Source organism: Pipistrellus kuhlii, unplaced genomic scaffold, assembly GCF_014108245.1.
Source record: "Pipistrellus kuhlii isolate mPipKuh1 unplaced genomic scaffold, mPipKuh1.p scaffold_m20_p_2, whole genome shotgun sequence".
NCBI lineage: Eukaryota > Metazoa > Chordata > Mammalia > Chiroptera > Vespertilionidae > Pipistrellus > Pipistrellus kuhlii.
The window spans coordinates 34,035,503-34,179,681 of record NW_023425515.1 but is presented as its reverse complement, the minus strand read 5'-3'; the positions used below and the strand labels follow the sequence as shown (position 1 = coordinate 34,179,681).

Sequence of the window (144,179 nt, the reverse complement as noted above, 5' to 3'; positions counted from 1 at the left end):
AACTACCTACACAGGCTTTAAACAAATATAAGACAAAAAGACCTTAAAATATAAAATAAAAGCACTTTTTAATGTTTTCAACATTTTCTCACATCCCTTTCTACCTTAATTCACACTAAGGAAGATCAAACCCTGGGGTAAGTCCAGAATCAGACAGAGCAGATTGGCAGGCTCACTTAGCACACAGGAGGTATGTAACTTGCACCAATGTGCCAGTTATTTGTGGAATACGACTAGGTGCTGCTAGAGAGAACAAATGGATGCCAATTCCATTTCAGAAGAGGTGTATCTCATGCATGGCCATCACAGTTCTTCAATTTCTCCTCCGCTCAAGATTCCAGGCTACTGTTCGATTTTTCCCCTCACCCACATTGGAATAGTGAATAAAATTATTATTTTTTTCAATGGAATTACAATGGTGCAAGTGTGTTTTTGTTTTGTTTGTCTATTATACTCTCAATGGCTTTCTAATCATTTACCGGAGTCTTTAGATCTTAAAATAAAAATGCTTATTAGAGGAATACAAATAGATGAAGATCCTTTCTAATGGTTCCCCAGATTGATTGTCACTGCTCCTGTGGTGAATCTGAGGCATTTTCTTTCTTGCAGCTGCTGTTTTAGTTGTTGTTCGACAAAACTTAGATGGGACTGTAGAGCATGACCAGGGGTGCATTGCAAAGAGACACTATTGATTCAGAAGAAGGCAGCCTGGGGTCAGTTGGGCGTTCTGCACCATAAAAGGCAGCAGGGTTACAAAGGACAACACCCATGACCTCTGTCCTTTCATCTCCTCATGAATGAAATGGGAAGATGAAAGAATAAAAATGAAATTAAAAAAGCTGAAGGCAGAAGATGTAGAAGAGGGGTGTTCATTTCCGATTTGATTATTCAATATTCATAAATAAGAGACAGAGAAAAAATTGGGGGGGAAATCCCATTGACTCATCAGTCGGACCAGGACAGAAAAAGTGAAAGCCGATTCATGCTTATCCAAATAGCCTCAATTTCCATTTTCAAAAGAAAAGCAACATTTTTAGAGAGGCCAGTGTCACACTATTCTTATCCATGCTGTCACCAGAGGGCACTAGTAAATGTTTATAAAAAGTTAAAACTCTAAAATTTACAAACAGTGCAAAGCTGTAAGCATGAATCTTGGTAAAGTTCATTAGCCACTCTATTTTGTTGTTGTTGTTAATCCTCACCCAAGGTTATTTTTCCATTTATTTATTATTATTATTATTATTATTATTATTATTATTATTTTAGAAAGAGTTGGAAGGGATGGGGAGAGACACACAGAGAGAAATATCTATGTGAGAGAGACACATAGATTGGTTGCCTCCCACACACACCTGACCAGAGCCAGGGATTGAGCCTGCAATCACAGTACCTTCCCTTGACTGGGATCAAACCCCTTCAGCCTGCAGGCCTATGCTCTATTCACTGAAGCAAACCAGCTAAAGCAGCTACTTTATATCTTTTACTTATTTTTTTTTAATCTGTAAACAGAAATATTTACAACTACCCCTACACAAAGATCTCATAAACTGAAGTATTTGTACCTACTCCTAAATGAAGGTCTCAATTTTTAAATTTAAAATGACATTTTAGATTCAGATGGCTTTTTATATAATCAGTTATGGCAGATTATAGGTGTTATAGAAATCTTAATTTAAAGAAGAAATGAGGAATGGAGGCATGGAACAGACTGACATACCTTGATGTGGGGATGGGGGATAAGAAGAGATAAACCAAAGAACTTGGATATACTTGTATGCATAGGCCATGGACACAGGCAATAGGGTAGTGCAGACCTGAGGGTGGTTGGGTAGGAGTTGAAAGGAGGGGATGAAAGGGGTAGGGGAATGGGAAATATATGTAATACTATCAACAATAAAAATGTATTAAAAAAAAAAGAAAGAAAAAAAGAAATGAGAACTTTGAGAGGCAGTAGTGATACCTTTATTACTCCTAGCGTGCCATGTGATTGAGGCTTCACTTTTTTTCTTAGCTATTAGCCTGGTGCTATGTCCTGACATTCTGGGCATCTTCAAGAAGACCGTGGGCGGGCATTTGGAGAGAAAAGGGTAGGTTGGAGGAGGTTGAGAGAAATGGTGATATAGGATTTTTTTTTTTTTTTTGACAATTGGAAACAGCAGGAAAAAAAAAAAAAAAGATTTTCTGTCTACCAAAAGAAAAGGGGGAGTGGATAGAGAGAATAGAAAGTATGCCACACATACTTCAAAACAAAATACCCATGGACTTTGCAACATAATGATGTTTTGTACAAAATCAGATTTAATAGAAAAAAGTTTGTTTTTTTTTAGAATAGTAAAAGTATAGTTTGTTTAAATAGTAATTATAAGTTTACTAATTAAAGTTACAAATTATAGGGATTTGTTTTATTTCTTTATTTTTTATAAGTGAAGCAAAGAGAAACTTGAAAATTAAAGAGACTACCATTATTTCTATAAAACAGAAGGAAGTAATTACATGTTCAGGACTTGGTGTCAAACAGATAAGGAGAGGATTTGTTTCCCAAAAAGGAAGTGAGTGGGGGAAGAAAAAGAAAAATAAGCTCAACTAAAATTTAAAATAAAATTTGTTGAATGTAAACATAGTCTTAATTGTGGTAGGGCCACTCTTCCCAATTTCTCCTACTTCTAATTCTTCATTTTTTTTTTTTTTATCATCAAGAATAGACATTACCAAACTATAAGCATTGTCTAGATTAAGAAAAGGCAATTATTTTTTCTCATAAAAGAAAGCTGATATAAAAAAGATAAAAGGCTATAGTTTTTCAAATTATCATCATCTTCAGAGTTATGCTTGGTAATAATCCCAAGGTAACTCCAGCCACTGTGCACTCATCTTTTCAGTCTGAAACTTTGACACAAAAGCCAGGTATTGATAGACCCTGCTCATCTGCGTACACTGACGCTGTTCAAGCCAGGGCCTAACCTTGATGTATCCACAAGAAACCCAACTGAGCCATGCTTAGCAAAATGTTTGCTTTTTTACTGACCATTTGTGGGGGCACAAAAAGGTCTCAGACACAAAAGCTCATTTCTGGAAAAATCCCCATAAGAGACCTCTTCTGGAAATCTCCCAGCTTCTAGTCACCATGTACTCTTTTCTGTCCCATTCCCTGCCCTTATCTGCTCCCAAGAAACCCCCAATTCCACTGCTTCTCCCCCCACTCTATTTCTCAGAGAGGCTTATTTCTCCCCCTAAAAAGTGGGAGCCATCAGAGGCTGATTTAGACAGAAGTGGGCTATTAAAGCAGCACCTCAATTGTACTGGATCTTGTTTCTCTTTCTAATGTAATTTTCATTCCAGTAACCTAGAAGAATTGTTGAATAAGTAGCACATGCTCATACAAATAAATAAAAAGAAGAAAGCCATTGTTCTTTTCCTGTGGAGTAGCGGATGAGAAGGTGTAAATTACTGAGAATTACTTGTTATGGAGAGTGTGTAACCCCATTATTCAGGAAATATTTTCAAAGACTTAATTTTGCCTTGAACACATTGTACAGGACTGAGGCTCCTTAACTGCTGAAGTGCAGAAGGAAAGTGTCCCTTCTTCTAAAATATGCTGCACTGTTAGGCTCTGAAGGATCTATACTAATAAAAGGATAATATGCTAATTAGAATGGGTCAACCAGACATCTTCCAGTCATCCTGTCTTCCTCTGGGCAAAGCCATGGTGGTGGGGGGTGGGGGTGGGTTAGGGGGAATCAGGCTGGCAGCGGGGAGCAGTTAGGGACAATGAGGTTGGTAAAGGAGGGCAGTTAGGGGTAATCTTGCAGGCAGGCAGGTGAACGGTTAGGAGCCAGCAGTCCTGAATTGCGAGAGGGATCCTGGATTGGAGAGGGTGCATGCCAAGCTGAGGGACTCTCCCCTCACCCATGCACAAATTTTGTGCACTGGGCCTCTAGTATTGATATAAGAGTAGAACTCATTTCTGTGGTGTAACATGCATTAATTTTCTGTTGCTGCACAACAAATGGCCACAAATAATGAAGCCACATTTATTATCTCAGTTTCTGTGGTTCAGAAGTCTTAGCATGGCTTAGCTAGGTCCTATGCTCTGAGTCTTCTAGGGCTACAATTAATGTGTTGGCTGGGCTGTGTGCCTTTCTGAAATTCAGGGTGCTCTTCCAGGCTAATTTGTTGACAGAATTCGGTTACTTATGGCTATACACTTAAAGTCACCATTTTCTTTCTTCCTTCCTCCCTCCCTCCCTCCCTCCCTCCCTCTCTCTCTCTCTCTCTCTCTCTCTCTCTCTCTCTCTCTCTCTCTCTTTCTTTCTTTTTTTCTTTCTTTTTTATATTTTTATGGATTTCAGGGAGGAAGAGAGAGGGAGAGATAGAGATAGAAACACCAAAGATGAGAATCACTGATCAGCTGCCTGCTGCATTCCCTTTACTGGGGATCAAGCCCAAAACCCTGGCATGTGCTCTGACTGGAAATCCAACCCATGACTTCCTGGTTCATAGGTTGATGCCCAGCACTGTCTCACTTCCTTGAGGCTACTGAAAGTTCATTGGGTCTGCCACAGTTTTGTGGTGGTAAAAGACATGAGTCTCATGAGTCAGATATTAAGAATTTACTACTCACAGTAATAGCAAGAGGCAAAGTGTGAACATTTACATCGGTTTCCTGCACTCTCCTGCCCACAGGGCCATGTGAAGAGTGCTGGATAGACTGATACTCTTACATACAGTGGATTGCATTACAGTAAAGGAACCCTAAGTTTAGAAAATCTAAATCTTTTGTTATAGCCAATAAGTATGTCTGCCTTTTGCTCTGAAGAAAGATACTACCTATATCTTCCAAGACTGTTATATAACACTAGAGCCTGGTGCATGAATTAGTGCACCAGTGGGATCGCTTGTCCTGGCCTGTAGGATCAGGCTGAAACTGGCTCTCTCATATCCCCCTAGGGCTCCCGGATTGTGGGAGGGCACAGGCTAGGCTGAGGGACCCCACTTGTGCACAATCGGGGCTGGGAGGGATGCAGGAGGTTGGCCAGCTGGGGAGGAATTATGGGAGGGCTCTAGGGCATGCCTGGCCTGTCTCACTAAGTCCCAATTGGTTAGACCCCAGCAGCAAGCTAACTTGCCAGTCAGAGCATCTGCCCCCTGGTGGTTAGTGTATGTCATAGTGCAGGTCAACTATATGCCCCCTGGTGGTCAGTGCACATCATAGCGAGCGGTTGAGCAGCCTTAGCATAACATTAGCATATTATGCTTTGGTTGCTTGAATGGCCAATCAGATAACCGGACTCTTAGTATATTAGGCTTTTATTACATAGGATTTCTGAAAAATAGTTCAAAACAAAGGCAATCAGAGACTCTGTTTAAAAGACTTGGAGATTTATATCTCAATAACCACAGCACAGTTTTAAAATTCAGGACATTAACATTGATATAGTACTATCTCAAAATCTTACCACATTTCACCAGTTGTTCCACTAAAGTCCTCCCACATGCTGAATTCAGTTGTCAGTGTCCTTCATCTCCTTTAATCTGGGAACAGGTATCATTCTTAGTGTTTTATGTCCTAGACACTTGGGAAACAAAATAGAATAGCTATTTTGTAGAAAGTTCTTCAATGTTGTTTGGCCTGATATTTCCTTACTATTAAATTCAGGTTATGCTTTTTTTTTTTTTTTTTTTGCCAAGAATAACACAAAAATGGCATTGGTCTATTTTACTGCACCATGTCAGGAGGTACCAACATCAGTTCATCCACTGGCTAGTTCTGTAACACTGATCTCTTGGTCAAGTTGATGTCTGCCTTAACATAATGCTGTAAATGTAAGACTTCCCCTTTGTAATTAATAACTCTGTTATGGGGAGATATTTTGAGGTGACATAAATCAGCTTTTTAAAATATTAATTTTGCTCAGGAATTTTGCATCCATACATAGCTCTTGCCTAAAACAAATATTACTGTGGTATTTGCCAAATGGTAATTTTCTATTTTCCTTTAGCATTTAAGTGGAATACTACTGTAAGGAATAGATTTTACTTCTTCCCATTAATTAATTAATTAATTAATTAATTAAGTTACTTACATGGGCATGGCCTCATGAATAATTATTTTATTTGGACTTGTCTAATCCATTATTACCACTATTTTGTTACTCAAATTTTCACAAATTTAGCTGTAAGAAATTCTTTCAAGTTGACTCTTTTGTTCTTTTGACAGGTTCCCATCATTTTTTGAGTCTTTCTTATTGTTGACAATGCCCAGTGGCACTGGGATGCCATTGCCTCTGGACCTTTCAGCAGGTAAACCTAGTAATTATATGAACATACACACGTACACACACTTACTTCTGCATCTATACTCTATAATAAAAAGGCTAATATACAAATTGTCCCCTTGTGAGTTTGACCGACTAGGAGTTTGACCACTCACCATGACATGTGCTGACCACCAGGGGGCGGCACAGAATGAAGGGAGGCCCTGGCCAGCAGCTGAAAGGCCCCAGTTGGCCCTGATCACCAGCCAGGTCCAGGGACCCTACAATGCACAAATTTCTTGCACCAGGCCTCTACTTATAAAAAGCCATGAGTTTATAGTTTCATTCCAACCCTAAAATGGTTATTCTATCCTTTCTCTTTTATTTTTAATAAATTTTATGCTTAAAAATGTCCTCAGGCCTTTTTGCACAATTCCTTCTCCTTACTCCCAGCTTCCACATACATGATTTTTCTTCTTATACTGTTGTCTTTTCCATAATGCCATGTAATTGGAATATGTAGCCTTTTTTGTCTGGATTCTTTCAGTGAACATAATTTTGAAATTCATATATGTTTCATGTCTTAGTGGCTTTTCCTTTCTACTGGTGGGTAGTATTCTATTTTATGGATGTATCACAATTTGCCTAACCATTTACCAGTTGATAGATATTTTTGGTGCTTCTAGTTTTTGGCTATTATAAATAAAATTGTTATAAACATTTTCATATGGGTCTTTGTGTGACCATATTTTTTCCTTTATCTTGGGAATGAAGTTGCTAGATTATATAGTAAGTGTGTTTAATTTTATAGATATTGCTGAACTATATTCCAAATGGTCTGTATCATTTTGCATTTTCATCAACAATGTTTGCGATTTCCATTTGCTCCACATTCTTGCCATATGTAATGGTATCCCATTGTGGTTTTAATTTGCATTTTCCTAATGATTAATGATATAAACCATTTTTCCATATGCATACTTGCCCTCTATATATCCTTTTTGGTAAAGTGCTGCTCAAAGGTTATTTTAAATTAGGTTGTTTGAGTTCTTATTATTGAACTATAAAGGTTCTTATATGTTCTGAACATTTCTCTTAATTTTTAAAAATTTCTTTTTTTATATTAGGGATATCTCTCTTGCAAAAATGTTGTATACATTTTCTCCTCATTTGTCAGTTGTTTTTTTTTTTAATGTTGTTAATGGTATTTCTTGCCATGAAAAAAAAAAAAAGCTTATTTAAAAAATTATACTCAAAGCTATCAGATTATTAAATTGCCACTGGATTTTGAATCATAGTTAGGAGGCCTCTCTCAACAATGAGATTTGAAGAGGAATTCACTCATACTTTTATTATACTAAGTGAATTAGGTCAGACAGGGAACGACAAATACTATATGATATATATATATCTTATATTTGGAATCTAAAAAACAAAATAAATGAATAAACAAAATAGAAATCAACTCATAGATACAGAGAACATTTTGATGGTTGCCAGATGAGAAAGGTATTGGGGGCATGGATGAAAAGAGGAAGAGACTAAGAAGTACAAATTGGTAGGTACAAAATAGTCATGGAGATATAAAGCATAGGGGATATAGTCAATAATCCTATATAATAAAAGGCTAATATGCAAATAGACTGAATGGCAAAAGAACTGAAATAATCGAACAACCAAACAACTGTTTACTATAATGTGCGCTGATCACCAGGGGGCATGTGCGAAACATGGCAAACGTTGGCTAAGGTGGGATGGTGAGTGGGGGCACCCGACAAAGGTGGGGCATTGGTCACTGTCATCAAGATGAGCCTCTGGTGGTTACTAAAAGTTCTTTGCTCCTGTGCACCACGATCCTACATAGCACTTATACCCACTGTCAGCGACACCCCTGCTTAGACCTGCTGTTGGTGCCAGTCCCAATTGCTTTGCGCCTTCAGCAGGTGTGAGTGGGGCCAGAACCCTCAGAGCATGAGAGCGGCAGCAGTGGGAGTGGGGCTGCTGGCAGAGAGGGAATCAGGGGCCGCAATGAGAGGGGCTGGTGGGGCATGGAGGATGAGCCAAGACCCGCCCCTGTGCCTACAGCAGCTTTGTGGCCCACATTTCCTTTCAAGGTGCACAGATTCATGCCTTGGGACCCTAGTATAATAATAACTATGTATGGTGTCAGATGGGTACTACACATATTGGGGTGATCACTTCATAAATTGTATATTGTACACCTGAAATTAAACATTATATGGCACACCTGAAAATAACCTAATATTATATGTCAGCTGTAATTGAAAAATTAAAAAATATTTTTTAAAAATCACTCATGCTTTCTTTTAGTTCTATTAAAATATTTATAATTCATAATCCATGGAGCTTATACTTATACTAGAGGCCTGGTGCATGAATTCATGCACAGGTGTAGTCTTGCAGGCCTGCCCTGATTAGGGAGGGTGGCCCTTTGGGGGTGGGGTGGCCAGGGGGAGGGGCTGTAGGTGGTTGGCTGGCCACCCTGCCCCCTGGTGGAACTCCTGGTCCAGGGGACAATTTACATATTAGCTTTTTATTATATAGGCTACAATGTGAGATCTGTATGTAATTTCATATTTTCCCCCCAAACGGTTACTCAGTTGATCTAGCACTATTTATTAAATCTTGGCTTCAGTGATTTCAGAAGATACTCTTATCACATACGAAATTTCTGTATTTATTTGGGCCTATATTGGGGATTTTTATTCAATTTAATTGGTCTGTTAGTCTAATTATGCTCCAGTATCATGTTGTGTTAATTATAGAGGCTCTGCAGTATGTTGTTGTTGTTTTTAATGTTTTTGCTGATTTTAGAGAGAGGAAATGAGAGGGAGGGAAGGAGAGAGAGAGAGAGAGAGAGAGAGAGAGAAAATAATTGATTGGTTGCCTTCTGTACATTCCCTGACCAGTAATTGAACCCACAACCTGGACATGTGTCCTCATCAGCAATTGAGACACCAACCTTTAGGGACATGAGACAATGCTCAACCAACAGAGGCATACTGGCCAAAGCTGTAATATATTTTTGTAGTATATTTTGATGTCAGGTAGGGCTAGTACCCTTCATAGATTTTTTAAAAAGTGTTTTCCTGGCTATTTTTGTATATTTGTTTTTCCATACAATCTTAAAAAACACACAATGTTTTCATTACAGAATAGTTTCAGATATACAGAAAAGTTGTAAAGATAGTACAAAAGATTTCCAATTCACTCCAAACCTGGTTTCCTCTGTGATTAACATCTTACAATACATAGTATGGAACATTTGCTATCTTTAATGAACCGATACTAATACATTGTTATAAACTAAAGTCTATACTTCACTCATATTTCCTTGGTTTTCACCTAATGTTCTTTTTCTGTTTCAGGATACCATCTATGACATCACATTGCATTTAAATGTTATGTTTCAGACTCCATATGGCTGTAGCAGTTTCTCAGACCTTCCTTGTTTTTGATGACCTTGACAAAATTTTGAAGAGATAGGTATAGTGTAGAAGATTCCACAACTGGAATTTGACTAATATTCTTCTCATGATTAGACTGAAGTTATGTTTTTATTTTATTTTATTATTTTTGAGTTCTTATTATTGAGCTATAAAAATTTTTTTAAAAAAATATATTTTATTGATTTTCCACAAAGAGGAAGGAAGAGGGATAGAGAGCTAGAAATGTTGATGAGAGAGAAACATCAACCAGCTGCCTCCTGCACAACCCCTGCCGGAAATGTGCCCACAACCAATGTACGTGCCCTTGATTGGAATCGAACCTGAGACCTTTCAGTCCACAGACCGACGCTCTATCCACTGAGCCAAACCAGTTTCGGCAAGCTATAAGAATTCTTATATCTGATAAGATACACTGTACACTGACAACACTTAATGAGTGGGAAATTATGGTCCTTCTCCTTGAGGATAGACTATCTATATAAATTATGTAGAATTCTTCTATATGGAAGAATTATCTATTTATTTCATTTATTCATTTACCCAATCATTTATTTATATCCGAATGGACTCATAGATATTAATTTTATATTTTGTATTATAATCTGATATTTATTTTGTTGCTAAAATTGTTCTAGATTTGGCCATTAGGACTTCTTCCTGTTGGCTCCTATGTCAGTTGACATACCCCCATTATTGTATTTTATGTTTGAGCATTTTCATGTGTCCTCATTTACATGCAATTTACACCTTTTCAAATTATTCCAAAGTCCTTGGATGTTCTTTTTTTTTTTTTTTTTTTTTTTTTAACATTTCAATTTGGGAAGTTTCTTCTTATACATCTTCAAGTTCATCAATTCTTTCCTCACCTGTGTCATGTCTATTGATGAGACCATTCAAGGCATTCATCTTTGTTACAGTGTATGATTTCTAACATTCTTTTGATCCTTAGAGTTTGCATCTCTCTGTTTAAATTACACACCTGTTCTTGAATGTTGTCTACTTAAAGCCCTTAACATGTTCATCATAGTTGTTTTAAATTTCCCATTTAATTTCAACATTTGTATAATATCTGAGTCTTGTTTTTATGCTTGGTTTGTCTCTTGAGACTGATTTTTAAAAAAATATATATTTTATTGATTTTTTTACAGAGAGGAAGAGAGAGGGATAGAGAGTTAGAAACATCGATGAGAGAATCATCGATGCCTCTTGCACACCCCCTACTGAGGATGTGCCCGCAACCAAGGTACATGCCCTTGACTGGAATCAAACCTGGGACTTTTCAGTCTGCAGGCCGACGCTCTATCCACTGAGCCAAATCGGTTTTGGCTTGAGACTGAATTTTCTTGCCTTTTGACATGCCTTGAAAAGCTGAATGTGTTGTATTAGGTAGGAATTGAGATAACTGAGCCTTTAGTGTGTGGACTTGTTGGTCTGGCTAGGTATTGACCTATGCTTAATATTTACTGTAGCTATAATTAGCAGAGGCTACACATTTCTCTATTTACTTATTTTTTTTTTGTTTCCCTTCCTAAATTTGAGCTTTCCTAAGTACTTCTCAAAAAGAATCTATGTTTTGCTGCTCTTTCAGCTGTAATTCACTCTTAAAATACTGGTGTGGTTGTCACGTGGTAAGATGTGGAGATGGAGCATTCTATAATATCCCAATTAAATCTCAGTATTTTAGTGGGCCTCTTTCTTGGAATCTTCATATAGGTTCCCCCGTTTCATGCCCCTGCTCCTGACTTTCTTTCCCAGCTGTAGCATTCCCAATATAAACTCTGGCACCTTTTGACTTCTTTAAAACTCCGTTGAGACAAGCAGGCTAGAAGGTGCAGGAGTGGGCAGAATGCTTTACTTCTAGGAAACCAACCAGGTTACCACAGAGAAGACTAAGAAAGATCCCACATGGCTCTGGCAATTGTCTTTCCCCTAGAAAGTAAGACTTTGCTGTGAAGAAAGCTCTTTTATTTCTGTATTTCTATTTCACAATATTTACTCTTTTTTTTTTTTTCCCTTGCCAGGGTCATGAGGGCATTTCTCTTGATTTTTTTTCTGTGAGAATTTGGGAGGGTTCCTAGAAGTAAAGCCCACAGAATTGTACCCATGTCAATCTCTCCATCCCACGGCCCCTGCAGACTGCTGTCCCAGGAGTTTCTCACGCTCATGCTAGCTCATACTGAGCCTCTTGCAATTTGCCTACAAGTAGCTTTTAAATATTCCTACCAGTTAATGGGCCAGAGCTTTCTGTTCCAGGTTAATGGATCTCTGCTGTCTCTCTCTAAATGTTCTTGTTTTTCTTGATTTGGATTAACAGCTTGCTCAGTAACCTCAGTTCATATTGTCCAGTTTTTTTCTTGTAAACACAGGTGGACTTGAAAACAAAAGTGTCCATGTGAACTTGTGTCACCTTGTCCAGCTCTATAAATAGACTTATTGGTGATGGGATTTCATCAAATTAATAAATTCACTCTAGGACATCTGACAGCTTGATGATACTTAGTTGTACCCAACAACAGCGCTGGCTTTTCATTTGTTTTTGTTTTTGTTTACAGCTTTCAGGCTTGATTTAAAGTTTTTCTTACATAGGCTTTGCAAATTTCTAGTAAAGTTTACTCATAAGTATTCAATTTTCCTTGTTGGCATTGGTATTGGGGTATTTTCTCTACTATTATGTTCTTTAATTGCTTATTATTTGTATATATGAAACTTGATTACCATATGTTAATTTTATATCTTAACTTATTGAATTCTTGTATCAAGTCAGTTTAATCTGAATTTCTACAGCTTTTTATGTATAATATCATACCATAGGGGTAGTTTTACTTGTCCTTTAATAATTCTTATGCTTCCAATTGATTCCTCTTGTCTGTTTGCATTAGATATCTCTAATAGGAAGTTGGCTAGTAGTAAAGATAATTGGCATCCGTGCCTGTTCCTGATCTTAGTGGAAATGCCTCAAGAATTTTCCCATTAAGTAACATGCTTTAAGCCTATGGCATATCTATTTTAGATAGTTAAGAAAATACCCATCAATTTTTATTCTCTAGAATACTTTTCTCATCAGAAATAAGTGTTGGAATTTGTAAAAAATTTTCTTCAGCATTTATGAAGATTACCAAATACATTTCCCCTCAGATCTATTAATATAGTTTATTATATTAATGAATTTTTTGATATGGAATACACTTCGCATTTCTGAAATCTTACTTTATCAAAGTGTATCCTTTTCTTTCTGTGGTTTTAGATTCTTTTGGCTAACATTTTATTTAGTATTTTTGCACTGATATTCATAAATAATACTATTCTGTAGTTTGCATTTTTTGTACTGCTTTTGAATATAATTATCAATCTTCTACTTCTTTAAAGGAACTAGGCAGCTTTACTTAATTTTCAATGCTCTGGAACAACATATGGAACGTTAGTAATATCTGATCTTTGAAGTTTTGATAGTAACCAACTTTATATCCTTGGGATGTCCTATCGGACATTATCACAGCGGCTGTCAAGCTTCCATGCACATAATAATCCCAGGGATAGAGTCTGGGGGTAAGAGTAGAGTGTCAACATTTAGAATGTGGGCCTGAACCCTGAAGTGTGAGTCAAGAGCTGAGGCCCTGAAATCTGTATTCTGACAAGAGATGCTGGTGTGCTGGTCTCTCACCTGTGAAAAGAAACTGCTTTAGGGATTTATTTACTGATTCCTAATGCTTGTTTTGTGATTCACAGTGGTTGTTGTGAAAAATGAGTCATAGGGTAAAACATAAATGTAGATAATGTCAAGTTAAACATCTTAAACAGGTTTAAATACACTTTTAGAATTTTTAATATTCTAATGATGCTTTGTGACTTTCCAAGGAGGGATTTTTTTTTAATATTCCAAATTTATATAACTCAAATTTATATGAATTCATGTTATTGTTTATTTTATTTAGTTTAGTTTTTGTTTTTGTTTTGTTTTTGTTTTTGTACTATTAACATCTAGTGTTCATAGGAACACAGTGTGGAAATCCTGGATAAAGTGATTTTTCTATAACACTATTTCTCACTACCCCTTAATTCTTCAAGTGATATAATGATTTCCCCCAGGAACATGGCTTTTACTTTTATATATTAGGCAAAATAAAATCCTTAAATTTTGTAAATCTAAATTATGAAGTCTGAACTAAGTATTCAATACTTCCCAGCAAGCATGTATTAATTTTCCCCCTCTGTATTCAAATGCCTTTTCTGTTCATTCTCTTAGTAAATGTACACCAACAAAACCTGTTGTGAAGCCCTCCAATTCCTATTAGTCCCTGTTAACTAAAGTAAGATGTGATCTAGAAGAACTTCATACAATAGAAATAAAGTCCACGTGACCAAAAATTTAACACTTATCCAACAAGACTGCTTTAGAAGTGGCAGGGTCTTTATTGTTTAGAATTTCCGATGTTGGGGTTTTATTCAAAGGGTTATATTTAAAAAAAAAAAAAGTGTCTTTTGAAACACTCCTGTAGCAAATTATTTTGGCTGAATTATGAATCCTCAAGAGTGGGGTTTTATTATAATGGAAACAGCTAGAAACAAACTCTAACAGCTTTGTAGGCAGCACTGTATAATGAGGGTTGAGTGCATGTTATATTATGATTGCAAGTGTATTTTTTCACATCTCAGCAAAGCACTCCTAGCTTTTATACACAGTATTATTGTTCAAGTACTCTGAGTTTTCCTGTTGTTGTTTTTTAATTCATTTATTTCATTGTTTAACACATCTTCTGATTATGAAGCACCACAATCCCGAATAACCCTGTCAGGTTTAAATTATTACCCCAGAGGTCATATTCTTGCTAGAAATGTTCTACATATTTATCTGTAGAAGTAAGTAATGACTTCAACTTAATATGTCAACAAGTCTATAAAATGTTTCAGCCAACTTGGATGAGTCCTATCTTCTTAATAGCAGTGTGTCTTAAATTGGTTTGGCTGATAGGATTAGAAAGGACAATGAAGGTTAACTCATTACCTCTGCACTGGTGCTTTATAGTTTGCAAAGCATTTAACCTTGAAATGATTCTGTGAGCCAGGATTCAATGCCAGGTGACCTGATGTGAATTCTATGCATGCATTCTTTCTACCACCTATAGCTTCATTTCTTCAAGCCACCTTCCACTCAGACTGCATAAACTCCATGGGAGTTTGGTTGCTTAAATGCATGCTCCTCTTAAATGGCACCATGAAATCCACTAACTTTCCAGTTACAAACCCTTTCCACGGAACCTCATGAGGGTAAGAAGGTGTAGGAACTGAGTGAATCACAAAGACCTGGGTTTGAGCACCTCCTGTACCTCTTATTAGTCTGCGAACTTGAAGCATGTTACCTTCCCTGAGCCTGGCTTCTGTTTGTGAAAATGGGGGCAGTAGCACTTACTTCAAAGGGTTGCTATAAAATTAAACAAATGTTATGAAAGTTATACAAATGTTATGGAATATGTCCAGCATAATACTAAGGTTACCCAGTAACTTCTTGAGACATGCAATGGCAATTATTTTTAACCTCATTTGCAGAATTTGACCACATTGAATTTGATCCCGGAAAACAGTGAAGACTAAGGACCCCTCCCCCCCCCCATACTTTGTGCTCTGGAAAAACAGCTTAATAAGACTCACAGGTGCCTTTCTTGTTAAAATGAAACAAGCCAAACACAGACCCTCAGAATTCCCCTCCTTTGCCTCATTAATAATCAGTTGAACTGTTCGTTCCCACTGATCAATTAGAAAAACACTTGTTAAGCAAACTTTGGTTTATTTTCTTTATCTCCTCCAAGACCTTGAACTTTGGCCCACCCTCAGCCTGAGACAGGGTGTGAGAGGGAAGGAGAGAGGACAGGAGTCTCAGTATAAGGACAATAATCCAATCAGATCAGGGCCCAATCTATGTCCTCATTTACTCTTATTTCCTTATTCCAAATAAAACCACAATAAGAATTAGAGCTTCAACAAATGTATTGTGAGTGGGTGGAGAAACATATACATTTAGTTCACAACACACAGACTTACTATAAATAAATCATGAAGGTGGTCCCATTTACCTCTCCACTTCCACCCCAGAGGCAGTCACTGTTCCAGCCTTTTTCTGGTGCTCACATGTGAGGTGGATACATGCATGCACAAAGCCACACATGTGTAGTTTCTTTTCTTGTTTTAATGAAATCATACATTCCATATTGTTCCGCATTTTGCTTTCTTTCACCTTATGATACATTCTAGACAGCTTTCCAACTCAGTTCACATGGATCTATTTTGCTATTTTAATAGCTACTTAGATTCCATGTTGGTACCATCATTTGTGGGAAAACATTTAGTTTATTCTCATTATTTTTGCTTATGCTATCTTTTAAACCAAGGACATAATCAGTTAGTACATTATAAGCTTAGTTTTGAATAAACAAATATACACATAAAAAAAAAAATCCTTTCTCAAGGATATGTTTATTGATTTTGGAGAGAGAGAGAGGAAGGGGGATAGAGAGAGAGGGAGAGAAACAGAAAGAAGCATCCATGTGAGAGAGAAACATCCACTGGTTGCCTCTGGATTGGTTGCCTCCTGTACGTGCCCCAACTGGGGATCAAACCCAAAACCTAGGTAAGTGCCCTGACCGGGAATGGAACCCATAACCTTTTTGGTGTACTGGATGATGCTAGTCTATCATATAAGACAATGAATAAAAATATAAAGAGTGTTTGTTTTTAGAGGGTGGAATTATAGATCATTTTATTACTTAAATAATAATTTGCTATATTTTTTGCCTCACACTTGGTAACGTGGCTGAGCACTTTTTCAGTCCCATGTGCAGTCCTGTAGCAGAGTGTCGGAGAGTTCTGCTCTCTGTCTCTGCTGTCAAGAGGACAAAGACTTCAACTATCATGTAAGCTCCTGGGTTGGGCTGTAAAAAAATAACAAAAATTACATTTAATTGTGTCATCATCACCATTGCCACGTTATTTACTTAAAGCAGTAACTTCTTTTTGAACAACTTGCGTGTCAAGGAGAATGTATGTGGGAATTAGGATTTGATAGCCTTGGGTTTTACACCTAGTGTAACTGTGTGACTTCAAAAGGTTAACGTTCTATAATACTTCTCTTGACTCGGTTTCCTCAGCTGCTAAACAGAGAATAGTGAACAGTAGCCATCAAGGGAGTGAAGAGCCCACTTTCTGGATTCATGTGCAACAGGTCTGGCGCACCACCCATTTCTCACCATATGGCCAGTGGTGAGCGCTCTCTAAAGTCTGTGTACGGGGGGCAGGGGGGTGGAGGGGGACCTGGGGTCATCTGTAGTAGTGTCAACAATAAAAATAAAATGAAATAAAAGCAGACCAGAAATTGAGGGGGGAAAAGTCTGTGTAATGTCCTTCTGGCCATCTTTTGAATGTGTGTGAAATATATTAGAAATAAAATTGGAGTTCTCTTTCTGTAACCAGTTTATACAACACTTAGGCCAGCCGGATGTCATTTCTCCCTTTAACTGTTTTTTTTTTTTATTTTATTCCGCGCATGCTTGCCTTTTTCTGTTAGGCAAGTATTTAACAAGTTATTTTGAGGGGAGGAATATTGCTAACTCCAGGATGTTAGCCCAGAAAAGGTCAGCACAGATTTTGGTGGGTCGAGTTACTTCCTCTGGCGGCCTATGGGAAAGAATTTGAGCGTCTCCTCAGTGCCCTTGGGCAGTTCTGTGCAGCAGAAGCATTTGGGTTCCCGGCCCTGGCCAGGCCTATGCCCAGACTTTAAGTGGGGGTTAGTGCTGCAGAGACCTGGGTACGTCGGGGTGGCTTTCCAGAGGGAGGAGGTTGGCTTTCCCCAGAGCATCAGAAAAGGACCTGGCTGCAGGCTGTTTACAACTGGATCCTCACCAAAGCCTGGGGCATATGATACTCCTCAGCTCTTCACTTTATTTAGTGAGGAGACAAACTCCTCTCCTGTTCTTTCTCTCCCTCTCTTTTCAGTCTTCACCCGAGGATATTTTTCCATTCATTTTTGGAGAGAGAGTTGAAGAAAGGGGGAGAGATAGAGAGACACATTGATTAGCTGCCTCCTGCACATGACCAGACCAGGGCCTGGATGGAGCCAGCAACTAAGATCCGTGCCCTTGACCAGAAATCGAACCGGAACCCTTCAGTGGGGGGACAGTCTACCCACTGAGCCAAACCTGCTAGGGCTCCTCTCCTGTTCTTAAATAAAAGAGTAAACCCTAGACATTGGAAGCTGCTAATACAAAGCTAAAAGTGTAAAAAGACAGACCTAGTATTTCATAGTTGCTTCCCTCTCCACTGTTAAAATAACTAATGTACATACATATGTGTAAACAATATAAATATATATTCTTAACCCTTTATAACTAAAAGCACACACACACTATATACATATACATACACATACACATATATATACATATAATATATTTAAACCTCCTTCCTTCTCCTGTTCCTCTCTGCCCCCTGGCAAGTAGGCTTTCAAAGACCTCTCTAAGACCTTTCTTTTCAAATTTGCAGGTAGTGTCATTTGTGGCTCAGTTTCTCCTAGAGTAGATTTTATGGAGCAACACTCTTATACTTGCCTGTCTATTATCTTTGTCATTTCCCTTTTTCACTTCCTCCACTCCTTCGGAGACTAATGAATGGAAGGAATTTTTTTTAAAAAGAAATAATTTAAATATTGGTTTTCAAAGTCTTTATCCTAGTCTGTTGGTTTTATGTCTAGTAAACCCAGGGTTCAAGCTGAGGGACATAGTCTTTGTCATAGCATTAGTTGAATTCTTCCCCCCCCCCCCCCCCCCCTCAGCCAGGCATTATCATAACTACATTTAGAAAAGTATTTCTAAAACAAGTTACTTATGCCACAATTTAAAGCTTATGCCCTCTTGTTCTCTGAGGGTATACAGAACAGTTATTTGTACTTACAGTTCTGATTAAGCCAATAATTGGAAAGTAATCACATCCAAATGGGCTTTAGGCTCTTGAATGGTACTTTGGAGCTAACAAGTATTTTTCCTCTAGGTAGCAGTTGGGAAAAACGCAATGCATGGAGCATTAGGATGGGTTTGCCCGGCAGCCTTCTCATATCTTCCAGGATTAGTTGCAGAGGAGGACTGGCAGGGAGCACTTTCGTTCTGCAGAGGGGCACTCTGTCAAATAGTTTGGATTTAGGTCTTAGGTCTTTTATATATATATATATATCGTTAATTTCTGATTAACTATCTCTTTTCAGGTTGACCCTTCATAAATATCTGACTTTCCCAACTAGTCTTCAGTCCCCAAGGAAAGAGGATTGAGTGATCTGGATTACCAGTGGCTCTTCCCCTCAACAAGCTGCTACCCATCAAGAGGATAATCGCTTTTCATCCCTCTTCAGGGTTCAATCAGTGGTTGTGTCTGTAGCCCAAGTGAGCTGAGCTGAGTAGCTTCCATGAAAACAAAGCCACAACTTTGTAATTGCTTCTGCACCTGAATTGCATGTCATAAAGCCACAATAAATTAGATATGTCATGCTTCATAAGTACCATAATGTTTCTTTAGTAACTGTGTTTTAAAGGCCTCTTACTTCTTATTTAAAATAATTTTATAATATTTTGTTATTTGTTTCCTGTTTTATAGGTTCCATGAGAGCAGAAACTTTTTTGTGTGCACTGCTACTAGTATATCCCCAGTACCTAGAACAGCACTTGGCACACAGTAGGCCCTACAATAAAAATATTTGTAGAATGACAGCTGATACTGTCGCTTTGCAGCTTTCAATAATATCAGCCATAAGAAAGAGGTTTTAATGTAATGTGTAGTAAGTGTTAGATTTTTTGTTTTGTTTGTTTTTTAAATCACCAACAGGATCCTCAGTTCAAACTCCTTGAAGGTAAGAAACATGTTCCCAAAGTTCCGGGAAAAAGCTCCCCATAGTTCCTTAGTAAAGGCGATTCGCCTCAGACTTGTTTTGAGACTTGATTGAGGGACCATTCTAACTTGGAACCATCTCCTGAGATGGCCAACAAGAACACCAATTAATTCCTACTTCATGTGGAACCATGGATCACAAACTCTGGTTTTATCCATTTGTTTTGAATTGGTATCACATGAAATCATCCCTAACCACTGTTCCGCAATCAAAGCACCACACAAGAACAACTAGTATACAGACTGCCCATGTGACTGCTCTTATTTGTTGCATTGTAAATTTCCTGCTGTGTACCAGAAAAGTTTTATGAATGCCCGTCTATATCATTGTGACATTTCTATGACAAGGTTTAGGGCAAAATAGAAACCGGAGTAGGAATTATTGTTGTCTAGGAACATGTGTACAAAGTATTAGTTATATGAAAACTATACTATGAAAATTAAAAAAAAAAATAAATCTCAACTAACCTAATAAAATTTAGTTAAAAATTGAATGAATGAATAAGCAACTAAATGGACAATTAAGTGGTTATTATAAAAAAATCAATTTTTCTGGTATAATTACTAAAACTCAGTTGGTAGCACATGTAAATTACATGTACCAATGTTTTAAAAATGCTGTTTGCTGTTTGTCTATGTCATCATAGAAAGATCAATTCACGTCTCATAAATTTAGTTGAAAAAGTACTGAGGAAAACTTGATTTGTAAAGATTGTTTTCTTCTAAGTCATTCATTCATTCATTCATTCTCTCTTCTTTTAATCAATTATTAATTTACCCCATTACCATAAAGGTGCTAGGTTCTGGGCATATACTGGAGAATATCTGCACTGGTGCAATCTTTGGCCTAAAGATGCAATGGGGACTTTCCTACAAAGAGTTTTATAAAAATAAATAGCATCCCAGTGCATGAATTTGTGCATAGGTGGTGTCTGGCTACTGGGCCCCAATCGGGGTGGATCAGGACCAGGCCTGTTGGGAGGAGGAGACAGTAGGAGGTTGGCTGGAGGGCCTTGCTCCTGCCTGGTGTGTATGGGGACAATCAGAGGTGGAGATGGCTGAGGGGAGGGGCCATTGGGGCGGGGCTGGCCATGGGGAGAGGTTGTGGGTGGTGGGCCTGCCAGTCCCACCCTGTATTGTCAGGGGTGGGGCCAGCCAGGGGGAGAGGCTATGGGCTGATGGGGGAGGGTGGGTTGATGGGGACAGGACCCGCAGGGGGTTGGCCGACCACCCTGCCCTCTATTGGGTTGGGAGAGGCTGATCAGGGGTGAGGCCAGCTGGAGGAGGGGCTGGCCCCACCCCCAGATCAGGCTGATTCTCTGGCCGCAGTGGGTGTCAATAGCGATGGGTAGTTCTAGTCATTATGGTGTTCTGGTCACTGGCTATATATACATATATATATATATATATATATATATATATATATATATATATATATGTTAATTATGAGAGATTTGGAAATTCTGATGTCTTAGTTAATTGCCAGAAAAGGAAAACTTTGTATCATTCTGTTTAAGAGGTTCCTACTTTACCGAGGCCACTAAAGCTGGTGTATTCAAAACTAAGTCCAGAGACTCCAATGGATTCTGAGGGCCTATGGTGTTTCTGATAAGCAATATATCCAAGAACACCTCAGTCAGAATGAATGCCTGTTTTACTTCTATTTTTCTTCAATAACTATTGACCCATCCAAATCTTATCTGTGATTATTCAGAAATTACATTTTTCCCACCCTCAAAAACTGAAACAGACTTTTGAGAGCAAATTTAATCTACTTTTGAGAAATATTATAGTTGCCTAGAGTCATAGACTGTATGTTTCTTTTCCTTGGGGCAATGCTTTTAAAAAATGTTTTTATTGATTTCAGAGAGGAAGAGAGGAGAGATAGAAACATCACTGATGACAGAGAATCATTGATTGGCTGCCTCCTACATGCCCCACAGCCTAGGCATCAAACCATGGCCTGGTTCACAGGTTAACGCTTAACCATTGAGCCAGGTTGGCTGGGCTGTTTGTTTTTAATAAAAATAAAAAATGAACTCAGAGGGTATCCATGTTTCCTCCCCCCCCCCCCCCCCCCCGCCGCCCCATTGCTTTCCAAAGAGAGAGAGAGAGAGAGGAGAGAGAGAGAGAGAAAGAGAGAAACATGGCTGTGAGAGAGGCACATCGACTAGTTGCCTCACGCACGAACCCTTACCAGAGTCAGGGAGTGAACCCACAACCCAGGTATGTGCCCTTGATCAGGAATCGAGCCCACCATCCTTTGGTGCATGGGCCAACTCTCTAATCATTGAGCCACACTAGCCAGTGTGAGGGGCTCCATTATAACATACCTTAGTGATAGGAGACGGTGAAACATACAGGAGAGAGGAGAAATATTAGACTGCAAGGCAGGAAAAACAACACCCAAATGCATTCTGAATTTGGAGCCCTTCAATACTTTATCTCAGGCAAACCTTACTCCTTACTCTTCATTGCTGATGAGAATTATGATAGCTATCCAACAGCTAAGGATTTGCTTCGAATACATTTCTGGAGATGGCTAACTTCAATAACATTTAAAAAGTATACTTTTTTTTTTAATTTTTACATATACACGTATACATTTCAAATTACTCTTTTTTCCGTAGGGCTGACTTTTGGTGTAAACTACCTTGCCGAGTAGCTTGTGCTTCTCTATAATGAAGTACTGCTGGAGAGAACAGTCACTTGTGGCAGGTAGCAAAGAAAATTTCAATAAAGTAAACTCCAAGCATTATCAAAATTATACATTTGGGGTTGTGAGCATGGCCTAGAAAAAGATGAGGACAGGCTCATCTCATTAAAAAAAAGAGAAGAAATAGTGGAATTAGCTCGAATCTAATTACAAGCCACCCTATCTAATGTAAAAACATGACTGTTTTTTTTTCACTCCCCATTCATTTGGACTAGTAATTAGTTTTGGCCTCTAAAATGCCACCCTTTAATCATCCAAACACAGATGTGATTTGCCCGTGCAATTTAATCTTGCTTTAATGAAGAACTAATGGACGCACCGCAAATTACTTTCCCTGTTGGAGGGGGAGAAAAAAAAAAAATTCTATTTCCTGCTTTTCAAAAAGATCAAGAGTATCTTGTGATAATAGCCCAGAGCGGCCCTGGCAAGCCTCACACCGCCCAGAGCAAACAAGCTCTTTTACTCAACTCCCAATTCAGCGGAGAGAAAGAGGCTACAATTAGCGACAAAGCGGGGGAAGCGCGGGCTTTCCAGGCGAATCGCTTTCTGCAGCTCGGCCCCCGGCAAGCACTGGCTTGTGAGAGCCAGGTCTGAAGTGTCAGGCGCGAACAATGCGCCGTGATAAATTACTCTCTTCAAACAGCTGCACCGCTAATTTTCAATTATGCACACAAATGGCTCTCAGATTGGAAGAAAATGGAGTGCATGGGGAGAACAGTGGTAGATTTCTATGTTTGTTTGGTAGGGAGTGTGGAGGCGGGAGAATGACATCTCGAGGAGAAAGAGGTAGCGGGAAGTCGGTGTGGTTGAACTTGGGATGGGAAGAGGAGCCATCCCGAAGCTTAGGGGAGACCTGTGGTTCCCACCCCCCGCGTTTTGCTCTGGGCTCTAAAAGGCGTGAAATCACGCTACCTACCCGTCCTTGGTAGGTCTGTGTGTCTTGTTTGTTTCTTTGGATCCATCACTCTCTACTGAGAATGTGTTTGTTTCTTTGGACCCATCGCTCACTCCATACTTGGCAATTCACAACTGGCCTCGCTGCTGCCTGGATAAGCCCGTTAGGAATCACCAAGGCTCTGTTCCCGGGGTAACCTTGCCATCGGTGTACCAAATCCCCACTGGCCCATCCTTCTCCTTCCCTATTTCCTTAGGTCCCCACCCACCTCACTGGACTGCACTCCCTTCCTCTTTCACTCCCCCCCCCCCCCCCAATCAGCTGCTGTTCCTCCAGGGCTTTATTCCAGACTCTGAAGAGACACTTCCTCCACCCCAATAAAACAACATTTACCTTCTTAGAAGAGGAAACGTTTTCAGGGACCTTAATGTGCGTGTTTTTCCTGAACAAGATTTAGTACCCCTCTAGGGGTTCTATAATTTGGCCAGGGATGCTAACGTTTCACTCTCAAATGAAAACAGGTGTCATGAGCAGTTGATTCTTATTTGATTTTTGGTGCAGACAGGAACAATGTAGGTCAATGCACATTATTATTCCTTTTTATGAACCTGTGTCTTTTATCTGTCTTAGTGCCAGCCTGTTTTTTTTTTGTTTGTTTGTTTGTTTGTTTGTTGGTTGGTTGGTTGGTTGATCTTAAAATTCAGGGAGAGAGATGCTTGCTAGTCCACCTCTTATTTTTTCAGGATTCATGGCAGATCTGTACCCAAACCTTCCCCAACCCAGGCCATGGACACCTTTGTGGGAAGTATGTTCTCTTCACCCCAGCCTCCAAATGGACAATTTCGTTGCCAGGAAACAGAAGGCAAGAATTGGCTTTTTCAGAGAAGGTCACTTGCTAAAAATATGAATGGCAGCATGAAGTTATTTTCTCACGGAAAACACCATGCCAGTTCTCGTTTTGTCTGTTTCTGTCTTTACCCAAGCAGGAGGATACAGCCACAAGTGTGTGACTCGGGCTTCTTTTTAGCTCACTTTCTTGGAAATCGGTTTGTGACCAAGGGAACTGCTCTTTTGTTTTGTGACAGGGATGGTGTTGACGCTACCGTATTTTTTAATTTGAAGATAAAAATCTCTTTCCTTGAACATCGTCTGTTCGTTGTGCTCAGAGAAAGATGCGCTCACTTTTAGGGGAACAGTCTAGGTCCACGGGCCCCTATTTTACTGAGCTGATTCAAGCCAGGACTTCCTCTCCCTTCCGCGGCCAGCAAGGACAACAAATGGGCCTCATCTGCTTGAGGGCCACACGTTAACACGATACAATCACTGGGCCAGAAGGGGACAATGGCCATCAGAATGTTCTGATTTCTAACCATTTTCTAGAAGATTGAGTGTAGTGTAAATTCATGTTCAAAAAGGGGGTTTCCAGGGTGAATTTTGCTTTAAAAAGAGCAATATTGTAGAAGGATAGGGTTGGGTTACCTCTTTTAGAGCAGTCTACCTTAACAATTAGGAATATTACTCTTCTGTTTGAATTAGGAATATTCCTCTTCAGAGAAGACTATGTGGAAATTTTTAAATGCTAGTGCATTAGAAGTGAATTTTCTTGCAGTCGGGGAAGGCTGCTGGGAGGTGGGGGATGGTTGTGATAGTGGAAATACAGCCTTTTTTTTTTTTTTTTTTTGCTGAAGTAGGATTTTACTCCTTCTACTTTATAATCGTTACAGAAATTTAAACCTCAAACCATTTCAGCCCAAGCTTATACTAAGCTTGTTAGTGGTTTCTGATGCTGTGGCTGATAATGCTGCAGCATTACCATAAATCAGCAGAATTAACTATGATCTTCAGAAGCATGCTTAAAAGTGGGTGACAGAAGTCTGCAATTTTGTGCTCTGAATATTATGATAACGTTCTATATTAAATGTTCATAATCTACTTAAAGCGGAGCTTCAAGTACATTTTGTATTTGTGCTTTGCCCAATATTAAATATTAAAAACCAGTAACAATTATTACAGTCCATATGAGGTTTCATTATTTGAAAATGCAAAGTGTAAAAATATATGGTCCTATAGGCACCAAGTGGCCCTTTTGCTAATTTTAAAAGTGTCTATTTGTTTTTCATTTAAATGTGGTATTTCTTTGTCCATTTAAGAACAGGATTAAAATTATATTTTTATTACATTACCGTTCCCAAGGAAAATAATCTGTAGATTCAATATAGTACATTTTAGGTACTATATTGCAAACTTCTAAAATATGTATTATTCATTCTGCCTTTTATATCAGTTGTCATTTTTTGGTATAATGTTATGCCTCAAAAGAATCCATGTTGAGCATCAAGTCCCAGGAAGTAACACTCTATTTTGAAATCAACAAAAATTAATGCCTATAATATTTGTATGAGCAAGTTGAGGTTTATTTCTTTACTGTCCTTGTTATTCTATGCTAAGTTGCACATATATCAAAGCATATTGATCAATACTGTGGAAGTGGGAAGAAAATATTTAAGCAAGTCATTTGTAGCATGTGAATAGGAGAATCCTTTTACAATGTTGAGAAAATATAATTGTTCATTGCTTGAACCGACAACACCACCAGGCTATTTAACCTTAGCTCTAAATCGCACTTACAATTGGTTAATTTAACAGGCAAGCAAGTTAGATACAATGAGGATTTTTAATATGTAATTTACTAGACTATAATGAAGATCAAATAAGTGATGCAAAATGGAAATACAGTACAACTTTATTTTCCTACTGATGTGCAAATGTAAGGAAGTTAGATTTTGACAGTATTTTTTTTTATTCACAATGGTTATATACCCTGTTTCCCCAAAAATAAGACAGTGTGTTATATTTATTTTTGCTCCCAAAGATGCTCTAGGTCTTATTTACAGGGGATGTCTTATTTTTCCATGAAGAAGAATACGGTACACATTTTTTGTTAAATGAAAATAAAGGAAATTTATTACCTGTATATGGTATGGTAGTACGGTAGTTGTCAACACAAACCAGACAAACTGTGAATCCTACAGTATCAAGAATTTACTCATTTATTCAATGACAATCATGTCATCATCTTCTGGAACATCATCATAACAATCCAATTCCTGAATTTCCTGGTGAATTTCTTGTGACTCCATTTCTTTCAGAATCAGAGGACCAAATCTCTCATGTTTAGCCTAGGGGGGCCTTATTTTTGGGGGGATGCCTTATATTTCACTCAGAAGGAAACTTGTAAGTAGGTCGTATTTTCGGAGGATATCTTATTTTCGGGGAAACACAGTACAAAAGAAAAGCTCAACTAAACCAGATCCCAAATGGGATTAAATATGATCTATTTTTTAAGTGAATCATATTATAAAAACCTCATAAATTTTTTAACACTCCAATGCTCTTAAAGAAGCCCCGCCTCTTAGGTCTTGCAGGCGGAATCTGAGTCCTTGAGATTCTACAGTGTATAGAGCTCTTCCAAGCTCACCCTCGTTTCCTTCAACAGCAGCGAATGGTTGCCAGCAGCCCTCCCTCTTTATGTGTCTGTGCCCATATGTTATCCATAAAAAGAACATGAAGAGAAAAGATCTGCAAAAGCACTTTGAAAAGAGAAAACTGCTATTCCCATGCAAGAGATACAGCAGAATAGCAATAATAATAATCACAATTTATTGGGTACCTACTAAGTGCAGCAACATTTAAATGTTTTGCATGCATTATTTCTCATATATATATATATATATATATATATATATATATATTAGTATATTTTATTGATTTTTTACAGAGAGGAAGGGAGAGAGATAGAGAGCCAGAAACGTCGATGAGAGAGAAACATCGACCAGCCGCCTCCTGCACACCCCCCACTGGGAATGTGCCCACAACCAAAGTACATGCCCTTGACCGGAATCGAACCCAGGACCTTTTAGTCCGCAGACTGATGCTCTACCACTGAGCCAAACCGGTTTCGGCTATTTCTCATCTTTATAGAGGGCAAGGTGGGCATTTTAATCCTTATTTTATAGAAAGGAAATCAGATGGACAGAAAGTTAAGTACCTTACCATGACCTAGGATTTGAATTCAAGTGTCTAATTCTAAAAACCATGATTTAAATCACTGTACTCTACTGGCTCTAATTACTTAAATATATTTGTTTTATAATATCATTGTTTTAAAAAGTATATCAAAACAAATGCTCCAAGTTACACTGTTGCTATATTACCACTGATGGTAATCAGGCTCTATTGAAATAAACATTTTGTCTTTCCAAAGGAACGAGATTTGAGAGACATTTGTTTCTTGACTATATTCATGGGGGGGAAAGGGGATGATGTAAGATTTAGAGTTGTCAGGCTCACTCAATCAGGGACATAATGACTTTGGTATGAAGATGTAATGGTGAATTTGCTACTTTTGGTAGTTCAAACAGAAGTATGTTGGGAGTGGGCGTGATTATGCATTAATTATTTTTTCATCAGAGCTAGCACTAGTTTCCTCATGTATTTAGCAAAGTTCTAAGAGTAAATGAGCATGTGCAATATAGCTGAATTCTCTGGTGTCATTACTTATAGCCAAGAAGATTAGGAATAGAACAATGTTTGGAGACTTACCTTCCCAGCAGCAAATGAAGAAGATATGCTGCAGAAGACATTTCAATGTACAGAGGGGTATTGATACAGGAATAGAAAAGCAGTCAATGGGACAGGGTATAAAGCCTTGAATAAGGTCGATGTGCACATAGGGAAATAGATATGATAAAAGCACATTTCAAATCAGTGGACTAGATCAATTATTCAATCCATGTGTTGAGACACCTAATTAGTTGCCCAATTGGGAAAAAAAATAAATTAGATCCTTACTGTTGCCAAAAGGTCAGAGGGGGTAATAATTAAATGTAACAAACAAACACAATGCCAACAAAATAACACCATCATAAGAGTTCTAGCAGAAAATATAGGAGAAAATTGTTTTATTATTTTTAACAGAGAATTGTGTAAGCAAAACAGTAAACTACAATAGCAAGTCATAAATGAAAAAAGTGACAAGCTTAACTACATAAAAATAAAAATATATTCTGTAGTTAAACAAATATCCATTTTAAAAATGCTAAAAGACAAGCAATAGACTGAAAGAAAAAATTTGCAATAAATACATATGATATTCAGAGAAGGAATATCTACAATATTATAAAGTTCTTGTATAAATGCAAAAAAATTCCAATGGAAAATTAAACAAAGGATATAGAGAGGCAATTTATTCTTGGAAGATGAAATACAACTAGGTAGTAAATACAGATGCACAATCTCACTAGCATTCAGGGAAATGCAAATGAAAACAAGTTACCATTTTTTTTTTTATCCATTAAACTAGCAGAAATTCAAAAACTTGCATACGTCCGGTGTTGGTGAGGATGTAAAGAGCATATTCATACACTGTGGTACAACATGTACCACATTTAAAATCTACAAACCACCTAACCCAGCAACCCACATCTAAAAACAATCCTATAAAAATATTTTGCACATGTGCTGAAAGATACTATCTAATAAAGAGGGAATATACTAATTGACCATCATGCCCTCACAAAGATGGAAGTCCACACAGCCAATAAGGTTGGAATATGCCAATTGACTGTCACACCCTCAAAGATGCAGTGCTCACAGCCACAAGATGGTGGCACCCAGTCCCCACAGCACCACTTGGGCAGCAGGTGCACAGATTAGCCAGGCCTTCCCCTAGGTGGATACAGCCACTCCACGCACCTGCCTCCAGAGTCCCCCAGTCTCCTCAGTTCCCCAGCCACCCAGGGCCAGCTTGAGGCACAGGCAAACCTTGGATGGCAGCTGCCCAGCTGCCCAGGACTGACCAAGTAACTCAAGGCTCAGGTAACCAGGACTTCTGAGGCTTGCTCTGCTGGCAGTGGCAGCAGCAGAGGTGTGATGAGGCGTCACCTTTCCCTGATCACCGGTCACCTCCTATCCCTGAGGGCTCCCAGACTGTGAGAGGGGGCAGGCCAGACTGAGGGACCCCCCCTCCAATGCATGAATTTTCCTGCGCCTTGAGCCTGGGCAGCTAGGGGGCTGAGGGGACTGGGGAACTCCTTGGACAGCCCTGGGCAGCTGTTGGGGCTGACAGGACTGGGAGCCCCCATCTTGTGGTTGTGGGCACTGCCATCTTTGAGGGTGTGGCAGTCAATTAGCATATTCTCCCTTTATTAGATAGGATATATTCATAATAACATTTCTTCCAATAACAGAAAATTGGAAACATAGAGTTAATCAACATTAAGATAATAAATACTAGCTCTGGCTGGTTTGGCTCAGTGGATAGAATGTTAGCCTGCAGAGTGAAGGGTCCTGGGTTTGATTCTTGCCAAGGGCACATGCCTGGGTTGCGGGTTTGATCCCCAGTGGTAAGCATGCAGGAGGCATCTGATCAATTATATTCTTTCATCATTGATGTTTCTCTCTATTCTCCCTTCCTTTTTGAAATATTGTACATCCACATATGGAATATTATGCAGCCATTAATGAGATGTACAATATCTATAGCTAGAAAGATTAGTGAAAAAGGTTAATTTCAGAATATGTGTAACATAGTCCTGTTTATGTAAAATCTCCTCTCCATATGTATGTGTGTAATGCATAGAAAAACTCTGGAAGGATACACCTCCAAATTGTTAATAATGAGAGGTGGAGCAAGACTGAGATTCAGGAGTGTATATGCATGTATGTGTGTATATATGAAGTTTTTACAAATTATACTTCTATATTGATTGAATTTTCTCTTAAATTTTAAGTTTAAACTTTAAAAAAATCTTGATTTTTTTTCTTTTAAAATATTTTTATTGATTTCAGAGAGAGAGACATCAATGAGAGAGAATCATTGATCTGCTGCCTCCTGCACATCCCCTATTGCGGACTGAGCCCACAACCCTGGCATGTGCTCCAATGAGGAATCAAACTGTGACCTCTCAGTTCAGAGGTCGATGCTCAACCACTGAGCCAGTTGGGCTTGCTTTTCTTTTGTGGTGAAAGTAATAGCACAAGAAATCCATCATCTAATTCATATAAATAAAGCATACTGCAGGGAAGATAAGAATTCTTATCAATATTTCCTTTCATGTGCTTACATAAGAGCTGTAGTTGCTAACTTTTCTCAAAGGTTAGCACCTCATTAAGAAAAGCGATTGTGGAATCAGATATGTGTGGATTAAAGTTCCAGTGGGAAACTGCTGAACCTTTGGAAGCCTCACTGTATCCACCTGGAAAACGGAGAGAATGTTTTTTATTAGCAGGACTGTTGTGAGGATTGATGAAGTAATGCACTGACATTGCAGAGCTCACAGACCAGCCCAGAGTCTGAGCTTGATGAATAATGCCTTTTATTTTTTGTAGCTTCACAACAACTCTGAGATGTGATAAGATGTATTTTAATTCTAATTTTTTTACAGATGGAGAAATTCAGGCTCAGAGAGGTTAGATAGCTTTTTCAAAATCAGACAGAATCTGGGACAAGAGTCTGGATCTAATTATTATTATTATTCTGGCTTCTGAATCTTTTTCTTAGAAGCTGAAGAAATTGAAGGTTGGATAATTTTTACTTCAAAAATTGCCAATTTTTAGCTACATTAAAAAAGACTACTACTTTCACCTGTGAAGTGAAAAAGCACACACAAACAAACACAAGACAAGACAAAAACACTATTTTGCAATGGAAATTGGCATTGATGGAACAACAACAGAAAACCAGTAGCTCTACATTATTTTCTAAGAAGTGTTTGGCCTCTGGTGTAGAAATATCTGCCATTACTGGGATCCTTGATAATGACAGGGACAGTTTAATTAATTTTGATTCAAAAGATCTATTCTTCTAGTTTTCCAACTCATGCCAAGTACCCTGCCTCATTCATTTAACAGAATCTTCTGGCCTCTAATTCGATCCCCTGTCAGTCCTACTCGGCAACTGTAATGCTGTACTTGTTATGTAGTAGACACCTGACTAATGTTCTTTGAATGATCAATTGATTGATTGATTATGGAGTTTCACATGCTCTTTGTTTCCCTCTTTCATTAATGGAAGAACTGTGCTGTGCTATAGATTTCAGTTTAATATAAAGAAGAAATACTTAACCATGGGACAGGTTGTCTGGAAAAGTTTCAGAATCATCTATCAAGGTCAAGAATGTTTACAGTGAGTAGGAAGCTAGACGGGATCACACATAAAAATTCTTCCTGTTATTAGGATTGTGAAACTTAAAAATAAATGTTGAGTATCTGCTTATTTTGTTTGGTTGTTCTTGTTTAGCTTTGTTTTTGAACCAGGTACATGAATCCTGAGGTTATATAAAGATAATAATAGCTTTTTGTTTTTTCATCTGTAGAACTAAACACCTAAAACTAAGCTGACAGACATAGGATAAATCATAATCTTAAGGAATCAGTGATAGGACTGGAGATTGGTGGGTAGCTTAGAGCTTGGCCATGCAGGGCAGAAGACCTGAAAAATCGACATGTCTTTTGGAATGTGCAGGCACTTGGAGGAAGTCCAGGTGAATGGGCCATGATATCTAGAGAGAGTGGTGACATCAATAGGTGTAATCTGGTTACATTGAAACATTAGGTGACACAGCAAGAGAGTATCCAAAGACCCATAGAAAATCCTAGACTAGGAATTATTCGGAGATTCAGAAAGAAACGTGAAACAAAAGTGGAAGCAGAAGGCCCAGCCCCCCATCTCTAAACTGGCATTCAGAGCCTTGAGTACCTGGGGAAAACCAATCAGGTGTCAAGGAGAGAGGACAGCATAGAAGTCAGGACTGAGATCAAGGGTACAGTAGAAGCCTGTTCAAGATAGAAGACTAGTTACTAGAATGGATCCCAAGTTTAGAGCACATAACACCATTGTCCCTACCTGGACCAAACTTAGGATGGGTTCTAAAACAGGCTCAGCCCAGTCCTGATGTTGGCCAGGAAGCATTTAAGAACCCTGTTCCTATCGTTGATAACCAGGTGTGGCATTTTATTGAGTATTAAAATAAACTAATATAAAGGTTGTTTTAAAAAAGAAATTGAAAGACTCACAATATTTGACTTTATTAAAAATGTTTTGATTGTTTTTGTCCTTAAATTTATTTAAGAGGATTTTTGCAAGTAAAATTTAATTTTACATTGAGAAAATTCAGAAAAACAGTAACATTCCTTCTGGTCTTTTAAAAAAAGTAATTATTTTCCAACTATGAAACTACTTGTTCTCCTGGGTAGGATTATTTATTTAAAAGTTTTACTTATGAAGTTAGAGATAAAAAAGACCCATTGGATAATAACAGTGTCAAAATAATCATTAGCATTATGCAATTCCTAATGAGCTATCACCTATTTAAAGTTAATATTTCTGTGATATGAACTCGATGATACTAATTTTACAAAAAGGCCAACTAATCAGCATGGTCAGTGCAGAAATTAATAATAAGATTAGAGGCCTTGGCCATGGGACTAGGACTAGGTCTCTAGTAAAAACATTTTGAAAGACTCAAAGAGAATATCAATTTCTTTTGGTTGGCCACCAGAAGACTTCAAGGACTCATTTCCCTTATGGAGACAGTTTTCTTCAAGACTGTGGTTGAGATAGACAATCCAGGAAGCCAGCAGGTAGCATGCAAGTTTATGAGAGCTTTGATTTGCATTAAATCTCCAGCACACTTCTGAGCAAGGGTCTCGGAGGAGGAATTTTTCATGAGGAGATCCGTTGAGTTTTTGTGTCAGCCGAAGACTATGAATTAATGCTTTTCTGCTATTCCTAAAATTAAAACCCCATGAACTAACCATTTTAGGATATTAAGCTTTGCTTCAAAATGCATTCTCCACAGATGAATCAAAGGGCCTAATGCATTTGCTATTTGGGAATAATAAAGCATGAAATGGGGTGCAGGACTTATATATTTACATAAGAAGAAAGAGCTGGAAAAGTTTAGGAAAAAACAACAACAGAAGAAGGTGCTACTGTGAGACCAGCTCTGAAAAAGCATCCATGTAAACTGCTTCTCTTCAAACTGCAACCCAGTTAATGGCAATCGAGGTGCATAAAGGATTTGAGGCCTCACCCTTTTCTTTCCCTTGTGTTCCCTAGACCTTCCTATAGATTTTGGCATTTCTCTTACCTTTGTGGTATACTCCTGGGTGAAACAAAGTAAAAGAAACACATTGTGTTTTCCAAGTTTTCAGTGCTAATCAGGTATCACAATTGCTTTTAAGAAAATAATATTTATAATAGAAGAGAAAAAAAGTCAAGATACAGCATCTTTAGGAATAGCAGGGATCTAGTTTTAACTTAAAATTGAGTAAACCTAGACATTACACTTTACGCAAGAAGCAGTTGTCTAAATCACACATGTGTATAGCCCCCTTTGCCATGGCACCACATAGCTGTGAGTTGAATATCCTGTTAAGATATCTATGTTTTATTTTTTTATTTTTACAGAAATATTACAGATAGGATCCCTTTTATTTTGTTTACACATGTCAAAACAAATTCAGGACCAGAGTCATGCTATATGCAGTCCTAGAGTGAGTAGAGGCTGTGTCAGTTAACAAAGGTTTGGCTGCATGTGAGGGCAACCCCAAAGTTATAGATCCTCAAACAAGATTAAATGCTTATTTTTCTTTGCAAGGAAAATTAATCTGGAGGTAATGAGTTCAGGGCTGATGTGGAGACTTTGTGATCATCAGGGAGCCCAACTCCTTTGTTCTTGCCACTTTCTTTGCCATTCTGAATTTCCCTCATGTCCAAAAATAGCAATTCTAATTCCAGTCATCATGTTTGGCCCGTAACATTAACAAAAGCAATGCATTCATAATAAAAAAAAATTCATACGTTGTCTATTTCATTTTCAAGATATGAGTTGTCTATTTCATTTTCCCTCGAGCCTTAATCAAGGAAGCTGTCTGGTAACAAAGACAATGTAGGATGGAGACTTGACTGTGCTGCCTTTGAGAGTCAAGGAGTCAAGACCAACATCATAATGTGTTGGTTGATTAACTGGGTGGAGGATGATAGTGCAATGCAAATCTAGAATTGTGGCTCTTAAGTTTTAGTGTGTATGATAATTAATTGAGGAGCTTCTTAAAAACACCTATTCTTGGGCCATCTCCAAAATTTTGATTTAGTACATCTTGGACAGGTCCCCAAAACTTGTATTTCTGTCAAGCTTCTTAGGACTAAGCATTGAGAAATATTGACCTAGAAATTCAGGAAGCATGAAGACATTGATAGATGATCAGATTTAGTACTATAAGAACTGGATTTGATCCATCTTCACCTTTTACTAACTGGGTGATCCTGGGCAAGCTAATTAACCTCTGTGCTTAGTTTTCTCATTTTTAAATGGGTAAACATATAACTACCTCATGATACTGCATACTTACTGGAAAAAGATATGTGAAGCCCTGACTGGTTTGGCTCAGTGGATGGAGCGTCGGCCTGCAGTTTGGGGGATCCCAGGTTCGATTCTAGTCAATCGAACCTGATTGCGGGTTCAATCCCCAGTTGGGGGAGAGGCAGCTGATCAATGATTCTCATTGCTGTTTCTAACTTTCTCTCTCTCTTTTTCTCTCTCCCTTATTCTCTGAAATCAATAAAAATATTTTAAAAAATAGATATGTGAAAATATACAATACATGGCTTGGCATTTAATAGACATATAAAAGAGTTCCTCTATCATGGAATCATCAGAGACTATTTACCTAAAAGCTTCATCTCAAATAAGAATCCAAAATTTCTACCAAAACATCAGGACTTTGGGTTAAAATATTGTCTTTAGAAAATGCCTGCTGTGATCCTGATAAGTCACTTCGAACTGCTAATTCTTACCTGGTGCTTCCTGGGCTGTGTTCTATAGAATAGGGGCCCTACAGGACATTAAGACATGGTATTTAAAAAAGGTTTCATAGTCAAATAATTTTGAGAAATACTAGATTAAACAAAATCAATGAAGTTTCTTTAGCACTAGACATCTCTGAGACTTTAATACCTTAGTGTACATTTGAGTTTACAAGAGAGGGGGCTTGCATAAATATTTCCCTTTTATTTTTTTAAAATATATTTTATTGACTTTTTACAGAAAGGAAGGGAGAGAGATAGAGAGCTAGAAACATCGCTGAGAGATAAACATCAATCAGCTGCCTCCTGCACACCTCCTACTGGGAAGTGCCTGCAACCAAGGTACATGCTCTTGACTAGAATCTAACCTGGGACCCTTGAGTCCACAGGCTGATACTCTCCTCTGAGCCAATATGGTTAGGGCAGGAGAATCCCTTTTAATGAAGTATCTCAGGGGTTTTGGGCCTACAGAACACAGGAAACAGAATGACGTATTTCCACACACTAAAGTTTTAGATTTGTTAGCAGACAGCAGTCAGCTAAGAGACATACTAGAATAATAGATCTGGGGTAGAGGGAATAGGAAAAGGCATGGGACATGTGATCCAGTCTGTGAAGGGCAAATCCAAGTGAGAAGCTCACAGCAATCACTGGCATCATGATGCTACCAAAAGTCCTCAAGGTTGAAACCCTAAGTAAGAAGGCTTCAACATCAAAATGCCTCAGCTACAGTTCCATTTGGTCTGGGCAACAACTTCCATATGTCCTTTCTCTCTTCTTAATTTCCTTTCATAGCTTCTGATTTGCCTAATTGAGGTTACTTAGGTACTCACAATGAAAGTTCATTCCTCCTCCCTTCCACCAAAAATGGAAACTTTAATTGGATATTTAGCAGATGTCAGGCACTAGACTTGAAGCTGCGAATTGAAAGATGAACAATACATTGTTTATGTCCTTGAAGAACAGCTGGTCTAGTAAAAGAGAAATATAGGTAAATAGATGATTTAAGAATGAGGTAAGAATGCTAATTAGGTTACACATACCACTTATAATAAATGAGAGGCACTCTTTCAAGAATTGGAGGTGTCAGGAAAATTTCAAGTGTAAAGTTAGGGTTGATCTAAGTCTTGAGTGAATAAGGATTGCCTGAAATGCAAAGGCCTGGCATTATGAAGGATAAGAGTTCTGGAGGACAGATTTTCAGCTGCAAGCAGGGAGCACACAGATTTGATGGAAACATGTGGCCTTTTTTATGGGGTAAAAGACTGGAAGTGAATTCTAAAAACAATGATGCTAAGTTCACCCTATGTTTGGAGCTATTTTTTCATCCATGACAGTGACTTTTATGAAAGAGGTCAGTACTTAATACACTATAGATTGGGGGATCTAATGGGATTTATGGTCACCTGATGGATTTTTTTCCAGGTGGGTTTGCTTGGAACACACAAGATTGTTGCTGGGTCTTGAGTGTATCATCTGCTTAGAATGGATTTTGAATCATGTTGCCTCTCTATTTTCATCTGAAATTAATTCATCCTCTAAGAAGTTCAAGTTTCGTGTATAATCCATAGTGCCATCTTTTTCTGAACTCATGATGTGTTTATGGTTCTAAGCAAACATTAGCCATAACACTTAACTCATTCACCAGTGTTAACTCTTATATGGAAATTATCCTTGAAATTTTCTTAAATTGACATTTAAATTGAGAGGATCTGAGCACTCCGGACAGCAAAACAAAACAAAACAACAACAGAATTTGCTAGTTTTTTTTCCCCCTTTTGATAATTTTTGGGCTGTGTCCTCTTTCCTGAAGCAATGGAATTGAAGGTTTCAGTTTAACCATTGACTGACAAACAGAAAATGAGAATTTTTCCCTAAGTAAGAGAGACAATATGAACATTGAAGTTAAAGGACATGTATAATATTTTATTTAATCCATCCTGGTTTCTAGTATTATTCCTTGTTCATTTGTGGATTAGTTTGGGGGGGAGAGGCACCTCTGTAGAATCATGAAGCTACTTCCAATGTGAAGGTGACAAGACAGAGAAGCCATCTTCTTGGCCCAAGGCAAGTGTATCTGATGAACATCTTATTTCTTTTCTAAAGGCTCTATATATTTAAATGTTTTTAAAAAATAAACACTAGAATTTTTTGAAATAAAGCTGTTTTCCCATAAAATGCAGGAAATGGGAGTTTTAGAATCTGAACAACTAAAACAGAGATAAAAGTCTATGTACCTATTAATTATTTAAGTTATGACAGGATAAAATAATGATGCTGCTAAAGTTATAACAATGTTAAGAGCCACTTACTGTATATACCTCCAGAGATTTTTGATGAATGTGAAAGAGAAAATCAGAAGCTGTCTTCTTCAACTGCTATTGCTTTAGGCAAAACTTTGGCCACAAGGCCTGCTGCTTTGCCTCCCTGATTTTCTTATTTCAACAATTGCACTAAATTCTGGGTAAATTAATTTCCCTCAAAGTGAAAGGTTCTTTTAATAATTCCTTGAATGTTCACATCATTGTCATTAAAGGGCTTTGTTCTGTTCACTGTAGGATAACTTCTTCATATACTTTTCTTTTCAAATGCTTTCTCCCCATGAATAGACATCATAGTAAGTCATTTGAAAAAAAATCTCCTGTAAATATGGATTTTTTTTCATTATTATCAACTATTGTCTCATAATTTTCTTTCAAAACTCTGACTTGGAATTACAGAAATCCTAGTCATGGATACTCGGTTGAATTCTACACTTGTAGCTTGAAAAAGCAGTATGATAATAAATACAAAGCTTATTGTAGTTAAAAGAAGTAGTAAAGCATCAATATAGGTTAGGATTTTAAAGAATTTAGTTTTTAAAACATCTTTTGTTCTCATTCTATACTTTGAGCTTTAAACTAAGGATTCAAGATGAAAATATTAATAGTTAAGAGTTTGAGAAAATGTCACTTCTGGAGATCATATTTTTTAGAAGGTTAAAAAAAATTTTAAATATCAAGAGAGGAAAGCAGGATAGTATAGTGCACAGATCTGGAGGCTCCATAAGTGACACACCTGAGTGAGTTCATCTCTAGACTTCTACTCATTTTCTGTGTAACTTTGGTGTTCTCATTTATAAATTGGGGATGATAGCAGCTATCCCAAAAGGCTTTATGAAAATTAAATGATGGAACCCACATAATGTGCTTATCAATATCTTCAACATATCAAGGTAGCTATTATTAATTATTAATATTATTATTATTATTATTTTATTATTATCTGTATTTTCCTGTTACTTTGACATTACAGGAATTTAAAACCAGAAAACCAACTAATCCCAGGAATTAGAATTTAGAAACTTTCTTTTCTACAGGCCCCAAAAGAACAATTTTCAGGGTGATTGTAGTGAGAAAAAAAAAATAAAAAAAATTGATTTTAGAGAGGAAGGAAGAGGGAAAGAGAGATAGGAACATCAATGATGAGAAACAATCATTGATCGGCTGTCTCTGCACGCTGCCTACTGGGGATCTAGCTTGCAACCTGGGCAGCTGCCCTTGACTGAATCAAACCCGAGATCCTTCAGTCCACAAGCCAATGCTCTATCTATCCAATGAGCCAAACAAGCTAGGGCGGGGTGGTTGTACTCTTATTTGGGAGGCTCAGCTAAGACACAATTTTGCAGGAGAGCTATGTAATTGAATATTATTTTGGGGTTCTCCAAGAGGTTGGCAAACAGGTCAAACCTACACTACCAGTCCTTGGCCTAGAAAAAAAAAAATCAGGTGGATTGAGAATAAATTTATAGGCTATACACCCAGCTTATACATCTTGTACAGTAAACTGACTGGTATGGAAAAGGGAATCACAAAAAGGTCTTTAACTTTGGGAGATATATACTGAATATTTGTGGGTTTAATTATATGATGTCTGAAATTTGCTTCCAAAAACTCAGGACAGAAGTGGAGAGGGTAAGGGTGTAGATAAATCAATATTGGCCTTGAATTGATAATGGTTGAAACTAGGTGGTGCATACACAAGAGTCCATTATATTAGTTTCTCTGCTTTTGAATTTGAGAATTTCCTCAAAGGAATGTTTTTTTTTAAAAGGCCATGAGTTCCCAGAGGCTGTTACAGCAGTCAGAAACAAGCACTGAATATTTCTATACTCTGTATTCTTTCAGGTCACTCCTCCTCCCCTGGATAGTTCTGACCAAGTGAGAAAAGTCTCAGAATAAAATAATATTCTTGGATGAGGGACATCTTGCTAATACATCTAAAATATGTATCATTGATACTTTTCTAACATTCCCTGGTTATTTATTCATTATGTTAGATGTGCAAAGTGATACAGATAGTTTGGAACTGCTAAAATATTTTGTAGGCTTGAGGAAGTTTTATTATTTTTTTATAAAGTTTTTTCATCAATCAATTTGCCTGAAGATTTGGAGGTAGGGGTAAGAGTAGAAACTTCAAAGTATGAGTTATTCTATACAGTATAACTAATAGAAAATGCCTACTAAATTATGACCTTCACTGCAGAGAGTTTGAGGAAAATGATCTAACCACACACTTGAAAATGTAATAAGTTCTTGTAAGAGAAAGAAGTTGCTAAGTGTAAAACATATTAAATATTAAAAATAGTGGTAATATTCATGTCAATATAAAAAAATGATAAAGGCAGCTATTGTAAAGGCTATAGAATACTTAGGAATAGTAGCTGATTTCGTCCCTGATTTCTCTCCTTATAGCAGATTATTTATAAAAATTTTGTTGAGTACCTATGTTGTGCAAAGCATTGGGCATGAAAAAAACCCTTAATACACAGACCCCAATGTAGAGCTCATGGTATGATTAGCAGCTGGGGTAGAATCTGGACCACCTCTGATTACCCTCTCACTCTTTCACTTTCCCAGCTTATTCATATTAATATCAGAGGTAAGAAAATCCTGCAAAACTTTATAATTAGTTTAAGCCATTTAGATACTCATAGATTTATTCTTCTTAATAGCAAAGAGTAGGAAGATGAGCCTCTATTGGACATTATAATTTGGTGCATTACTTTTCTTTGATAATTTTGGAATTTGGAGCTAGGTGTAGGGGGAAAAATGTTTTCCTTTTCAACTCATTTATTCTCCCACCCATTTCTTCTTTTCTTTATCCTCTACATCCTGATAGAGCATAGAAAGAATTATTTTAATTTATAAAAGGCACTTCTATGGGAGACAGAGAGAGAGAGAGAGAAATATTACAGCAGAAATAAATTGTTGAAAAAGCAGGATGCCCTCTATAGAGGACACTGAAGTAGCTAATAGTTTCCCTAAGAGATTACCACTAGAGTGGTCTTACATGAAAGAAAGGTGGCATGAAAGATCATCGCTTCAGTTATTATTAATGGATTGCTATTCCCACAAAGATCATCTGCAGAGTGGTTCTGATTGGTCGACTGGCACCATCAAAGGTAGTTTGTTTAGCTGTGTGACTAATGCCACTGTTTTCAAGGTCTCCTCATGGTGCCTCAATTAGATGAAGGCTGTGGCAGTTAGAGGAGCTCTCTTGAACTCTTTGCTGAGTTTCAGGCAAGGAAAACTTTTCCATTAACTGTGAAGCTAAGAAAAAAAAAATTCCATAATGTATTTCTTAACTAGATTAGAAACCAGAACCCTGGTAGGCTTTTGTTTAGCTATTTTGCTAAGGGTGTTCTGCTAAGGCCATGCAAAGAATGAATAATTCACATTGAAAACCTTAACATTTTACTTAAAAGCCTTATTTTCATTTTGGGAAAATGTGACAGCAAGAATTAGTACTGGCACTCTCTTTCAATAATGGTAGTGATGTTTAAATGACAACAAATACATAACTGGATTTACATGCACATTTATAGACACAAAAATGTCATTACCTATTTTGGTGAAACGTTTTACACTTACTCTATAAATAACAAAAATCAGCTTAAGTTGTTTTTCTCTGTAAACAATGAACAATATGAGAAACCCTTTGACATACTTGGAGAAAAATATCCTGTTTAGTTTTTATTATCTGTTTTTGAAAAGATGAAGTTGCTTATTTTAAGTAAGATTTTTGATGAGTCCTTCTAAAATAAATACTAATCCTGAAAATATACAAACATATTCTCGACCAAAAGTTAATAAAGGGATATTTTCTTTAAATTTGATTTGGGATTCTTTTCCATTCTCCCCTCCCCCCAAATGATTTCCCCCTGGCTTGTTTTGTCACCATGTGTGTATTTTCATGGGTATCTTGCGGAGACCATCTGGAATCCTGTAACAGAGAGGAATAGACACAATTCAGAGATGGAAGATGCTGACGACGTCTCAGCATACCAGCAGACTGCAGCTACGGGTTGCTGAAGGATGCCCAGGACCAAACCAGAGATGGGCGGACCTGCATTACCACCATTTGTCCACCAATCAGATCTGAAATATCATGGCTGGCATGTACACATAAGGAACTATCTGGCATTGAAATTGGGACTCAAAAGAACTGTTGGCCCAGAAAGGAACTCACTACAGACTGATTCATTTGCCTCTCAGCATAACCATTATGGCTTGTTGCAGTTTAGGTTCTTACAAGGGTATTTCTTGGATCACATGATCTCACACATCTAGAGGAAATAATGAACAACATAAACAGACCCAGAGAAAGAGAACCAGCGATCAGACTCTCAGAGGGAAAGTAAGGGAGGATGGGGGTAAGGGGAAGAGATCAACCAAAGGACTTGTGCGCATACATTTGGGCCTAACCAGTGGCCATGGACAACATGGGTTGGGGGGGGCCATATCTAGGGAGGGGTTTGGGATGGGAATGGGGGAATAAGGATAATTATGTGAGACCATAATCAATAAAAATAAATAAATAAAATAAATAAATACTAATCTATTTCATAACATTCACTTGAAGATCAGTAATTAGAGACCCTTTTCAAATTAGAAGATAGGTAAGAGACAAACTATAGCAGAATAATTCTGTGCTTCTGTCAGTATTATTAAGGTGAAATTGTCTAAATGTGATAGGTATGAGATTTAGCATTTTATGGTGGGAACAGAGACAACCAAAGGAGATTAAGAAATATAATGTTGTTGGAAGAATGGTGGAACTCATTGATGTGACCTTATACCAATCATTTTACCCATGGAAAATATAGGATAAAAATGACATATAACAACAAAGTTAACTACTCTTCTCTCAATTTCTTGCATAGATTTCCATTTAGAGAGTAAGAATAAAATAAATTTAGGTATGAATAAGAAATATGGTTGTGAGCACAAAGACTTGCTATGCATTTCTGGTCTACTCAACCTTAACAGTAAGGTCTGGGTATTTCCATGGTTCCTGGAATTTTCTGAGACATATGAAGAGACATAAATGCTCTTATTATTACCTTTTATCTGCCAGTTTCCTGGCATTACACTTTCTATTCTATTTGTTATTTTAAATTAAGTTTCTTTTTAAAAATATAATGCCTTAGTAATATGTTTTCCCAGATGTTACTAACTTTAAAAATTACACATGCATTCAACTTCAGAGTGGCCAATAAACATTGCAAGGTTTCTCCAAAATACCATTTTAATCCACCTACTAATTAATCTTATGGGTAAATTCTCAGAATTAAATATATAAAACATCTAGCTATAGAGATGTTAATATTGATTATCCTGTTTTTAGCATCCTTATAAGATGAATATGTGTTTTATCTTATAAGAAGAGATAGAGCAAGAAATTGAGAGCCTATTTGAAAAAATAATGACAGAAAACTCATAACCTAGTGAAGGAAATAGACATACGGTACAAGTCCAGAAAGTGCAGAGATTCCCAAACAAAATGAACCCAGAGAGGCTCACATCAACATGCATTATAATTAAAATGAAAAAGGTTAAAGTCAAAGAAAGAATCTTAAAAACAGCAATAGAAAGCACTTATTTACCTACAAGGGACCTCCCATAAGACTGTCAGCTGATTTCTAAAAAACAAAAAACAAAACAAAACAAAACAACAAAACAACAACAACAACAACAAAAACTTTCCAGAGGGAGTAATATAAAGCAAGTATCTGCAACCAAGATTCCTCCAACCAGCAAAGTTATCATTTAGACTGGAAGGACAGATAAAGAGCTTCCTAGATGAAGAAAAGCTAAAGGAGTTAATCACCACCAAAGCAGTATTACATGAAATGTTAAAGGCTCTTCTTAAAGAAGAAGAGGAAGAAGAAAGAAGAAGAAGAAGAAGAAGAAGAAGAAGAAGAAGAAGAAGAAGAAGAAGAAGAAGAAGAAGTCAATAAATACTTATGAATCAACAATTAAATCTAAAAACAAAATAAATGAACAAGTAGAACAAAAGCAGACTCATAGATACAGTGAATATTTGACAGTTGCCAGATGATCATTTAGATGCTTTTTTTTTCCTATCAAATTTAACCCAAGAAAAACTTTTAAGACACAACATGTCCTAAATAAATTATATTGTTTAAAGGGTTATATATCAGAAGGACACCTACATTTACTAGCTCTCATTAAGTTTAGATAATAAAATTATTCTTCATTGGTAGAATTTTGGATCTCAAAAGTCATTAGAAAAGACTTGTTGGGAGAGGATCAAAGATGGCTGCGCCCAGGTAAACATCTAGCCGCAGCCGCACACAACAATTTCAATAAAATACAACTAAAATATAAAATGGACATCACCCAGAACTACAGGAAAGTCGACTGACTGGAAATTCTACAACGAGAAGCAAGGAGAAAACCAGAAGGAAGCGCGGAGGAGCTGGAAAAGCCCAAGGTACGGAGACACGCGGCGCGCGCGCACGCAGAGGACGGAGCCGGAGAGGAGGGAGGCCGAGTGCCTGGCTGGTGTTCCCTAGCAGGAAGGAGATAAAACTCCGACCGTGCTGAGTCCCAGTTCTGACTGCTCTGAACCCCAGTTCTAGGCCAGACCCCGGGGACCCAGGCTCATCCATCGAAGTCTCTTACTTTGCTTACTTATAAGACTAGTTCTGGTGAAACATAACACCTCTTCTCCGAACCATCTCTCTCTCTCCCCACCTTTATACTGAAGATCAGGGCAACTTCCACTAAAAAGCTTTTCTTGATTAGCTTTGCCATGCTTGAGCCTGTTTAAATTCCAGTCCACTCCTCCACTGTTATCAGACTGTTGAAAACCTCCCACTTTTGAAGGCCCTAGCCATCATATCACATCAAAATGTACCAACATGCCACATTAAATGTAAAAATAATTTGAAAGAATTATAATAATTTTACATGTAAAATGATTTAGCTAGGTATACCTTGGTTATTTTAAAATTGATTATGATGTCTTGGTACCCATTGTGTAGTCTCAGAAATTTTTGTAATGAGGAAATATACCTTACATTTTAAAATATATAAATTTATTGATTCTAGAGAGGGAGGGAGAGGGAGAAAGATATAGAAACTCCCTATTGGGGAGTGAGCCGGAAATGTGGGCATGTGCCCTGACTGGGAATCAACCGTTGACCTCTGTTCAACTATTGAGTCACACTGATCAAGCTACCTTACATTTATTTTTAAAATATTTTATTGATTTTTGTACAAAGAGGAAGGGAGAGAGATAGAGAGCTAGAAACATCGATGAGAAAGAGTCATCGATCAGCTGCCTCTTGCACACCTCCTACTGGGGATATGCCCGCAACCAAAGTACATGCTCTTGACCGGAATCGAACCCTGGTCCCTTCAGTCCCCAAGCCGACACTCTATCCATTAAGCCAAACCGGTTTCGGCCTTACATTTTTTAATGTAAGAAGATTTTATGAATATTCACTTTCATAGGTAATAAAGAAGACATTAACATGACAGTGTGGAAAGTTAAGCACTTGTTAATTTACTTTTAAAGTTTTATTGTATTTTTACTTTTTTTTTTTCAGGGTCTCAAACATTTTTATAAATTTATGGAAAGCTCATGAAACTCACTTTTGTGACTTCCATGTACCAAGCAAAGTTTAGTCAGCTGGAATTACAAAGTTGAAAAGACAGACTCCTGCCCTCAAAAAATTCAAGATCTGAGGAAGATATTTAAGTAAATCATACCCATGCAGTGTGGAAAGTGCACTAATAAAAATAGCATTAGGAAGACACAGATGACTTCGACTAACTCAGCCCATTCCAGTTCTCATAAGAGGTGACTTTAGAGCACAGGGATGACTGACCAGTAATTTCTAGATTGAAGAATCCCTGGCTCAGGATATTTCCTGGGGTATTGTCTCATTGATTATTTTCTCATTCTATTAATATTTCTTAACTCACACAATCTTAAGCCATTCTTATAGAAATCTGGAGCATTTACCAGAATTGGTCCGACATGATTTTCAATATGTTATGCCATGCTTTGTTTTCAGACGCCTCAGTAAAGATAGAATGTGAGCAGCAAGGTGATCCAGTTTACATGATCTTCACAGATAGCCTCTGAGGTCAGTTCTCTCATGATCCCATTCTACTGATGAGGAAATAAAAACTCAGAGAAGGGCCAAAACCGGTTTGGCTCAGTGGATAGAGTATCAGCCTGTGGACAGAAGGGTCCCGGGTTCGATTCAGGGTGAGGGCATGTATCTTAGTTGTGGGCACATTCCAGTAGGGAGCGTGCAAGAGTGATGACTCTCTCATTGATGTTTCTAACTATCTCTCTCGCTTCCTCTCTGTAAAAAAAATCAATAAAATATATTACTAAGAAGTAAATAAATAAAAACCCAGAGAGGGCAAGTTATTTGCCTAAAGTTAGGTGGATAATAAAAATGGCAAAGCTAGGATTCAATCTCCTTCTGCCTAACTCCACAGTGCCTAACCTCACTCCTCTGTATACTGGGACACTGTTCTTTAGGTAACTTTGTGTGTACATTTTCTCATTAATTTCCTCCTCTTATGATGAAGTGTAAAAGGATTTTTACAGTAAAAACAACAACCTCTCTATACCCAGGAAGAGGTAAAAACTCGTATCAGGAAAAGATAACTCAGAAAGGAAAAAAATATGGAGCACAAAATTAGTCGCCAAATACCCTTACTGCTTCTTCCTTACCCTCTGTGTTATAAAGTGACAGGCATTTCCATCTTCCCCCTAAATTTTTGCCTACCTTAGCAAAAATATTGTGTTTGATACATAATTTTTGATAAGGGAAGATTCATCAGAATAAATAAAATATTTCATATACTTCAGTGAGTTTTAGGATGGAAGTTAAACAGACAATAGAAGTATGCATATTACAAAAACCATTTTTAATGATCCAATTTTAAGATTTTGTTAGAAACTGAGAGTGGAACCTACACATTGAGTGAGTGAAAGGTACTAATAGCAAAAATTCCTCAGAGCCGTGAAGATTAGCCTTCGCTTTAAGTTAGGATAATATTCTGTTAGGAGAGTTCTGATTTTAGTATTGTGTAAGCTGTTTTCTTAATACATATCTACCCTCTGCCTAGGTGATATTCACGAAATAAGGCATAGATAATGCGTTTAGTAACACTGAACGGAATCATGCAAAAACATAATGTGTGCAATTTTGGGGAGTGTAAAATAAAAGTTGTTTTAAATGTCAGAAAAAAAATCCATAAAAATAAAGCAGTCTAATCAGAGGAGAAATTCAAAAGCTTGTGTCAAAAAGGAAAACAATTTACTTGTGCCGGGGCCCTTAATAAGTGCCCCAAAGCGGTCCAATGCTGTTACATTTTCTAATGATATTACAGTATGTGGCACATCTCATCTAATCTGTTAGTAAAATCCTAAAGTCACTTATGTCAGTCTCTAATGCAAGCCAAATGAGTCTTTCCAGTAATAAGAAGCTTCGCAGAATTAGTTTTCGTTTTGTAGAAAATTGCCATTGGGGCTGGCACTTTTATCTAAAAATTTCACTCGTGCATAAGCAAAAAACTCATATATTATTTGGTTACATTCCATCAGTATGAGAAATAACATTGTGAGAATTCTATGCATGCTAATGATATATAGAAATCCACCTGCTTTCAGATAAAATGAGTTTAATTTTCTGTTGCCCACTGCCTGGTTGGCCTTTCATAAATTACTTATGCACAGCTATTATTAAAATAGAGGGAAAGCAAATTAGAAAGTCCTCCTATCTCTCCACTGGATTTAGCCAAGGCAGGGCTGTGACAGCTAGAGTCAGCGTTTTTGAAAAAATTCTGCTCTCTTGAAAAATTTTGCATCTCTATACAATTCTATACCACTGTTGTAAACGTTCTGACCTGCCTTCTTACCAAATTAACCTAAATCCTTTCTATTTTCAACATTAATGGAATCCTCTAGAGTCCTGCTGATATATATTAAAATATATTTATTGGTTAATTTGAATTCCAGCATTTTGTACCTCATTTCCAGCACTCCTGTTATATCTGAACAGCTTTGAGCTTTAGCATTAAAAACTTATAAATTAAGATGCATACAGTACCTCTTACAATTATCAGATCAAAACAACTTAGCTTTTATTGGAGCATAGAATGGCAAATTTAACTTTCTGATAAAATAGAAAATGAGGGCTGTCTGAAAGAGTTAATTGGATTTCAAAGGGAGTTTTCCAGCTGAGGGTGGGGGTGTCTTTATTGATCAATGAATACTTGACCTCTTGGTTTTAAGGACAGGTGAAAAGTTTAAATTGCTAGAGGATTTTGAAGTCCAAAATTCCCAACTATTTAAGATTAATTTTCATTAATTATTTATCTCTGTTCAATGATGATCCTGTTTCTTAGGAGTATCAGGTGACAATGTCTTTGAAGGCTGAATAAACATTGATGAGGCTCTACTCTTTCAATGCCATGGTGTTAGAGTTATCAAAGCACTATTTTGAAAAGCAACTTCAACTCCAGTTCATATTGAAAAAGATAAATAAGGAACAGTTCCAAATTATTTCATAGAATTACAATACAAAAGGTCAATTTTTGTTTAGTTAGTTTTCACCCCAGGATATTTTTTTTCCATTGGTTTTTAGAGCATGTGAAGAGGGGGGGAGGAAAGAGAGAGAGAGAGGAGAGAGAGAGAGAGAGAGAGAGAGAGAGAGAGAGAGAGAGAGAGAGAGAGAGAGAGAGAGAGAGAGAGAGAGATGCTCCGGCTGATGATCTACCACTGATCCACACCAGGGTGAGGGCCAAACAGGTCAATTTTAAGACAATTGCATCCTGTGTGTGGAAGGATGGATACCTTACTGAAACAGCATTTTAACCTAATTCTGGAAAAATAAAATGTGCTCATTAATTTCTGTTGTTAAATTTTTCATAGTGTTTTGATATAAGCTTTATACATAACTAAATGAAGTTTTTAAAAGAACATTGATAGTATAAGTCATAAATACAAAAAATTACAAATGAGCATTTGTGGTATGTGTGTGGATTGAGAGTGGAGCAGTCTTATGAAAGTATAGTGGAATGGGGACCCAAACCTTATTTGTTGTTGTTATTTTTCTCATCTCTACCCTGAACCCAAACCAGCCATTTTTCTTCCTCTTTGGGAGAAATCTTTTAAACCCCTGTAACAAAAATACTTATGCTGATCTTTAAACAGAATACCAAACAAACAAAACCTAGCAACACAACTAAAAGATATACGAATAATTTTGGAAATCTGCTGCTGTAAAATATCATTTTCAAGTCTGTCCACAGCAATTTTCAGATAGGGTTTAATCATCTCTCCTCCAGGCAAAGTTCATGACAAAGTGTTTGTTCCTTGAGAGAACTGGATGAAAATTCTATTTATATATTTAATATTATTCATTCTAAAATTCAATGTATAATTCAATAAAGTCTTACAATGACTTTAACATACATCCTAAAATTTGCAAGGTGAAATTCAGTAGCAATAGAGTTTCATCAAATGTCTCAAAAAAGACAATACCGTTTAAGACTAGTCAACTATATAAACCATGAGATGCTAATCCTCTATAACATACTTCACTAGCTGACGCTTCTCAGAGGTCTTGCTTTTACCTTGGCAATGGTGGGTCAGCCAAGAAATCCCAGGAAAGACAAACACTTAGTATCAATACTCCTTAGACATCTGCATGAAGACTAGCACCTGCATAACAAGAGAAGCAACTGTTCCTTTGGACAGTGTAAGGTATTAGCATGGTTGGCCTTGTGTAAACACAGCTTCTCGTCAGTTCTTAGGTTGAAGACTAGGAAGAAATTTAAATCTAAGTTGAAAATAGAAAATAAATTATCAGGATAATTCAGGCAAAAGACAAATTAAAGTTTTGCACATAAACCTATAACATGCTATTCCCCCAAAATTCTAGTTTGATTTCCCTGTCAGACTGCTTTGAAGTAATTTGTCATTTAATTGACCAGTTTTTGTCTCTGTAAATTGCTTGAAAGGAAGCACAAATGAGGTTGTGAAAAGCTAGGGGTTTTTAAAATCTAATCAACTTAGAATTGAAACTTAGCTACAGTATTGCCTACCTATGTTATTCTGGCTAATTTTAGCATAAAAATGTACTCATAGTTTGTTGGGAGAATTGAATAAGATCATATTTGCAAGTGATTGACTAATGAATATTTGGGTACTCTATAAACATTAGGCTTCCTTTAGTGCATTTAATCAGCTATCAGTATGGAAGACTTTTAAAAATGTGCTTCAGATCTTATAAAGTTTTTGTAGTACTATAGATATGATTTCCACATATAACTTCCCTTTAGTCAGTTGTAAGCATGTAAAAATATTTAGTTCTACTTTAGATCTGATCTATGTTTTTGTACTGTATTGGTATGATCTCCACATATAATATAACTCCTCAATGTGTACAACTATGAATGAAGAAGAAAAGGACTTGTTTCTTAAAACAGTACAAGGAGTTTGAAAGTAGATTTACAATACATCTTAAACAAGAAAACATTTAAAAAGCTCATTGTAGAATATTTGTGAATTATAGAACAATATAAATGGAAAAATGAAAATCTCCTTTTTTCCTATATTCCAAAGATATTTGTGTATGCTGTCTTTCAGCTTATTTCTCTCTCATTCTCTCTCTCTCTCTATATATATATATATGTCCATATTTTTAAAAATTGGGATATTATATTTGCTAAAATTTGATACACATTTTATTTATTTATATAGTGCTTTCTCATGACAAAAATTTTTATAAGCATAATTTTTAATGACTTAAAATATTTAGTTAAATGAGCTTCAATAATTTACCTTACCATTTACTTTTTTTGGATGCTTAGGTTGTTTCTAATTTAGGACTAACCATGTAAATTTTTTAATTGACATAAATTTCTGCATTTCTTGTCACTTTCTTAGGTTAGATAGTTGTCAAAAAATATAAACATTTTTGAGGATTTCATGCCAAACTCCAGAAGTGTTATAGGACTTTATCTTCAGTAAGAGGGAGAATATCCTTCTCAAATCCCCTTTGCATAAATTGAGCATGTCATTTTCAAACTTTTGTGAGTTCAATAATTGAAAACTTTAATTTTTACCAAAAATGTGTATCAGTTTCATGTAGAACTCATCAGCATTGAATATTATCAACAAAACAGGGTATATTATTAGTTTTGACTAGTTTTTTAAAAACTGAAAGGTATAGGGGTAGAAAACATTTTGTTCCTCCAACACACATCTCAGTAAAAGTTGTTCATATAAATAAAGCAATTCATTAAGAGTTTGGCAATGCAAGGAGACTTGACTTTGGGTGGTGAACAAACAATACAATATATAGATAATGTATTGTAGAATTGTACACTTGAAACCTAAATAATTTTATTAACCAATGTCACCCCAAAGAATTCAAAAAATATTTTTAAACAGTTTGGCAATGCAAACACACACACACACACACACAACACGAAAGGTATATGTGTTTTTACCAGTTTATTTTTCATTGCTAGTGGATTTGAATATTTTTAAAATATTTATTGGAATTTGAGTTGACTTTTTTTTTGTGAATCACTTTTTATGATTTATCTATTGCTGGGTTTATCTTTTTATTACATTTATTGTAGGCCTTTTAATATTATGATGTTCTAAAATTTATATAGTTTACATTTTTATACTAAAAATAAATCCTTTCCTTTGTTTACAATGTTATAAATTTCAATACTTTTATAAATATTACTTCCAAATATTTCACTCCCAGAGAGTAGAAAAATCATGGCTTAAATTAATTCTATTTTTATAGTTTTATTTTTCCATTTTATGCAAATATCTGAAATTTACTTTATATTTATTAAGAGACAAGGTGTTAGTTTTACTTTTTCCATAAAGCAAGCCACTTTTTCCAGCCTCTTGTATTGGATAATTCTCAAGGATTTATGCTACTTTCTGACTTATGTCTGTTATCTATCAGATCTACTTATTTAGAGGTATTTTCTCCTTAATTTGTGCTCTTTTATGGAATAGAAATCTTAGTTTATTTTATTATTATTTTTACAACAATGACGTAATATAATAAATAATAAATACGTTGAAAGTGAGATGTATCACTTCAGTCAGTTCAATGACTTATTCGTTAGGTAATGTTGAATTAGCTACTTACCCCATTTGTGGTAACAAAGAGGGAAGGATCTGCAAATAGGGAGAAAGGTATCTACTGATCATTATGGTTAACTCCTCAATAGGCATTCCACTCCAACTCTTCAGTGGCTGATTATGATGGTCATCACGCTTCAAAGAGATTGGTTTAGATAAGGTCTTCTCTAAGCCAATTTGGGCCATTAATTAGACTTGAGAAAAGTCTCACTCAGGGCACCTTGCATCTTACAGATGGGCAGGAGTAGTTTCTGTCTGTCTGTCTGTGTCTTTCTTCTCTGACATACACACACATTTCTCCTAAACATGAACGGAGAATTCATTTCCCTGTCAACAACCAGCAATCATTTTGCTACTGTTAATGAATCATAATGTAAATATCTGTGTTTTCCGATGTTCTTAGGCTCTACAGCAGTGGTTCTCAACCTGTGAGTAGCAAAATTACAGTTATGAAGTAGCAGCAAAAATAATTTTTCTGGTTAGGGGGTCACCACAACATGAGGAACTGTATTACAGGGTTGCAGCATTAGAAAGGTTGAGAACCACTGCTTTAAAGTATATTTACTTTACTAAGTATGTTAGCCTATGTGTATTTAGCCTCAGACATAGGCTGAAATAAGCTATAATATGATGAAAGCTTATTGATGGATTAAGGTTTTCCTGTTACCACTCTACATTGCTAAAACTACATACTTCCCTCAGCCAGACTGAGTGAGAATGACCAATTCTCAGTGTCACTGTCAACTGTATATTAAATATTAATAGGGTTCATGTTATACCTTTTTAGTATATAGGTTAATGCAAACTCATTATTTCTTCTCATATATCAGTGAATTGTCTTCTCACTTCTTGGCTCGTGAGTGCCCTACATTGGAATTAATTGGTTAGCTATCACTGTGAGCTACTAAATAAAATAAAATAAAATAAACAAAGTCTATATACAATTCTTTCCCCCCACAGAAAACAACAACAATCAATCATGAAATAACATGCCAAAAAAAAAAAAAGTAAAAAGCAAATCCTAAGCAACAGTCTTTTCTAGTTGATCAACTGTTATGAATGGAGTGGCTCTCTTATTATTCTGCCACAGCAATGATTGCAAACCTTGTAATTACAGTCATAAGCACAAAACAAAAGTAGTTGGTGCTGACCTGAAAATTGAGGACAAGCAACGTTAAACCAATGAGATCATTTTTGCTAGCTAAGGGTAGAAATAGAAATTTATCATGGTGTTACAAAGCCACATGAAGTATTATCCTAAATACTTTCCATATCAATAGTCAATAATACTTATAGAAAAAATCAGCTGGTTTTCAAAAAGATAAAAACATAGTTGCATCTGGGTATGCTGAACTCTTGGCAAGTGAGTGGTGCTATACTGCCAAACTGCACTGCTTCAACAATCAACATTTTCCTTATACTTTAATTTTTCTAGTATGAGTTTCAATAATTTATATACTCACTAAGCAAACATTCCCAAGAGTCTTATGTAGATTGTCACAGAGGGCTCCTCTGAAATATATAAGACCATTTGCCACATCCTTAAATAGCTCCACACTGCTGTCCTTTAAAAAAAAAATTTTTTTTTTTCCAGAGAGAAAGGGAGTGGGAGAGAGAAAGTGAGTCATCAATGATGAGAGAGAATCATCTATCGGCTGCCTCCTGTACACCCTTTGCTGGAGATCAAGCCTGCAAACTGGGCATGTGTCCTGACCAGGAATCAAATCATGATGATGCTCAACCACTGAACCACACCAGCTGGGCACTGCTGTCCTTTTTTTTTTTAGAGGTACTTAAAAAAATTTTTTTTTGTTTTTTTTGTTTTTTTTCTCAGAATATGAAATTTGGAAAAACATTCTAAGAAATGCCATGAAAGAATCCTGCACCCTACTGAATTTTTGTAATCCCTTTAAGACCAAATAACAAACTATTAATACCCAATGAATTGTTTCTTTTTGAATTCTGGAAACTCAGAGTCATTGCCTAAATTTTTGGCTGAAATAAAGTAAGAAGTAAACGAATGAACTATAAAATAAAATAAAATGTATTTATTGTTTGTCCCGCAATAACTTTCAAATCATTTGACCATTATTCAAATTAGAGATGGCAATGTTCAAGGATATTTGAAGAGCATTTTATACTATATATATTTTACAATGTTGAAATTATTTAAGACTTGATTTTGAGAAGTTATAGAAATTAATCAATTACACAGAATGAAATGCAATACTACTACTACTTCCTGCACTCTTTGTACTTTACAATTTCCAAAATATTCTCTCTATAACCTTTTTATTTTATTATTTTATTTTATTATTATTATTTTTAGTTCTCAAAACAATACCAAGAATTAAATGGGGCATTGTTTACAGATGAGAAAACAGCCTCATTAAGATTGCGACTCAGGGACCAGCCAAGGTCACACATAGTCAGCTTGTAATGGACAGAACTGGGATGTGAATGCTGAATCTAGTCAGTGCATTTTTGCCCTTCAGCATGCTGGCTGAGGGTACAGGTTCACAGATCTCCTGATATGAGAATGAGTGTTTCATAAGAGCCTGTTGATTGATTGATGAGGAAGGGAGTCATCCCTGGCTGAGTGAGAAGAGGTTCCAAGGATCTCAGAATGGGGCCTGGAGAGGACCCGGCCCCTGTGTGCACTTCATCCTCGGTCACTTCTAAGTCCTCTTGCTGCTGTCCATGAAATGGCTCAGGAGTACTTGCTCCTCGGCGGTGGTGTAGCTGCTCTATGTGGACCAGCTCTCCTCTTAACTAAGGTTAGGGCGGGACCATAGAAGAGTGACAAAGGGATTCATCTCCCTACTCAACAGGCTGAAAAAATGGTCAAGATTCATGGCAGTTGAAACAGCAGGTCTTTGGACCCCTACCCATCTGGAAAAAGAAAATTGAAACAATTACCAGCTCTTCAAAGTTCAGACTTTCAGGACTTCAAAGTTCTGTTGTCTCTTTGAATCTTGGGAGACTACTTTAGGATGAGGTACCACATATCGATGCATACAATATTTTACAATACCAGTCATTTGTCCCCAGAAGCTAATTTCCTTTCTTATGAAGCACAGGACATATCCTAGGAACTTAGTAAAGGGCATGCTACAATATTAAGAATTCTATAATTAATGTTGGCCAGGATTTGAATTTAAATCCTTTACTTTTCAGGATCTAATTAAACTAAGACATTATTGTGAGTGGATGAGACGTTTTTCCAGACGGACCATATATTAATGGTTTAATGTGTAAGGATTTTATGTTAAAAGTTTAAAACATATTTGGACTAATGCGTTTTCCTTTGAAGTCAGTAAAAGTGAAAAGTTATCTTGCCTTAACATAAAAGGAAATCACCTTTGATAAAAGTGGCCTTATTAGGGCATATATTATCTTTATCTCTGTACAATTCTCAGCAGCTTTAATATATACCACAAGATTGTAAATATAATTATAGACACTATACCAAGATAACTGCTGTAGTTTAGCAGCTTTTCATCCTAAAATACTAATTCATTTTAGATCTCATTTTTAGCCGTTAAATTGAACTCTTTGGGGAATAATGTTGATATCTGCAGGTAGCTTAACTATAAAATTGTCGATATAACACAATTGTGTTTCCCAATGCTTAGTTTCAGGTTTCAATGGGCTATAAAAAGTAGCATGACAAACTTTAGAAATGATCCTGAAAGTACAGTATACATCCTAGAAAGTAAGCTATAAGAAAATAATCATCCATTGATGTTTGCATTATACCGCAGAAAGTACTGTTTATTTTCTGTCAATCATTTTCCCCCTCAGAATTATAAATTATATGCATTAATAGAATTAACACCTCAGATTTCGATAGCACTTTCCCCCTAATAATTCAAGTGCTTTTGTATCTATTATTTCATTTTATTTTAACATCACTATATGTGTTTCATTATATTTTAAGCTACAAATAAATGTTATTTGAGAATATCATTATAAAGCTTAAACATAAAAGAGAATTGCATAATATGAAACTATAAAGAGTAAAAATTATAAAAAGACAAGCCTCCAAAAATACTCGGTCCTAGAAGAGAATATTCTTCAAATTAAAAAAAAATAGTTGCATTATTTAAAATCCCGCAAATATTACATAAAATCACCAGGCATAAATAAAACAGCTAGAAATGCTATAAAATAAGCATTCAACTCATGTAAAATAAAAGGGCATTCATGCTCATACAAGCTTATAATCTCTGTCCCATTTCTCTGATCTCAGGAAGAAAGGATCAAGTTCTTTTGCTTTCTTCTCTGTTTTGTCAAAATAGAAATCACAGATCTTAGGAGAAGGCAAAACAAAGAGAAGGCTAAGGGCGAAGTGGACTGGAAAGAAAGATGAATACATTTTCTCAAATCCGACCATTCTCTGGAGTTGGTTTGTCAATGTCTGGTAGTAGTATAATTGTCCCTCATATCTATATTCTTCCAGAAAACAGAAATGGCCTATTCATTTTAGGAAGAGTATAACATTTACAAAGCCCCCAGATTAAGGCCCAGGGCCCTACAAGGAATGTCTGAGCCCACAGAAATGTTTAAGGTTAAAGTTGGACCATTTACTTTTGATTGTCATCAACCAGCAAATCCTGAGGCTGGATCTCTTGAAATTTACTATGGTTTCAGCAGCACAGGTGTTTAGTCTCCTTCCAACTTGCCCTCTTCTTAGGAGTTGGGAAGGCAGTGCTCCCAATTCCCAAGTAAGTTATTCAAGACAACACATGGCAGAGCTCAAATTTTTCTGTTGAGAACTTATCACTACTCAACCCATAAGGAAATCTAACGCAGGCTGCCAAATGCTTCTCTGCTGCCCTCCCCACCAGGAGGCACATAAAAATGGAAGATTTACAAAGCAAACTACAGTGCACTATATATGTACATATATGTCATATATATGTGAGTGTCATATATATATGTGTCTATGATTTTTAAAACTCCACTACTTTGCCTTATTTGCATGAGCACAAATCACTTTCAACTTAATGCCAGAGAAAAAGGCAACATTCCCTGTGATGACTTGCTGAAAAGCTCGCTGTATTTGTTTGATAATGGATTTCAGTTCATTGTCATGTACTTCACTCTTCATCAGCAGGAGCACTTCAGGGTAGAAAAGTAGGCTTTTACCACACTGGAACAAAAGCTATATAAGAAGAAAAAAAATCCTGAGCAGATGGAATATTATTTGCATTTGCACAAATAGTGCTTTTTAGCACAATTCCTATTACTCCATTGTGAGCTAAAGTAAGCCAGATGTGTCTACAGCGAGCTGCCGATGCAAAATCGGCTTTTTTGTTTGTCAGACACAGAGGTCCCAATCTTATGATATCTTTGTACTTGTATATCCATTAGTTTTATTTCAGTTACTTATCAAGAGGGAAAAGAAGAAAATGGCACTATGTATTTAAGAGGATCGTCGCATAGAGGAGCAAATTAACTATTTTTTATTTTCATGAATGAGGATCAAATAGGTTTTAGTTATCTGAATGTCCATCAAGAGGCTTAGATGATGATGAAAAATTAAAAAGCAGAATGGAAGTGTAATACAATTCAGTTCTCTGTGATTACATGGAATAACCTTTGACATTTTAAAAGTATCTCTCGGGCAAAGGAGATCGACAAATGATTCGGCATGATTAAAATAGAAGTTTAGGTCTGAAAGGGATCTTTGACACTATTTGGTTCAATTTCCTCATTTTACAAATCAGGAAACTAAGGCTCTGGCACTGAAGTGACTTATAGGGAAGGAGTGGTACAGATAAGAGTCCAGTATCCTAATCTTGAATCCAATCCTTTAACCATAGATCAGATTTTCTAATATGTTTTACTTGGGCTACAAACTCAAACAGGTTTGATGATTCAGGCTACAAAAAAATTAAACTAACATTTTTTTTTTTGTCAGCCTGAGGATGAGCTGTCTGTGTTGTATCTTCCTAAGGCAGAAATTAATAAGCAGCATTTCCCAAAATTACTAGTACTTGGCCCAGACCCTCTTTACCCACAGTTCATAGCAAGGCTCACTGGTTGTGCAGAACGCTCTTTTCAGGATTGCAGCAATGGAGCAATCCCTTATCAGGATGCATTCAGGAGTCAACCAATGTTTTTATTTGTTGTTGTTGTTGTTAATCCTAACCAGAGGAGGCAGGGTGAGGCAGGCGGGGGAGGGGGGAGGGAGAGAAGGGGGAGGGAGAGAAAAGTCAATGTGAGACACATCACACCTGATTGGTTGCCTCCCAACACACACTGACCCTGGCTGAGGATTAAACTTGCAACCTATGTTAGTGCCTTGACAGGGAATCAAACCCGGGACCCTTAGGTTGGGGGATGAAACTCATAACCATTGAGCAACACTGGCCCAGGCAGCAACCAATGTTTGATGTTTCCCTTTCTCTCCCTTTCTATTCTTCTCCCTCTGAAATCAATGAAAACATATCTTTAGGTGAGGATTTTTAAAAATATATTTTATTGATTTTTTACAGAGAGGAAGAGAGAGGGATAGAGGGTTAGAAACATCAATGAGAGAGAATCATCCATCAACTGCCTCTTGCACACCCCCTACTGGGGCTGTGCCTGCAACCAAGGTACATGCCCTTGACCGGAATCGAACCCGGGACCTTTCAGTCCACAGGCTGACACTCTATCCACTGAGCCAAACTGGTTTTGGCTAGGTGAGGATTTTTTAAAAAATTGTCTTCATATTATAAGTGCAATTATGCCCTGATTTTTAATTTAACGTTAGGTTGTATACATTGCCCTATGTCATCATATAATCTTTGAAACATAATTATACTGAAAGAATAATAATCCACTGTACTGTAATTAATTGAACCATCTCCCTATTGAAGAACATTAAGGTTATTTTTGTTTTTTTCACCATAATAAATACTATGGCAACAATCATTTTAAGATACAATATTACCTTTTGATTGTTTCCTTAGGATAAATTCTTAGAAGTGGAATTGCTAAAATCAAAAGTTACTCTTAGTAAATAATGCAAAACTGACTTCATACTTTATATTAACATTGTGAGTGTTCCCTGTGTCCCCAGAAAACTGTTCCCAGAAAGCAGAAACATGTAATAAACTGCCTTTAAATCAGGAATACATAACAGACGTTGGAGTTAGGGGAAATGTGGCCATTTGCTTTGTTATTCATTTGAAAAGGGGCAGTAGATATACTTGCCATAATAGACAAGTGCTTAGTGTCTCTTCACACCAGCTGAACATAGAGCATTTATCACGGCCCAGCAAAGGTGGGGACGGTGAAAGAGATCCAGTGTGAAATGAGCTCAGTGTTTTTTTATACAGTCAGGGGAGAACAAGACAATACATAGGCAAATGGCACACGTCTGTACTTCCATCAAGAAGAGAGTTCTTTGCCTACGTCCCTTCCTCCCAGCGAAGCAATGCTGCAGCCAGGCCCACCCCTTAACTAAATTCCTTTCCAGGATCTTGAGCAGACAGCCATCTCATTTCCCCTCAAAGTGTTAAAAGTATGAATCTCATCCTCTTACAAAAATTGACTCTCATACAAGTATAAAATGAATACAAGGCAAAAATTATATCAGCTCATTAATCAGTAAACTTGTTATTGAAATAATCATGACTATATCCAAGGAAAATTTGAAAAGCAGAGATATGTACAAGTAGTCAAGGATGCTGAAATAAACTTGGGAGTAGATGGAAAATTGGTTAATATTCTTTAGGGTAATAAAATGGTATGTTTGGGGTTATATTTTCTATTGGGCAAAAACTGTATTTCTACTAGACAATATTTCATTGTATTGCTATTCCCAATAATAATTTGCATTACTATCAAGTGGTATTCATTCATTTATTTATTTATTTATTTATTTATTTATTTATTTATTTATTTTTATAAGTAAAGTTCCATCTCCACAAAACTGTAAAAGAGCTTGGTCAATAGAAAGTCAATCAAAGGTACACATTCTAAAAAATCAGATACATTGGGAGGATCCCACGAAGACTTTAGTAATGGTTTTGTCTATTTCCAAGTCTGATATTTTTTTCTGACAGAACTGTGCTTTCCCTTTTGGTTATACACATTTTTTTTTTCTGTTGTAAAAAATATTGTCCTTCTGCTTGTTTTACTTTCAAGTTTACTCAGACTCTTCTCTCTTTCCTTATCAGTCAACTTCTTATAAAAGTTATCTAGACTTTCTGCCTTTATATTCCCTCATTTCACTTATGCAGCAATCACTGTAATCTTCTTTGAGCACTCAACATTTCACTAGAATTGCTATTACAAAAATAAGCAAAGTCTTATCTACCCAATTATCCAATAGGTACAAACCTTGTTCCACCAGATCTCTCTAGAGCATTTGACACTGTTCACCATTCCACATTTCCTGAAATGCTATTCTCCCTTCTTTCCAACTCCAAGTTCTCTTTGATATCCTCTTACTTCTATCTTCTTACTTACTTGTGTGTGAATTCCTCATACATTTCCTGCGTGGCTGGCAGGTGCCAGATATTTTGTCAGAGAACAGAGATACAAAAATGAGTAAGAAATCTAGAAAGCAGAAATAGATCTATAAACAAATGTGATCTACTATTAGTCTAGTGTAGTGGTTGGCAAACTGCAGCTCGCGAGACACATGTGGCTCTTTGACCCCTTGAGTGTGGCTCTTCCACAAAATACCACGTGCAGGCACACATGTACAGTGCGATTGAAACTTCGTACCCATGTACAGAAGTCGGTTTTCGGCTCTCAAAAGAAATTTCAATCATTGTACTGTTGATATTTGGCTCTATTGACTAATGAGTTTGCCGAGTACTGGTCTAGTGTTTTCTGTGTGCTAGTCACTGTACCAGAACTTTACAAATCCCTCCTAATACTTAAAACAACCTTGTGACCTTGTGAGGGAGATATTTCCATTCATTTATTAAAATAGGAGAAAATCATGACTCAAAAGATGACTTACCAAAAGCTACACAAATAGAAGCAGAAATTCAACACAGGTCTGTACTCTTATCACTAATGCTATAGAGATAAGTATTATAAGAATTATAATAAGAATTTTATTGTACAAAGTTCCAGAGGGTGTGGCCCAAATGTTGAAGGATTTGGTTCTATTAGAGGATTAAGAATGGAAGATCCAACAAAACCTTGAAGAGATTTCATGGTTGTCATGCCATTACAGATGAATATTCATTCATAAGGTAGACTAAGCAAGAAGAGCACTCCAGAGGGAGGGAGCATGAACAAAGGCCTACTCTTTAAATGACAATATTTTCAAATCTAGAAGTTTAATTTCCTGCCATTTTTTATTTCCCACTTTATGGGCTGTCTGTAAACAATTTCATTCACTCCAGAGGCTGTAAAAAATGGTACAGATATAGTAGTCTCAAGCCTATATATTGATTGTGACCTTCCTATGGGTCACCAGAACCATATTCTTAACTCACTGGGTAGGTCCACTTGAATATTCAACAAGCCCCTTTTCATTTTATTTTTTCAATATAGTTGACATAAAATATTATATTAGTTTCAGGTCAACAAGTACTTTGAATAAAACATGATTTGTTCTCTTCCAGCCTAGTGGTCCTTCTACATATCCTTAGGTTAACCTGTTTCAGAATCATCTTAGATTTTTTACTGTTGCTCAACATTTAAACTTTTTTGAAAAAAATTGGGGACTATTGTTTCCCTTTTTAAATTATCTCTTAAGTCTGTCTTTTTCTTCTATCTTCATTGCTATTGACTTAGTTCAGAGTATTATTCCTCACTGAGAATATTGCTTTTGAATGGTACATTGTGGCATAGATATGGTCAAGTGAAAAGAATATAGGCTTTTAGAATTCAATAAACTGCCCTGGCCAGTGTGGCTCAATTGGTTGAGCGTTGTCCCAGGCACCAAGAGGTCTCTGATTCGCATGCCTGGGTTGGGCTCAATTCCCACTAGGGGGTGTACAGGAGACAGCCTGTTGATGTTTCTCTCTCACTTCTTTACTCCTTCTCTAAAATCATTTAAAAAGAATTGGACAAATCTTTAGAATATCATTTCTAACTCTTAATAGCTGATTAAACTTTTGGAGGTTATCTGAATTATTTGAATTATGATATTTTTTCCTCTGTAAAATGGGGAATAATGATATCTACTTTTCAGGGTTATTATAAAGATTTAAAATGGTTATGTGCACAAAATACCCATTACCATACCTGGTATATAATAGATGTTCAATAAATAGCAGGTCTTTTTGTATAGAGTTGTAGAGTAAAATAAATGCAATTAAATGACAAAGCAAAGAAGGATGATATTGACACTGTCATTGCAGAGCTGACACAACTTTCACTGAGCTTTTTCCTTTCATCTCTATTTTTCTCAGGTGTTGGATTCTATTTTATATAGATTCAATGTAATGGCAGGATGACTGCTGTGAACTCTCAGCTTACATTCTTAGAGTCTGTTGTTTAAACAGATTCATGAGTTAATTCTGAAAATAAAACTTGGATTGGCCCTGCTTGAGCCATGTGTTTACCCATCAGCCAATGGTGTATCAGTGAAATGCAGCCTTAACACTGACCCAGCCTTGTGATGCTGTGGGACACTGTGATTGACAGTCCCACCAAGACCCCACAGAGGGAAGAGGAAGTTCTCACCAGGAAATGAATGCTTTCATACAAAAATATGTTCACCATATCTTCCTACCCAGTCTCCATGTCTCTAGCATTTCTGCCCTGCATATCTTCCATGATAGAAAATAATTATTTTTCTAAAATGTTAAGTGTATTATGTAACTCTCAAAACCTTAAAAACCTGTACCTTGCCTAGAGAATATAGCACAAGCTTCTTTATAGGGTTTTAAGTATGCATGCCGTCTGACCCCATCCAATCTTCCATTATTGTCCACTGTGTACCACCAATACCATCCATTCCTTCAACACACATTGACTTTCTCTCTTCTTGTCTTTGCTCAAACTCTCCTGCTTGGAGTGATATTTTTTTTCCATGTTAGTTTCCAGGTGACCAATCTGTCTTTCTAGACTGCAATAGAATTCAATCTTTTGGTATATCTAGAACTTCTCTCCCTAGAAGAAATCGGCTTTCCCCCCATTGCAATAATGTGCTTCTTAAAGTTTTACCAATCATAATAGTGCCCCCAGTTCTGGGTATATGACCCAGGACAGACAAACCATCATGTTTGTGGCCACAGTGATTGAACCCCAAGAATGAACAACTAACCCAAAGCAGGCCAATTATTGTCCTTCCTAGATTGAAGGTAGGCAAGCGGTACTCTTTCCTTCTGAGTCTTTCATTTGGAATGATGTGTAGCCCAAAGCTGCCAGTGATCATGTTCCCTAATACAAGGGGATAATCCTCATGCAACAGGAGACAATGAGGCCAGCATGCAGAATGAATCAGATAAGAGAAGTGGAGAGACTAAGAGAGTCCGGGTGTTTCAGTCTTTGTTCTTATAGTGCCAACCCATAATCTCTATTTTACCTTAAACTACTTTGAATTGAGTCTCTGTCACATGAAAGAAATAGTCTTCCAGGTCCACCTTAATTATTTCTTTCCCCAGGCAGCCTTTCTAGCCTATATCCTTCTAGACTTGTTTTATTATATAATTACTGTCTGCTTTTTAGAAGCTGTAGTTAAGTATTTACCTACTCCACTACATTCATTCACTCAGTAACACTGGCCAAGTTTTACTGTGTTTCTGATTAGGCTAGATTGTGAGCTTGACTCCTGTCCCATTCAGCATAAGGCCTGGTACCCAGTAGAGTTTAAAATTTTTATTAAATTGAGTTGTCAAAGGTCATTGGAAGAAGGATTTTCTATCCGTTGTGCCTGATGACATGTATTTATCTCTTCATTCCAAGCTTTGCACTGGTAATAGAATAGCAAATAATCTAAAATAATTCACTAAAAAGATAATCTTTGAGAAAACATGTAAACAACAGGAGAACAGGAGTTACATTTGAGGGAGGAAAAGGGTAACATTTTCAAGTAACGAACTGAAGCCATTTCTATGTCTTACCTCTAAATAGCAGGTACTAATTGGTTTATTTGCATTTTCTTGGTTAATTACACATTTTGGAGTGATCTTTCCATGTGGAAGTCATTGATAACAGGATCTAATTCCAGAGACCAAAGTGCCATTAGTTTTATTGAATTGAAGCATTTTCAAAGGTTGGAGTCAAAGCCTTGGAATTAGAAATCGTGGGTCTTAATTACATCTTGGTCACAGACTGGTTGTTTTCTTGGAAGCACACAACCTCAAAAAATTTAAGTACCTGTGAAATAAAGATGAGAGTCTTTGCTTTTTTCAACATCAGACTTTAATGTGGCTTAATGAAACATTACTTAAAAACACCTTTAAATTCCTAGGATGGTGTGCATTACTTTCCTGAGCACTTAAACAGAGTGGCTATTCCAGCATCATGAACAAAGATGTAAATTAAGGTCTCTTATCCAGTGAAAACCAAAGTCTAGTTGTTTGTAAAGGGAAGGGAAGAGAGCTGACCTGAATTGGGTGCCTACTCTATACCAGTTGGATGTTGGGCATAGCTCTTTATCAGTCTTTAATCCTTAGAAAAGTTTTTATTATAGAAACAGAATACATTTTACCCATGATGGAACTTAACCTCACATACCTTAAGTGATTCTCTTCAGGATCACACAAATAACAATTGGAAGATGGTCTGTGTGCTAATCTTTGTAGACTTAATTATGTTATAAAAAGAACATGCTTTTGATTCTGGCAAACTAAGGCATTTACATATACTGTATCATTTAGTAAAAACTAGGTACCCATTTTGGGTATCTTTTTAAAGGTTGTGCTATACATTTTATCATTAATTACTGTTAGCCATAAGGGGAACTTTAAACTTTTGAGTGTTTTTGCTCTATCAGAGTGGCTCATCAATTTAAAAAGTTAGCCCTTGAGTTTGTTTCTAGATGAGATTCTAGGACATCTGTTGGGAGTCATTCTCAAACTGTAAATTAGGCATCAGATTCACTTGTGAAACTTGTTGAGAAAACAACCCTGGACCCATTTCATGTAGACTCTGAATCTGAAGTGTGTGTGTGTGTGTGTGTGTGTGTCTATATTCTCCTTTCTACGATAGGAAGATAATGATCCCATAATGACAGGTTTTCCTTGGAGAAGACTAAAGCCAGTCCTGTGCATGTGCATGAGTGTGGGAAACCCTATGAAACCTAGGTTCTGCCTACAGTTAATGAGGAGTCCCTAAACTCACTCACTACCCAGTTGCAGATATTTGTAAATTGGCTTCGGAATTGACCTGCTCCTCATAGAACCCATTTGGCAGAGACATCTTGGTCCTGACAGATTTTTCCTTTATCATCTTGGAGCCCGTTCCAATCACCACAGATAACACAGATGAGAAAACAACATTCTGCAAATATACGAAGCAGCTAAAGTCGGACTCTGTTGGCAACAAGCCAAAAACCTTGCCATGAAGGAGACTGCACCCCTTTCAGCCACCAGATAAGACAGGATAATGCCTTGGTGTTTCACTTGGCCAGTTCATAATGTGGCACTCGAAAGGCAGCAAGTGTGTCAAGCTTGTGCCTGCGTTATCTGATCTTCTCCCACACTGCCCCTGCCGTCCCCCATTGTGTCAGGAGTGCATTACTTGTTGGAGCAGTGAGGCTCAACCAACATGCAGAGTGGGCCCAGGAGGATTATGGTGAGGAGCAGTGAGGCTCAACTAATGTGGGGAGTGGGGAGAGGCAGGGAGACATGTAATAACACAAGCTCTGCTTAGACTCACATGACCAAATCTAGTTGAAACACCATTTCCAATTTTGGTGTAACATTTCTATTGGCAAAGACAGCTAGAATTGTTTCTTTTGAATTCAGAAAAAAAAAACTGTTAAAGGATGTAAATATCACTTTTTAATTTATTTTCTTGAGAAGGTTTAAGTGAGTGTGTGTACACATGTGAACCAAGAATATACAATTCTACAAGGAAAAGTGATAGTTGTCTATTTGAAGAGAAACATCATTTGCCCAAGTACCAGGTGGGAAATAAGTGACTAAGTTCAAACCAGGGAGCAAAAATTGTATCAGCCAGTTTGTGCAAAACAAAACAAAACACACACACACAAAAAAAACAACTTATGATGAATGTACTTCTACAGATTAAATTAACCTAGGACAGTGGTTGGCAAACTCATTAGTCAACAGAGCCAAATATCAACAGTACAACAATTGAAATTTCTTTTAAGAGCCAAATTTTTTAAACTTAAACTTCTTCTAACACCACTTCTTCAAAATAGACTCGCCCAGGCCGTGGTATTTTATGGAAGCGCCACACTCAAGGGGCCAAAGAGTTGCATGTGGCTCGAGAGCCACAGTTTGCCGACCATGAAATAGGAGACTTGAGTAGATGACTTGAGAACTCAGTGGTGTCCTGCTCTTTTTAGGTACCATTGGTCAGCTTTCTATATATAAGCAACAAGCTAGGACTGAATTCTCTATTTAGAGATGGTCTTGCAGAATGTAGGATGCCATCAGAGGACACCTACAATATCAATGGCTGGAAAGATCAAATGACCTATCATTATTCACTTTGAAAATTTTAAGTTATATAAAAATAACAATTTTATTATTTTTGTCAAGTATATGCAAGACTGTCTTAGAGAGCAAAGTGTACAATTGTTTATTTCTACTGAGAACGGAACTATAGGAAGTGTATTTCAAACTGCAGCATGAAAGATTTAATTTAGAAGGACTGAAAAAATTTATTGTTAGTATGAACTATAAAATATTGCAAATGGTTATTTTAAAAAGCTGTCATATCTTCAGAATTATTTAAAATAGGACTTTTGTATTGGTTTCAAATTATTTTAGTGGGTTTTATTTTAAAGGCGGGAGAATAGGCTCGGTAGACTCTCAAGTTTCCTTTCTATGATTTGATGATAATAAAAAAGACTTGATCTGTAAAAATTGCTCTGTTTTTTTTTCTTCTTTTTCTATTTTTTTCTATTGCAGCTACCCAAGGAATAGCTGTTGCCTTGACAACAAGGGGCATTCTTAGGTTCCTCATACGCTAATAGGAAAACGGCCAATTTTCTTGTTCATAAAAGAAAACACTCTCTCTCTCTCTCTCTCTCTCTCTCTCTCTCTCTCTCTCTCTCTCTCTCGTCTGTCTCTCTCTTTCTCTCTCTCCTTTCTCCATTATGGACCACCCTTACATGAGCCTCAGTGACACAGTTAACAGAAGATAAGAGGGTAGAATAGTTTGTATTTCAGAAATCCTCACTGAAACTTAAAAAAATTATTTACAAATGAATTTAAAGTAAGATAATGACATGGGAATAACAACAACAACAAAAAGCCAGCATTCAATGTTTAGGGTAGAAAAATAACGGAAAATAATGGAAAGCATACATTCTTAGTCCACAGGAGAATACTGAACATATTCCAAAAGGAAAGACTCAATATACCTTCATGGATGTCTCAATATGGGATGACATGTGCCAATTTTTCAAACAACTTTAAACTCTCTAGATGTGTGTTCACAGACATCTACTTTTGACTAAACTGAGGATATGAGTCTAACTTTACATAGGAGCTATGTGAATTAACACTACAGAACATAGCAGAAGAACAATTACTTCCATATACAATTCACTGAGGTAATAGGTAACAATTAGTCCTGCCAGGGTAAAAACCATGGACTAATCCCTGCTTCCTCCTTTGGTACCTGAAATATAGCCAAATGCAGGCTCAGAAACAGATTGACAGCTGATAAAAATGCTTTCAGTAAACTTACCCGTATATTATGTGGGGCGCTGTAGCTCGCTGAATAAAAGCAGGCCGCCTCTCGGCGGTGTCTCTTAAAGCCTGAACTATTAAAAAAAAAAAAAAAAAAAAAAAGCCAAGTTTCTTAGCCTAGTGGAGTGGTGCTTTTTCCATAGAGCAGCATGGGAGGTTCCAGCTACAACCCCCTACTAGCCTTGTTTTATGCTACACTTGCATGGATGGTGTGTACATTTTCTTGACAAACACACATTTTCTTATATCATTACCCCACATTTTTTCCATATAGTAGTTATATGCTGGGTATGTGTTTGCTTGCTGTTCCCACTACTCACCATTGGCCCCCAAGGATTTTTTTGTGTGTGTTATTTTTGTTGAAATATATTTTTCTTCTGATTAAAATAATTCATGAAGAATATGAGAAAAGTTCAGAAAAGAACAACAACAACAACAAAAAGGAAATGAAACAATCTGTATTATTTTGAAGAGCAATATTGAAAGCAAAGAAAGCCATTATCAATATTTCGAACTGGGAGGACAACGTAAGACAAAATATACACTTCGTGCCTGTTTTCTTTCTCTATCTTTCTGTGTTTACGAAGGACCTCGGAGAATAAGAACACTCTGATGACAGACATAAACATTCAGGTACTCATAAGTGTTACTGCATACTCTGGTGACTTAAAGAGTGGGATTGTCAAGCACATGGGAACATAGATGAGTTTTGAAAAGTTCGGCAAAAACACACTTACACTTTGACAAGATAATCTTAAGGAGGTTTTGAAAGCTTTGCTATTTGTGGCACAATATTGCTGGAAGATTTTGGAGCTAGCTTTTCTGATCCCAAGCTCACACTGGTCCCTGATATTTCCCACAGAAGGAGAAGAGCATCCTCTTCATTGGTTCCACTTCTAAACAGTCACACAAAGTCCTACCTTCTGCCTCATTTCTGTTTCCCTATTTCAGATCCTCATTACTAATCTATTTATTCTTCACCTTTCCTATTTAAATTTATTCAATGTATTTCTAGTGCCTACAAGAACTATTTTTGTGACTTGGTACCTTTCAACCTTCTCGGCCTTACCTTGTGTTACTCTCCTAGGCAATCACTATGCTACAAAGTCAGCCCCTTCGTCAGTGTTGAACTGCTCGCAATTCCCCAATTCCCTCTACCTTCGAGGTTCAAAATTTTTCACCTTATTGACTTTTTATTATTTCCTCTACCTGGAATGCATTCTCGCCTCAGCTTTTTACCAAGAGCATTTGTATTTTCATCTTTGAAGTTTCAGGTAAGACTCTATTCTAATGTGGTGACTCCTCTGACCCTTATCCCCTCCCACCTGGATACAGGCAGGCTTTTCCTGGTGAGTTCTGATAGCTTTGCCATACTGTGTGCACTAGTCCACTTTAATTAATTTAACACAAGTTCTGGAAGGCAGCATCCTAGTCTGTCTTGTTCACTGATAACACATTATGTGCTCAATGACTATAAATGAATGAATGAATGAATGAATGCATGAATGTATATTTACTGTGTGCTCAGTTCTGGGGAGAGAGTGTTAAATTAGCTAGACACACTATGATTTAATGTTACTTACAGTATAATAGGGAACTCAAAGAAATAAAAAGTTGTTAAGTGCCATGATAATGAAAACATGATGCCAGGGGTAGCACATATAGGTCAGGGAAGGTTGAGCAAATATGGCAAAAGTGCCACACAGAGAACAGGTATCCTAAGGCTTGAAGTGAGAGAGAACTTGAGAAAAAGAAATTCATTTAGGCTAGAATTCCCAGTTCAGGGTGAAGGATAGTGAGAGCTGAGACTAGGAAGGAAGCAGTTCTAATGCCTGAGGACTTTATAAGTAGGGACACTCCCGGGAGCCAGAGAGAGGTTTTTATGGGGGGAGATGATGAATTGAGATTTGAGGTTTATAATAGTCATTTTGTTTGAGAAGTATAGATGACATTGGAGAGATCAGTTTTGCAGGAAGTTACCAGTTAGGGGACAGTTTCTGTGATCAGTTTCCCCACTTGACAGTAAACTCTATGAGGAGAAAGATAATTACTCTTTAAAGTTTGTAACTCAAGGGGTTAGGTCAAATGCAATGTTTGTATTATGAATGAAGAATTCTACATATGGCAATTATCATACCTCAAGAAACAAAAGTAAAAAATTGTTTTCTTTAAGAAGTTGTATTCCTGGTGGCCCTTCCAGGCACTGGATCAGTGTTACTGCCTCCAGGTAAGCTATTTACATAAAGGAGATTTAGTGACACTCCACCCTGACTTTGCTTTGCAACAAATAAGTAAACTGACTGATATTTTCTTATCTTGCCTATGTTATCACTGACCATTTGAATTGTATCTCTCTTTTTTTTTTTTTTTTTCTCGTCTTTTTCATTAAGATGTCATTCTTGGATTAAGACCAGGACTTCAAAAATTCAAAAATTACTTTCAAAAAAGCAATTCTGCCTTTTTGAGTTTGTTCAAGGACTGGTTAATAAAAAAAAAATGAAGAAAAGCATCAATGATAAAATAGTCAGCTGAAAGATTTTTTCTGACTTCCTGTATTTGTATTAGAATCTAGTCCTTAAAATGATATAATTCAGTGAATAAACCCATTTTTTAATTATTATTTTAATTCTCACTGAGAATATTTTCCCTTTGATATTTAGAGAGTGGAAGGGAGAGGGAAAGACAGAGAGAATATAAAACCATTTTATTAAGCCTTTGCTCAGCACATTTTATTATATTATGCATAGAACTCATCTAAAATTCGTGACTACAACTCTCATTTTTTCTTTTGATAAATTAAAAAGAGTAGAAGAATTTTCAAAGACTATGAAAGGATTTCATGAAATTGCATCAGTTAACTAAATCAAAATTTAATATAATAGCTAGTACAGTAATAAAAGTGTTATAATTTTTATGTTAGTAGTTGATGTCCTCTTATCTTTGAAAGCCTAATAAAAGAGTAACATGCTAATTGACCATACCTTCGTGTTGCCCACCAGCACTTCAGGAGTGAGTATGCAAATTAACCTAACAAAGATGGTGGGTTAATTTGCATAAGTGATGCAGGTGTTCCCCACCACCCCTGGCTGCTCCGGGCCTCTGAGCATTGCAGGAAGGCTGCTCCGGCCAGAGCAAAGGTGGTGCTGGCAGCCACGGAGAGGAAGGCCCATTCTGGCACAAATCTTCATGCATCAGGCTTCTAGTTTTTAATAACATATAAAAAGGAGGCAAAAATTGATGACTTCTGACTCAAATTATATGTCAAACTTAGTTGTGTTTACAATAAATAAGAAACATAAATTAACTGTTTATAGATTGCTGGGTGATATGGGTTATTTGTGCTGATACCTAGAGTCCATACTTTTCTAAAACTTTTAGTCTTTGATGGATTGTCAAGAAACATTAATTTTTATGGCTATCTCAATCAATGATTCAGTAATCAACTTTGTTTATGTTATCTTCTTAAATAGTTGATTTATAAGTTGATTTACTCATTACAAACCTAAATTTAAACTTCTATTGTTAACTATTAGTATTGTTATGGTTGCTTTTCAATAATAGCAACTAGCAGCATTTAGGAGAATAAGAGGTACTATGATTTTTGCATCTGGATGTTTTTAATGGACTGACAGTGAGTTCTATTTGATACCAAAGATTTTGTCATTTTAGAGTGAGAATAAGCTGAGAAGAAAATAATAACTGTTAATAGATTATTAGGGTAGTATATGCTCCACACTTTACAATTTTTTTCTGATGAGTTTTCTCCTTAAGTTTGTCTTTAATGTTGCATCCAGAGATTTGGCTCAGATGTCAGGAATAATGAGCTTTATTATAATAGTGGACCTTGCTGAGCATTCTGGCTAAAACAAGAAGAAAAAAAAGATTTTAAAAATGAAAAAAAAAAAATGTCATTTGTGGTATTTTACATATACAGACATGTAGCACCACCTACTGGATTAGAGTAAATGAATACAATTTGTAAACTTATCTATTTCCATTTGCAAAAGTATGAAACTATGAGTATCAAAGCTTCTTATAGTATTGATTTAGGCAAAACATTTTTTTGGATTTTTCTACTGATAAATAAAAATACTTTGATAAAAAGGGCCTTTTTTCCCCTTTATCTTTCCATCTGGTAAATAGTCACAAAAAATGGTTATATTTAAGTTAAATATACCTATCCACCTCAATTGTTTTCACACACACACACACACACACACACACACACACACACATTTTATTGTACCAAACTCAGTATGTTTTATGAGGCTGTGGTTGCCATGGGTAAATAAATTTTGTGAACGTGTATTTCCCAGGAAAGTCTATCAGAGAGTCTATAATTAGGGAGGTTTCTTCTCTACTGTTTCTCTGCAGTAGCAAATGTTTTATTTAAATATAGTTATGCCCCTCTGTTATTAGGAGAAATAAATCCTTTGAAATTATCCATTCATTAATCCAGCAAGTATTATAGTCAAGGGATTGCTATGGTTCAGTAACAGTGACAAAAGCACTGAAGAAAAGTGATTTCAGAAATATTACACAATATTTGGTTGTAAGGTAAGTCTTCCTTTGTAAAGACTTACAGCCATTCTTTCACTAACAGGGCCCAGCAGAGCAGCGAAATATCTGAGACAGCCTTGGGAAATGTACAAGGTTGCAAAAGGTTGTATGTACTGGTCCATATATATGTATATATATCATTATAACTTCAAAAAAATTCTGGTAGGATAAACACAAAACAGGGCAACCTCTTGGGAATGAGATTGGCATGGAAGTGAAGGGTACTTTTTCCTTTTTCTTTACACATGTATGTATTTTTCAATTAAAAAAAAATCACATTATTTTTGCAGAACAAAAAAATCTCTTTATGTTTTAGCCTGAGATAGTAGAAAGCTAACATCTGAGCATTTTGGGATTCAATTGTATATTTCATGGTCAATGACAAGGTTAAAAACACCTTGGGTTTTGTTTCCAAATCTAGATATTAATGGATTCAAATAGAATTATGATCTAGAAGTTGTAGAATTATAGGTGGGAACTGGGTGATAGAGAATGCTGTGGTGATAAAGGGGAGAAGCAGGAATATTACTTTTTAGTAAGAAATGTAGAATTTGGATAATATATGGAAATTTTGTCCCCTAGTAAAATTCAACATTGTATAATTGTCATCCTGAAACTCAGGAAATAGAATCCTTGAGATAAGGGGCATGGGGCTCTTTGCAAGGATTTGGTTGCCAAACTTTTTATGTCCTTGGGGCCAGGGGAGTATCCAGCAAAGACAGCTGCTGTCATCCATTTGGCAGCCACAGCTGACACTGAGAAGGGTGGATCAACAGATTGGCACAGGCCAAGCAGCTGCCTCTGTATTCACATGAGGAACGGAGATGAGAAATTACAATGAGAATATTTAAGATAATACTAATTTTAAATAACAACATTGCCATAAAAAAACTCAAATATAAATAACTATATGTCATCTTAATATATACTGGATACTTTCATTAGTAGGAATGACTAAACTATTATAAATGATGATCTTCTAGAAGGCTATTAAATTATTCCATACAGGTCAAATTCTCTCTACAAGCTGAGTCTTTCTCCCCACCACCTTTGGAATTTAAGTATTGTAGAAGCGGAGAATAAAATGCCTTGCTAATTCTAGTCTTTGAACATATTTCTAAGTCCGTAATATTAAATATCTGGAAAACCATGTAAGTACAGAGATAAAGCAACTACAAGAGGATTTCAAAAAGCACAGTATCAAATAAACAGTAAAAAGACATTCTCAGGACAATTGAGGAAATATAAATATGAAATAGTTGTTAGATGATATTTAAGAATTTTGATGTTGATAGTTAATTTTGTTAGATGTGATAATGATATTATATTTATGGTAGAAAACATTAAACATTAGTGATGCATGCTCAAGTTTTAAAGAGTGAAATGTCATGTTATTTGTGATTTACTTTAAACGCTTCAGCAAAAGATATAGAGGAAGCTAATATGGCAATATATGAATGTTAAAACCAGATGAGTATATGGAAGTTCATTATACCCTGCTTTGTATGCTCACATAAACTTTTTATAAAATGTTTAAGGAAATTTAGGTAAAGTAAAATCCAAAGGGCAAAAACAACAACAACCCTACAGATAGTTTATTGAATAAGAAGATGAATTGGTGCTCACGATGCGGTAGTAGAGAGCATTCCAGTCAAGAAGAAACACCCTTCATTGCAGAGGGCTTCTTTTGGATAAGGAGTCCTGAATCCTAATTTCAGGACTACTTTCATGGCTTCCCCTCAGGGAGCCTGAGTTTATTTATTTGGAAAATGAAAGAATTCGATTAGTTGATTGTTTTGTCTTTTCTAGTTCGGAGATGGGGGGGGGGGGGGGGACTATAAACTCAAATGCCTACCTGTGCCAAACAGGGAATTGAAATTGTACTTGCAATTTAAAGAGACTGCCTCTTCAGCTCCTAACTTGGGCTGAGTTTCCTAGCTTTTTTCAAAAGTAGGAAGAAATAGATTTTTAAAAATATATACATTTTGTTGATTTTTTTACAGAGAGGAAGAGAGAGAGTTAGAAACATCGATGAGAGAAAATCATCGATCAACTGCCTTTTGCACACCGCCGGAATCGAACCCGGGACCTTTCAGTCTGCAGGAAGAGGCTCTAACCACTGAGCCAAATCAGTTTTGGCTAGATTTTTTTTTTAATGTGAAATGAACGCTTTGTAAATGTTGGCAAATGAAAATGTAAATAAAAACAAAGGTGCAGAGCGGCATGGGAGGGACCCCCAAACTCCGTGCAACCACTTTGGTGCTCAGTCAGGACGCTGCCCTGGGGCAGGTGCGAAGGGGAGGAAGCCCGTTACTGGAAACCAGACGGAGATCGCAGCATCCCGCAGGGATGTGAGGGATGGGATTCTGCTTCAAAATACAGGCCACATCGGCCTATGGGATTCCACCTCGGGATGAAATGCAACACCACTGCATGCAGAGAGAGGCGGGTTTTTTTAATTTTAATTTTCATTCACTCTCCTCTTCTGAGGGCGCCACCGACGGGCAGTCTCCGGGGGCGCCGTCGGGGCCGCACGTGGAGGGGAAGCTCCGCCGGCGACTGGTAACCCCAGCGAACCCTGGAAGGAGCAAGAAGCCTCGCTTCCCTGCGCCTTTAAGGAGAAAAGGGTAGCTCAACCGGAAGTTCCGCCTCCGGGTCTGAGGGCTTCCTGTTTGGTAACCAAGGACGCGGGACGGTTGCTAGGGCTCCGGAGCCAAGTACACCGAAGCTGTGTGGGAGCCTCGGGTGCTGGTCGTGGGCCTTTTCTCCTCCGTCCGGTTCCTTTTGCCATCATCATGAGCCGCGAATTTCTGTCAGAGATGCACTGGGACGATGGGTTCGCCATCCCTGTGGCGAACCAGGAGAACAAGCTCCTGGAAGATCAGGTGAGAGTCAGGTGAAGAAGGCTGAGGAAAGAGGGGGTATCTTTTTTTTTTCTTTTTAAGGGGGGGGGGGGTGGCGTGGGAGGTGGTGGGGTTGTATGGCGAGTTTTCTGGTAGGCAGCAATACCCCAATCCTTTTGTTTCTCTCCTTTCCTTCCTTAATCCCATCTCTTTTTGGTCTAACGCTGCTCCCCATCATCTCTGCTTTTCTCCCGCCCCTTCCGCCCCTTTTGGCACTTGCTAAGCATTAAAAAACATATTGAAACGATAACTGATGTGCAGAACTACAGAGTCCGATTGTTTACTCCCTCTTCCGCTCCGCGGCGAGCACTCATTTCCAGACTCTCTGGCAGGAAAGGAAAGGCTGGCTCCTGTGCCGCCTTTCTCCTTCCTCAGAATTAAGCGCATTTTGCAAAAGGACTTATATGGTTTGCTTAGCAACCGTCAATGCGGCCGTACACAAACCAAACACGCTCTTTGGCATTTCTCTGTGAGGTCTGCTGATGATGGTTCAAGTTAAGAGTGACTGCAAGAAATGTGAAGAGGGACGTTCTAATAAGAACGCAAAATGCGCAGCTTTTCAAACTGAGACTTTAGTTGTCACAGAACGACGTAAGATATTTTAAGTTGTAAGGAGTATTTTACATCAATTTGCAGCCAATGAATAGTAGTTGTTCAAAATAAAATTGCACCTCGCTCAGGAAACGAAAAAACCTTCAGCAGCCAGTGTAAAGTCCTATCAGAAGGCAATGTGTTATGTGGAAGAGGATCCAAGAACTGATGAATGTTTACACTAGTTAGAGAGTGGAAGAGGTTTTCCTTCCTCTGAAAAATGAAAATGAAAAGCCTTCACTGTTTTTGTTGTTATTGTTGTTTGTTTGTTTGTTTGTTTTTGTTCAATAATTCTGACATATTTACTCACACCTAAATTTAGATGGCTGCAGTTTTTGTTTTCAATGAAGGTCAACATTAGGGAATGTAAGAGATCTAGCACTGGGTACCCAGGCACAATATGAAGAAGTCTCCAGCCCTAGGTGTAGATCGTATAATACTTACCAGCTCCGAGCCAGTTTTTCTCCTGTGAAGGCTAGTAAAATAATTTTCGCATAGGGTTGTCACACAGTTCTAAAGACATTAATGGAGGTTAAAGTTCCATTCAAATGTTAGTTTTTGGTATTAGTGACTTAATATTTGTCTCACAGGATATTATATACATTCTAGAGGCCCGGTGCATGAATTTGTGCACCGGTGGGGGTCCCTTGGCCTGGCCTGCAAGGATTGGGCTGAAACTGGCTCTCCAGACATCCCCTGGAAGGGTTGTGAGAGGGGCCAGGCCAGGCCAAGGGTGCCACTGATGCATGATTAGGCCAGGGAGGGACCCCAGGAAAGCTCTAGAGCTAATGATCTATTTATTGTTGTCGTTAGGCATTGTTTCTATGTTCTTGTTTGATTTGGAGATACCTTGTCATTTAATGATGGAATGGGATCTCATTTTTTCCCCATTTAAAATGCATCTTCGCTGTGGACCCTGCTAATGTTGCAAATCTGAGAGAGATTTCTGTTTTGTTTTCATGTGTGTGCTAATTTTCCCATAATAATCTCTAAATCAAAGCACTATTTTATAACTGAAACAGTAGATTTTTGAAGTTCAAATTGATATTTAAAAAAAGGAAAGTAAAATAACGGTTTATTTTTCTTTTGATTTTACACCCTTAAATATGTTAAGAATTTAGTACACTTTGACTAATCATCGTGTTTATTATTTACAGTTGTCAAAGCTGCAGGATGAGAAGTCACAGTTGCAAAATACTCTACGTGTCTATGAAGAACGAATTAATGCTATAGATTGTCATTTAAAAAATGTTAGACAAGAGTTCTTATTTACACAGGTATATATAATGTTGAAATTCATGTTGATTATATCATGTGTAGTTATGGAACATTTCCCATTGCATTTATATTTGTGATGTTATTTTATAGATACAATAGGAAAATTTAGCATAAACTAATCTATAGTGTACATGGCCTTGAATTTGAAAGTAGGCAGAGAAAAAGTCTTTGAGGAACTCACTACTACCACCAAGTTCAAGGAATAACTAATTCATTTGAAAGAATAAATCACCATTCAAACAGTCTAATATAATGTTAGGCAGCAGATTGCATGAAAAGGTGAGAAATAATGACTTTAAGCAGAAATAGGCTTAATATAATACATAATAGAGTTTCTGTCTACTTTTAATTATTTAGCACTACCCACTGGGACCATTTTGAGTGGAAGCAAATAATTCTAACACTTCAGTAGCCCTTAGGCATAGTCTTTTAGCAGAGTTTAAGAACTGAAATTTGTAATGACATCGTGGAATAATAGTTAAATTATATTTAGGATAACTGGGGACAGTATAATGCATTTTAGAAAATGTAATAAAGTAATACAGATTAAAACTTAGGGTGATTAATCAAAGCATCTCTTTTATGGCCAATCTACTCATGTGCAGAACCTCATTCCCTGATGAAGCCCAGAAAATTAATTAGCTCATCAAATCAGCACTGGAGCGTTTACTAACTTCCATTTCAAACTCTATTTTTAAAAGTCCTTCTGCATTTCTTTGAAATAATGTAATTCTTAAAAATGGACAAAGTCATGTTTTTAATGCCAATTTGTAATCCTATATAATAAAAGGGTAATATGCAAATTGACCTTAATGGCTGAACGTCCGGGGATGACCAGTCGCTATAACACGCCCTGACCACCAGGGGGCAAACAGTCAATGCAGGAGCTTCCCCTGGTGGTCAGTGCGCTCCCACATGGGGAGCTCCACTCAGCAACAAGCTGGACTGACAGAGTGCAGCGTTGGTGGTGGGTGCCTCTCACACCTCGGCAGCAGGTGGACATCTTCCTAAGGGGTCCCAGACTGTGAGAGGGTACAGGCTGGGCTGAGGGACCCCCCTGAGTGCACAAATTTTTGTGCACCAGGCCTCTAGTTAATATAGATAAGTAATTATTTCATGCCTTTTTTTTAATAATAAAGTATTTTATTTATTTTTATTTTTTTGAGGATTTTATTTTATTTATTTATTTTTATTTATTTATTTATTTATTTATTTAAATAAATCTTTATTGCTCAGATTATTACAATTGTTTCTGCCTCCCCCCCCCCCCCATAGTTCCCTTCCACCAGGTTCCTGCCACACCCTCTGCCCTTACCTCCCCGCCCCCCTCGCCATTGTCCTCGTCCATAAGTTATATGATTTTAATCCAGTCTCTTTCTGCACCCCCACACCCTATTTCATGCTTTTTAAATATTTGAGAAAGATGTCCTCTTCAGTATGGGGGAATGACTCAGCACAGGAATCCAGGAGACTGGTCTCTGAGCTCTACCCTTAGAGCCCCCTACCCTGGAGTCTGCTCACACAGCTCCAGACCACTCTGTCCTCCCTCTGCTGAGCCCAAGACGAGTGACTACACACAAAATTTTGTCCATTGGCCCTTTAAGAGGGTGCCTGCATTTCCAACCGTCTCACCCTGGCAGACAGAAACCTCACTGCTTTTCAAAGCCAGATGTGATGTGGGCATCTTTTTCAGTTCTGGGGCTCTGGGCTGAGGAGCCCAGTGTGGGATTTAGACCCCAGAGTTCTCAGTAGGAACCCATCACAGCTGAGATATCCTCTGGAACTTCAGCTGTTGTCTGGGGAAGTCTGACAGCCTTCTCCAGCCTCCGCACTTCCTCCCAGGCTCTATGCGGTCTCCACTTTCAAGTCATTCGTTATCACGGTTCTCTCCAGCTTGTCTTCAGTAGATCATTCAGGATGGCTTTTCTTAATCTGCCACCATCTTCCTGTTTTATTAGAAAGTTAAAAAGTTAATGAACTTCTAAAAACAATACTTCATATTTTTGAATCCTGATATGATTGAGTACTTAAATGGTTAGGAACAACATATTTTCTTCAAGTTATTAAACCACAGAATTGGGTATCTGAGAGAGACACTTTGTAGGTATATTTTATTATAGTCAAACCTCAACTAGGATAAGAGACGAAAGATAGTAAACTTTCTACAACAGTAACTGCTTTAACAATGTAAAAATAATACCAATGGTAATAACTTTAAAACTCTGTAAAATCAGTAGTCAACAAGTACCGTATTTTTTGGATCATAAGACGCTCTGGACCATAAGACACACCAGTTTTTAGAGAAGGGAAATGAAGAAAAAAAGATTCTGAAACAAATAGTGTCCTAACATATTTTATGTGCATTAAAACCCAACATCACAGTCATAAACACATGTAATCAACCCTGTAAAGTAAATAGCAGCATTTAGAACCATTTTAGAGCCGGGCAAGCACACAGAGACCACACAGAGCCAGGCAAGTAAAAAAACTTTTTTTTTTAAAGTATATGTGTATGCTATATTTGGACCATAAGATGCAGGGACTTTTCCCCCCCACTTCTGGGGGGAAAAAAGTGCGTCTTATGGTCCGAAAAATATGGTACTATTTTATTACGTAAAACATAACAAAGGCATGTTCGTTTATTAATATAGTTTAGGAAATATTTATAACCAATGTTATTACATAATTATTTTAAAATTATCTGTTAATTTATATGATCAATTCATATAATTATCCCATTTCCCAGTGATTTTTAGTCAATTTTATTTCTTATTTTTAGTTAAGTAATGATGTATATTTTTATTAAAATTTTTATTAATTAATTTTTTACAGTAAGGTAAGGTTAACTTATAAGTTAGATCTCTTAAAGTATAGCCATATAAACTTTGGTTTTCTGCAAATTCCCCAGCCCAGTGGTTGACAAACTGCAGCTCGTGAGCCACATGTGGCTCTTTGGCCCCTTGAGTTTTTAGCAAAGGCCAGCTTAGGAGTACCCTAATTAAGTTAATAACAATGTACCTACCTATATGGTCTAAGTTTAAAAAATTTGGCTCTCAAAAGAAATTTCAATCGTTGTACTGTTGATATTTGTCTCTGTTGACTAATGAGTTTGCCGACCACTGTCCAAGCCCAACATAGTATCTGAAAATCACTAACAACAGTGTTTTTCTCCTAGCACATTGTATGAATTAATCCTATTAATAAAAGCCTAATATGCTAAGTGTCTGGTTGACCAGTCGGCCATTCAACCAATCAAAACGTAATATGCTAATGATATGCTAAGGCCATTGAAACACTCATATGATGTGCACTGACCACCAGGGGTCAGAAAGTTGACCAGTCAACCAGTTGCTATGATGTGCACTAACCACCAGGGAGAAGAAACTGCTGCTGTGGTCTGGCCAATTGGGACTGAGCGAGGAGGGCCAGACACTCCCTAGGGTCCCTCCCCGGCTGGCCAACCTCCCACATCTCTCCCCAGCCGTGATGGTGCACCGGTGGGGTCCCTCAGCCTGACCTGCACCCTCTCACAATCCAGGACCCTTCAAAGGATGTCAGAGAGCTGGTTTGGCCAGATCTCGCAGACCAAGCTGAGGGACCCCACTGTTGTACGAATTTCTGCACTGGGCCTCTAGTTCCCTTATAAATAGTAAATGACACTGTCTACATTGAATCGCAAAGTCTAATGTGATGTAGGTTTAAGAGAAGTGGAATTAATGATACTTAATCTAAGCATTTTGTGGGACCTTTGTTATGTTTTTGTCTAATGGATTATTATAAATATTTTTAATACTAAAATGTAAAAAGTCTTTCTCTCTTGTATGTTTTTCTGTAGTCTCTTTGCAGAGCCAGGGAACATGAGATTGAAAGTGAAGACCATTTTAAGATCATTGCAGAAAGAGAACTGAGTCGAGTAAAAAATGAAATCAAACGACTGGAAGATGACATGACTTCAATACAGGAAAAGAAAAGTGATAGGGAAGTATGTGTTGAAATGTTGCTTAAAATTTTGTGCCATTGTTCCGTCTTCGCTCACCAAACAAACACTGATTTTTTTTCCTGTTTGGGAAAGGCATTGATTAGTTTCCTAACAGTTTCCTGCATTATTTTCTTGGACAATAGAAGACACATGGAGCTGTGATTTGAATGAAACAATGATAGAATGTTACATTTATTTTCCCAATGTTCATTTACCAAATACTCACTGAACCTTACTATATGCAAACTACCATGTTGATTGCCTGTTATACGATGCTAGGCATAATTTATTCATAAATGCTACATTTTTTAAAGACACATTTTAAATTATCACTTTTAATTTTGAGTTTCATTCTTTACTGATTTTACCTTTCATATTAACTTGTCAGCTTATGACCAGTATTAAACTACTGTACATTTTTTTTATTTATTAGGTTTTTTTTTGTTGTTGGTTTTTTTAAAACATATTTTATTGATTTTTTTTTACAGAGAGGAAGAGAGAGGGATAGAGAGTTAGAAACATCGATGAGAGAGAATCATCGACCAGCTGCCTCCTGCACACCCCCTACTGGGGATGTGCCTGCAACCGAGGTACATGCCCTTGACCGGAATCAAACGTGGGATCTTTCAGTCCGCAGGCTGCGCTCTATCCATTGAGTCAAATTGGTTTCGGCCTATTTATTAGTTTTTAATTACTTGATTTGGGCACTCTTTCCAAATTCATCTCTTTTCTTTACATATGTATATGCATATGTAAATGCACACACACATATGTGTATACATATATACATACATATTGTATTATATTAATTTGTATATTCATCAGTTTTCTTTTATGAATCTAGATTTGTTAGATGAAAACATGTACCAAAACATTTTTATTTTCTTAACTTCTATATTTATTTCAATTAAACATGCTTCCATAATTTCTGTGTAAGAGGCTTCTTAAAGGCAGCAATCTGATTGGAAATGGGGTTGAAGGGGACTCGTCTTGGGCTTGAGTTAGCATATCAAACTCATTATTTATACGAAGATTGCACATTCTCTTGAGGTGGCTATGATGGAATGACTAATGAGATTGCTTTGGGGAAACTCCCCTGAAGACTTTTAAAGTAACTATCGTTCTCAACTTTGTATGATAATTTCTCCTCTGTTTTCCAACTAAAAAATTAAGATACAAGTATTATAGTTATATAATTAAATATGGTATGTTACATTAGTATTCATCTAGACGTCAGTTACAGGTTTCCTTTTTTTCTTTTTTATATGTTCTGCATAGTTTGTAATGCTATGTTTTATTTTAGTTTATATTGTAAATAATGCTTTTTTAATCTCCCTCTGTCCCCTTTCTTTGGATATTAGAATCAGATATTTAAATTGACTCAAAAATTGGATGGTTTGAAACGTCAAATGAACTGGGACCAGCAGGCATTGGAGGCCTGGTTAGAAGAATCAGCTCATAAAGATAGTGATTCCCTCACTCTCCAGAAGTATGCAAAACAAGATGATAATAAAATTAGGGTGAGAAATTAGAAATTGCAATGCCATGTTTTCCCTTAATCTGTAGTGTGTCAACCTTTTTATCTAAACTGGACTTAGAATTTTAAGGCAATACTTCTTAAACATTATTTGGGTCAGTTTCCTTCTAGAATCTAATAAAGCCAAGTATCCTCTCTTTAGAAAAATGAGTATATTCAAATACCTACAAAATTTTGTCATTACGTATAGTTTTTGCTGACTTAAGACCTTAGTTCTTTGATTACTTAATATATTATTATAATTATGATAATACTTTATAATTATGGTAATTATAATAATGGTAAATATGGTAATGCTTTAGTATAATGAAATGCGCTATTTTCTAATAGACTTAATACCAAATGCATTATTTTAAATAGAAAATTGTTCATCTTTTTTCTAACATACTTTAAAATGTATTAAAAGTCTTTTGAAAAATAATTGAGTTTTCATTGTAGCCATTTGAGGTTAAAAGATTAAGAATATATAAATTTATATATATATGTGTGTATATATATATGTGCATGTACATATATATGTATGTATGTATATATATTAGTTGTTTTAGATATCAAATATATCTATATCTATATATCTATATCTATATCTATCTATATATAAATCTAAACAACCATCTGACTGGTAGCTATGATGTGCACTGACCACCAGTGGGCAGACGCTCAATGCAGGAGCTGTCGAGCTGCAGTGACTTGCAGCTGTGGCTCTTGGGTGATGCACACAGAACCAGAGAGGAGGGAGCCCAATTCCAGGGTGCATCACCTGAGAACCACCCTCTTGCAATCTGGGATTTTTTGGGGGATGTCGAAGAGCTGGTTTCGGCCTGATCCCCACACATGCCACGGTCGAGGGACCCCACCTGTGCAAGAAGCCATGCACCGGGCCTCTGGTAATATAATAATACTTAACATGAGATATTCTAACAGTTTTTTAATTTAATCAAATTATAATCATACCTATTTTTGCATGTAACTATATAGGCACTGACCCTGCAATTAGAAAGGCTGACTTTGGAAGGTAATCAGAAAAGAAAAGTACTTGACAATGAAACTACTGAGACTCTAAGTGCACAGGTTGGTTCAGTGAAGATTTTTTATTTATTAATTGCCAAAGTGATGTTTGCAAAAGCACTTATATTGAAGAAATGTTATTGTTCTCTATTTGACAGTTAGAATTGGATAAAGCAGCTCAAGACTTTCGTAGGATTCATAATGAGAGACAAGAACTCATTAAACAGTGGGAAAACACAATAGAGCAGATGAAGAAGAGAGATCAAGACATTGATAACTGTGCCTTGGTAAAGTAGTCGTTTGGTCTTTGCAATGTTCAGCTGTATTCATTTTCTTTTGTGTTTAACTCATTCATTTCAACTGTAAACCAAATGTTATTTGAAAGTGACTTTTGTAGGAGATTCATTAGTTTTGGTTAATTTTTTTTAAAGCTGATTCCATCCATTGAGAAATGTGATTTTATCTATATTACTTATCTATAGATAAAAGGTTAATATGCTAAGTGTCTCTTTGCCCATCCAACCAGTTGCTATGATGTGCACTGACCACTCAACGGGTCAGACACTCAACGCAGGAGCTACCGAGCTGCAGTGACTTGGCAGTGGCTGTTCTTTGGTGATGCATCCAAAAACCAGAGAGGAGAGAGTCAATTCCTTGTGGGGCCATGCAATTACACTTTTAGCCATGGGTTATGTTGCTGCTGGGGAACTGTCGGTCCCAAATCTGGTTTACTGCACACTTGTGTTTGTGTTCCATACCCTGTATGACAGCAACTCCAGGACTCCTTGGGGGATGTTGGAGAACCGGTTTCAGCCCAATCCCCGCAGGCCAGGCAAAGGGACCTCACCTGCCAGAGGGACCCACACACTGCACAGATGCCAGGGAGAAACCACCCAGAGGTTGGCACCAGGGCGTGTCTGGCCTGTCTTGCCCAGTCCCGTCCCACTGCCACCTTCTAATTAATTTCCTTTCAATGTGCACTAATCCATGCTCCGGGTCACTGGTGGTAGTATAACGACAAAGACAAGATCCTGCCATCTCTGAAATGTGGAACAAGAGAGAGTTAGACAGATAATGTTATTGCAGTAAAACCAATGCCTAAATACACACAGTTGTTTTCGGTGCCTTGGATTTAACGTGTGTGCTATCTGTACACACAGGTAGGTGCAGGGAAATGAGCCTCACGGGGAGCCCAGAGACAGGAAGGGAGAGTCAGGAATGAAACCAGGACTCCAGTAACGTTTTGCTTTTGAAGCTGAGGCACCAATGATGGGGTAGAAGCGGCAGAAGCCCCGAAGGGAGGGATGCCACACCGATTGAACACAAAGTGGCCTAGGCCTCCTGAGGAGGGGTAAGGGAGAGCCAGTCTTCACTGAGTTCTTTTTCATTCTGAATGCTGATGTTGGTTTCTCTGTCCTGATTTCTCATTGCTTTCAAACGTCAAGTCCTAAACTGACTCCTCTGTATAAGTAAAATGTGCCCAATCTAAGACTGCAGACCCACAATGGAATTCTCATAAAACACCACGGTTGAAGGGAGAGCCTGCTGATTTGGACATTGTCATAGCCACCGTGGTTCCTTACTGACAGGCTGTCTGTATTGTAGGAGGCTGGGGAGGGGGCTGAGAAATGGCTCTCAGGTAGAGGTGTGCTTTTACGTGTTTAACAACTGGCTCCCGAACTATGGCATTTCTGATTTCTGTGGAGAAACTATTTCGATACCAACAGGACTTCTCTGGACGCAGCGTTGAGAAGAGATGCGCACGTCAGTTGTCGTGAGCCAGTGAGAGCCGGTTCACACCACTATGAGGTTAAATCTGACATCGGACCCTTTTGGTTTTTTCCCCCTCCAAAACAATTTCTGCCTTCTCAGGGTCTTCTTGGCAGGAGTCAGACCATAGGATCCTGGAGTTGTCTTCTTAAAAGAAACGTTTCATTATTTATAAATAGTTTTCTATTATGTTTTTATTCCAGTATAAACATTTTGAGACATTGCTTATAAGCATTACCTATGTGAAAACTTATCTGTGAAAATAGATAGCACTGTTAAACAATGTGAACACTGAAGTAATATGAAAGCACCTGATTAAGTAGTAGAAAAATCAATATAAAGCAGGACATTCCAGAATGATCATGTGCCATATGTAAACCTAAGAAGGTTTGACAGTCTTGTAAGCACAAGAATGAACACAGTAGATATATAGACTGCTGCAATTACAGAATGTTACTTATCATAGAGAACATAGAGGAATACTAACTAGATTACGCAAATTAAAAATGATTTTTTAATGCAGTGCATCTCAGATATATATATCCACTTAATATGCTAATATGTGCAATATTAATTACATGTAGTAGTTCTAAAATTTACTAATTTCAGACCACATTCCTCCCCCATCCCCATCTCCTGGTATTAGTTGCTTGGTCGGATCCCAATTTGGAAAACTTGCAAGAAATGTACTTTAGGATAAATTTTTCTTTACCCTCTAATTCATCCAACATATTGTGATAATAATCACTTGTAAAAAAAACACATATGATCTTTTATTCCCTAGCTCTACAATCATCTTTGTTCTATATTGTTTAAAAGCTGACCCTCTTTGACATGACAGTTGAAAAAATAGAATTTCTCTGCAGTTCAGCGTCAACCTCTCTACCTTTCCAGCCTCATCCTTTTCATCTGCAATCACCCCTTCTTAATATGTCCCTATTCTATCCCTGCCCTCCCACCATGCGCTTTCACTATGTTGAGTTTTTATGTATCTCTGTTTGTCTTTTTAGGTCGACTTAATTTAAGCCTGTTAGATAATGCCTTTTAATGACTCTTCTTGGGTAGACCTTATAATCTTTGTTCCCATAGCGTTCTATCCACATCTCCGCTACTACTTCCTCTATTCTGTTAATTGTGTATAGTCAAGACCATCAAAAAGCCTGAATGAAGGAATTCCTATTAAAGCCAATAACTAAAATGCTATTCTCAAAAGATGAAAATCAAACTGGTCTTATGAAATATTTGGAAAATTTTATTGCAATTCAACTTTATTAAAAATATTTAACACTGTTATATTTTTTAAATGTCGCTTTTCACTCATAAAAGATTGATATTTTCCTCATCTCTTTAGCAAAGTACCAAGTAGATGAAAGAAAATATAGAAACCTTTAAAAATATAAGCTTACTATTTTTTGGTATTTAGCATATTAATATTTTGTTTTAATTCATATAAATAGAGTCTCTCCTAAAAAAACATTCTCTTAAGTTTTGATAAAATAAATACTAAATAAAGTAATAGAAAAATAAAAACTAAATTTCTTTTAGTTTTCATTTTGATCATCATATTAAACATATATTTCACTTTTTTTTTTTTTTAATTCCTAGGTATTAGCAAAGATAAAACAGGAAACAAGAGAAAAAGAAAATTTGGTTAAGGAAAAAATCAAGTTTTTGGAAAGTGAGATTGGAAATAACACAGAGTATGAGAAAAAAATTTCTGTTGCTGATCGTAAAGTTTCAAGATTTAGAAAGGAATACCAGCAGCATGAAGTTACTAAAAATCAGCTGAAGGATGAGGTATGGCAACTAAAAAGACTGGTGTTTATGGCAAATTGCTATGAGAGTAAGCACAAAGCCTTTCCTTTGATTAAGCTGTTGCCTTATTTTATTTTTTTCATCCTTTCATGTTGTGGGACTTTCAGGATACTCTGACTGAGCTGAGTCCCTGGTTGGTGAAAGCATCTGGAGGTGCCATTGGCCTCACAGGTGGTGTGAAGGGCTCCCCCTGGAGTTGTGCAGTGCCTAACTACCTACCTGTCACACCTGTTGTGCTAGTGACCCTAGACAAAAGGCTCCCAAAGGGTCTAGACTGGAAATCATAATTCTATGTAAGAAAAGCCTAATATGCTAAGTGCCCAGTCTTACACCATCTTGGTTCTTCCCCATCTTAACCATTTTAAGTGTATCCACTGGCATTAACTACATTCCTAATGTTGTACTGCCATCAGCACCATCTATCTCCATAATTCTTTTTTTCTCTTATAAAAATAAAACTGCACCCATTAAACAATACATCCACATTCCTCTCTTCTTCCATTCTCTGGTAACTATGATTCTATTTTGTCTCTATGACTTTAACTACTTTAAGTACCTCACGTAAGTGGAATCAGGCAGTATTTTGTGACTGGCTTATTTCATTTAGTATAATATCCTCAAGATTCATCCATGTTGCAGCATATGTTAAAATGTTCTTTATTTTTAAGGCTGGATACTATTCCATTGTATGTGTATACCACATTTTGCTTATCATTCATCTGTTCAGGGACACTTGGGTTGCTTCCACTTTTTAACTATTATGAATGATGCTGCTATAAACGTGGGTATACAGTTACCTCAGAATTGCTGGATCGTATGGTAATTTTGTTTTTAATTTTTTGAGGAACTGTTGTGCTGTTTTCTACAGTGACTGTACCAACAGGGTTAATTTCTCCACACTTTCAATAATACTAGTTATTGTTATCTTTTATAGCAGCCCTCCTAATGGGTATAAGGTGGAATTTTATTGTATTGTAGTTTTGATTTGCGTTTTCCTAATGGTTAATGATGTAGAGCATCTTTTCATGTGCTTTTTGGTTATTTGTGTGTGTTCTTTGGAAAAAAATGTATATTTAGGCCCTTTGCCCAGTTTTGAACCTTTTGTTGTTGCTGAGTTTTAGATCTCCATACATCCTCGTTATTAATCCCTTATCACATATTGATTTGCAAATTTTCTCCCATTCTGTTGATTGCCTTTTTACTGTGTAGATAGTGTCTTTTGATGCACAAAAGTTTTTAATTTTAATGAATTCTAATTTGTCTAATTTTTAATTGTTCCCTGTGCCCTTGGTGTCACACCCAAGGAATCACTGTCAAACCCAATGTTGTGAAGTTTTGCTCTAATGTGTTTTAAACACATATATGTGGGTCTTTATTGTTTGCTAGTATTATACAAGCAATTTAAACCATAATATTAGATCAGAAAGAAAAACAGTTAACATGTATTATAGCAATATGGTTATTATGTTTACGGGAATGATGAAGGTTAGAATTTAAAGTGCTTCAAATAGGAATTTTTGGAAATGAAATTAATTTATAAAATACAGAGTAAATATATACTTTTTGTCTGTTAATTAATAACTAGCTGGATTCTTTAAAAGCCACTGTGAATAGAAGTTCCAGTGAAGTACAAGCTCTGAGGAAAAATACTTCCAAAATAAAGAAGGATATTGAGGGAGAAACAACAAGGTAAGAAAAAAGATGTTTAAATATATTTATAATTCTTAACTACTTTTAGAAACATATTTTTTGTTAAATAGTTATAAAATTATAGCTACTAAATTAAAAAATGTCCCAGGTGTTTCATCACAAAGGCTCAGGAGTAATATTTTTATGGTTTATTAACTATTATTGGTAATAAAGTAGTTTATGGGAAAAGAAACATTTAAGTTATATAAAGAAATTGTAGGACAAACTATTTCTTGTTTGTTTGAATTCTGTACCTCTAGACATGTTTTCTGTTTTTTAATCATAAACCCTTTCTAGGTTACAAAGAATTAGAAAAGCTAATAAGAATGCAAAAACAAAATTAGAGCAGATAACTGAGAAAACTATGTCAGCAGAAGAGAAAGCTACCAATTTGGAAGATATACTAAAGGAGGAGGACAAAAATGTGAAGGTAAAGTTTAGTTCCCATTTAAAAGAAGATCACAGCACATTTAGCAATAGTGAATTAATTTAGACCCCTGAGGTCAGAGGAGTAGGAAGTCTTTTAAGAGGTTCTGCTTTCTGGTCATGACATTTGTGATCATCATTGTTGGTCTTCTTTTTATGGCTTCTGTGGCTCTTCTTAAGCTCTTGATCCTCCATTTGCTTCACTTTCAGCATTTAATTTTGAAATCTCCTCCTTCTCTTTCTCCTCTTCCTTCTCCTCCTTCTTGTTAATCCTCACATGAGGATATCCCTCCCCCTCCCCTTCCAATGATTTTTTGAGAGAGTGGAAAGAAGGGGGAGAGACAGAGAGAGAGAAACACCGATGTGAGACACATTGATTGCTTGCCTCACACACACTTCCCAACCAGGGTCGAGGATTGAGATGGCAATTGTGGTATGTGCCCTTGACTGAAATGGAACCTTAGACCCTTCAGTCCTAGGCCGATGCTATAATCATTGAACAAAACCGGCTAGGGCTTGATATCTTCTTTTAAAGGTAGCTCCTGTACCTTAGATTCCATGCCTTCCCAATGTCTAGTGTGTCCATGTCCCTGTTTGTCATCAATAATATCTATCTATCTATCTATCTATCTATCTATCTATCTATCTATCTATCTATCTATCTACTAGAGGCCCGATGCATCAAATTCATTCAAGAGTAGGCCTTCCTTCCCCTGACTGCTGACACCTATAGTGTCTCACGTTTGGGCTCCAGTTTGTAGTGAACCCCTTTCCACATCCCACGTGGTTCAGGGTTCGGGCTCTGAAGGAGGCTGCACACAAATGAAAGAGACTATAAAATATTAATTTGGAAATATTGGGGGCCAGGCAGAAGCCCAACTCAAGAGGAAGGACTTCGCTTTGCTCTGGCCTTGCAATCCCTTTTATTAAGGTTTGGGATCCTCCCATCCAGTAATAGCCAATCAGCGAGGATTTACATAAAATTAAAAGGTGGAGGTTGCTTTAGCTACCATTGTCTCAACTAGACATTTGCACAAATTTTGTGCATCAGGCCTCTAGAGTTCTCATATTGCAAAAGTACCTTGAAAAGTGCCTTTGTTTTACAATTGATTTCTACATGATTATCATCGTTTTTGTGCAAATTACCTCCAATGGCCTACATTTATTAGCTATGTTTCTTCACCAGGTGCCACTGCTATCTTTTTAACCTCTTAGAGTCTGGCATCATTTATCAGTAAATGGGCTCTTAAATGCTATTATTTTACTAACCTTACTGGCATCTCCCTTCTACCTTAATCTCTATGGCATGTTGGTAGCGTTAAAACCAATGATGGAGGAACTGACAGAGATTGGTTCAAATTTCCTCTTTGAAAATTTCAAAGTGACTGTATGACCTGACACTGTAGGCACTACTTCTTCCTTTGAACTTTTCTTTTAATGTAAAATTTTCTTCCCTTTATTACTTTTTAGAGAGAGAAGAGAGGGGTAGAGAGATATAAACATTAATGAGAGAGAAGCATCATCCATCGGCTGCCTTCTGCACACCCTGTATCCCAACAGAGGATTGAGCCCAAAACCCAGGCATGTGTCCTGATAGGGAATTGAACCAGCAATTTCTTGGTTCATAGATTGATGCTCAACCTCTAAGCCACACCAGCCATGCTTTTTAACTTTGTGTGTGTGAGTATGGGAGAAGCAGAGGGTAGCTGAGGATGGTGGCAAAAATCCCTCACTTGCTGTTTACATCAAGGATGGTTTCACTCATATTTGGATAGAATCTGCTTTCTTAGTGTGTTGTGTTTTTAAAATTCCCTATTAATGAAGTCATGCAGCAGTATTGACTTGGGTGGTGTCTGAGTCCAACATTATTTTTTTTCTTCTAAAAGCATGATTTTCTGTAGCACATGAGATAGGACAGTGTTAAAACTTATCAGAAATCTGTAAAAATGGCAAAATTCACTTGAAATAGACTTTGGCCTACAGAATGAAAAACTAGTGAATTTTTAAAGAAATTAACTGAATTTTAAAAAACAAAAACAAAACCCCCCACAAGATTGTAGCATGTGTACTCTTTGTGCTCTAGCAGGATTATGTTCAGAATCTTGATTGTTATAGCTATTGGATTTTGTGTACATTTGGAAAAACCCCAACCCTATGTGTTTTAGAGATGTGCTCTGTTATTCACCACCAAGCAGTAACTGAAAACTCTGCTAGGCAATCTTTGAGAAGGTATTAAGCTCAATGAAAAGTGTCTGTTATATGAAAAATAATGCATTTTTATATTATTATAACAGATTGTAATTCCTGATTTGTGTCCCAAAGAATGTGGGGGATTGAGTGATGTAATTTCTTCCCTATAACACCCTCAAGACTTCAGCAAACGTGAATTTCTATTCTGTTTTCTAAGGAAACCAGTGGAATGCCTAAGTTCTAAGGTTAAGGTGGGATAACAGATCAAGGTACATGATACAAAATAGAAAACTACTGTTCTAGTCTACTAGCATAGAGTATACTATAAGAAATGTCGGGGGTTCATTTATGAGTCCCCGATATTATCCTGTTTTTAAGGTAAAATATTTAAGTTATTATAATTTCACTAATCACGACTATTCTTATCACCAGGAAGTGGAACTTCAATTGAACATATTGAAAGGTGTGCTATTCAAGATAGTTCATGAATTACAGACTGTGACCATGGAAGAAAAAGCTATTGTATCAGAAATTGAAGGAACCCGTTCCTCTCTAAAGAACTTCAACAATCAGCTACATAAACTGGATTTTGAAACCTTGAAGCAGCAAGAAATTATGTACAGTCAGGTAGATGCTACTCTTATAAATATCTTCCATATTGAAATGTTATAGTTGTGATGGTCAAGATACTACAGAGCTCTGAGAAAACAAAAATTTCTAAGTAACTCTTTGAGGGACAGACAGATATTGAAGATGGGTTTTCTTGCTAGGTCAGTAGTAGGGTGAGGAAGCCTTAAATCCTATTTTTTCTGCAACTGAAGTAAGCAGGTAAGAGGACAGACAACTTCAGTGAGGGAGAACCATGCTTTTAAGGAACATAGAGTAAAACAAAACAAGGAATTGGACATCTGAAGCCTAGAAAAATTGCATGTTGATTTTTAGTTGTGTGGGATAAATAGGGACATAGGCTTTCTCATCCCCACCTGTAGGCAAATAGATTAAAAGTATTTTTTTAGTTTTTCTTATTTCTTCTAGTTATTTGTTCTGTCTCATTAATCTCTTAATGTCCTCCCTCTGTACATCTTAATCTCCCAAATCTAATATATTTTTAAGTTTCTCAAAATTACAGATGTTAAAGTTTAATTAAAAAATAATTCATTAGAAGTTTATTTTTATTTTTATGGCTAACAACTTATGACTATATAAGTTGTTAGCCATCTCCTTTTGAAAATGTATCCTCAAAAATGTATGTCCATGTATATCCAGTGGATTTACTGAGGTTCCATCATGGTTGTACAATAAATAGCTTCCTAATGACTTTGTTATATTTTCAGATTACTTATAAGTCACTATCATGTACCCTGGTTGTTGAAGAATAGGTTGCTGTTCCTCCCTTTAGTGTAAGAAGGATTTTATCCTGTAAATTACTGAAACCTTAAAGTGACACGTAGGCCAACTGATAAAAAGGGTCTTTACCGTGTCTTTATGCTTGTATAAACGGTTTTCACCATTTGTTTCTTCTTACTAACTCATTTTAATAAACTGTAACAGGATTTTCACATTCAGCAAGTGCAACGCCGAATGTCACGGTTAAAGGGAGAAATTAATTCAGAAGAAAAACAAGGTCTTGAAGTAAAAATTGTTGAACTTAAAGCGACATTGGAAGAGAGAAATTCTGCATTTGGCATGTTGGAAACACAGATCAAGAAGCTTCATGTAACTTATCCAAAACATTTTTTATGCTTCAGATATGCTAGTCGTTAGTCATTTTGTTTTAAGAGAATATGTTCCTAAGACTTAAGTTTGGATAGGTGATTGCCAAGCTACCCACGTGTATAATAAATGTATGAACTGATAGCCATATTTCTATAAAACTGCAACATTGCCATTGATTATGCACTTGCTACATGCTAAATATACCACATGCATTTAGTATTTTATTTCATTTCATTGTTATAAGTAGGGGAACTTACAAGGAATATATCATTACTTGTTTCACAGATTAAGTTACTTGTCCACAGCTACACAGCTAGTACATGGGGAGCTAGGATTTGAGCCCTGGTTCATGTGACTTTAAAATATTCTTAAATAGTACCTGATTTAAAGCGTTGATAAATTCCAGTTTTTCTATTATGCATTTGCCATAATAGCTTGATTGTCTGTTATGCATGAAATATTGTATTTTTCGGACCATAAGACGCTCCGGACCATAAGACACACCAGTTTTTAGAGAAGGGAAATGAAGAAAAAAAGATTCTGAAACAAATAGTGTCCTAAAATATTTTATGTGCATTAAAACCCAACATCACAGTCATAAACACATGTAATCAACCCTGTAAAGTAAACAGCAGCATTTAGAACCATTTTAGAGCCGGGCAAGCACACAGAGACCACACAGAGCCGGGCAAGTAAAAAAACTTTTTTTTTAAAGTATATGTGTAGGCTATATTTGGACCATAAGATGCAAGGACTTTAACCCCCCACTTCTCGGGGGGGGAAAAGTGCGTCTTATGATCCAAAAAATACGGTAACCTCTAAATGAAGCTACCATTTTATGGCTCGTCTATTGTTATTCAAATATTTACTTAGTTACATTTTTCAAATAACTCAATTTTGTTAATGAGATGAGAATAATCTTAACCTTTAGGTATATTAATATGTTTACAGTAACATAAAACATATGTTAGGGAAGCCTATGTAATATAAAACCTATGTTAAAGTTTAATTGGAGTGTAAGAGTGAAAGGAGGAGAGCATGGACCTGAATGGGTAAGAACACCAAAGGGTTTCAGGTTTTAAAACAGCTGGGAAGGCCTAGTGATGAGTGTCCTCTAGTAGCTGTAAGAAGAATTGCCCTGAATTCCTTTAGGACCAGCAAAGGAGAAAGGGAGCTTATTAACTTTTTTACATTAAAAAATTATTTTATGATGAGAAAATTTTGTTTTGGAGTAGTTTGTAGCATGATGAAATGTCTTATTAAAATGTTGCCTTGATTTGATAGAAAAGAGTACATGTTTAGAATCAGAAAGAATTGGTTTTGAATGTCAAGGTAATATCACTGCTGGTTTAACTTTTCTGAGTCCTAGTTTATTCAATTTTTAAATGGAAAATAATCTAGTATTAATTTTACATCATTATGGAGAATTACAAGCAGTTTATATCTTAATACAGTGCTTTTTATCAAGTACTCAGTAAATGGTATTGTTTTAATGTTACAGAGTATAGGAATACTAATGCTATCTATAATAAAAAAAGCATAATATGCTAATTAGACCGGACAGCCGAACAACTTTCTAGATGAAACCACAATGGCAGGGGCTGAGGCAGAGGTGGCTAGGGGCGATGAGGCAGGCAGATGAGTTATTAGGGGCAATCAGGCAGGTAGGCAAGCGAGCAGTTAGGGATGATCAGGCAGGCAGGCAGAGTGATTAGGGGCGATCAAGTAGGCAGGCAGGCAGGCAGGCCAGCTGTTAGGAGCAAGTGGTCCTGGATTGCAAGGGGATGTCCCAGATTGCAAGGGGGTGCAAGCCAGACTGAGAGGACGCCTGCACAATTTTGTACACCAGTCCTCTAGTCTATAATAATAGAAGCATAAAATGCTATTTAGTCCAGACGGCTGAACGAACTTCCAGACAAAGCCGGCTGCAAGAGCTGAGCCCCTTGCATGAATTTCATGCATTGGGCTTCTATTAGAAATATAAGAAGGTGACCTGTGTATCATCTTTCTTGGCCCTGGCCTGGACTGTGTGGGGATGGGTTTAGTGTTCCCTCTTTAGCAATTGGCTAGTACTTATCCCTATTCTAACTCTGGTTTTAACACAGAGAAAAATAAATTAATAGAAATGCAAGTGAATTTTAAAAGATATTGTTACTCTTCTAATGAAGGTTGCTCTCATTAGTAGTACGGGGTTGTAAAGTCATTCTGCGTTCCTGCTCCCATGCTACCCCATCTCTTATTGTGCATAACAGAAACTACTTTCTTTTGGTTAAAATTCACCTTACATGTAATTTTTTTTTTTTTTGGTTCTAAAAGTTAATTTTACGAAATCACAGTTTCTTAAAAAAAATTCTTATTATTATTATCTTGTTATAATCCTAGGTCTTAATACATCAGAGACATACAGGCAATGAGAAAGGGGAGGGAAAAGGTATAGATGATGTGAGAAAGAAAAAGACAGAGGGAAAGAGAGATAGATCTTGGAACTAAAAAGTTCTTGCTTTACATACCCAGAGGGGGCTAAAAGCACAAACCTTGTTCTGGGTTCAGGGTGAGAGGAGGGATACAAACTGGTATAAAACTAGAAAACTAGAATCTGTGAATGTTTTACCTACAATGCATCCTGTGGAGCTAAATCTTATATAACATTTTTTTCTCTCTCTAGCAATATGTGATAATATATGTAATAAATACTGCATGAGCTTTTTGCATGTCAAACGCTGTTGTGCATACTCTTTGCCAGTAACTTCTTTTTTAAAAAAAAGTTTATTTTTTTATTGTTGACCCATAACTTCTTTAATCCTCACAACAACCTAAGGAAGTAAGTATTGTTATCATCTGATTCCAGAGCTTGTACTGTTAACCAAGACCCAGTGCTTAATGTCTTCACCTTCTGGGACTTGGATTGAATCAAATAATGAACTCTAGAAGCTTGGGCTCCCTCTTCTAAATGTCTTTCCATTTAGAATCACATTGAACGGTAACCATACATACGTAAACTGAACCCAAAACATCAATAGATGATAAAAATGAAAAAAAATTGTTAATATCCAAATGTATTGTATTAGAGGTGTTAGAGCATAAAGAATAAGACTTTTAAAATCTGATTTATTATAAATGTTTAATGGAGCACATAATTTAATGTAAGATGTTTAATAGTATTTATTTAATATTGCTATTTAAAAATGTGTTTGTGAACCTTTTTTCCTTCTTACAGAATGATCTTTACTTTATCAAGAAGTCAAACACTAAAAATGATGAAGAAAAACAGTCCCTCTTGACCAAAATAAATGAACTAAACCTTTTCAATGAAAGATCAGAGAAAGAACTTAGTAAAGCTCGAGCTTTGAAACAGGTGCAGTAAAATAATATGAATATATAATAAAATCCACATGCTTTCAGGTTCAATACAGAAACATTTTGAAACATAGCAATGTTTGAAAAAGACAGTCAATAAAATGTTAAAATACATTATTTCTTTCCAGTTTCAAAGAAAATTTGCTATATATATGGTATTAAAAATTTGTTAATATATTATACATGCTTCCAAAGCATTAAGTATTCTAGAGACAGAACCATGGAATAGACTGACAAATTTTAAAGGAAAGTTGGGAGTAAGGGAGATGGGGATGGAAGGAGAGATTAATAAAAGATTTTACACACACACACACACACACACACACACACACACTCTAAGGCCTGGTGCACAAAATTTAAGCACAGGTAGGTTCCCTAGGCCTGACCATGATCAGAGCTGAACGGGCCTTCTGGCCGCCAGCTGGGGCCTCCATTCTGTGCCACCCCTTGGTGGTCAGTGCATCACAGGAAGCAATGGGTCTCCTGGTCAAATTCCTGTGGGGACAATATGCATATCAGGCTTTTATGTATAGAGACTAGAGGCCTGGTACATGAAGTCATTCATGGGTGGAGCCCAGTCAGCCTGCCCTGGTTGGGGCCAATCAGTTCAGGCTGGCCAAGGGAGGGGACACGGGTGGTTGGCAGGCTGGCCCCATGCCTAGTCAAGGTGGGGGAGGGAATTGGGGGTAGGGCCAGCCAGGAGGAGGGACCACAGGTGATTGGCCGGCCAGCCCTGCCCCCTGGTCAAACTCCCAGTTGAGGGGACAATTTGCATATTAACCTTTTATTATATAGGATACACATAGCCCTCAGACACAGTCAATAGTGTGGTGAAGGCTTGGGAAGGGCAGGTGTGAGGTGGAGCAAGTCAATGGAGGAAAAAAATAACAAAAAAACAAGGGGGACGTCTGTAACACTTATAACAATAAAGATAATTTTTAAAAATAGGATCTTGTAGTGACCAGAAAAATTTTTTTTTGAAGTTTTCCCACAGTCCATTGGATGAAGTTACTATAATTTACTTGGGCAATCTCCAATTTTTTGGATTTATGTTTGTTTCTAGTGTTTAGCTATTTTAAATAGTATTATCATGTTCTATGTACATATATCATTGTGCATTTGTTTAATTGGTTCCTTAGGATAAATCTCCACCTATATAATTAAGGTAAAAAAAAAAAAAGAGAATATTTTCAATGTCTTAAAACTATGTTTAAGTCCAATTGTCTGCTAGAGGGTTCAATTAATATTCCCAGTAGCAATGTGTCAGCATCCTATTTTACTTACCACCATCAAAGCTGGATCTTATAGTTGATAAAATTATCGTCAATTTGATGGTCAAACATGGTACCTCATTGCTTTTAGTCTGCACTTTTAAACGTGGTGACTTTTTGAATCATTTTGCTTAAACATAAAATTTAAAATATCCTATATAATATTGTAAAAGGCTAATATGCAAATAGGCTGAAAGGCAGAATAACCGATCAACTAGTCGCTATGATGTGCACTGACCACCTGGGGGTGTGCATGGAACATGGCAGGTATTGGCCACAGCAGATGGTGGAGCTGATGAGTGAGAGTTCCAGACCAAGGTGGGGCATCAGTCGCTGTCATCAGGGCCAGCTTCTGGTGGTTACTGGAAATTCTTTGCTCCCACATGTTGCAGTCCTGCCTGGTACTCATACCTGCTGCCAGTGACTGGGGCCCGCCCTGATTGCTCAGCACCATCAGTGGGTACAAGTGGCAACTGCTGGCCCCAATCGCATCTGAGGGCTTCTCCACCTCTTCCTGCTCCTGAGGGGCGATTGGGGAAGCAGCTGCTGCTCACACCGCTGATGGCACTGGCCCACTTGTACCCACTGCTGGAGCCAGCCCCATTCGCTCTGCAAATGGAGCTGGCAACATCAGTGCATGGGAGTGGCAATGGCGGGAGAAGGGCTGTCAGCAGACGGGGCTGGGGGCTACAGTGAGAGGGGCTGGGGGAGGGGTGTTGTTGAACAGAGGATGGGCCAAGATCTTGTGGCCCACAGTTCCTTTTAAGGTACATGAATTCATGCACTGGGCCCCTAGTGTTTAAACAAAAATGTTTAAAACACATTTTTAAAACTTATACTACCAGAGGCCCAGTGCATGAAATTTGTGCACAGGGTCAGGGAGTCCTTCAGCCCAGCCTGAACCCGCTTGCAGTCTGGGATCCCTCTAGCAGTCTGGAACCCCTTGCTCCGTACTGCTCACCTGTTCGCTGCTCTTTACCACTTGGCTCACTGCTCCTTAGCACTGCTGCAGAGGCGGGAGCGGCTCATGTCACCGCCACTGTGCTTGCCAGCCATGAGCCTGGTTTCTGGCTGAGAGGCACTCGCCCTGAGAGAGAGCACTGACCACTGGGGCAGCTTCTGCATTGAGTGTCTGTCCCTGGTGGTCAGAGTGCATCATAGTGGCCGGTCATTCTGCCAATTGTTCTGCCATTTAGTCAATTTGCATATTAGGGTATTATTTTATAAGATGCTCCATAATCTTTATGTTTTACTTTCTGGTTTATGTTCTTGGCCCGTATTTCCATTAGGAGGTTTATATTTTTTAATTGCTTTGCAAAATATCTTCATATGTAAAAATATTAATTCTGCCATAAATAGTGCCAATATTTTTCCATTTGTCTTTAAATTTTTATTTAGTTTTTTTTTTTACATGAAAGCTTTTTATTTTTATTTTTTATTTTTTTAAATATATTTTATTGACTTATTACAGAGAAGAAGGGAGAGAGATAGAGAGCTAGAAACATCAATGAGAAAGACATCGACCAGCTGCCTCTTGCACACCCCCTACCAGGGATGTGCCCGCAACCAAGGTACATGCCCTTGACCCGAATCGAACCTGGGACCTTTCAGTCCGCAGACCGATGCTCTATCCACTGAGCCAAACCGGTTTCAGCAACATGAAGGCTTTTTAAACATCAAACAGCTAAGTGCTTTTCCTTGTGTAAATGTTATGTTTAGAAACTTCTTTGTCATATAAAAATCAAATAAATGCTTGCTATTTCGAATAGCTGCATTGCTTTTATCTCTTGCATTAAGTTTTTTGGTTTGTTTTTACTCATCTGGAATTTATTTTGGTACATATGAAATGTAGGGATATAATCTTTTCTCCAGTAAAAAACTGTATTTTTGAAGTAGTAAAAGTCTTATATTCTGGAGTGTTTGTTTCTGGGCTTTCTATTCTGAAAATTATCTTATACTTTTTATCAGGATTCTACTCATGATGGAATCATTTTAAAATAAAAATTTATTTACATATCATCTTATAATATTTAGTTTAGAAAATAAAAATGCTTACCCATAGAGCTTTATATATTTTCAGTTTCAATTTTATGAATAATTTCTTCCTTTTTTTCTTTAATAAAACTTAAATTTAGGATTGCATTATAGTAAAAGACTTGGAATGACTATAATTTTTTTTTTCAGTGAAAAGGAAAGAAAGGAAAAGGGAAAACACACACACACACACACACACACACACACACACACACAAAAAAGGAAAACCAGAGTCATGATTCAGAGCAATCTAAAAAATTTAACTTTAGTTAACAACTTAGTCAATGGTCAAATTAGAAAAAAAGTTGTTTTCAAGTTTGACTTTTGTATCAATAATGAAGAAAAGTATTTTGGTTTGGGTATAAAAATAATTTTTCAATATTTGATTATGATAGAATTTGATGATTGAAGACAATATTCTGAAACTTGAAGCTAAACGTGCTCGTGAACTGCTTCACAGTAAAGCAGAAGAAGTTCTTTCTCTGGAGAAAAGAAAACAGCAATTACAAACAACTATGGAAGAGCGAACTGAAGAAATTAAGGTTCACAAAACCATGCTTGCATCACAAATAAGATATGTGGATCAAGAACGGCAAACCATAAGGTAACAATTAGAATTCTCACATCCTGCTGATGAATTTTAAAACAAAGAACCTACTGCTCCCTCTCCCACCCTGGGTGTCCATCTTTTTCATATTCATTTGAATGTTATTGCCATAAAGTTGTTCACAATATTTTATTTGTTTCATACCTGCAGTGTTTCTAGTATTTCATTCCTGATTTGAATTTTTTTGTGACTTACCTTGCAACTAATGACATTTATTGCTCTTCAAAAATAATCAAATCTTGCTGAATTTTACTATTGGGAATTCATTTTTTATTTTATTAATTGCTACTCACATTTATTATTCTTTTCCTTTCATTTTTATGGGCTTACTTTGTCTTCATTTTTCGAGCTTTTTCAGATAGATGCTTAGTTAATTAATTTTCAAATTTGAAGGCTAAAACAATTCCCTTACGTATTACGTTAGCTGCATCTTTATTACCTAAGGGCTAGCTATTACATATTATAGGTTTTGCAGGCCATATGGACTCTGTTGTAGATTAAATGCAGCCATAGAAAAACATGTGAATAAATGAGCATGGATGGCTATGTTCCAATAAAACTTTATGGATACTGGAATTTGAATTTCATAGAATTTTATAGAATATAATTTTTCTTTTGATTTTTAAAAACCATTTTGCATTTAAAAATGTAAAATCCATTCTTTGGTCATGAACTGTACAAAAACAAGAGGCAGGCAGACACGCTGGCTCTTTATTGCCTAGTAATAATATTCCACTGTATGCATCTACTCCAATTTGTACATTTTCCCGTTGTTAAACATTTGAATTGTTTCCAGTTTTTGGCTACTACAGAAAAAACTGCTATGAACAGATGTTTTCTTGGTATGAACATATGCTTTCTTTTCTCTTGGGTACATAACCTAGAAGTGGAATATCTGGATCATATGTTAGGTATTTCTTTTTTGTCCTTCTGGTTTGTTTCTTTCATTGGTTTTGCTGAATTTTATTTTTCTCTTCCATTGTTTGGAGGATATATATTCTAATTTAATTATTTTGTTGGTTATTCTTAAATTCAAAAGAAACTTTAATCTTCCTACTTTTCTATAAATACTGAAGATGAATTTGATTTTATTATTTTTCCCTTCCCAAAAGACGGTAAGACTCTTAGTATGTTTTATTGCTGCATCTCTTGTCTCCATCTTTCATTTATTATTGAAATCACTGATTATTATACCCAGTTGTTATTTATTGTTTTTAATATTATGTCTCTACTTTTAAAAGAACTACTTTCTTATAACTTCTTTGATCCCTTCAGCCAATTGCCAGCAGTAATTTCATTCTGGCTATGTTTTACTTTGTTTTGGGGTTCAATATTTTTTCATGTATCCTTTGTCTTCTTATTTTCTTGGATTTCATTTTTCATCTCTCTGGAGTACATTCTGAGTTTTTTTCATTGATGTTTTCTGAAATTTTGAGTCCTTTTCACAATTAAAATATATTTATTCTATCCCATATTTTAATTTAGTTGAACTTTGAGAGCATTGTTATACATTCATCTATATATAGTACAGTATATGAGAGGTCTGATTTCTGGTTAATTTATTTTATTTTGTAGGAAACTTGGTTTTTGTTTTCTTTCTGGAAGCTTAGAACAATCTTTTTACCTTGGGATTTTAGAATTTTCCTGTATGTGTCCAGGTGTTTTTTCATTTTTCTTGTTTGACCTTTAGTGAACTTTTTCAGTTACTTCATTGAAGTCTTTCTTCAAGTAAGGAAAATACCTTTCTATTACTTCTTTATTTTTTCTCACATCATACTCTATTCTATCCATTTGCTGCTCATTTTTAGTGGATGTTGGTCTTCTTAGATATATCTTTACTTCCAGATTTCATATATATATATATATATATATATATATATATATATATGAATAATTTATAGATTTTTAGATAGAAAGGGTATACAAGAAACATTGAGATGAAAATACATTTATCATCTGCCTCCGGCACACAGCCCAGCTCTCAATCTGTGCCTGTGATCTTTCCTGGGGATCAAACTAGCAACCTTTTGGTGCACAGGATGATGCCCAACCAAATGAGCCACACCAGCCAACGCCAACACTAACATTTTAGGTAAACTATAATTAAAAAATAAAGTAAAATTGAAAAGGGGAAATTACTTGCATGAACTTTTGTCCCTTTATTGGTCCTTTCTTTTCACGGAAGCCTATTCTTGTTTTATGGGTATTTTTTGATGCAATATCCTCTCATCTTTTATGCGACACTAATCTGATAGTTTTCTTCTAGCCCACGCATTATCTTTGCTTCTCCTAGTGTCTGTTCTGTCATTGCACATTTTGTTCTTTTTATTCATGCTGTTAGCTTTCCATAAATGTCTGATAGTCCTAAGCTTCCTGTTATATTTACTTTAAAATGCTTAATTAATAATTATAGTGATTGGTAAAATGATCCAGTATGGCTTTCTTCTGCAATTAGGTAGATCTCTTTCTCCAAGTCTCTACTCTAAATGGGAGGCTGATTGTAGGCTATGGGAAAGTCTGCCCTAAAGGAGTTTACTTTGAAGACGTATTTCATTCTTGGGTAGAACTGCCTTTTTTTTTTTTTTTTAATCTAGCTCCAACCTACATTGCTAGAACTTGGATAATTGGGGGCAGAAGAGGAGGTTATAATTGGAGTGTAAATAATTCCTGCCAATATACTTTGAGGGGTTGAAGAGAGTAGTTCAGATGTTCTGTAGGTAATTTTTATATTAATTACATTGATAGCCTCAGATATAACTTTTTCTCTTTTTATTTCTGAATTTGGATATTTTCCAAGATTTCTTTGGTAAAAATAGCTTTTATTTCTGCATTAATCGGTATCTATCTCTATTTTCACTGTCAATAGTATCCCATTTATTTTTCTTCTTTTTGTTGTTAATGCTAGCCCAAAGATATTTTTTCCCATTAATTTTTTTTAGAGAGTGGAATGAAGGGAGGGAGGGAAAGAGAGAGAGAGAGAAACATTGGTTGCCCCTGTACCTTTCCTGCCCTGCCCAGGGCTCCCACTATGCAGGTATGTGCTCTTCAACAGGAATTGAACCTGTGACCCTTTGGTACATGGGCCAAAATTCCAACCATTGAGCAACACTGGCCAGGGCTCCCATTTGTTTTCAGTGAATTCATGAAAAAATTGTCTTTCTTGTTCCCAGAGCTGTTACGTTGTTGTTTTTTCCTTTTTAGTCTTTTCCATTTTAAGAAGGAGGAGACATATTCTTGTGATTTAGTCCATCACTTAATCTGGAAGGTCAAGCATTGTCTTTTATAATTATATAAAGGATAAATAAAAATTTTCTGATGAAATAGCAGAAACACTTAAAAATAAGCAAAACTGTAACTTTTGATATTAATGTTTTGCCATCTATTTTTTTCTGTCTCCTCTTTTAAAAAAATTAAATATTTATTGTTCATATTATTATAGTTGTTCTTCTTCCCTCCTCTCCCCCCCATTGTTCCCCTTCACCGGTTCCCACCCCACCCATGCCCTTACCCCTCCCCCCACTTTCCTCATCCATAGGTGTATGGTTTTTGTCCAGTCTCTTCCTGCACTCTCCACACCTCTTTCCCCTCGAGGATTGTCAGTCCACTCCCTTTCTATGCCCCTAATTCTATTATATTCTCCAAATTATTCTATTCATCAGATTTTTTTTATTCAGTTGATTTTTAGATTACCTGATTGATGGATATGTATTTGTTGTTCATAATTTTTATCTTTTACTTTTTCTTCTTCTTCCTTTTCTTAAAGAAAAGCTTTCAGCATTTCATATAATACTGGTTTGGTGGTGATGAATTTCTTTAGCTTTTTCTTATCTGTGAAGCTCTTTATGTGACCTTCAATTCTGAATGATAGCTTTGCTGGGTAATCTTGGTTGTAGGCTCTTACTTATTCACCACTTTAAATATTTCTTGCCACTCCCTTCTGTCCTGTATAGTTTCTGTTGAAAAATCAGCTGACAACCTTGTAGGTAACTGTTTTTCTCTTGCTGCTTTTTATATTCTCTCTTTGTCTTTTGCTCTTGGCATTTTAATTATGATGTGTCTTGGTGTGGTCCTCTTTGGATTCCTTTTGTTTGGGGTTTTGTGTGCTTCCTGGATTTGTAAGTCTATTTTTTTCACCAGGTGGGGGAAGTTTTCAGTCATTATTTCTTCAAATGGGTTTCCAGTATCTTGCTCTATCTCTTCTTCTGGCACCCCCACAATTCGGATATTGGTACACTTTAAGTTGTCCCAGAGGCTTCTTACACTATCTTCATATTTTTGGATTCTTTTTTCTTTTTTGCTTTTCTGGTTGAATGTTTTTTGCTTCTTTGTATTTGACTTGATTTTTGTGATCCTCTAGTCTGCTTGGATCTTTGCATATTATTCTTTCAGTCAGTGTATGCTTAATTTCTAGTTGGTACTGTTTCATATCCTTGAGGGTCTCACTAAATTTATAGACTTTTTCTAGAAAATTCTTGAAAAACCTTATGACCCTGGTTTTGAACTCTATATCCAGTAGGTTGCTTTCCTCCATTTCTGTCATTTGTGATCTGTTTCTTTGTCTCTGCATTTTGGCTGCTTCCCAATGTTGATAGATTGGCTTTGTGTGCTAGGTGTCCTATAGGTTCCAGTGGCTCAGCAGCCCCCCCCCCCCCCCCCCCCCCCCCCCAGTTACCTGAGGTGGATACTCTTTGTGCACCCTTTGTGGATTGTGTATACAATCTTGTAGTAGTTAAGCCTTGATTGTTGTTGGTATCAGTGGGAGAAATTGACCTCTAGGCCAATTGGCTGTGAAGATCAGCTGCATCTACGATGGGAGAATTTCTGTGCTGGAGACACCCTTACAAGGCAAGACTTGCTTCAGTGAGGCTTTGGTGCTCACTGAGTCTGCCCCTTGAGTGTGTCCCTTATAGATCTGAGGAGTTGTAATCTGGATAGTCCCACTCTGACCCCTGAGTACACTAGCTCTTGGATCTCAAAGGAGGTGCTAATTTAGCCTCTGCCAGAGGCCACCCAGCTGAAGCTATGGAGACATCTGCAGATTCTCTTCTTTGTTTGGGGTTTGGAGGTGCCCAGATGAGGCCCAGCTGTGAAGCAATGCAAGCTGCTGTGGGGCCTTGGGCCTTCTTTTAGATGTTCTGGGTCTCTCTGACTCAGCTGCAGTTTGTTAGGTAAGTTTAGATTTCAAAGGACTAGGCCATTCATATGCAAAAGCTTGGTGGGGCAGAGTCTCAGGGTGGAGCAAACAGCAATGGCTTCCTATCAGCCCTGCCCTATGAGGCCCTCCGGGTATCATTGTCCCTGGTAATTACTGCAAGCACCTCTGAGAGAAAGCCGCCCTCGAGTTCCGCCCACTGCCAGACAGTCCAGTTTCTCCCCAAATGAGTCTGGGTCCCCAGAGTCTCGCTCAGAACTGGAGTTCAGAGCAGTCGGGAGCTTGTGTCTCCCTGTGGATTGAAAAAGCCAGCTGCATACTCAGTTGCCAACCCTCTTCGCATGGGCATCTCTGTACCTCTGCACTTCACTTCCACAGCTCCTCTGGGTCTCATTGTGCTTTTCTCTTCCCTTCTAGTAATAGAACTTCCACTTAGCTAGCCTTCTTGTGGTTCTGGATGATTTCCATTTTGCCTTTTAGTTGTAGTTTTGAAGTGGTTGTGTGAGGCAGCAGGTTCAGGTGTTTACCTATGCCATCATCTTGGTTTCTATTTTCTTTAGGAGTAGAAAAACTGCAGATTTCCTCTCAGCAGGTTGGATGGTCACTTTCATCTGGCCGTAGTAGGCAAATATGTCTCCCTCCATGCATATATTAATGTTATCAGTATTATTATAAAGTAAGTTAAAAACAGTTCATAATATGTGAATTTACTGGAATAAAAGGAAAAAATTTAACCAGCAGATTTAGGAATATAAACCATGGATTTCTCATATTTCTGCAAGCTTTGTCAGGAGGGACACTAATTGTCCTAGCTGATCTTGAAAATTTTTTATTTATTTTTTGGTAAAAAACACATAATATAAAACTTAGCATCTTAACCATATTTCAGCACATAGCTCAGTAATGTTAAGTATATTCACATCATTGTGCAACAGATCTTCAGGACTTTTTCACCTTGTAAATCTGAAATTATGTCCATTAGCATTAACTCCTCCCCCCCCTCCCCCCCCACACACCTCACATTTTGTGGCCCAATTATCATTGGTAATTATCATTCTTCCTGTCTATATGAATTTAACTACTTTAAATACCTCAGGCAGTGATAACATCAGCATTTGTTGTTTTGTGGACTGGCTTATTTCACTTAGCATAATGTCCTCAAGGTTCACTCATATAACCTGTAACGGAATTTCCTTCTTAAGGCTGAATAATAAATACAGTATATCATCTTTGTTTACTCATTCTTCTGTCTGTGAACATTTGGGTGGCTTCTACCTATTGTGAATAATGCTACTGTGAACACTAGTGTGCTGGATCACATGGTAGTTCTATTTTTAATTTTTTGTTTTCCATAGTGGTTACACCATTTTACAGTCCGACCAGCAGAGCCTAGAGGTTCCAATTTCTTCACATCCTTGCCAATACTGTGGTTTGTTTGTTTGTTTGGCTGTAGGCTTCCTAATGGGTTGAGGAGATATATGCCATTGTGGTTTTGATTTACATTAGACTATAAAAGACATTTGGATAGTGAACAGTTTCAGAATCTAGAGGAAGTATCTCCCTCTGGAGCAAAGGTTAGGCATGTTTGCTTATTTCCTACTATAGAGTATTTAGGTTACCTAAGCTTGAGGTCCTCAGCTGTAATATACATCTACTGCGGGTGCAGCATTTGTTTGAGCCCCTTCTCTTCTGCATGGCACCTTGGAGCAGGGGGAAGCAATGTAAATACAAACTCATGTCATGAGTGACAAAATGCTTTCTCTATGACCCAAGAAACTGTGTCTTCTGCCACCATCCATGAAACTGTGGCACTTGTTATCTTTCAAATAGGGTAAAATCTGAGATGCTTCACACTGAATTATAAAATTGAAAAGTGAGAACATCTAATCTGAGTACAGTAATAATACAAATACTGATGTCTTCCATGAGAACAATATAGTTCTTTAAAAAAAAATGGTATTTGTTTTCCAGTGTTTAATTTTTCTTTTCTTTCCATATTAGTGCTGACTTTCATGAGCGGCTAAGTAAAATTGATAAGCTGAAGAATAGATATGAAATTCTTACTGTTGTTATGCTGCCTCCTGAAGGAGAAGAGGAGAGAACACAGGCCTATTATGTAATAAAGGTAATTGAGATTGATTTAGTTGTGAAAAAAGAATTACCCTTTCTTTGTTAATAACCAAAATGGCTTCCCCCCCCCCCCCCTATGACATTTCAAATTTCATAGCAGTCTAGGAATCGTTGCACTTAATTAGGGCCATAAAACATTAGTTGCTAATTGAAGTACTGAAGCTCTATTAGTTTTATACTATTCCAGTCCATGAGGTCAAAGAGAGGCCTAGAATACTCTTTGACATTTTTTTTTTTCATCTTTGCATCCTGTCATTTCCCCCCATTTATTCAAATTTCCTAAATTTTTAGCCTAAAACCTACTATCACTACTCTAGACCTTACCATCGCCTGGAGTTACACCACTTCTGAAATCTTATACCCCAATTTAACATTGCAGACCTGATAAGGCAGAGATCCAGAGAGTAAGAAGTGTGGGACAAATGAACAGGTGAACCTGCTGTTCTTTCTGACGTTTGAGAGTTGTCTGCTACCTCATGGTTATCTTTGTCTAGTAACCCATAATAGGAGATTCAGAAGTAATTAGTGATTGGATATAATTCCCTTCCTGAGCACTACTATGTTCATCTTTCCATGTAAAAAATACCTTGCACAGGTATGACTTCCTTTCCAGAAAAGCTCAGGAAATTATTCAAAACACCACAAAAAAGGAATGAAATTGTAACTTTAACTCGTTCTTCCTGTCTTATGTATGGATAGGAGTAGGCAGATCTCCCAATTCACACTTTTAGAGATGGGCCCTTGTGGATGGATCCCTGCTATTGACTTATAATCTTCCAAATTTCTATAGTCCTTTGAAGCTGCCTCTAACATATGTTATGTGACATTCTGCCACTTTGCCTCAGAAAATCCTGCCAAACCAATATGAGAAATGAGTCCCAGTTCTCAAGTCCCTTTAATAACTCATCTGTCTTAGTACCTCAGAATTCTGCCCAATATTCACAGGATTTACCTTTTCTCAAGTTTTGAAAGTTTCCAAGGGTGAGGGGTAGGCTCTAGTTTGTTAAGTGTTGGGGAGCAGTTAGATGTTGCAACCCCAGTTAAGTTTCTCTACCAAGCTGTGATGAGGTACCTAAAAGCACTGATGTTAGTGTCTTTGTCCCTGTCTTGGTTCTGTCACTGACTAGGTAGGTGACCTTGAATAAGTTAACCATTTGGGGCCTTAGTCTCCTCACTTGCAAAATATAAGGATAATATTGTTACTTTTGTTATGAGATAGAAAATATGTATAAAGCCCTTAAGACAGTGCCTAGAACAAAATGAATCCTCACTAAATGTTAGCTATTACCATTGTCATTGCGGTTATGATGAACTAGAGGCCCGGTGCATGAAATTAGTGCATGGAGGGGGGAATCCCCTCAGCCCAGCCTGCACCCTCTCCAATCTGGGACCCCTTGGGGGATGTCCAATTGCTGGTTTAGGCTCAATCCCCGGGAATTGGCTTAAACCGGCAGATATCCCTTTCATCATCCTTGACCGCTGGCTCCTAATCGCTAGCTGCCTGTCTGCCTGGTTGCCCCTAACTGTCCTCCCTTGCTGGCCTGATCACCCCTCACTGCCTTTGTGTGCCTGATTGCTCCTAACTGCCCTCCCCCAACACCTCCACCAGCATGGTCACCCCTTACTGCCCTCCATGCTGGCCTGGTCACCCCCAACTGCCCCCTTCTGCAAACCTGGTTGCCCATAACTGCCCCCCCTTCCCCCAACTGGCCTGGTCTCTCCACAAATGCTACCCCCTGCTGGCCTGGTTGCCCCATGCAACCTGCTTTTCAGTCGTTTGGTTGTGCCTCACTAACCCCCGTACTGGCTTGGTCATAGGCAGCCATCTTGTGAGGGCATAAGGGTTAATTTGCATATTACCTCTCTATTATATAGGATAATCATCCACTTCTCAGGAAAATAGGCACATTTTTATGAGGAGAGTATTCCTTTTGTTCACAGTAAAGGTGAAGAATGCCAGTGTTAAATGAATCAAAGCTCTCCTACCCTCTCAATTTCCTGATGCCACACCTCACCTTCTCCAGGATCCACAGCTTACCACTTATCCCCATTTTGCATTGTATGGCATCCTGACATGTCTTATGCATAACACTTGACATGTAATGGATGTATAAAAAGGAACCATTTCTTTATAACTATACTCCATGTGTCTTATGTTGAGAACTATCAATGGCCTGAAAATGGGAAAAGCAGTCTGTGGGTGTGCAGTGATGCCACTGCATGGTGACACCAGACTTGGCATTTTCTGGCAGGCCCCCTCCAGGGTTACTTGATTCTGAAGGAAGGTACGCCTTTGACAGATTTCTATTGACTAATCTACTTTATAACTCTGTAGGGATAGATGTTAACTTGTGGAAACTGAGTTGTCCACAATGCAAATAAATTTTGGCTAATAGAAATACAACTGATTAAATTCTACAGGAAAGATAACCCAAGCATTACATTTTGTTGCCTTAAAAGATATAGTTTCATATCTATAGGCTAATTTATTTCAGCATTTGTGTATATTAAAGCTGTTCCACTTCTCCCTTTGAACTTGTCTAACATCTTAGGGGTTCTTTCATTGATGAGTTGAATAAAATCTTTGACACATTCATTGTATATTTGAGAATCTTTTGGGGGCACATTCCCTTACCTGGAGCAGTTCTTCTGGAATTGACAGGGTCCAGCTGGAGAGAGCCTGGCTATAGCAGAGATTTGATGGAAAAATTCACTGAATATCTCCCTTCACTGAGGAATTTATGGTTTTCAGCAATTAGGAAACTTCATTTTCTCTACCCACATTTATCACAATTACCTTTCTCTAATTAACTAAAATGTGGTAAAATACATAAAAATTGCCATTTAACAATTTTAAGTGTACAGTGGTATTATATTCACATTGTTGTGCAATTAACACCACTACCAATCTCCAGAACTGTTTTCACCCTCTGAAAACTGAAACTGTACCCAGAATAATAACTCCCCGTGTCCCCCCGCCCCAAATCCTGGCATTCACCACTCAACTTTAAGTCCCCATGAATTTGACTACTCTAGGTACTTCAGGTAAGTGGAATCATGCAGTATTTTTTCCTTTTGAAAATATGGAATACTTCACAAATTTGTGCGTCATTCTTGGCATAGGTGCCATGCTAACCTCTATATTGTTTCAAATTTAGTTTGTGCTACTAAAGTACTTTCTATAAGTTTAACATTACTAACTGCTCAAAAAATGTTAAAATACTACTTCTATTAACACATATAACTACAACTGGCTTGGAAATGACAGGCCTTTACTTTTCTGGGTGTGTCCTGTCTCACCTCCTTTTTATTCTTCTCTACGCTATAAAAGGAGAAAGTGTTCCTAAGTTTCTTTCAGGCCAGAAATATATCCTATTGAATATATACCGGTACTTTGAAATGTCCTTCTAGTTCTCTGTTTCCCTTCCCAGTGAAGTTTATAACTGCTTGACTTTTTGGTAATTTTTGTTGGAGAGTTTAATGTAAGCTTTGGTGAGTTACTGTATTTCCATTACTGTTTTGTATCCTATGTGCTATACTTTGTAGGCCTTGAGGATTTGATCTTCTATAAATCAAATGAAAGAAATAAATGGTGTTTTATATGGATCTCAGGGTAAATGGGTATTGCTGTGAGTTAACTACTATGTTCTGCCCTGAAAACAAACATTCTCCCCCATGAGAAATACTTTTATTTAATCATTTATTCTGTATTTTTACAGGCTGCTCAAGAAAAAGAAGAACTTCAAAAGGAAGGTGACACTTTGGATGCTAAGATCAACAAAGCTGAAAAGGAAATCTATGCTCTAGAAAACACCTTACAAGTGCTACACAGTTGTAACAACAATTTCAAACAATCTTTTAAGAAACTGACACCATCTAGTATGTAGGAGTATTAATGAATATATGCAATGAAAACTGTATAGTTGTTTTTAAAAAAGGAACACTGAGCAATAGCAAACAAAAATGTACCATGTTTGATTGAGTCAGAAAAACCATCCCCTTTGAAAATAAGTGCTAAAGTGTTATTTCCATTATTAGTTCTAATGATGCAGCATATCACTTCTCTAGCGGATTAATTTCAAATTCAAAGAAAATAGCACATTAACTGCCCTGTGTTGACTAAACAAGAGTGGCTGCTACATATGGTCATATTTTTAAACAAGTAGACATCCTTTCATAAGAAGAAATGTTAGAAATTTAATATATATAAGATTTTAAGATTGATTTCTACAGAATATGTTAAAAATTTAAACTACAAATTCTCTAAATCTTAGGTGATGAATATGGACTAAAACTCCAACTAGAAGAACAGAAAAGAGCTGCTGATGAAAAATATAGATACAAACAAAGACAAATCAGAGAGCTACAGGAAGACATCCAGGTAATTCTCCAGGCTTTAGTAATAAGCCTTTGGTAGAAATAAACTAATATTATGTCTATTTTCTTACCCCATAATTTTTTTAAAGAAAATTAGATATCTCGTTAAAATGAGGAAAAAAGTGATTAAAAACATTAAAATAGCCGTTTTAAACACAGCATGGACTCTGAATCATCACTTGTTAGTTGATGAATCATTCATTGCTATTTAATTATGATCTATTCCTCTATCTTTTAATTAATGTACTCTTATTTTCATTTAATTCCTAAAAGATTATTTCATAAAACAAGAATTTGAAAGATAAAAATAATCTAGTACACAGAAGGTGCTAAAGCACATTACTGAAAGAGAAAACAATGTGCCTGGTAAGCAGGCTCTACATACTTTTTTTTTTTGCTAATAAAGTTGAAGGAATAGATGGATTGTGAATCTCTGAAAATTGCATGCATGTTTTCATAGTTATTAAATTACTTTCCAAGTACCATAAAAATATTTCCAGTAGAATTACATATAAAAGTTAATTATAAAGCCACTATATGTGTTCTTTATACAAAAGTAAATGAATTAAGATTAAGTGAATATTTGACAAACTGCAAGTTGTTATTTTTGATTCTAATTAATAAGTATTTTAATAATTTATTTTCTGCAGAGCATGGAAAATACTTTAGGAATTATAGAACATTTAACAAATAGTGGCAAAGAAAAATTATCAGAGAAGCAGACTTATTCATTTCAACTAAGTAAAGAAATTGAGGAGCAGAAGCCAAAATTAGAGAGAGTAACTAAACAGGTATTGATATTTAAAAAAAATCTGACCTAAAAAAAAAAAAAATCTGACTTGTCATATTTACACTAGAGGCCTAGTACATGAAATTCGTGCATGGGGGTGGGAGTGGTCCTCAGCCCGGTCTGCACCCTCTCCAATCTGGGATGTCCAACTGCTGGATTAGGGGATGGGGCCTAAACTCTTGCAATCTGGGACTGCTGACTCCTAACCACTTGCCTGCCTACCAGCTTGATCACTGCCTAACTCCCCTCTGCAGGCCTAATGGCCCCCAACTGCCTTCCCTAGGCAGCCTTATGGCCCCGAACTGCCCTCCCCTGCTGGCCTCATCACCCCTAATTGCCTCTGCCTCAGCCCCCACCACCGTGGCTTTGTCCGGAAGGAAGTTGGACGGTAGGAAGATGTCCAGTCTCTAGGTCTAATTAGCATATTACCCTTTTATTAGTATAAATTTTTTTGAAGTTTCAAATGGTAAACTCAAATCTTTTTATCCATGAAAAAATATTTTATGTAACAATTGACTACTGTTGACCAACAGTGTGCAAAACTCACCAAAGAGATCCGTCTTTTGAGAGAAACAAAATATGAAACACTAGAAGAAAGAGACATCAAACTTCGTGAATTGAGACAGGTTCACCGGAACATTGATGAAATGTTAGCTGATGTCACAGCAAATGCTGAGATCCGCATTGTCCTTCAGACATACTTTCAACAGGTAGTCACTGTACCTTCTCATTAAATATAAGTATTTCTTAAAACACTTCATGAAAATAACTTATGGCATTCATCAGAGTGAAATCTAATCCCAAATATTCTCCTAAAATGCAGTGAACTAATGACTGCTATTGAATGTATTGTACTTTCAGAAAGGTCTGGAACTACCTATAGCTAGTGCTAAGCGCCAGCACCAGAGATCTCCTTCGCAGACTTCACTACTGTCACTAAGGTAAGTGGAAGACTAAAAGATCATGTCCTCAGGGCTCACAGCTGCTACCTCCGTGAAGCCAGCCCTCCCACAGTACCACAGCTGTTGGATCTGCCAGTGCTCTCCTCCTTACCCACCTGCCTAGCTCAGTGCCACAGATGCAGACATGGCCAGCAGAGCAACATTCTTTCCAACCTCTTTCCATTCCTGTGCAGAGTGTTCTGTGACTACCAGCTATTATAGTAGGGTGGACAGGGTGAAATTTTAGAGGTTACATCTAGCATGACTAACCCTGAAAGGCGGGGGGGATTTTTAACCATAAAAGAGCAACTCAGATATAGAGATATGGAGTATGATTTTTATTAACACCACACCACAAAATTTTAAATACTCAGGATTTGAATTTAATTATGTTGATTTAATTTGCTAATAGAGGAAATTACTCTTTCAGTTTAGTGCCATCCAGAATTCTATCATCAGGGATGTTCAATCAATGCTCTTGTGCTTTGCTGACAAAAATAAAAATTAACAATGATCCTAACTTTTAAATTTCCAATCTTCTACCTTCAGCAGCCACTTAGTTTTCATTACTCCATGTAGGGATTTCACAAAGACAAAGTAATGTCCTAAAAGGTGTGGTTTAAATTTAAAAAAAAAAGTTTTTAAATAAACATGGTGAGCAGCCACTTGAACATCCCTGTACTGTTATAATATATATAATATATATATCTATCTCAACTGAGAATATCTTTGAGAGGGAGAGAAATATTGACTCTTGCAACATACATATGTGCCCTGACCAGGAATCAAACATGCCACCTTTTGGTATATGAGATAGTAACTGAGTTATCCAGCCAAAACAAATCTCTCTCTATATATATGTAAATTCTCCCCACAAGTTATTTTTTTAGAGTGGGAGGAAAGTGAGAGAGACACATTAATTGCCTCCTGCACATGCTCCAACCAGGGCCAGGGATTGAAACTATAAACAGATATGTGCCCTTGACCAGGAATCAAATCTGAGACTCTTCAGTGTACAGGCCAATGCTTTAACCATCAAGGCACATCCGTCAGGGCTATATTTTTAAACTTAGCATTTAAGAATTGTGTAGCTAGTAATGATTTTCAAATAATCTCAACATCCCCCCCCCCTCCCCCCCCGTAAACAGATCAATCACTTTCTTCTCTTATATAACCTACTAGAGGCCCGTTGCATGAAGAGATTCGTGCAATAGGCCTTCCTTCCCTTGGCTTCCAGCACCCGTTTTCCTTAGACACCTGGGACTCAGGCCTTCATACAGGCCGGAGTCTGCTGCCTTTGTCTTGGCTGCATGGCTGCAGACTCTGGTTGGAATATGTCATCTTCACTACAGACTCTGGCAGGAGTCTGCCATCTTTGCTGCACATTCCAACAGGAGTCTACCATCTTTGACTGCTACAGACTCCGGCCATAGTATGCCGTTTTCCCTTTGGCCACCCACACCCTCCCTCTCATAGTAGGCATCTTGCCCTACCCAGCCACTCCTCACCTGGAGCTCCTGGGCTGTTGCCATCTTTCTCCTCCTGATTTGCATATTCCCTCCTGATTGAGTGGTGGGCGAAGCAGAATGATTACTTTGCATATTTCTCTTTTACTAGTGTAGATCATTTACTCTGCCAGCACCCATTCCATATGCACATGCCTTTTTGTTACATTTTGTTTAATCAATTTTGCAAATCTTTAATTATATTTGAAAACATTTTTCCTTATTATGTTTTTAAAACTATTTTTCTACTGGTTTGAAACTTATTATATTCATTACCTTTCCTTAAAAAAAATAATTTATATTAAAGGTCATGCTTTAAAATTTATTATTAGCACTATTAATGTTAGGTACTTTTTGCTCTTTTTAGTTGTGGGATTATGATAACTTTCACTATTAATGACGGGGTCTTTCTTGATGAAAGTATAAATTTTGAATTAAATTTACAATAATTCTGTACTTTCTTCTAGGTCGTCTAGGAGTACTGCTTCTCAGGTTTCGATGAACATATTAGAGCTAACCTTCCCACCCTCCTCTTCACCATCTGGCAGCACTTTGAGGCCAACTAGTTCTAGCAGTAGTAGTTCCGGTAACGATAAAAACAAAAAGAGCAGCACGTAAACAGTTTAATCTCTCTTGAACAAACTATAAACAAAAACCCTCACATTTCACTTTTAAAATAGTAAGTTTCACTCTATACTTTAGGTGCTATATAATGGTATAGAGTCCTACTGAAATAGTGTGGAAAATGAAATGACCAGGCAAGTTTTATCAGTGAAAAATGGTAGTTTAAAGTAAGTCAAGCTTAACTTTCTTATCCTTTTCTTCATATATTATACCTGATTTTAACAAGGTTACAGATTACACAAGTGTAGAGAAAACTGTTTTTCCACTGTTATTTTTATGTATGTTAAAACAGAAAATAGTTGACTTTATTATTTCACAATAGCCATGCAACTATGCTCACTTAGAATCTTTTAGGAAGAAATGTTTAAAGATAAAGACTTCTAACACTATTAAAATTTTCACTTATCCTAGAAGATCCTGAAATTAAGTTTTTTTATTCAAAGAAATATACTTCCCAGACTTTTTGGGGAAAAAATGTTAGTTTCTTCTTTGATATAATTTACAAAATGTTAGCCAAAATATAGCATTGCCCTCCACCAAGAAAGCAATTGTTAGGAAAGAGAAACAATGCATATCAATAAAAATGCAACTCAAATTTTTAGGGATCAGTCTACTTTGATCTTGAAAGAAGTCAAACACAGTAAACAATATAAATCCTTATAATTGTCATTGTTTTGATCTGTCATTTGCAGTTACTTGAAAGGCAGTAGTAATATTAAATGTTTGGCTGAAACATCATTCCTAATGTGTGAGATTTTATTTAATAAAACCTAAAAACTAATTTTATAGTTACTTTGTTCTTATTCTCTGCCCTATATTACTTTGTAAATTACTTGGAACTTGAAATATTACACACTGTTCTATGAAGGCAGGGATTGCATCTACTAGCTCTGTGACCTTGGAAGTTAGTTCTCTATGCTTCTTTCATTTGTAATATAGGGACAGTTAACTACATACAACATTTCCTGAAATAACTGAATGTGTATAAAACGCACATGGTCTGACACAGAGGGACTGCACAGTAACTTCTATCCATTGAGCTGCAACCCAGAACCCAGCACAATATTTGTGGAATGGTTAGGCTCTCTGGCCAGAACAGAACTCCACACTTAACTGTGAAAGTAACAGTTCCAACTTCAGTATAGTAATGCTAATCGATGAGACAAGGGATTAGCCTTATTATCTCCACATTAGGCGTTATCTTAACATCCACCTATTGTAAGAAAGTCAACTATCATTTATTATGGAAACCAAGAAACAGCCTGTGTATGTATAAACTATAGCCATGATGTTATGGAAAAAAACTGAAGATATCATTAGGGATTCTTGACCAGTACCCATATTTTCCGGCGTATAAGACGACCTTTGAAACGAAAAAAAAAGGCAACCGAAAATCGGGGGCAAAAGACCAAAATTGCACAAAAATTACCTGCAGATCTTGATGGCAAAGTAAGTCTTTTCTTTGAAGCGGGGGGTAGTCTTATACAGCGAATATAGGCCTAAACCTATGTTTTAACTGTAAAATTAGAGGGTTGTCTTATATGCTGGAAAATACGGTATATCTCCAATATTTTTTAATGTGATGGGTTTAATGAATATATCCTTAGAAAATGGAGTGTATATTCTGCTTAAGTGTACTATGTCCAAGGAAAGAAGTTCTGGAGAAGATGGAATTTCTAAATTTAGGCAGGCTATTGTACAAGATACTAAACCTGATTTTTTTTTTTTTTTTTTTTTTGAGGGGGGGGTTACCTAAATGTAAGCTTAAGCCACAAAAATGGTTTGGAAAATTATAGTGCTTGTTGATGGTGATGCTGAAGACAATTTTATTATATAAAAATGGTGTATGTAAAATTCCCATCACTAAAATCTGAAAGTCACAAATAACATACACCCTGTTAGTTTACTGTTGGAGAGAATGGTGATACAGAACAAAGAATGAAAGTGTCTCCCTCCTCAATCATTCTTAGACCTTTAGAGATGGATGCTCAACTATTTCCCAACCCTTCCATCCAGAGTCATCATGAGTGATAGTCTTAAAGTCCATTATCATTTAGTGTTTAAAATCTTAAATTCACAAGATTCTAAAGGCTATTATAAGCACAACACTATGACTCCTATCTCTGTCTCCCTAATAATAAACTATACTCTCTTCAATAATTTGGGGAGGAGCCTTACAATCCAAGTCCCTTCTTCAGCTCTAGTTCCTGGAATTTATTCTGAGTAAAACCAAACTCTGTTGGGCTAATCTTATTCAGACCCTGAGAAAAGAGGTACCGTACCTGGAAAAGCAACGAGGGAGTGGAGGTGTCAAGCAAAGCAGACCTGCAAGCCAGCTTTGCCTATTGAAAGTATGCTGTGTTACAAAACAGACATCTGCAATACTAGGAGTTTCCTATTTATTTCTAGAGAAAACCAGGTTTATACTGTACTTCTCTAGTCACTGCTGTTTTTGCTAGAAGAATTCTTTTCTATCCTGATCAATTCTCACCTTCTAGTGGTTTTGACAATACTTGAAGTTAAATTTCTTAGGGCTATGCTACCAAGCGATAGGTAGGCAGACAGACAGACAAATAGAAATAAGTAAAATGGGTCCCTATTAATGTTCATGGCTTTATTCCTAAGGTACCTGTTAAGCTTGTACACAAGTCTCTTGTAATTAAATCAGGCTTTAGAGGCCAAATAGTCAAGACAGATAACCTGCCTACCATTTTAAAACAAGTTATATAAACATTTAGTATTTAAACAAATGGTAAACATAAAATAGTAAAGAACATATCTCTTTCAAAAGTTGAGGGCTTTTAATTCAACAGAAAAGAGAATGAAATAATTTTTGATGAAAAAACAAACCAGGTGTTCAGTGCACAAATTTAATTTTCTCTCAAACAGCAGGATAAGGGAGACCCAAGGAATTCTCATACCCCAAAATACAAGAAACAAGACTCTGAGAATTATCTTTAACTGAAGTTTAAATCAGAGTAAGGAATACTATACATAAACATATATATGAAAAGTCTACAAATCAAGCTGTGAAAGGGGACCTATAACTAAAAGACACAGTTTCACAATAGCTCTGAAAGCATTTGCTGAAAAAGAAATTGTTATAAAGATTAAATGATAATGAATGTAAAGCTTTTAAGAAAAAAAGCATTGCTTTCTGCAATCTCTACAAAAAATAATTTTAGGAGTAGCAATTTCTACACTGGACTGTTATGATTAAAAGACTAAAAACTTTTATTAACAGCCTTTAGTAAAACAGTGCCGATTCCCTTGGCATATTACTTTTCTTGCTTATTTCCTTTTTCTTTCTCAAATGCAGCTATCTGATTAAATATATTGAGTAAATTCTGAGGTAAATTTTTTTTAGCTCCACTTTCTGAATGCTCCTTGCTACTTAACTCTTCTTCTTCTGGAGCCTCTGGTTTAATACTCTCCTCACAATTAACCTCTCTTTCATATTCTCTATGACTTTTACTTAATTGATATCTTTGCTCATGTCTATTGAAATCATGTGATCCAGAATAATTACATTTTTTATACTTTTCAACTGACTTAGAAGAGTAGTCAGAGCTTGCTGGGGAAGTGGAATACCTCATGGAACCCGGCTCCCATTTTCTATAGTACTCTCTCCTTCCATCTGTGTCTTTTTCAAATTTTCTATAACCATAATTTTTTAACTTGTCTTCTGGATTCCTACAGAAGGAATCTGAGGAATCCCTTCTATTGGAAAAATGTCTTTCATATCTATATGACTTTTCCGTTTTGCTACTACCTGCCTGAGTTTTATAGCTATTGTAAAAATCTCTTGAATCTTCAGACCTACCTCCAATATCATCCGGAATTTCAAATGAAGATGAAGAGACTGAGCATCTATCTTTCTCTTTTACCTGCTTCTTCTGATATGGTACCCTATCTTGCTTTTCCAGTAGTTTTTCCACTTCTTGTCTTTGGTTAAGAAAAGATGCTGACGTATTGGCTGGAACTGGGAAGTACTCATCTTTCCTACTCTGATCTATCTGGTCTGAGGATGCCTTAGCTGAATGCCGTTTGGAACTTCGAGAAGACTCTGAGCGATGCCTCCTATGTTTCTTATGCTTTTTGTGACCAGAAGAGGAAGAGGATGATGATGAAGAAACTGACTCATCACCAGAAGAAACACTTGAAGAGGAAGAAGTTGATTTTCTTCTTTTTTTCTTTAGCCTAAAAAAGTAGTTAATTCATCAGATGTTAAGTACAAAAATGCTTCTTAATTATCCATAAAGCTGTTAGTTCTATTTTGTTCCCCTTAAAGACTTCATAAAAAGCTGTGGCTTAGATAAACAATTATAGTAATCTTAGTTACTCTAAGATCCGCTACTTATGGGGAAAAAATACTTGTGTATACAGTTGTCACTTTAAGCAAATCCATTTCTGTTAGATACAGTGACATTTCCAACATTACCTTAAAAACAAGACCAGCCAAACACGTAAAGGAATTAAGATTTTATATCCAACCACCTCTAGAGCGTAAACTCTCTACCTCAACACTACTGACATTTTGTTGGAAGTGTAGGGTGGCAGTGTGGGGGAGGAGGGGCCCTACACCACCACTATAGGATGTCTAGCAGCACCTTTGACTGCTGCCCACTAGATGCCAATAGCACTCCACCAGTATCACAACCAGAAATGCTCCTTGGATAAAACTGTCCCCAGTTGAGACCACTGCTCTATTTCTAAAACAATTCTCCCTAAAATACATATAATTAAAATAACATTATGTATTTCAAATGTAAGGTTACAGTAATTCTTTTTTTTTACCCTCAGATTTCTAGCCTTAAAACTCCACTTTCCTTAATCTCTCAAAAATTTCTGGTACACATAATTGCTAAGAATAACTGGTTATGTTATGAAATGCTTTTATATTTTTACTTACTTTACCTCTATATGGCACTGTGGATCAACTCAGTAGTTGCTTTAAGTTAAAAAAATACTGAATGTTACAGTTTACCTTTTCTCCTCTTTTAAGAGCTTACGCAACTTTTCTGCACTTGTTTCTATTTTCTTTGTTTTCTGCTTTTCTTCCTTTTCAGCTTGTTTTTCTCTTAATTCCAAAGATTTCTTTTAGAACCCAGATATCGGAAAAAACCACATGTTAAAAATAGAAGAATGTTTAAAACCCAGTTTTCAAAAAAACCACCCCCCACCAGAAACCAAATGTAGTATACCCAAATCACCACATATCCAGCAGTAAACAAGTATTTTTAACACGTAAAAATTAATCATAAAGGTGTTTGGCATCAATCATTGGAATAGCCAGAACAGTATTGAGGACCATATTGCAGTTGGTATTCCATGAAAAAAGGGGAAGCCATTGCATTGGTACCCATAACCCAGAGTGCAAGACAGGGGGAAAAAAATAAAAGTTATTTCAAAATTTAAAGAGGACACAGATTGTAGAAATAAAATTCAAATACATTCCATTTAGGTGAATTGAGGGAGGAATCACCATGTTCAAATACAAACCATTTAAAAAATAGCACAGCCCAGTTGGACGCATGATTACATAAGAAATCATTTTCCAGTTTGAGGATGGGGATGAGCAGCACCAGATGTCACAGACACAGCAGCAACGGTCCAATTCAGAAAAAAATGCATGAGAAAACATCATCATCAGTATTACAGGAAAAGACAGTTTAAAATATCTCTCAAAAAGATTTTTAGAATTAGCTCAATTACCGTAACATCACTGAATTTTGTAACCACCAGGAAAGCTCACTATAAGGATAGTACTCAAAATCACACACCAAATGTAGGCAATTAGAATTTTCTTATAGGGCAATTTTTACTTTTGAGTACTAACAAATAAAGAAGAGGCATTGTGAAGCAATGTCAAACCCAATTAGGAAAAGCTCTATATAGAAAGAAACTCTTCATAATGCCTTAAGTATTCTACAATAATTCTCCACAGGAGAAAGTTAAGTTTTGGAATTAGTTTCAAATATCACTAAATTTCTAAGAGGAAATAAAGAATCACCTGCATATATTTATGAAGTTTCTGCAAAGCATCCTCTGCATCTTTAAAAGTCTCATCCAAATCCAAAGCTTTCTTATAGTAACTTTCAGCATTTAAAAATTTTTCTTCTTCTTCTAACCTAAATTTGAGAAGATGATTTAGGTTTTTTTTTGTAAAAATAAAAAGTCCTTAAATATACACACAGGTCTAGGGCTCATATGAGAGAACTTATTAGAAAAAAATGTGTTTAGCAAAACACATTTGTGTTACACATCTGAGTAATATCTAAACTGCAGCTTTAGACTTTTTTTTTTTTTTGTAAATAGACCATGTAAAACTATACAAAACAGAATAAAATGAAACCAAACTCACAGATACAGGGAACTGATTGGTGGTTAATAGGAGTGGGGTTGGGGGGGTGAGTGAAATGGGTGAAAGTGGTTAAAAGGTATAAATTTTTGGTTACAAGATTAAATAAGTCTTGAAAATGTAATGTACAACATGGTGACTATAGTTTATAAAACTGTACTGTATATTTAAAAGCTGCTAAGAGAAATCTTAATAGTTCTCACCACAAAAAAAAGAAGAAATGTTTATAATTATGTGTGGCGATGAATATTAACCAGACTTATTGTGGTAATTACTTTGCAGTATATACTTAGAAGATGGAGCCAAAGTAGATTTACAGTCATTCATATAAAAATAATTAACAAATAATAATGAACAAATAACTGTTTTGTGTACTCATTACTGTAAATCTACCTTTGCCCCACCCCATATTTTAAACCAGTACTTTGTACACCGGAAATAACATATTAAATGAGATATATTTCAGTTTGAAAAACAAAATAAACCCCCAACTAAAACAAATAGGAATCCATTACTGGTAACTAAAGCTATGCTGCGGGCCCAGCATTAGCATTTTGGTATAATGCATGATCAATTGATGCCCTCTGTAAATATAGTACGATCTTGACCTTTACCACAGAATTACACTGGCTGGCTTTTCCTAGAAGTTTATGAAGAATTTTCCTTTCCACAGAAATATTTTCTCAGAGTATTTGCTGTTAAGTTGGAAATCTCAACACATACATGTACACCACAACTAGCCTGTAGATAGGATCATTATCTGATGACACTCAAAAGTCTATGCTATCAAAAATCAGATTTAGAAAATTTGGTTATAAAGCAGTGAAAGGACTTTGCAATGTATTTTCAATTTTCAAAGTAGGAAAAAGTAATTACTGTAAAAGAAATTAAGAAAATCCCAATGGCTTCAAGTGGATAACTTTTGTGACAGATGGAATGTGGGAAGGGACCAAAGATGATTAACATTATGGCTTATGGTAACTGGATAGTTGGTGTTGCCATTCACTTAGTAAAAAGACACCAACATATGAGTAATAAGATAACCACACCTAAGTAGGTACTAGCTATCTCCCTAGTGAGAAAGTAAAAAGCTGCTCCAATCACTTGGATCTAAGCAGAAGTTCACATGAGTTAACAAAAACTACAAACAAAAACAAAAATCTCAATTTGGAATTCTGGTATGATCATACAAATGGGAATGAACAGCCAAATTCAAAATATGCTATTAATTATAAACTTTTAAAATTATTAAAGTTGTTAGCAAATTACTTATATTTAACATACATTCCTTCAAAATATTTTATAAATTAGACCAGTCTATTAGTCATTAAATATTTACAATACTTAATGAGTAACATAAGATATAGGATTTGCTCTTCCATTTAATCTGCAGTTTGTGGTTTTTACTGGACAGAGTAGAGCAATAAACTGAATATAACAGTGAAACCTTTTTTATAATTAACAACAGGAGCTCTCAATTAATATTTCTGATACTTTTCTACTAAAATGATTAAATGAATTAGAAATTAAATTCTATTAAAATTTCTAGTGTATGTTCAGGAAAAGAATATGTACCTAATTTCTTGTACCTTTACATTTACATTTCTATGTAATGAGAATAGGCATATAGGACAATAAACTCAAATCACAAATATATTGAATTAGAATCCCAGTAATAAGAAAAAAAATGACTAGAAAATTTAAAGAGGACTATACTTAAAAAACATTGTCAACCAAATTCGAAACTAAGAATGGTCTGAATTGAGTTAAAGACGCTATTTCCTTATATTAAGATCTTATAGTAGTTGGTTGAACAGCGGACCTATACTACTGAACAAAGTCTGACACTTACTGCCCTCCTCTTTCTACAAGTGTCTGGCAGAGGTATTTTCTTGCATTCCTGTGAGTTGGACAGTTTTCCAATGCAAGTTCAAAGTCTTCTATTGCTTTGTTCAGACTTCCTTTTGTTGCGTATCTGGAGATATGAAACAAAGTAAGAAATTTATCTTGTGGGGTATGTATAAATCTTGTGCTCATTCACCTTGTAAATATTCCTTAAAACCCCCAATCCACTTACAATGCTCCGCGAGCTACCAAAGCTTCCACATTTTGTTTGTCTATTTCCAGAGCCTTATTGTATTCATTCATAGCATCCACGTGGCGCCCTACTTTAAAATAGTCAACTCCAATCTTCACACTAAAAAGATAGTTGTAAAGTATCACAAGCATTTCAGAGTATCAAAACAAAATGTTAGCATGGGTAAAATTTTAAAGCAAATCAAATTTGGCTAATATTCAGTCTTCTATACTCGCCAAATGCCTAAATGCATTCTGCTGTTGGATAGGTTTGTAACAAATTTTAGGAAATCTAGTTATCAATATACCAATTTCTTTTGAAAAAAAAAGAATTATGATGTTGGCTAAAACTTAAGTCTGTTAAGTTTACAACATAACACCATTTACACCTATAAGAAAGCTAATGTCAAAAACTCGCTTTAATTCATTTATAAACAAACTTGGTCTTAATGATGACATAAGACTTCCTTGCCTTACCCTAACCTTTTATGCCAGATAATTCAATAGTTGAAAGACAAAGTCTTCATACCATTTTAAAGCCCAAGATGAAGACTGTTTCTTCCTTAATGCAGAAGCAAAATCATCTTCAGAGAAATTTTTGCTATTAAAAAAAAAAAAGTCAAACCATATAAATATTTTTGTAATTATTGTTTACTGCCTGACAGAAAACAACACTGAAAAAGTGAATTTCAAGCAAGAAATTTGTATTCCATTTACAAAAGAAATTTCTTGAATTCTCAGGAATGACATTATTCTTAAACATTATTTTTCTTTAGGGTATACACAAAATTCTTATAAATGTTCTAAATCTTTCTCTATTTGGTCACCTGGTACAATTCTAATTACTGATAATAACTTAGTTCCAGAAGGAGACAGGATCACCTACGTAGTTCATTCAACCTTTGTCATATTTGCTGCCACTAGACTTGGTATAGTTCAATATATCCCTCAGTCACGCCACCTTGGAGCTCTGCACCATTCAATACCTTCTCACTTAATACAGTGTTTCCCCAAGTGTGGTACATGTACCCCCAGGGGTACGGGAAGAGTTTGGTGAGGATATGCACTGCACCGTGCTTAGCTGCGCCTAATACATCCATTTTTATTTATTTTTGACGAGGGGTACTCAGCGTTACGAAAATTATAGAAGGGGTACACATATGTCAAAAGTTTGGGAAACATTGACTTAATTGAATAATACTGATTTACTATACCTTTGTAGACCTCTCATTAAAGATGGTGGATTAGATTCATCTATTCCTAATTTTCCTAGGAGGAATTCAACTACTCCTGGATTAGCAAATCCCAAGGAACTTTGCATGATATTGTCATAGGATTCCAAAGAATTGCTATTTAGTTCAACACTCCTCCTTAAGAAAAACAAAAAATGAAAAAAAAATAAATATAATTAGCATGTCCACTTCTGTTAAAGATATAAAATTATCACATGAGGTTTAAATACTTATACTATAATTTGTACATGAAAGTGTGGCAATATCATTACTAGGTTCCTTTTATAAAGTTTGAAGATTTAAGGACATAAAAATATGTGAGCATACTTTGAAATAAGAGAAATTAAAATTTTACTTTGTTGTTAGAAGTTGGACTTAGAAGTCAAGAAACTGTCTTAATGTAGAAAAATTACCTGTAGTACAAAGGAAGCTCTTCAGAACTAATTACACCTAATTTAATACCAGATAGGTTCGATGGAAGAGATGAGCTATACAGAGATACTGCAAGCTTTTCATGATATCTGTCAATATCCTTGATTCCAGCTTAAAAAATAAGAAAAGTAAGCTGATTAGTAAGAAAATGCAAACAAACAAAAATCCTTTCAAACACACTATTCTTATTAAACTACATTTTCAAAATTAAAAATATCTGACAAATGTTACTTTTCTATTAATACAATATGATGGAATTGATTACCTCGAATGATATCACCAGTTTGGTAATACGATAAAGGATCCCCATGGTTACTGTGAGAAGGCACATCTCTTAATGGACAAAGAGCCTGCAATGAGAAGTATTTTAAAACAACAGACTTCCTATTCATTGGTGAAAAGGGTATTCCTTTATCCTACTTGTTAAGTATAAACAGCTAACAGTTAATATAACCTTAAAAAAATTAACACCCTAAAGTCTAAATTTTATTTATTTATTTATTTATTTTTAAAATATATTTTATCGACTTTTTACAGAGAGGAAAGGAGAGGGATAGAAAGCCAGAAACATTGATGAGAGAGAAACATTGACCAGCCGCCTCCTGCACACCCCCCACCAGGGATGTGCCCGCAACCAATGCACATGCCCCTGACCGGAATCGAACCCGGGATCCTTTAATCCGCTGGCTGACGCTCTACCCACTGAACCAAACCAGTTTCGGGTAAAGTCTAAATTTTAGTAAGGATTTAAATTATAAGTCATTTCTGTGTCCAAACACAAACAATTTTTTTTTTGAGTCAGTTCAAAAACTAAAATCCCATAAAATTTGCTATTAGTTTTAGGAACAAAATAGGAGTGTGTATGATAAAGCAAAAAGATATTTTACACTTGTTAAAAATGAAACAAAAATTTGTCCACTGTGAGAATTCCAATGAAAATGAAATATGAATTCTCCCAAGTGTATGTCCAGTCTGTGATATCTTCTGCTTTTCTTCATTTTCATCTGCCTTGATAGACAGCAAGTATCAAACCCTTTAAAGTGACATATTATTTCAAATTCAGGACTAGTTATCTCAGGCAAAGTATCTCATAATATATACATCATGTTCAATTACAGCAAAGATATAAGTAGGCCAGGAATTCATTTCTAAATTATCCATATTCAAGAATGTAATGCCAAATACTAAGAACATGTTCAGTTAGAAAAATAAATAAATAAGTGCCCAAATATCAATCTCACCATACCCATTGGCATCTCTCTTTAACATTTGATAAAGGACCCTACCACTGCCAACCAAGGAGACCAAAAAAACTCCCAAAATCAGAAATGGAGGTGTAACTTTCACTGTTAAGAATTTTTAAAAAAGAAAATGGTACTTTTTCTCTAATTAAAATATTTAATTTTCAAAACTGTCAGCAGGGTACAGTTAAGTACAACTGGATGAAAAGGCATAATTCTTTTTATTATTGCTGTCAGGTTCTTTCTCTTCTTTTTCCCACCACCCTTTATCCCCTCAAAGCCCTCTTCCCCCGAACCCCCACCCCCAATCACCACACTGAGTTCTCTCTTCCCCCTCAATCAATCCAGTCCTCTGGCCCTCCACCTGAGCTGTCTGCTTGCGCTCTCTGAGTCTATATTTTGTTTGGTAGATCACCTTGTTCGTTAAATTCCACATATGCAGCCCTAGCCGGTTTCGCTCAGTGGACAGAGCATCAGCCTGGGGACTGAAAGGTTCTGGGCTCGATTCTGGTCAAGAGCACATACTACCTGTGTTGCTGGTTCGATCCCCTGTAGGGGGAGTGTAGGAGGCAGCTGATCAATGATGTTAAAAAAATTCCACATATGCAAAACAATAATTCTTTCACTGAAGCGACTCAAAGACAGAAGCAATCAAGTGACTGAAAAGTGAATAACTTACTGTGATTTCCAAGTGAGATATATCTCTCATGATGCCACTGCCTAAACAAATCAACACCATGAAAAACCCAAATTCCCGAATGGAACTAATTCTTCCAATCACTATATCTCCACGCTCAATATCTCGGAAAAACAGCTCTCTCTGATCCATACTAGGTATTTCCATGAATTGCTCTAACGGTGGCATGACTGCATAAGAATCTGGGGGGAAAAAAATGATTAACAACATTACAAAGCATAGTTTTGTGTTCTGTTTTATCCGAATGAAGTACTGTTAGAATAACCGCAATCAAATGATTTTTAAAGACACAGCTCACCTTCACCGTCTTCATTAACTTCAGGAGTTGCAGGTGCATCTGATTTCCACGAAAGTGCAAAAAGCAGATCCGCCTTTTTGGAAATGAATTTTTGTATTTCAGCGTTGTCGACTCTCTTCTCTTTTCTAAAGACACCAATAACAAAATTTATGGAGACTACGTTTATTTGCAAAACCTTTCAGTACGTCCAAGCATCTGCTCAAAGCTTTTTCATCGCCCAATCGGGTCCATCCTAAATCCCAGCCCATACATTATCAAAGAAAAAGTTTTAACCCTCACTGGCCAGTCGGGTTGTTGGATGTCGGGGAAACTTCCAAGAGTGATGCCCGCAGCCCCAGACACAAAAGCCGGAGGGATTTTAGCGAAAGAATCTGCACCTCTGCTAGGCAATTACCAGGGAAATAAAAGTTCAGCCTGCATTCCGCAAGACCCTCACACCAGAAGCGCGGACCCTCCGCCATCCAGCCCTCTGCACAGTCCTCTGTGCCATCTCCCAGGCGCCGGCTCCTTCCGGACTCACCGCCCGGCTGTGGCAGCGGAGCCCCGAGCCGAGTCCCCACCCCCGTCTGGGAGGTTCGCTGCGGCTTCATTACCTGCCTTGCCCTGGCTGCTGGGGCGGCGGGCCCCGGGCAGGCTCAGCCGTCGACCCCAGGAGGCTCCGGAAGTGAGGGTTGTCCAGCTGCTCGCTGCGGAGCAAGGACAGCAAGGACGGCCCGTGGTAATTCAGCGACTGCCGCAGGAGGTCGCGGTCCATGGTTAGGGAGTGCAGGGCTCCACGACCCGTGTGCCCGCTCCTCCACGAGCCCCGTGGTCCCAGGGGCCGAGCCAGCAGCCCAGCAGCCGCCGGAAGCACGCGTCACGGCCACTCTCTTGAAGTTGTCTCCCGGAAGTATTACTGCCGCTGCCGCAGGTCTCGCGAGATGGAGCGCGACTACGGGAGCCGGAAGGATTGGGCTGGGCATTTCCGGCGCCAAGTTTCTGCCAGGGGCCCCGAAGTAGTCCTGTGTGTGACAAGGATCCTTAAAAAAAAAAAAAAAAAAAAAAAAAAAAATTCCGAGCTGTTATTCTTCCATCGCAATGGCCCGAGCTCTAACCTAGGGTAAATGGTAATTCGCCCGTTAATGTAGTGAGACGCGTCTGAGTGCGAGTGCCCCAAACAACAGGTGAGAACTCGGAAGGTTCTTCCTCTCAAAGACTCGCTGGATAAATCACTATTTACGTCTCAGGCGTAACCGCCCTAAAACCACTGCTGTGGGGGCTCTCCTGATAGGTTCAAGGGCAGAAGAAGGAAACACAGTAATATTTATTAAGCTCTGAATTTGTGTCCTCCATCCATAGCCCATTCACTGTTGGTTATGGTGTTAGCGCCAACTTAAAACTAGAATGACTTTTTAATGCCTAAACCTGTGAACAAATGCTTTGGTTTGCATTTTATCTAAGTGATTTCTCAAAGTATAGTGCCTAGAAGATGTACTTAAGGTGTTGTGTACACTACAGTAAATATAGGGGTTTTTTTTTGTGTGTTTTTTTTTTTAATTCAAGTGATTTTCAAAGGTAATGGTGACCTATTGACTCAAGAACCTAACCACTTATCTCATATACTTTCATTTAAAACATTGAGGAAACAGGCCCAGAGAATCTCAGTAAATTGATCAATGTCATCTAGCTGGTAAAAGGTAGAGTTAGGACTCTTCACAAGCAGAGTTGCTGGAGAGTTAAGTTTATTGTATAGAACAGGGGTGGAGAAACTTTTTTCTGCCAAGGGCCATATGGATATTTATAACATCATTCCCGGGCCATGCAGAATTATCCACTTTAAAATTAGCCTTCTGTTTTGGTCAAACATTTAATTAACTCACCCCTAATGCCTTGTCAGGGCCAGACCAAATGATTTCAGGGGCCTTATACGGCCCGTAGGCTGGATGTTTCCCATCCCTGATACAGAAAGACTATAATTTTGAGAATAAATTTTATTTCAATATAAATTTGTTGGATAGCTCATTTGGTTAGAACATTGTCCCAATATGCCAAGGTTGCAAGTTAAAACCCTGGTCAGGCCACATACAAGAATCAATTACTGAATGTACCGTTTCCTCGAAAATAAGACGTTGTCTTATATTAATTTTTGCTCCCAAAGATGCGCTAGGTCTTATTTTCAGGGGATGTGTTATTTTTCCATGAAGAAGAATATGATACACATTTATTGTTAAATGAAAATAAAGGAAATTTATTACCTGTATATGGTACCGTAGTACAGTAGCTGTCAAAACAAACCAGACAAACTGTGAATCCTACAATATCAAGAATTTACTCATTTATTCAATGACAATCATGTCATCATCTTCTGGAACATCATTATAACAATCCAATTCCTGAATTTCCTGGTGAATTTCTTGTGAATCCATTTCTTTCAGAATCAGTGGACCAAATCTCTCATGTTTAGCCTAGGGGGCCCTTATTTTCGGGGGATGCCTTATATTTCACTCAGAAGGAAACCTGTAAGTAGGTCTTATTTTCGGAGGATGTCTTATTTTCAGGGAAACACGGTATATAAATGGAACAACGATTCTCATCAATAAAAATATCTATTGTTAACATCTAAAGATATTTTTGAACATTTTCTTAAAATGGGTACACTTGATTTCATTCCTAAGTACATAGTGAAAGATGTTTAGATTACACATTTGCTACCATTTAAAGTAGTTACTTGTATTCTGTTTAAAGTTCTTATTCAGGGTCATCCAGAGTTTACAAAAGGAAGAATGAAGAATACTAAATGGAAAATATGGCTAGATCAGCCAAAAATCCATATTCATTTTTAAAGAAATAACTTAAACTATGAACTCTTCTGACAAGGGTTTGTATATTTTTATCTAATAGTCTTTGTTTGAAGGGATTCCACCACCTTATATTTTTATTTTTCATTTCAAGGACTTCAAAAGAAAAACATTGTCAGTTTAATATTTATCCACATGAGGGTGCCATAAGATCATGTAGGTATCAAATTTTCTAAGGTTTACAAGAAAACCTATTGCCAACTAAACAGGGATTTGTAAATTACCATATAGAATCATTTAAAGACAATTGTGTCTCTTATACCTTCATTTTTTAGTTACTTTTAACTGTCTTGAGGATATTATTTTAATGTAAATCAGTTCATATTTCACTGCCTAGGATTGATTTGTTCAGTAATTTTGAATTACTTTTTCTAAGAGAAAAGATCCTGTACAATGCCAGGGCAGAGAATGGGTCAAGTTCTTGGCGCATTTGCATCATAATCCATGTATCATGAACAGCATACATAACACTTCCAGAGATGTCCAATGCTTAACTATACACATTGCCCATTATCAGCCAGCCATTTCCCCCATGTTTTTCTTTGTTTACATAAAGGATTTGGAAATACTATGAGGATATTTTAGAACAAATTCATTATGATTGTTGAAAAATACAGTTTAAAGACTTATGGTAATGCTCACATGGAGTACGTCAGTGTGCTTATTTCAGTACTTTGTCATGACTGCTTATGAAGATTCAAACTTACAAGCTTCTTAGAGTCCCATTCTGTGGAAATGCCTGAGAATACTATTGTCAGGGAACATTTCAGGATTATAACCTATAAAAATTGATAGTTTAATTGATGTTAAATAAATGGTATTTCTTGTTCCTGCATTCTAGGTTGGTTTGATACCCATTTTTTTAATGCAATGTGGACATTTCTTTGAGAAAGTGATTGATACTTTTTAAATTATTAAACAGTAACTCCTTGTTATTTTATTGATGACAGAACCAAAGGAGAATTTCAAAGCTAGGAATGTAGTATTGGTTTAGTTTATTGCTCTCCTCCATTGGAAGATCCAGCATATCTGTGTAAATATTTAACTTTGATCCTACCCAGTTTAGGTATCACATTTGCTTATTGGTAGACATAGAATGGTCAAATTCCCAAATACAATTGTTCCAATTAATGAATTTATTCAGCAAATATTTGTTGAGAGTTCTACACTGTTTCAGATGTTAGAGATAAAATAGTAAAAATATACACTAAGATTCCTGCTTTCATAAATCTTACATAGTGGCCATGTCTGGAGACAGACATGAGCAATAATCATAGTAAGTGAGTGATATATTAGAAGGTGATAAATACTGTAGAAAAAGAAGTAAATCAGGGTAAGGGGGCATTCTTTAGTACAGAAGGTTGGATGTAATAGTTTTAAAATAGAATGCTCAGCGCAGGTCTCATTGAAGATGACATTTGAGCAAAAATGTTAAAGAAGTAAAGGAATTAATCCTTAAACCAATTTGGGAGAAAAGAGTTCCCAGGCAGAGGGAACAGTTGGTACCAAGATCCTAAGGCAGAGAGGCATTGAGGAACTGCAAGGAGGACTGGCAGAAACAGCATGGAAGTGCAGGGTTTGTAGGCTATTAGAGGAACTGGGCTTTCACTTTTAGTGAAATGGGAGTCAATACAGGATTTTATGTATATTCTCCATATATATATTATATACTAGAGGCCCAGTGCACGAAATTCATGCGGGGGAGGAGGGGGGAGTGGTGGTGGTAGTGGTCCTCTCAGCACAGTCTACACCCTCTCCACTCTGGGACCCCTCAGAGGACGTCCCTCTTACAATCCAGGACTGCTGACTCCTAATTGCTTGCCTGCCTGCCTGGTTGTCCCTAACAGCCTCCCCTCCCTTGGTGGCCCCCCTCCCTCCCCCCACCTGCCAGCCTGATCACTCCCAACTTCCCCCCTCCCTGTCAGCTATTCAGTCATTTGGTTGTCCCTCACTAACCCCTCTGCCAACCTGATCATAGACAGCCATCTTGTTAGGGTATGAGGGTTAATTTGCATATTACCTCTTTATTATATAGGATTATAGACATTTATAAATATACAGATAACTACTGTTTTTGAAGCAGCTTTCAAAGATTTTTAAAAACTTTCTTAATGTAGAAATCCAGTATGTAAAACAGATAATGAACTATTCTTGTTGAGTCTGTGACAAGAAGATACTGAACCCAATTTATTACTTCCTTACGCACCCCCCACCCCTGCCTATTTATGCACACACTGATAGATAGCTGTAGAGGTTCCTTTAAGGAATATCTCAGATTTGTTAACAGACTATTTCTTCAGAGAGGTTTCAATATCATTGATTGTGTTTCAGCTTGTTATAATCATACTAAGTGCATGAAATTCATGCACTTGTGAGGGGTCCCTAACCACAGCCTGCCCCTCTCACAGTCCAGGAGCCCTCAGGGGATGTCCTACTGACAGCTTAGGCCCACTTCCCCTGGGGAGTAGGCCTAAGCCACAGTCTGGCCTCCTTCTGCAGGAGGTGATTGGGTGATCAGGGGAAGGCATCATCCCCATCACCCTGCTGCTGCCACTGCCGACCACTGCAGCCACCAAGGTGTTTTCATCAACATGGACTCCAGTACTTTCACCATGAAAAAATGATAACTTTCTTTAGGCATTTTCAAGATATCTCTTTCATAGGATATGACTCTTCCTTCCTTCCTTCCTTCCTTCCTTCCTTCCTTCCTTCCTTCCTTCCTTCCTTCCTTCCTTCCTTCCTTCCCTTCTTCTTTCTTTTCCTCACCTGAGGATATTTTTCCATTGATTTTTAGAGACCGTGGAAGAGAGAGGGAAAGACAGAGAGGAACATCAATGTGAGAGGGACACTTTGATAGGTTGCTTCCTGCATGAGCCCTGACCTGGGCCCTGGCCAGGGAGGAGCCTGCAACCTAGGAACATGCCCTTGATCAGAATCGAACCTGGACCCTGCGGTCCGCAGGCCGAGGCTCTATCCACTGAGTCACACCGGCTAGGGCAGGATATGACATTTTTCAATCCTCCAGCATCAGAACTTTGTTTTTTCCTCCATGAATAAGGTGGAGGAAAAAACCCTAGATCACCTTCTTGGATTCTTATTATCCAAGTTACCAAGAACACTGTGAGTGGTGTTCAAGGAGCTTAACCAATGAGCTGTAAGAAAAGGTGTTTCCTCTGTAGCTCATGCACAGAGGTGGGACTGCTGGTATGCTATCTCCCAGAAATGCAGGCCCCCTTGTGTGTTGAGTCTCTTCTCTGGGCCCATCTGCGCGTGCAGCCTCCTCCTGAGCCAGTCGTGACTGTTATGGGTGCCTCAGCTAATTTGCATGTTACCTCTCTCTTTCTCATTCTCATTTTCTCTTTCCCTCTTTCTCTCTCTCTCCCTCTCTCTCTCTCTCTCTCTCTCTCTCTCTCTCTCTCTCTCTCTCTCTCTCTCTCTCTCTCTCTCTCTCCTTTTCTCTCCTTCTCTTTCTCTCTCTTTCTATATATATATATATATGTGTGTGTGTGTGTGTGTGTATACTGTTATGGGTGTCTCAGTGCACAGCATTTGTGCCGTGGGGGGCGGGGTCCCTCAGCCCGGCCTGCACCCTCTCACAGTCCCAGACCCCTTGGGGGATTTCTGACTGTTGGCTTAGGCTTGCTCCCCAGGGAAACATCCCCCGAGGGGTCCTTAGCCCTGCCACTGGGGTGTGAGAGGCTCCTGCCACTGCCGCTGCATTCGCCAGCTGTGAGCCTGACTTTTGGCTGAGTGGTGCTCTCCCAGTGGGAGAGCACTGACCACCAGAAGGCAGCTTCTGTGTTGAGTGTCTAACCACTGGTGGTCAGTGCACATCATAGTGACCAGTCATCCCACTGTTCGTTCGATTTGCATATTAATCTTTTATTATATAGGATATTCTAATCATTTTTTCTATGTCTATACATATTCACTCTGGAATTAGGAATTTCTCAAACTCATAATTTGCATGCACGTGCACACACACACACACACACACACACCACACACTCTGCTTATATCCATTATCATAGATGGTAATTCTTTTGTATTACACGTTGATCCTTTCTAATAAATTCATATAAACCCCTTTATGATCTGGTCTTCAAATATACTACCTCATTTCAACCCTATCCATTAGTTATCTGGATTCAACTGTACAGTCTATAGATTTTCTGATATTTTCTAAAAACTTCAAGTTTTTCTCAGTTCAGAATATTTATTTGCTGTTTACTGATATATTCTTTCCTCTCTTTTATTTTCTTTTTATCTTCAGGTGTCAGCCTAAAGGTGACCTCTTCTATCCCACAGCACTCCATTTATTTCCATCATAACAGGTATCATAATTTATTTTCCTATTGATTATCTGTCTTCCCCACTAAAATATAAGATCCAGAAGTAAAGACCATATCTGTCTTGCTCATGACTGTACTCAATAACTAGTTCAGTATCTGAAACATATCAGGTACTAAATAAATATGTGTGGGTGGATAAATGACAGTGTACAAATATTAACATGTAGATATCATACTTAGAGTGAGGATGACACATATGTCACATATATGGCAAGCAAGACTTAATTAACTGGGATGCATAGAAGGAACTTGTAAATAAATTCCAGTTTTGGGCAGTGGGACCATATCTTGGCTTGGGAGGTAGTTATGGCAAATAAAACATGTAATTTGAAAATTATAGCAACAGACAAAATGTGGTATTTCAAAAAAGTAGTCCATGTTGTTGGTTCAACTTGGATTAAAAGTGCTTTCTGGATGGTTGCAGGGAGCATGGTAATGGAATTCCAGAAGCAGATGGGATGATTTTCTTTTTTAAACTGTGAAGGTATTTTTTTCCTATGAGCTTAAATATGAGTTAAATTATGTGACAGCTATTATAAAAAAGCAAATGTAATTTTCTCTCTCTCTTTATTTTTCATCTCTGGCTTAAATTTGTTTTTTGTCTTTTATCTTTTGTTAGTTGTTGTTGATCTCATTGTATCTGGAACAGTTTCTGTGGAGTTCTGTGTAATTTGGAATATATCTGCATATTTGATATATTAATCAGGATTATTCAGAGGAACAAAATCATAGGATCTCTCTCCCTCTCTCTCTCTCTCTCTCTCTCTCTCTTTTTCTCTCTCTCTCTCTGTGTGTGTGTGTGTGTGTGTGTGTGTGTGTGTGTAAAGAGATTTGTATTTAAGAAATTGGCTCACGTGATTATGGAAGCTGGAAGTCCAAAATCTGCAGGGTGAGCTGGCAGGCTGGAAACCCAGGAAGAGCAGATTTTGCAGTTTAAATCTGAAGGCCATCTGCTGGCAGAATTCCCATTGCTCCAGAGAGGTTGGTCTGTTTTTATTCAGGCCTTCAAATGATTGAATGAGGCCCAAACACATTGTGGAGGGCATTCTGCTTTACTCAAAATCCACCAATTTAAATCTGACTCTCAAACCAAAACACCCAGAGTAATGTTTGACTACATATCTGGGCACCAAGGCCCAGCCAAGTTGACACGTAAAATTAACCATCACAATTGTGGTGTACTTTGATGCCGCATTTTAAGATACTGAAGCTTATTTGGAGCAGTACAAACCATGATGGCAAAGCAACTACTTCTATAATAACAAGCAAAACCAAACATAATCATATTAGGAAAGATTTTTTTTTCCTGTGACCATTAGACCTTTTATTAGCTGGTGATCCAGAATTTATTGTATTCATTTTCATTGGCACCATGGTGACTGGCATAGATATGAGAACTGCAATTTATTCATTCACCTGTTTATTAAGTATCTCTGAGATACTCTGTTTTTTGAGTATCTCTTTGTGCCAAGCACTTGTAAGTGCTTGGAGTTAAGTGACGAACAAGTCATATAAACACCCTAATTGAAAAAAAGATAGCATGAATGCTTATTGTTGATGTTTGGTTTTTATCCTGATGAATTTTTCTTAGTTCTATACCTATAAATTTAAATATGAAAGAAAAATTGATTTTTTCAGCTTTTATCAGTTTCACAGATAAAAGAACTAGTACCCTTGTTAAGATGTAAAGATTTAGAGAAGAATAAAATTCACAATAGTATAATATAATTTCACAATAACAAATATCATCTCATTGATTATCTCTGTATAATTAAAAATTTCCCAGCCTTTGCCATTGTCTCCTACTTCTGGCAAAATTAAAGATAACATATCTCTGTAGCAAGAAATTAACTAGTGGGATAGGACTCAATAAAATACATGTTTATATCATTTACTTGGAAATTTGTGTTATGGAATTAGCACAAATCTCTTTCCCAGTATTCATAAAGTTGAATTTTGAGTGTTCTTATGATAGATTCTATTAAGAAGATTAAGAACAAATATGTTTTATAAAAGAAATGCTAAGTGGATTGACAACATATTGGTGCTGAAATTTTCTGGTCAAATTCTGTATTTATTATACACCCCCCCCCCCCCCCCACACACACACCAGTAGCCCTTTGCACGAAATCATGTGCCAGTAGCTCACTGCCTCCCTCCAATAGCTCTCTGCCCACTGTCCCACACTCCTGTAGCTCCCCTCCCCTTTCCCTCCTTCATGGCTTGCTGCCCTGACCCCTCCTCTAGCTCTCTACTGACTGCTTGTAGCTCGATGCCCTACCCTCCTGCTGATCCTTCATGGCATAATGAACATTTGCATATTACATCTTTATTATATAAGATATTTTTCAAACATTGATGCTTTACTTTGTCTCAGAACTCATGTGAGACTTTCTAGCATGCTTGTACACCCTTTAAATTTTCCTCAAGCTCTATCATAAGTGTTCATTTTAGCTTCTCCTAAGTTCCATGCAAGACCCATGTGACACATTTTGTTCTAAGGCTAAGCCGTATCACATCCATTCTAAAGTCTTGGAGGAAACCATGAAAAATCTTTTAGATCTTTCTCACTGTAGCCTCTGTTTACCCTCTTTGTAGTGCATTATATTTTATTTTCCTAAGGCCATTCAGTGTGCAAACCCAAGCTCCCTATCTTGTCTTTGACTGTAGGCTTCTATGTTATTAAAGTCTGATACTCTTCAATTTTGTTAGAAAAGAGAAGTTAATCCTTTCTTTTTTTCTCCAGGAAGTTGCTTTTTCTTTGTTCTTCAAGAAATATTTTTTAGGTCTCATCTTCCTGTTTCACAGTAATTTCTCTTTTGTCTTATTTTGTGAATCAGTCTTCTAGCCCTGTCTCTCTACATTGCATATCTAGATTATAGTTACTATTGTAGTGATACAATTTGACTCTACAAAATAGTTTACATATCTATGACAATTAAGGATAAGGTATGACAGTATGATTTATGAATTACTATTTTTTTTCTGGTCAAAATAATTAAATGGAGATCTCCTCACTTGGGCACAATCATAGAAGGATGCTCATTATCTTAGGGCTTGCCATAATAGTAGATATTGAGAAAATCAAAAGCCTTGACTTTTACTTTCAGCAATTACTGATTAACTAGTGCTAGACTGACCTTTCCAAAATAAACACTCCCCTCCCTCCTGGACAAAATATATGAAACTAGAATTTTCAGACAATGTATAACAGGTAATGCAGGGCTGCAATGTTTGAGAGAAGGGAATTAAGGTAGATATGTCCTAAAATTGCCTAGTATTATGGCTGGAGAACTTATTGGACAATGGTGCACAGAGGAGGAACCCAGACAGAGTATGGCCACCTTGCTGAGCAAGAAGATAGATATGAAAGTTTAGGGAGGGTTAAGCAACTGGAATATATGGGGCAGAGGACCAAAGAGAAGGGAGCTAATAAAGAAAAGAAAGCCATAAATTTGCATTGAATAATAAACTATATATGTGTAGGGTGAGACTCTATAAGACCAGGCAGAGACCAACTACAGGGAAGCTGCATGCTGAACAATCATCAGAGTTTTACAGGGTTGGGAGATGTTTGAATTTTGACCAACTAGGATATAAAGGCCTGTTACACTGAGGGAATTCAGTAGGGACTCCTCAAAAGGCTATACTTACAGTTTTAGTCCTAAGAAGGAGGGCTAAAACTAGCCCTAGAATAAAGTCCCTTATAGATTAATCTTAATAAAGTTGAAAAAGAAACATCAGAATGATCAGATTAATCTCCAAGAAAATTAATTGCCTGCCAGTACAAATCTCAACTCCTTTTAATGAAACATATAAAAAAAATCACTCAACAATAAAATTCACTTTCAAATATCCATAAAAAATTACTAGACATGCAATGTGACCCATAGTCAGGTGAAAATTTTTTTAATAGAAACAGATCTAGAAATGACAGAGATGATGGGATTAACAGAGAACCATTTTTAAAGTAGTTGTCTATACATCGATTCAGAAAAGGCTAAGTGTCCATCCATCTGACTGGTAGCTATGACACCCACTGCCCACCAGGGGGCAGATGCTCAATGCAGGAGCTGCCATGATGCACACTGCCCATCTCTATATATAAAAGTCTAAAATGCACAGTGACCCCTTGGGAATTCGACCTACTAGGAATTTGTTCACTATGATGTGCACTGACCACCAAGGGGTGGCGTGTAATGAAGGAAGGCCCCAACTGGCAGCCAGCAGCTGGTGAAGGGAGGCCCTGGCTGGCAGCCAGAAGCTGGGGAAGGGAGGTCCCAACCAGCAGCCACTAGAGACCCTACCTGTGCATGCATTTTGTACACTGGGCCTCTAGTTTAAAAGTAAATGGTACTGTGGACCTGGCAACAACAAACCAACACTTGAGGGAAGCCGAATTTTGTGCACTATATATATATATATATATATATATATATATATATATATATATATATATCTATATATATAAAGGCTAAGTTGACTCATGCATGTGCAATACATATAAAGCTCTCACTGGCGCAAATCACAAGCATCACATGTGTTTTGATCTGTCATTGTCAATTGTGAATTTGGTTGACACTTCTATCATAGAAAAAGGATGAATAGTGATATTAAAATATTCCTTCTAATTAATTTTCTTTCAATGTGCCTAAATCCATGTACTAGGACAGTAGTTATAAATAAGTATAACGATTTAGAATGGGAATGGAGATATAGGCAAATAAAGAGAGCTTCAGAATTTTTTTTCTTTCTTTTTTTGTTGTTGTTGTTGTTAATTCTCAATGGAGGATATTTTTCCATTGATTTTTAGACAGAGTGGAAGGGGGCAGAGGAAGGAGAGAGAGAAACATTGATGTGAGAGAGACACATCAACTCGTGGGTGATCAAGCCTATAACCAAGGTATGTGCCTTTGACCACTTGATTGGAATAGAATCTGGTATCATTCAGTCCATGGGCCAATGCTCTATCCACTGAGCCAAATTGGCTAGAACTGCTTTGGCATTTCCTATATAGATTTCTCCCTTGGAATGAATTCTGAGGAGAGTGATGGTAAATCCCTTCTCCTCCTCTTCTAGTGGGATTACTCTTTGTGAATCACTCTTTCTCTTTGGGGCTTTGGTAGATTTTCTGAGGTTTACTACACCATAGCAACTCGGGAGCAAAAGAGCAGAGAATGTGGAGGGCTGGTATGGCATGGAAAGTGCCTGCTGACATCCCTAGGACCTTTATGGTCCAAAAAGTGTATGAAGAAAATCAACGAATATTTATTTCTCTGAGTCCGCAAAAACTGAAGGGTCCAGAATATAGGTGACAAAGAGTCAGCAGACTTGCAGGAGTTTATCAGTCTCTCAGTGGGGTAGGAATACCACTAAGTGAGCTGGGGGAGGATCAGAAGAGGTTGCTGCTGCAATGCAATAAATGATTTACACAGTGGGGAAACATGATTTTTAAGGATACCAAAAATGAGATAATTTAAAATTGAAAGTGGACAACTCTTCTATCCAGATGTCATAATATCATTATTTAAGTCTCCTAGCTCAACAACAATCAGGGAGGAAGAAGAGGACAAAGGGAAAGCAATCATAAATTGTAGGTATTTCTCTCTTTCTGCGTCCAGCACGGAAAAAGAGCAGGTCCGCTTCTTGAGTAGAGGAGCTGGGGATTGAGAAATAAAAGTAATAGAGACTAGACATGAAGATAGAAGGAAAAAGCTGGGAGCTGGGTGGGACGCTGTCCTCTCTAATGGATGGATGGGGACCCAGAGCTGATGCAGCAAGTTTATTTTATACCCCCAAATACCAGGAGGTTTCACCAGAATTTAGGATTAAAGGAGCTTGGGTGGGCCCAGGTCCTATTCATTCCCTCATTCTGGTACTAGACTGGATTTACATATCAAAGCCCGCTCCTGGACACCTGGCAAAAGTAAGAGTCAGTGCTGATAACAACCTTGCCTTTTTGGTAAAACATGTTCCTAGAGCATGGCCTTGCCTGCCACCTTGGTTTCAGCTGACAATAATTAAAGAAATGGCCATATGCCTTCCTAAGGCACTGTCTACAATAAATAGTACAGAGTTTTCATATTGGTACATCTGTTTGTCTCTAGTTAAATAAGCTAAAAGAAAATGACTTTCTGTTCCCCAGTGTTTTTCTAAGCATATAGCTTTAAATTTGTTACTGGATAGTTTCAGAGATGTGCTCATTTCTGTAGAGGAATAAACATGAAGCCAGACTACAAATCTATGAGAAGCTAATGTACTTTGTGTAGGTAAGCAATTTAAAAACTAATATGAATGTACATAATTGAGAGGAAAGGTAAAAAAACAACAGCAAAAAAAGCACAGTAGACAGCTAAAAATAAGTGTGTTTTTTCTTTCTGTATCTTTTAGAGAAGATGTGATGATTAAGTACTTGTATTCTTCATTTTGCCTTATCAGCAGAAACACAGCTGCAATAAAACACTCCATTTACCCTATCAATGAGAGAACTGAAACCCATAAACCTATGCCTATCCTACAGAGGACGATTTAAGGGGAATACCTATTTAGACTCAGCCTTAATAGTCCCTGGCTACTCACATGGTAAGGTTCATTATTACCTCATGATACTATAATTTATCTGGGACAGAGACATTCATTTCTTCAAGATTTTATTTTAAAATGCTATCTAGTTTTAGGTCACCTGAACTTTGTTGGTTCTCAGTTCCTAAAATAATCTGGGCCTTTCCAGCTTTAAATTCCCATGACAGTATGTTATTTTGGGTTTCAAAACTATTCTTGTTGGGAAAGAATACTTTCTTTTCAGAGAAAAAGACCCTACAGTGTAATTTTCTCATTAACATCAAATTGCCTCATTAATTCATCCTCCTATGCCAATAGTTTGGGAAGAAAATTAAACTGACAACTAAAACAGAAATGGCTTCCCTTTTTTAGGAATTAGCAACCTGAAGAGAATGCTTTTGTTGCGCTTAGTGCTTATAGTTCTATAATGCCAATATACATATTTAATAGCACAAATCAAATCATTTCATAATGGGAAGTTTTATATACATACTTACATAGATATCAGTACATACATATAAATAAATGCCATGGTCTTTTGGCATAAGATTTGGAAATAAAAAGAAAGTGGAAGTTGTTACCATATTTTTTTTAATGTTACTTGGTCAATCCACACTGGTTCATAAATTCCTGAACATTTTATGCTTCATGCATCTGAAATCCCCATTTTCTTGGTTATCTTCCTCTTTGATCTCTGAAACTCTGAGCCACTATAGTTCTTATCCAATTTCGATGATTACTGTTCCCCTGTCCCTTTCACTGGATTCTCTTCTTTGTTATATTTTTAAAACTCCTGCCACGTGCTTTCCCCCTCGCTCTTTCCTTTCAGGTATTTCATTCATTATAATGACATAACCATTACATAACTGACAATAATCAAATCATCTTCTCCAGGCCTTCCCCGTCTTGTTGGCTTCACATTTGTATCTGCAGTGATCTGTCAGAGGTTTCTATTTGGACATCCTGTCACTAGTTTGAAAATTCCATTTCTAAAGTGAAACACATCATTTTGCTCTCAAAACTAAGGCTTTTGCATAACTGACAATATTTTAAACTATTTAATATTTTGCTGCTTTGGATTTTAAGTTCTTTGCCCTTTTTGGGATTTAAAATTTTTTATTTTATTTTTAGATTTTAAGCCCTCTGCTCTTTTTGGGGGAGGATAGAAAAGTAGTTCTTAGAGAGACAAAACCACTTTATGCTTTCTTTTAATTGCTTCAATACCTTCTATGTGATATTTTTGGGCCATAAGAAGATACTCCACAATTTTCAAAGAAGCAAAGCATAGAGATCTTAGGGTGGCCCTATATAGAAGTTATTCAAGCAATTCAAATAAAATGTAAACTCTTTATAATACAAAGTTATAGTTGAGTTTGGGGAGGCTGGTCAAAGATGAAAATACCAAGAGAGTGTGCCCTCTCCCCATTCTTGCCATTGATACAAGACACACTAGGTTTTTCCTTCAAATTCTACAAAACACTTAATAAACCCAGTTGTTCCCCTCAGTGCATTTCCTCCTGAAAGCTTTTTCTTCTTTGTCATTTTGTTATTAAAATCTGTGACATGATCCCAATGTCTATCTTAGTTAAAGGATTAGAGAGTACAGTGGGGAGGCATGGCAAAGACATGTTATAATTTTGATTTTGGTGTACCCAGTCTCATATTTCTGTCTGATCCGATTCCTCTCTGATCAGATTTTCCTTCTTTTCTTAGGAGAGATATTTCTGATACTGGTATCATTTACTTCTATCTTAATTTTCTGATTCTCAAACTTAGTGTGTATAGATGTAACTTAGAGGAGCTAATTTAAAATGCAGGTTACAAGTCACCAGTTCCAATGATGCTGATTTAATAGGTGTAGGATAAGAATTTTAAGAGGTTCACTAGTTGTTGATATGCAGGATGTTGTAAGATTATGCTGTGAACAACACTGCTTAGTGAATTTAAGAAAATCTGTTTCCTTTCCCATGTTATCTGTGCATATTAACTTCTATTTTCTATTTTGGAATACAAGTTGTATGCAATTGTGCATGGAATTTCAGATATCAATATGTATGGGAAATATTTAGGGGCAGAGTAAATAAAAATCTATCGGGTATGTGAAGGTTGTGATTTAAAGAAAAGTTTTAAAACAGTATTAAAATATATATTTCCTCTAGACAACTTATTTTTTATTTTTTTAAAAAGGTTTTTTTAAATTAAATTATTATCTGTGTACATATTTTAACATTGCCCTCCCCTCCCATACAACCCCTCCCTCCACAGAGTTTTGTGTCCATTGGTTGTACTTATATGCATGTATACAAGTCCTTAGTTGATCCCTTATCTCCCCTAGACAACTTATTTTTTTAACAACTAAGTAGAAAATAATCAGGGGGTCAGTATTATTTGCATAACTCAGTGGAACAACTAGGCTGTAGTTAGCC

General features: G+C 37.0%; 2 protein-coding genes and 1 pseudogene across 6 annotated transcripts; 1 reads left to right on the top strand and 2 right to left on the bottom strand.

The window, feature by feature from the left end:
• The first annotated feature begins 74,634 nt into the window (after nt 1-74,634).
• On the top strand, nt 74,635-115,987 carry CCDC39 (coiled-coil domain containing 39). Its single transcript, XM_036445454.2, has 20 exons — nt 74,635-74,861; nt 76,628-76,747; nt 80,584-80,730; nt 82,089-82,247; nt 83,243-83,335; nt 83,431-83,559; nt 86,648-86,839; nt 88,443-88,546; nt 88,844-88,976; nt 91,595-91,789; nt 92,714-92,878; nt 96,096-96,233; nt 99,936-100,144; nt 107,301-107,424; nt 111,149-111,308; nt 111,704-111,810; nt 112,457-112,597; nt 113,130-113,306; nt 113,458-113,537; nt 115,510-115,987. Exons 1-20 carry the CDS (start codon nt 74,772-74,774, stop codon nt 115,658-115,660), a joined length of 2,814 nt encoding a protein of 937 aa, XP_036301347.1. The 5' UTR covers nt 74,635-74,771; the 3' UTR covers nt 115,661-115,987.
• Nucleotides 110,507-110,605, bottom strand: LOC118725054 (annotated as a pseudogene).
• A 1,834-nt stretch (nt 115,988-117,821) lies between the features above and the next one.
• Nucleotides 117,822-128,889, bottom strand: TTC14 (tetratricopeptide repeat domain 14). Of its 5 annotated transcripts, XM_036445455.2 has the most exons (12): nt 128,597-128,889; nt 128,004-128,128; nt 127,688-127,887; nt 126,033-126,117; nt 125,749-125,878; nt 125,318-125,473; nt 124,633-124,704; nt 124,105-124,224; nt 123,880-124,002; nt 121,680-121,797; nt 120,654-120,763; nt 117,822-119,866 (listed from the first exon to the last, which is right to left on the bottom strand). In XM_036445455.2, the coding sequence occupies exons 1-12, from the start codon at nt 128,755-128,757 to the stop codon at nt 118,945-118,947; spliced, it is 2,322 nt and encodes a 773-aa protein (XP_036301348.1). In that variant the 5' UTR covers nt 128,758-128,889; the 3' UTR covers nt 117,822-118,944. The 5 variants fall into 5 exon arrangements, 4 of the variants coding, with proteins under 4 accessions (XP_036301348.1, XP_036301351.1, XP_036301349.1 ...); XM_036445458.2 differs by lacking the exon at nt 123,880-124,002; XM_036445456.2 differs by lacking the exon at nt 124,633-124,704.
• Between the last annotated feature and the right edge of the window lie 15,290 nt (nt 128,890-144,179).

What these genes read in the sequence shown, in the direction of transcription:
- CCDC39 (XM_036445454.2), top strand. Translation starts at nt 74,772, where the DNA reads ATGAGCCGCGAATTTCTGTCAGAGATGCACTGGGACGATGGGTTCGCC. An exon ending in CTGAGACTCTAAGTGCACAG is followed by an intron (nt 83,336 to 83,430) that starts GTTGGTTCAGTG and finishes TCTATTTGACAG; the next exon opens with TTAGAATTGGATAAAGCAGC. An exon ending in TAGAGAGAGTAACTAAACAG is followed by an intron (nt 112,598 to 113,129) that starts GTATTGATATTT and finishes GTTGACCAACAG; the next exon opens with TGTGCAAAACTCACCAAAGA.
- TTC14 (XM_036445455.2), bottom strand. Translation starts at nt 128,757, where the DNA reads ATGGACCGCGACCTCCTGCGGCAGTCGCTGAATTACCACGGGCCGTCC. An exon ending in AGTTAATGAAGACGGTGAAG is followed by an intron (nt 127,888 to 128,003) that starts GTGAGCTGTGTC and finishes TTTTCCCCCCAG; the next exon opens with ATTCTTATGCAGTCATGCCA. An exon ending in CTTGTAGAAAGAGGAGGGCA is followed by an intron (nt 121,798 to 123,879) that starts GTAAGTGTCAGA and finishes TCTCAAATTTAG; the next exon opens with GTTAGAAGAAGAAGAAAAAT.